We start from the raw sequence: 144,179 nt of genomic DNA, 5'->3' as shown, positions 1-144,179 counted from the left end.
ATTGACTGAACTGGCCCTATGCTGCTGGACCTTGCTCTCAAGAAAGCCTAACTCCACATTGATGGCTTAACTGTCACTCCCCACCCCCTCCTCCACAGAAGTAATAATTTTTAAAAATTATATTTTTAAAAAAGATACCAGATTGTTGCCAGGCTGTAGAGCCCATTTTTTTTACACCAGTTGCAGTGACAAAATGGAAGCAAGTTCAAAAAAGGTCCCAGAAAATCACCATATCCCCTCTGCAGAACACATTAACTTGAGTCCTCTGAGGTATTCTCCATTATCTAAACCATCAAAATAAGCTATTAGAAATGGATCTACTGTTTGATATCCAGCCACATACTTGCAACCAGGATTGGTCACTGTTAGAAATAGGGTGTTGGGCTTGATGGACCTTTGATTTGATTCAGCATAGCACATTTTATGTTGTTGTGTTCTTATATTCTCCTCTCCTTGTGCTTGCACCCTCATGGCTGGCACCCTCAGGGAAACACATTTCATTGCTCTCATGCAGATGAAGTTGCACTAATTTTGTGTGGGGCTTATCACAAAGCTGCTTCCAGGGGAAAGCTGCATAATTCATGGAGGGTATTGATATACAGCTAGACCAAGTGTGTTATTATTCCCATTTACTACAAGGCAAGAGATCTGACTGAAATACCTGAAACACATTCTCCCACAGAAATTCAAATGACACTGGAGTTTGCTACATAGGCGTAGTTTGACTGTTTCATTTGGGGGGGCAAAGAATGGGCGGAGCATATTAGCATATCATTTGCATATATACATATGCAAATGATATGCTAATATGGAGGAAGGAAATGAAATTTACAGGCAAAATATCACAGATGCACATTTCAAAAAGCTGACACATTTCAATTAATAAATTATGAATAAAATACTTTTATTTACCTTTGTTGTCTGATCATTTAGTTTTTCTATTCGCTTTGATCCCAGTGTCTTCTGTTTTATGCAGTGTCTTCTTTCTAGTAGGCTTCCCTCTGCTCCCCACCCTCCCAGTCCCATCCATCTCTTGCTCCTTCCCTCTGCTCCCCACCCCTCCCAGTCCCATCCATCTTCTGTTCCTTCCCTCTGCTCACCATCCCTCCGTCCCATCCATCTTCTGCTCCTTCCCTCTGCTGTGCCTCACCTCTCCCAATCCCATCCTGGTCCATCCCTCTGCTCCCCAGCCCTCGCAGTCCCATCCATCTCTTGCTCCTTCCCTCTGCTCCCCACCCCTCCCAGTCCCATCCATCTTCTGTTCCTTCCCTCTGCTCACCATCCCTCCGTCCCATCCATCTTCTGCTCCTTCCCTCTGCTGTGCCTGACCTCTCCCAATCCCATCCATCTCCTGGTCCATCCCTCTGCTCCCCACCCCTCGCAGTCCCATCCATCTCTTGCTCCTTTCCTCTGCTCCCCACCCCTCCCAGTCCCATCCATCTTCTGTTCCTTCCCTCTGCTCACCATCCCTCCGTCCCATCCATCTTCTGCTCCTTCCCTCTGCTGTGCCTGACCTCTCCCAATCCCATCCATCTCCTGGTCCATCCCTCTGCTCCCCACCCCTCGCAGTCCCATCCATCTCTTGCTCCTTCCCTCTGCTCACCTCCTCTCCCAGTCCCATCCATCTCCTGCTCCTTCCCTCTGCTTCCCACCCCACCCAGACCCATCCATCTCCTGCTCCTTCCCTCTGCTTCCCACCCCTCCCAGTCCCATCCATCTTCCCTCTGCTCCCCCCCCCCCCGCGAGGTCCAAGATGGTGACTCCGTTTACCCCCTCTCTTCCTCCCTCCCTCCCTCCCTCCGGTGCAGGCAACAATCTTCAGCTTTTTCAGCGTTCCTGGCAGCGGTAGCGATGTACACGCTGCCTTCGGTCTGCCCCGGAAGCCTTCTCTTCAAGTTCCTGTTCCCACCTATGCGGGAACAGGAACTTGAAGAGAAGGCTTCGGGGCAGAGCCAAAGGCAGCGTGTACAACGCTACCGCTGCCAGGAACGCTGGAAAAGACTGCTGCCTGCGCCGGAGGGAGGGAGGAAGAGAGAGGGGCATAGGCGGTCGGTGGCCCAACTGTTTGGGGATGCTAAAGGGGGCGGGGTTAGGGGTGGAGCCAGGGGCGGAGCTTATAGCCACAATTAACACAGAAAAAAAATAAGTAAAAATAAAATAGTCACAATACCTTTTGTTAAATTTAGATATTAGATATGTATCATATGTCAAAGAATAAAGTGGTTGCTCAAAGCATATACTAACCACAATCGCTCAACTGCAAAACACTATGCACATATTTGTGCAAAAACATACTCAAACCTTACTGTACCATAACACTAGGCAGACCCTAATACACCAATATACTACCCATATAGAAAATGCAGACCGTCAACAATATGAAACAAGGGATCATAATATCACAATTCTCATGTAGAGCCACAAAACACCCTTTTAGGGTGGATAGTGTTCACAATGAGCTCCTTTTATTAACAACTATATATAGATCCTTCAAGAGGTAGTGTGTCATGATTTAGGCTCTAAAACCCTTTCCGATGTTTTGGTGCCACCTCAGTAATGCCAATACACAATCTCTCCACTGCAAAACACTATACACAAACTTGTGCAAAAACACACTCATAACCTTAGCAAACCATAACAGCACTAATTCCAAGGACAGGATGAGCTACAACCTTATGCGTGGAAAAGCAGCACTGTAATTACACCGGGCTCTAAAACACCAGTACACAACCTATTGAAACAAAAAAAAAAAAGGGCTGTAAATACTACACACTAGTAGAATACTGCACCTTGATTACACATGAAAAACACATGACACAACAGATATGAAGGCAAAACTGGAAAGTTACCTCAAGAAGTCAGAATCAGCATGCAGCAATACTAGAAAAATTGAAACTTACATGCAAAATATCACAGATGCACATTTCCAAAAGCTGACATATTCCAGTTAATAAATTCTGAATAAAATACTTTTTTCTACCTTTGTTGTCTGATCATTTAGTTTTTCTATTCTTTGGTCCCAGTGTCTTCTTTCCATTTGATATTTTTTCTCTCAACATGTCCACCATCCTCCTGTGTCCTTATGCGTCCTGTCTACCATCTGTAGCCCTGTCCTTATCCTTTCTCCAGTTTCAGCATCTGCCCTCAAAGTGTTCCAATCCAGCCCTTAAATTCAGCAATTTCCCCTCCATCTAAATCCAGCATGTCTCCCCTCCATCCATGTGCATGAACTTCCTCTGTCTTTCCTTCCCTCCATCCATGTCCGGCATTTCTCCTCTCTCCCTTCTACTCCATCCGTGTGCATCTCCTTCTTCCCTCCCCTCCATCCATCCATGTCTTTCTCTTCTACCCTTCCATCCAGTGTCATCCCTCTTTCTCTCTCCATCCTTCTACCCATTACCCTCTCCCAATCCTTCCGTCTATTGTCTCCCTCTCCTTCCATCCATTGTCTCCCTCTATCTCCCTTCCTTCTAAACAGTTCTCTCTCTCGACCCTTTTCCATTCAGCATGTCCTCTCTATCCCCATCCTTCCAGTGTCTTTCCTCTTTCCCTCCCTACCCTTACGTCCAGTGTCTTCCCTCTTTCTGCCCCCTCCTTCCAGCATTTTCCCTCTTTCTCCCTCCTTTCATTCAGCATTTCTCCGTCTGACAGCTAGGGTCTGCCCCAGTTTCTCCCCAGCAGCTTCTCTCTCTCTCTCCCCATCTTTCCACTAATCTCTCTCTCTCTCCTCTTCCATCCAGCATCTTCTCTCTGGCTCTCCCCTGCTCTCTTCCATGTCCCCTCTTTCGCGCCCCATCTCTCTCTGGCTGTCCCCTTCTCTCTTCCATGTCCCCTCTTTCTCTCCCCATCTCTCTCTGGCTCTCCCCTGCTCTCTTCCATGTCCCCTCTTTCTCTCCTCATCTCTCTCTGGCTCTCCCCTGCTCTCTTCCATGTCCCCTCTTTCTCTCCCCATCTCTCTCTGGCTCTCCCCTGCTCTCTTCCATGTCCCCTCTTTCGCGCCCCATCTCTCTCTGGCTGTCCCCTGCTCTCTTCCATGTCCCCTCTTTCTCTCCCCATCTCTCTCGGGCTGTCCCCTTCTCTCTTCCATGTCCCCTCTTTCTCTCCCCATCTCTCTCTGGCTGTCCCCTTCTCTCTTCCATGTCCCCTCTTTCTCTCCCCATCTCTCTCTGGCTCTCCCCTGCTCTCTTCCATGTCCCCTCTTTCGCTCCCCATCTCTCTCTGCCTGTCCCCTGCTCTCTTCCATGTCCCCTCTTTCTCTCCCCATCTCTCTCTGACTCTCCCCTGCTCTTTTGCATGTCCCTGGCTCTCCCCTGCACTTTTCCACTTTCTCTCTCTCTCCTCCAGCGTCCTCATGCATCCCACCTTTCTCTTCCCTCCCCTTCTTGCTCCCATCACTCTCACTCCTTTCTCCACCCCCCTTTTCCTATTCCCTGCCATTGCTTTCCTTCCTCCCTCTTCCCCTTAGATGTGGCACCTCACATCCTCCTCTCTCCACCCCCTTTCCCTTTGGTCTAGCAGCTGGCTGGCATGATGCATCGCTCACCCCCCCCCCCCCCCGGACTAGTTCGGTATCGCTTTCCCCCTCCGCTCCTGTCATGTCTTTGAACGTCGAGGATTCCTTCCGGTAGCAGCAGAATTGGCAATGATGTAAGCGCTGCTTTCAGCCTGCCCCAGAAGCCTTCTCTGGACAGCGTCCTTCCTACGCGGGAAACTGTACAGAGAGTGCTTCCGGGGCAGGCTGAAAGCAGCGCTTACATCATTGCCAATTTTGATGCTACCGGAAGGAATCCTTGACATTCAAAGACGACGTGACAGGACAGGAGCGGAGGGGGAGAGCGATACTGCAGTAGTCGGGGGGGGGGGGGGGTGGCGGTAATGATCGCGCGGTCCACGGGAGGGAGGGAGATGTTCAAGGCAGCGGGAGCTGCACCCGGGGTGGTCCAGTCTGCCCTGCCCTTGCTGCACTTCTGGCTGGGGAGGCTTAGCCTCCCCAAGCCTCTTACACCGGGCGCCTATGGAGAGGGGTAGACGTACACGCTCCTCTCCATCCGCTTGGCTTCCCTGCCCTCTCTGTCTGCGTCCCGCCCGAAAGGAAATGACGTCAGAGGAAGGCGGGACGCAGATAGAGAGGGCAGGGAAGCCAAGCGGATGGAGAGGAGCGCGTGCTTGCATGTGTTTTTTTGTTTTTCTTTAACTAATGGCGCGGCGGCGCCTCGCATCATTTGGGGGGGCATTGCCCCCCCTCACCCCCCCCAGTCTACGCCTATGAGTTTGCTAGTTCATTGACACAGGCATACCTGTAAGTTGTATGATTGTTTTGTCTGCTCTGTAGGTAGGATGATCAAACCCCATGCTTTATGCTTCAGTTCTTATTGCTTTACCAAATATGGAGATCTCCATATACAGTTCAACTCACCAGCATAAAATGATTACCTCTTAGAGTATAGCTTTGCCCAGACTCACATAATGGCCTGGTATCATGTCTTGTATGCTGAAGGCATATTTTTCAATGGGCTGTTCACCACTCCACCTAATAGAAATACTCAAAGGTCTGGAACTCCTTGAAGGGAGCCTCCCCTTTTCTTGAGTAGGTACATTGTGCCACTCTTTAACATATATACCCACAAATGTGTTTTTAAGATCTGGGGATGATTTTTTAGCTCAGTGTTCTCAGTCTAAGACTATAGGCTTGCTTCCAACTATGGGCTTTCTCATTTTTCTGCAGCCCTCTGCAGAAAGGAACTTTATCTGAAGATTACTTAAGCTTCAGGAGGCTCTTGAAGTTCTCTGTACTTTGTTGTCAATTGTGACATTATCTGCTGTCATCGAGGTTGCTTTTATCCTATGGTTTGTAATATGAATTACAAGTTTCCTAGTAGAGTGTATATTAGTTTTATAGTAAATTGTCCTATTGATTATACAATGTTATGTTTATTTCTAATCTATATTTATATATGGCGTTATTAGTTATATATTCTTTCTTGGAGGTTCTCCTTACATCCTGTTTGTTTCCTTCCTTTCCGATACTCATTATTCCTGCTTCTTCTTATGCTTAATTTACTTATTATCCAAATGCAAACTATGACATGCTCAATGCACTGACATTTATGTATTCTGCCTTGTGCTTTACCCTCAATCTGCCTCATATCTTAATGTATACATAATTTTTGTGCTCAATGTAGTTCACCTTTAATATAATCTATCATGTACCTTCTCAAAGAAGGCAGAATATGATATGCATATAAATGCATATTGAGTTTCTGTACATCATTCTGAGTACTTGAACTAGGCAATTAACTAAATATAAGTAAATAAATTGGGCAACATATGATTTGATACAATACTTTTTTAATGCAGATATAAAATGGTGGCAAATATACAATATGTATGACAGAAAATGTTAGAAAAACATGAACCAGGCACAATCAAATGAGGCACAGTCATAAACTGTGCAGAGAAAACAAGGCACATAGGTTTCAAAGGAGGACAATGCAGAGAATCATTACTCTCAATCCTTGGGTTCCTAATAGAGTCCCTGAGAAGTCACCTCATGGAAGGCAACATGAACACCAAAGGCATCAGTCTTTTTCCATTATAAGGACATCTTTTGGGTGTTAACACTATCATCTCTTTTCATAGACTCTTGGTCTCAGACTGCTTATCAGAGAGGAAAGTGTGTGAACTTTGAAGAAGTTGTGGAAGATAACCAGAGAATTATTGGCCTTATATTGTGTTCAATTCTGGTCACCGCATCTCAAGAAAGATATAGTAGAATTGGAAAAGGTGCCGCGAAGGGCGACTAAAATGATAGCGACTTCCCTATGAAGAAAGACTAAGGAGGCTAGGGCCTTTCAACTTGGAGAAGAGACGGCTGAGGGGAGACATGATAGAGGTATATAAAATAATGAGTGGAGTGGAACAGGTGGATGTGAAGTGTCTGTTCACGCTTTCCAAAAATACTAGGACTAGGGGGCATGCGATGAAACTACAGTGTAGTAAATTTAAAACAAATCAGAGAAAATGTTTCTTCCCCCAACGCATAATTAAACTCTGGAATTCGTTGCCAGAGAACGTGGTGAAGGCGGTTAGCTTAGCAGAGTTTAAAAAGGGGTTAGATGATTTCCTAAAGGACAAGTCCATAAACCACTACTAAATTGACTTGGGAAAAATCCACAATTCCAGGAATAACATGTATAGAATGTTTGAAAGTTTGGGAAGCTTGCCAGGTGCCCTTGGCCTGGAATGGCCGCTGTCGTGGACAGGATGCTGGGCTCGATGGACCCTTGGTCTTTTCCCAGTGTGGCATTACTTATGTACTTATATATACTACTTTTGATATTCCACAGCTCATGCATGAAGCTATAGAATTGTTCTAAATCACTTACAGGGGGTCAGATATCTAGGTCAGGACTGTGTACGGCTATGACTTCATGGTTTAAATACTTCATGTTCTTTAGTATATGGGCCTTTTAGGATCCCATTCATTACTATACTCTTCATCTCACCATGTGTTAGAAAACTGTTTTCTCTTGGATTGTCCTTGAAGCAACTGACTTTGGTTCCAAAGATGTTGCTGAGAGAATGTCAAAGGAAGAAGTAGCAGGAATGGACAGAAACAAGTTGTCAGAATATCATCCTAGAGGAGTTTTTCATCCCAAGTCCCTTCTTGACCCTCATCTTCTGTCTCCTGCTTGGACTCAGAAGCACATTGAAGATCTTTAGATTTGGGTTTGAACTTCTTCATTCATGGCTTCTATAAAGAAAGACTTGTCCTCTTGGTCCCTTCAGGACCCATTTGCAAGAGATGGCATGAAGTTTCACTGGCCTGAATACTGAAATCTGTGGAAAGGAGATGAAGAGCATGTGAGTCCAAATGTCAGTCAGGTGAGGTTTATTAGTAGTGTATTTTGATGTATACTTACAATATAAAGTTGCATGAAGTTGTACATTCTTGAGATGTGATCCCTCACTCATGGGTCACCTGGAGCTGGAGTTGCTGCAGAGACAGGATTCACATCTCCCTGACCATTGCTTATGGGTAACTTCTGATGGGTGGATTCAAGACCCATGATTGCAGGATTCCAAGAGAAGATCTGGTGCAAAGACCAGATTAGGTATGTTAGATATAATATTGCAAAATCCAAGCCCTGGTTAACATTAAGCTTGAAGCACAAAGGGCCAGGAAGAAACTGATAGGTACCAAAAAAGTAAATGTTCTCCTGAATCATGTGGTTCATCTCAAGATCCTTACATCCTGATTGTAAGTGTTGGTTAGATGGTATTGTTTCACATAAAGACTTGTATATCTGATGAGTCCTATTTAGAATGGCATGTACTCATCATTCTGTTGCCGCTAGATAGAAGTCTCTTCCCCACCCCCTTCAACTTGCTGAGTGTAGGTAAAGCCTGCATAATGATTATAGATTTATTTATTTATTTATTTATTTACAGCATTTATATCCCACAATTTCCCACCCATGGGCAGGCCCAATGTGGCTTACAACAATCTACATAAACACGCAGCAAGTCAGGGGTCAAACAATTAATGTCCTAGAAGTATAATGGGGAAAAGGCAAAAGAGAGGTAACAGGGCCAGTCTTAGCAAGTGCGGGGCCCTGTGCAGACCAATTTGGTGGGGCACTATCCTAGACCCGCCCTTCCCTAGCCCCACCCCCACCTCAGCTCCACCCCATTGATACGATTATTCAATTTTTAGAAAATTGTTTATTTATGAAATTTCAAATAACGACAAATGAAGCTAAACTTGTACAGAAAAACTGATTGAAATAACAAGCACAATGCTATCATGAAACCCCCCTCCCCAGAAATTATTCAGTTCAAGTCCACTACAATTAGTAGCTCCAATTTTCATAACCCCGGGGGGTCAGAGGTGCGGACACACAATCTCTCTCCACTGCAAAACACTATACACAAACTTGTGCAAAAACACACTCATAACCTTACCAAACCATAATAGCACTAATTCCAAGGACAGGACAAGCTACAACCTTATGCGTGGAAATGCAGAACTGTAATTACACCAGGCTCTAAAACACCAATACCTTACTTCGTGAAAAAAACAAAACAAAAAGGGCTGCAAATACTACATGCTAGCAGGATACTGCATCTTGATCACACATGAAAAACACATGACACAACAGATATGAAGGCAAAATACTGAACTGGAAAGTTACCTCAAGAAGTCAGACTCAGCATGTAGCAATACTAGAAAAAAAATGAAACTTACATGCAAAATATCACAGATGCACATTTCCAAAATCTGACATATTCCAATTAATAAATTCTGAATAAAATACTTTTTTCTACCTTTGTTGTCTGATCATTTAGTTTTTCTATTCGCTTTGGTCCCAGTGTCTTCTGTTTTATGCAGTGTCTTCTTTCCATTTGATATTTTTTCTCTCACCATGTCCACCATCCTCCTGTGTCCTTATGTGTCCTGTCTACATCTGTAGCCCTGTCCCTATCCTTTCTCCAGTTTCAGCATCTGCCTTCAAAGTATTCCGATCCAACCCTTAAATTCAGCAATTTTTCCTCCATCCATATCCAGCATTTCTCCTCACTCCCCTCCATCCATGTGCATCTACTTTCCTCCCCTCCCCTACATCCATGTCCAGCAATTAATCCTCTCTCCCTTCCCCTCCATCCATGTGCATCTCCTTCCTTTGTCTTTCCTTCCCCCCATTCCTGCCCAACATTTCTCCTCTCTACCCTGCCCTCCCCTCCATGTCCAGCAATTTCTCCTCTCTCCCTGGGCCCTGCCCTCCCATCCATGTCCATCCTTGTTCCTCTCTCCCCTTCCCTCATCCATCTATCCATATCCAGCAATTCTCCTTCCTCCCCTCCCCTCCATGTCCAGCAATTAATCCTCTCTCCCTGGGCCCTGTCCTCCCATCCATGTCCATCCATCAACTCTGCCCATCCCTCCCGCTCCCATCTCTACCTGCCCGCCCTCTTCTCTGTTATGTTTCAATTCTTCAAGTAATATTTAAATTTACCTCTGTTGCAGCTGCGCAGCGTCAGTGAAAGCACTGTCTAACGTCTCTCCACCAGCCTTCCCTTGGCTAGTTCGTTCCCTCAGTGCCACGCCTTCTTCTGATGTCATTTCTTTAAGGGCGGGACACTGAGAGAGAACGAACGAGCGAAGGAAAGGTTAGAGACGTCAGGCAGCACTTTCACTGACGCTGCACAGCTGCTGCGACGTCAGAGGCTGGAGCCAGGTAAATTTAAATATCACGAGTGCCGGGATGGAGCGGAGGAGGCTGACTGAGGCGCGCCACGCGGGGCCCCCTTAAGTGCGAGGCCCTATGTGGCCGCCTCAGTCGCCTCGGCCTAAGACCTGCGAGGTAAAGAAAAAAAGAAAGAGCAGCGGTGATTAATGTGACACCGAGGTAAAGACAGATCAGAAGGTAGAGATGCCTGGCGGGAGTGGTACGTACGCTTTGCCAAATTGAAAGGTCTTGAGGCGCTTTTTGAAAGTAGGGTGATCAGTAGTAAGTTTCACCAGTTTAGGCAGATTATTCCAGAGATGAGCGCTAGTGTAGGAGAAAGTTGATGCGTAGGTGCTTTTGTATTTAAGTCCATTATATACTGGGTAATGGAGGTTTAAGTACGTTTGTGCGGATCTGTGGGAGTTCCTTGGTGGCAAGTTGATTAGGGTGTCCATGTATGCAGGGGCTTCATCATAGATGATTTTATGCACCAGAGCGCAAATTTTAAAAGTGATAGGGTCTTTGACAGGAAGCCAGTGCAGTTTCTCTCACAGAGGCCTTGTACTTTCAAATCTAGATGCACCATAAATTAGCCTGGCAGCCGTATTCTGAGCTCTCTGTAGTTTTTTCAGGAGCACATCTTTGCACCCTGAGTAGATGCCATTGCAATAATCAAGACGGCTAATGACCAGTGATTGTACTAAAGTGTGAAAGATGTCTCTAGGAAAATATGGTTTTATGCGTTTAAGTGTCGTGTTCTCGGGGACCTTGGCATACTGTCAGGCTTCTTCCCCGGGAGCACTGGGTTCATGAGTCCTTGGGCCACTACCGTGGAGCGGCAGTGGCAGGCAAGATCACCTTCAAGGTAGAGACGAGACGAGACTGGACCGGAACCCCGGAAGGGAGTTCTACACAGGAATACCCAGGACTGGAACGCACCAGACGGGTGCGCACTGGAGTGGAGCCCGCTGGACTGGAACACACCGGAGTGGACCCACTGGACTGGAACAACAGGACCGGAACCCGCTGGACCGGAACACACAGGACCTAGGCTTCACCTACGCTTAGCCACCTTTCCCCGAGGGTTAAGCCCTCAGGTTCGGGCAGCCGGCAGGGCTTACAGGAAAAACCGGAACTGGAACTTGCAAGCAGAAACAGCAGGAATCAGGATACAGCAGTGCCCCCCAGCACCTAGGCGAAAGCAAGGCAGACAGGCAGGGAATGTCCGGGTTCCAGCAGTAGGCAGGTTCACAGCAAGTCTCAGGGCGGGCGGCTGGCAAAGCAGAAGTCAGGGTCAAAGCAAAGTCTCTGGGCAGGCGGCTAGCAAAGCAGTAGTCAGGTTCAAAACACAGTCACTGGGCAGGCGGCTAGCAAAGCAGCAGTCAGGGTCCAATCAACGTCTCTGGGCAGGCGGCTAGCAAAGCAGTAGTCAGGTTCAAAGCAAAGGTCACTGGGCAGGCGGCTAGCAAAGCAGTAGTCAGGGTCAAAACAAAGTCTCTGGGCAGGCGGCTAGCAAAGCTGTAGTCAGGTTCAAAGCAAAGGTCAGGACAAGGAGCAAAACTATGGCAGCAGCTCCAGTATCACAGGGTACTGGCAACAGCCAGAACAAGGGCAGAAGCCCCAGAAGCAAAAGAAAACACACACAGAAAAAAACAGAAGGCTAAACACAAGAAGACCAGGAGACTGTACACAAGCTAACAGGAAAGCTATGCCCAAGCTAACAGGTCATATACTAGAAACATGCACAGAGCAAACTCAGGAGAACTAGTAAAGCTGTACACAGGCTAACAAGCAAAGCTGTGCCCAAGCTAACAAGTCATACACTAGAAACATACACAGAGCAATCTCAGAAGAACTAGTAAAGCTGTACACAGGCTAACAAGCCAAGCTGTGCCCAAGCTAACAAATCATATGCTAGAAACATACACAGAGCAAACAATGTAGCAGTGTACAGAGCACTCTACATACCAGGGCCCTTAGACGAAATGCAAAAGCAAGGGCTGCAGGCTCTAAGTGATTAATAAAGCCTTTCAACCAGAGGCACAGCTGCAGCAATCTCCTTGCCTCCAAACAGAGGCTTGACACACAGAGAAGTCAGCCCACAGGAAGGAACAGCGGGAGCCATCTTGGATACTGGCATAGAGGAGTCGGCAGCCATCTTGGAAGAGGCATAGCCCACACAGGTGAGGTCCAGCAAGGCAATCAGCACACAGAGCCAGAGAGAAACTAAGACAGAGACAGACACAGAGACAAGCAGAAGCCAGCACAGTCACTGACTCCCAGAAAGAGGGTAAGAATTAGGGTGGTCACGGCCACAGACGTGACATTAAGTTTCCAAAGAGTGAAGAACATGCTTCTGACGGTAGAAGTCGTATGTTGCTCTAGCGTTAAGTTTCGATCGACTATCACTCCTAGGATTTTCATGGATTCAGAGATTGGAAGGGTAAGCTCAGGAGTAATTAATGCTTGCGGTGCGCATTTGTTATAAGGGGAGGAAAGAATGAGGCAATGGGTTTTCTCAGTATTGAGCTTGAACTGAAAGGAGTTGGCCCAATCAAGCATGGTGTGTAATTCAAGTCTTATTTCCTCATGGATCTCGCTAAGGTCTGTTTTAAAAGGAATAGAGATAGTGATGTCATCAGCATAAATAAACGGGTTAAGACCAAGTTTGGATAGGGCAGTGGCCAGAGGGACCAGCATGATGTTGAAGAGAGTTGGCGACAGTGGGGAGCCCTGTGGCACACCGCTGGCTGCCTTCCAGATAGGAGAAAAGCTTGAGCTGGAGTGCACTTGATAGGTTCTTGATGTTAAGAAGATGTTTGACATGTTCAGATTCCAGCACAGCTTTTTATCTTTTCATGGTGTTGGATGTTATGAATCATGACTTCTCTCTTCTGGTGCTGCTTTGATAAGTCCACATTTTCATTACCTTGTCCTGAATTAGAGTTTTACAGTTCCTTGTAATAGTCTGCATTATTGTAGGACATACTCAAACTTCTGAGTTCCTCCTTACTGCCTCACTCTGATACTGCTTCCCTTCTTCCCCTTCTCTTATTCATCCTCCTTTTTACTTTCTTCCTCATACTTCTTCCATGCATACTCTTATAGAGAGGGCAAGCTTCTTTCATTCATCATTCTTTTTTTAAAGGTATCTTTATTAGTGAACAGAATAAGGTAAACAACACAGCGTAAGTATATGATGGAAATACAAAGAACATGGCAGCTCAACCCTCATCATGAAATCAAATTGGGCGGTAAGACAACCTAAGCATGTTGGTTCCTAGTCACATAATGATAAATGCCAAAATCATCAGCCCTACAACAAAACAAAACAGTAAATGAAGTATTGCAACAGCCCCACAGGCTCAAAACAATTCTCTCAATTACAGCATTCTGATCATTTTCTCAAGTTTCTCCCTCTCCAATCTAACTCCCAATACCCTCCCCAGGAATCACTTGGTGTCCCATGATAAGACCACTGCACTTCTAAAGCAGATAGTAAGCTCAGTGAGCCTCATTCTTAATGTGATGATACTGTTCCTGTTCCCAGTGGGCCATTTGTGTCATGAGTTGCTTCCAATGTTGCAAGAGTGGGGGGATCTTTCCTGTCCAGTGTTTTAAAATAGATTTCTTGGCTAAAATAAGAGCCAGGAGTATAAACTGGATTTGATAATCTGATACCGCCTGTCCATGAAGAACCACATCAGTGGCGTAGCCAGACCTGAGATTTTGGGTGGGCCCAGAGCTAATATGGGTGGGCACGCACTGTCTATATAAGTTTGAGTAGTGTCTCTTGGGATCCTACAAAATAATGCCTTAGAATTCACTTGATGCCCAACAGCTGCCCTGCATCTGTATAACCACATACATACTTAATGGAAAAATTGATATTTTTAAATATAATTACAATATCCCACAATCTCTCCACTGCAAAATGCTATACACAAACTTATGCAAAAACACACTCATATCCTTACTAAACCATAACAGCACTAATTCCAAGGACAGGACGAGCTACAACCTTATGCTTGAAAAGGCAGAACTGTAATTACACTAGGCTCTAAAACACTAATACACTACCTTGTGAAAAAAAAAAGGCAAAACAAAAAGGGCTGCAAATACTACACGCTAGCAGAATACTGCACCTTGATCACACATGAAAAACACATGACACAACAGATATGACACAAGGAACTAGAAATCAAAAAATATGAAGGCAAAATACTGAACTGGAAAGTTAACTCAAGAAGTCAGACTCAGCATGCAGCAATACCAGAAAAATTGAAACTTACATGCAAAATATCACAGATTCACATTTCCAAAAGCTGACATATTCCAATTAATAAATTCTGAATAAAATACTTTTTCTACCTTTGTTGTCTGATCTATTTGCTTTGGTCCCAGTGTCTTCTGTTTTATGCAGTGTCTTCTTTCCATCTGATATTTTTTCTCTCACCATGTCCACCATCCTCCTGTGTCCTTATGTGTCCTGTCTACCATCTGTAGCCCTGTCCCTATCCTTCCTCGAGTTTCAGTATCTGCCCTCAACGTGTTCCAAACCAGCCCTTAAACTCAGCAGTTTTCCCTCCATCCATATCCAGCATTTCTCCTTACTTCCCTCCATCCATGTGCTTCTACTTCCTCTGTCTTCCCTCCCCTCCATCCTTGTCCAACATTTTTCCTTCTCTTCCCTGCCCTCCACTCCATCCATGTCCAGCATTTCTCCTCTCTTCCCTCCCCTCCATGCGCATCTCCTCCGACTTCTCTCCCCTCCCTCCATCCATCCATCCAGCAACTCTCCATTCTCCCCTGCTCTCTCCTCGATCCACCCATATCCAGCAAATGTCCTCTGTCCCCTGCATTCATCCATCCATGTTCAGCAATTCTCCTCTCTCCTCTGCCCTCCCCTCCATCCATCCATACCCAGCAAATTTTCTCTCTCCCCTTTCCCCTCCATCCATCCATGTCCAGCAATTTTCCTCCTTCCCCTGCCCTCCGCTCCATGTCCAGCAATTTCTATTCTCTCCCCTGCCCTCCTCTCCATCCATCCATGTCCAGCAACTCTCCATTCTCCCCTACCCTCTCCTCCATCCATCCATACCCAGCAAATTTCCTCTCTCCCCTTTCCCCTCCATCTATCCATGTCCAGCAATTCTCCTCCTTCCCCTGCCCTCCGCTCCGTCCAGCAACTCTCCATTCTCCCCTGCCCTCTCCTCCATCCATCCCCAGCAAATTTCCTCTCTCCCCTTTTCCCTCCATCCATCCATGTCCAGAAATTTTCCTCCTTCCCCTGCCCTCCTCTCCATCCATACATGTCCAGCAACTCTCCATTCTCCCCTTCCTTCTCCTCCATCCATCTCCAGCAAATTTCCTCTCTCCCCTGCCCCCTCCATCAATTCCTGTTGTCCGGCAATTCTCCTCTCTCCCCTGCCCATCCTGTTTATTTCAATCCCCTTCCCTATTCTATCTGGCGTCTCCCAACCCCCCCCCCCCAAAAGAACGACAAAGTGGATGCAGCAGCTCACAGGTTTTGAGTGAACGGCGATGGCTGCGCGGAGGAGTGGAAACCAAATCGCTTTTCTTTCTTTACAATGGACTAGATGGGCGGGCTGGCTGGCTCACTTCCACTCCCGAAGTTGCAGCATAAAAGCAGCAAGCAGCGGAGCCAGTCTCGACTCCATCCTTCACTTCCTGCCCTCTCTCTCTGTGCCGTCCCGCCTTCCTCTGATGTCATTTCCTTTCAGGCGGGCGGGACGCTGAGAGGGCAGGAAGCGAAGGACGGAGTTGAGACTGGCTCGCTGCTTGCTGCTTTTACGCCCGCTCACCGCTGCGGGCAAAAAAACGAAGTTGTCATCGTCGTGGAAGGTGAGGGTCGTAAAAGACTGGGCGGGCCCGGGCCGAGATTGGGTGGGCCTGGGGTCACCCAGGCCCACCCGTAGCTACGCCCCTGAACCACATTATTCCGCAACAGTAGTACCTTGTAAGACCACTCAGTTGGGAGACTGACTAGATTCTCTAAAGTTCCCAGAACCCCTTCCCAGAAAGCCTGTAGAGCCAAGCATTCTACAGATTGGTGCACTATAGTGTCAGAAGATTGCTTACATTGAAGGCAGAGATTATTCTGCCACATGTCCATCTGTCTCCCCCTCCTCCTAGTAATATATGCCCTGTGGAGGAGCTTGAACTGGATCTCTGGCAGATCCATATTGGGGATGATCTTAAACACAGTTGTAAAATAGGTTGACAGCTCCTCCATAGAGACTTCCTCCCCTACCAGTGAAACCCAAGGCAAAGCTAGGTGCGTGGATAAAGGGGACTGGTGCTGCTCCTTGCCCAGAGAATACCAAACTGCCAGCTTATTGTGCTGCATAGGCAAATGTAAAAAGAGTTTATTTAATAACATAAAACAAGGACCCCCATCACTGAGTTTGCCATCTCTCTGTAAAGAAGTATAGTAATAGTGCAACTGGAGATATTGCAAACAATTTTGAAAAGGGATCATCTACCTTTCCTGAATTTGCTGAAAAGAGGGAATACTCCCTGACCGCACTTCCAGAAATTGCCCGATATACTTATACCCTTTCCCAGCTCAGGAAGGAAATGTTGACTTGCCCTGACCAGCTGGGAAGTCTGGATTATTTACTGCTGCCAAGAAGGAGGAAGGTCCTACTGCTCCAATCTTTTATCTCCCTCGAAGGCAGTGTACATTTCACTTTGTGACTAATTATGGAGCAAAATATGAAAATGAAGGTAGTGTCTATATTAAATATCAAACTTAATACAGAAAATTGAAAAGTCCTCTTGTTAAGGGAGCTTACAATTCCTGTGGTGCTCAACGGTGTCAAGGTAGCTAATCAAATTTTCTATCTTAATTTATTCATCTGATTTAAAATTATATGAATCTTATTCTACATGAATTATGTTCTTTTCTTTTAAAAAATGATACACTTTTTACAGCCACTGTAAACTGTTACTTTCTATGGTGTGCTTCTACCAATAAGAGATAGAATATCTTTCAAATTATGCATTTTCATTCGCCAAATTCTGTTTGGTCAAGCTGCATCATATATGAATAATCTTATTGAATTACCCCCTCATAATGCTGTTTCATCATCTAGAGAATATCGTCTTACATTTCCCTATCTGTAAGAATGTGATACATAAAACAATTGACTCTGCTAATTTCTCCTATCAAGGCAGCAAAATTTGGAATTCTCTTCCTAAATCAATCAGGTTTACAGATGATCACCTAACTTTTAGAAGTCTTCTAAAAACACATTTCTTCAGCCTGGCCTTTCTGAATACAAAGAACTCTTTGAATTTTACCCATACCCTTTTCTTAATGTTATTTCCCATCTAGTCCTGCTAAATTATAGAAACATAGAAACATGATGGCAGATAAAGGCCATATGACCCATCCAGTCTGCCCATTCTCTGTAACCCCTAGTTCTTCCTGTTCCTAAGCGATTCCCACATGCTTATCCCATGCCTTTTTAAACTCTGGAACAGTCCTCGACTCCACAACCTCCACAGAAGACCATTTCACGCTTCCACCACCCTTTCTGTGAAATAATACTTTCTTAGATTACTCCTAAGCCTATTTCCTCTTAACTTTGTCATATGCCCCCTCATTCCAGAGCTCTCCTTCATTTGAAAAAGGCTCTCTACCTGTAGCAGGTATTCTCTAAGGACAGCAGGCTTTATTTTCTCAGAAGTGGGTGATGCTGACCCACGTTGTCCGATCCAGGACCAACGAAAAGCACAAGCAGATCCCCGTGGTGCTCTCACCTATCCACCCTTAATTATTTGCTTTTCCTTGAGATAGTCTAAATCCCTGGTTACTTACTGCACATGTATTAATTTGCTCCTTGAACGTATTGCAATTTGTGTTATATTTTATACATTGTTTTATTCACTTTATTGTTTGTAAGCCACATTGAACTTGAGTCTATTTCGGGCTAATGTGGGGTATAAATGTCACGAATAAATAAATAAATGCCAGAGTTGTAAGAAGAAAAGACTTATTTCTAGGCAACTTGAACCAACAATCCAACCAATTTAGTGCCTCTCTTCTGCTAACCACAAAACTCAGTTGAAGGAAGCTACAAGAAATTTGTTCTTTCTAATGAACCTTCCCTTTGTGGGCATTTGCACCTTTCCATTGTGTTTTATTCCAGTTAAACATGCTTTTGCATTAGGTTCTGAACCAAGCAACTTTCCCAGGTGACAGGGCCTGTCAACTGTCTCACCTTCCTTAACTAGGTGTCCTCATAGCATTAATTCATTTGCAGTTCGTTATCATATTCATAGTCTCCCCCCCCCCCCCCCCCCCCCCCCCCCCACCATAACAATCACTACAATAGCTCAGGCATTTATTTCTGGCATGAGACAGGCTGCTCCACACTTTGAAATTCATCGATCTAGCAGTGCAGTGTCAGATCATTTTTCATAACCCTTGTTTCCTTGTCACTGTGTCATAGCCCGTACAGAGCTGCTAGATTAGTACAAATATATAAATCTTTTTCTCAGTTTCACCTCACTGCTGTTTAATACTGCTTTGCTAGACCACTGTGCCCACTTGTTTAAAATACCTTCTGCTTAGAACCATGCATATTTATTATTACTGGGCAGTTCTAGTGAGATTTCCCTCAGCACACGCTGACAGGCTGTATAGCACTTTGTCATTTATCATCATACACGAGATCTGTCAACTTGGGGAAAAATTTCAATAACACTAATAATAATTAAAAATCTACATGAAATTACTTTTCAAAAGAAGCCTTTCAATCCTTCCCATACAGCTTTGTGCCTGCTTGTTGTTAGTGGGGGAGGTTTTTTTTTTCTCAGTTTTAGAGCTTTTTTTTTTTATTTTTAATTTTGGCTGTGAAAGGTACTTAATGTACCAAAAACAATTTGTACAAGCATTATTTTACCAATTGAAAGTGCGTACGCCTTGCTGAGGTCTCCCTTATCTAACTATTGCTAATACATTTTCATGCTGTGCTCTGATGGCTTCATTTTACAGTTGAGGAGATCACCCCGCTGCATGCTGTGCAGGAAATGGGACCCTCCTCACTCCAGTCCACAGAGGGCACTTAACATGGGGAAGAACAAACAAGAACTAAGTTGCAGCTTTAAAACCTCTTTATCTCTTTACACTTTTAAAAGTATTTATCCTTTATGGTGCTCTGGTTATTGTTGTTGTTTTAGTCTGTATCCTGTGAAGCAATGAGTGTACTCAGTTCTGTTCAGAGGAGCCTTGAGATGTGTAAGGATTTATTTGCTGCTCTGCGATTCCAGCATTTCCAAACCTCAGTTCCATATATTGAGCCTAGCTTATTTCACAGATGATCCAACAATATATTCTTGGCTCATACGTGAAAACTTTTGTCCCCTCCCCCCTTTTTTAAAACATTTTCAATAACAGAGTAAGACATTTGGGTTTTTGTTGATTTGTAGGAACAGCTGGGGTAATAATTGTTGAAAAATTCAGCTGGGGGCAACTGAAAGGGGAGGAGCAGCATCAGAGCCTCTTGTTTTCTACCCTGTCAGTTTCCCCTCGGTTTGAATTTGTTTTCTTTTGCTTCTGATGGTTTTGCTGTCACTCCTGTCAGAAACAGATTTTTTTTACTCCCCACTTGATTGACTCCATTCATATAGCATAGCTCTGTCAGAAAAAATATCACTCCTAGACTCACTCACTCATCTCTTTTCAGTTTAGTGGGCTATGTACATACATACACATTGGCTTTTATAGGCAGATGTACACAAATAGTATATTATGAGAACAATTTATAAAAATAGAATTTCTTTCATAGTTCATGTCTTTGAATTATGATGAAGAAGCTACAATATTTCTCTTGGGGGTCACTATGTCTGTTGTGCAGTGATTAACCGCAGACAATGCTGAGCAGCTCAAACCAATGTTGTATCTCATTACTGGCTAAAACGTTTTCTCTCATAGTTATCTCATTGCACTACATGCTTCCAAGGAATGACTGGAATCATGAAGTAATCTTGAGATTTGGAGAGGATAATTAGTATAACTTAACGATATGGCCACAGTCAGTAGAAATGATATATAAAAGCAATTTTCTAAGACTCACCTAAATAAAGGTGCCGATTGTGTGCCAAGGTGTACAGAATATCAGCACTTATGGGCAGGATTGGCCTGTAAAGATTGTACATGTCACTTAGAAGCCCTTTTACTAAGCTGCAGCAAAAAGTAGTCTTAGCATTCTCGTTAGCTAAGGCCATTTTTGCCACAGCTGTAAAATGGCCGACCTTCCATTTTTTTGTATTAATGGTCATGTGCTAATGTTGCATTAATGTGCGGCTATTAATGAAAAGTACTGCCTGTTTACTCTTTCCAAAAATACTAGGACTAAGGGGCACGCAATGAAGCTACAAAGTAGTAAATTTAAAACAAATCGGAGAAAATACTTCTTCACTCAACGTGTAACTAAACTCTGGAATTCATTGCCAGAGAATGTGGTAAAAGCAGTTAGCTTAGTGGGGTTTAAAAAAGGTTTGGATTGCTTCCTAAAAGAAAAGTCTATAAGCCATTATTAAAATGGACTTGGGAAAATCCACTGCTTATTTCTGGAATAAGCAGCATAAAATGTATTGTACTGTTTTGGGATCTTGCCAGGTACTTGTGAGCTGGATTGGCCACTGTTGGAAACAGGATACTGGGCTTGATGGACCTTCGGTCTGTCCCAGTATGGCAACACCTACGTACTTATGTACTTACTGCCACCCATTTTATAGGAGGTAAATGTTCACACTGTAATCCTGTGTTTACCAGTTAACACACGGTAATGTAGCTGCACTGATTACTCAGGAAAGCCCTGGACACACCCCTTCCCCAAATAGAAACATGTTTTAGTGCATGGATTGGTGTGCACTAAAATGGCACCGCACAACACCCGAGTGTGTCCCATGGTATGCCATTTTAAGCTGCACTAGGCACGCATTATCACCTAATGCAGCTTAATAAAAAGGCCCCTTACCCCCGGATTCTATATAGGGCACCTAGAGTTACGTACAGTTCCGCACGTAAATCTAGGCATATTCTATAACTACGCATGTAAATTAATTGTTTTAACAAGCTGTTAAGCGTTGTTAACAGCTCTTAACAAGCAATAATGAACACTAATTGGTAAAAATTAGAATTTACATGTGTACATTGCTAAGCGTATTCTGTAATGTTCTGCATCTATATTCTGACACGCGCAGGCAAAATGTGGTGTGCTTAGGGGCATGGAAATGGGCGTTTTGTGGACATTCCAAAATCTGCGCATGTTACTATAAAATTTGGGCCAGTGCATGTAAACCTACGCGCAGGGATTTACACCAGCTTTTCGAGAGAAAATCTTAGAAGAGCACAGGAGTACCAGAAAGGGAGGTTTGATAAAGGGGCCCAGGAGAGATCACTTGAGGAAGGATAAGGTCCTGGTTAGGATTCCGGATGGGCCTCATAAGTTCACTAGTAAATGGAGGGGACCCTGTATAGTGAGGAAGCGGTTGGGTCAGGTGACATATGAAGTGAGGAATGAACAAGGGAGGAGCCAAATGTACCATGTAAATTTGTTAAAACCCTGGTGGGAGCAGGAAGCATATGTAGGGAGGACATGGGAGGAAGCGGAAGAGGATCTGGGGCCCCCAAATATCAGAGATTTTTATCCCGGAAGAAGTAGCAGTGGGAGACGGGCTAGATGAGCAGCAGAAGGAACAGATTCAGGGCCTGTTGAGAGAATTTCAGGATGTTCTTACTCCTTGCCCTGGGGAGATGCATTTGATTACTCATGACATTGTTACAGAGAATGGGAAAGTGGTACGACAGAGGCCTTATAGGTTATCCCCGGTTAAACAACAGGAAATAACAAGGCAGGTAAGGGAGATGCTTGATTTTGATGTGATAGAAGAGTCAGTAAGCCCATGGTCCAGTCCAGTGGTTCTCGTGCCAAAATCGGACGGAACCTGGCGCTTTTGCATTGACTTTCAGCAAGTAAATGCTCTCTCTTTGCCTGATGTGTATCCTATACCTCGTATTGAGGAGCTGCTAGACAGACTAGGTTCGGCTCAGTTCTTGCCCACGCTAGATCTAACAAAAGGGTATTGGCAGATTCCCCTGTCATTGGAGGCCCGCCCTAAGACTGCTTTTTGTACTCCGATTGGTCTGTTTCAATTCAAAAGGATGCCTCATCAGGGGTATGCAGCCGCTTATTTAGATGATGTGATTATTCACAGTCCGGACTGGGAAACCCATGTATTACAGGTTAAGAAGGTATTGCAGTCCTTCAGGGAAACGGGTCTCATGCTTAACCCACAGAATTGTCATTTTGCAAAACGTGAGGTTAAGTATCTAGGGCAGGGGTAGGCAACTCCTGTCCTCGAGAGCCGCAGGCAGGTCAGGTTTTCAGGATATCCACAATGAATATGCGGAAGATAGATTTGCATACCATGGAGACAGTGTATGCAAATCAAGTTCATGCATATTCATTGTGAATATCCTGAAAACCTGACCTGCCTGCAGCTCTCGAGGACCGGAGTTGCCTACCCCTGATCTAGGGTATCGGGTAGGAAATGGGCAGGTAAGGCCTCTGTATGATAAGGTACAAAGTATTCGTCAATTTCCTCTTCCCTCTACTAAGAAAGGGCTGAGAGGTTTTCTGGGTTTAATAGGATATTACAGAAGGTTTATTCCTCACTTTGCCTCACTTGCTACTCCCTTGACAGATATGTTGAAAGGGAATAGGCCCAATCAGCTTAGGTGGCAAGAGAGGGAAGAGCGAGTTTTTTTCTGCTTTACGTTTAGTGTTATGTCAGGAACCGCTGCTTAGGGCTGTGGACTTCGGGAAACCTTTTGTGTTGCATACAAATGCTTCAGGTGTGGGGCTAGGGGCAGTGTTGTCCCAAGTTCATGAGGGGGAGGAACACCCAATCCTGTATTTAAGTTGAAAGCTTCTGTCTCATGAGACTCGTTATGCTACCATCGAAAGGGAGTGTCTGGCCATTAAGTGGGCTATTCAAGCTTGTCAGTATTATTTGGAGGGATGCAACTTTAAATTAGTTACTGATCACACTCCTTTAAAATGGCTAGGGCAAATGAAGAACAATAATGCTAGACTCATGAGATGGTATTTCGCACTACAGCCTTTCCAATATCATATCGAGAATCGGGCAGGGAAGTTATTGCAGCATGTAGATGTGTTGTCTAGAATTGCTAGTCCGATTGATGGAAAATTAAAGGAAAAACAGACTAGCAATCGTTTAGGCAGGGGGGTATGTGAGAAACAAGGAAACTACAGGTCCCAGAATGCATTGCAAGGTGGGAGGAAGCAGAAACAGGGAAACTACAGTTCTCAGAATGCATGGCAAGATAGGAGGCAGCAGGACAGGGAAAATCTTCTGATAAAGGAGAAGGGAGGAGAGGAAAATGATTGGAAAATGGAATCAGCTGAGGAGGGTGTGGAACACCTGAGTGAGGGGGTGGAGAATGAGGGTATGGAATGGGAGGAGGTAGAACAAGTCAAGGCAGAAGAAGTAGAGGAGGAGATGGAGGTGGCAGCAGGGGTGACTGGAGGAGAAGAGTGACTGCTGGAAGTGCCCAAGGGAAGACAACAGTAACCAACAGAGATCCGGTGGGTGGATGTCAGGAGATAAATGCTGACAGATGAGGGTGGTGGATCTTTGAAGCCTGACTGGCTGAAGTGTACTGTGTTTTGAAGTCTGGCTAAACTGAACTGTGTTTGAAAGCCTGGCTAAGTTGAACTGTGTTTTGAGGCCTGGCTAAAGTGAACTATATTTTGAAGCCTGGCTAAAGTGAACTGTGTTGGAAAGCCTGGCTAAAGTGAACTGTGTTTTGAGGCCTGGTTAAAGGAAACTATATTTTGAAAACCTGGCTGAAGAGAACTGTGTTGAAGCTGGATTAAAGCGGCACAGTGAAGGGAATGAGTTAATCCAGCTACTTAAAGACACCTAAGGAATTGGATTGAACTTTTTTTTTTTTTTTTCTTTGTTTGTTCTTTCCGGAGCCTCTGAAAGGTGTATTGGTGTACTGCATTTATGTATGCACTACAAGTGGATTTCAAGAAGTGAGTCTGGCTTCAGATCATCTCTCAATAAACAGTGCCGTCAGAGGAAGCTTGGTCTGACAATATACAGTATTTAAAATACACAAGCATAATTGCCTAGCGTGTGTTAAATTTAGGTGCCATACATAGAATCAGGCCCTAAGAGGGTTAGTATGTAACTACAAGTAGGTCATACCTGTGGGCAGAGCACGGATGTGACATGGGCATTCCGCCTAGCAGCACATTTTGTATTGCATTAGGCCATTTCTATTCCGCTTTTAATCTTTTAGTGCAAAGCGGATTACAAAATAAAGAAAACCCCAAACAGATTTAAAAACATTCAAGTAAACAAATCAGACATTATCTAAACATCTCTAGTTTAATATAAATCAGAATCGCTGAAATGAAAACAAATATGTTTAAGCACTTTCTGGAAAATAATATAAGGCATAATTAAACAGATTTCAGAAAATATGCTATTCCATAGTTTTGCTCCCTGGAAAGCAGTGAACGTTCCCATACAGTTTTCAAACAGGCTCATTTTCGAAAGAGAAGGACATCTAAAAAGTGACATAAAGGGCACATGAACATCCTTGTTAAAGAAAGACATCCAAATCTAATAATTGAAAATGACGTCGCGGGCACATGGATGTACATCTATGGATGACTCCGCAGGGGGCATGTTAGAGGCGTGGTTTGGGCGGTGTCATGATATGGACGTCTCCAGCGTATAACAGATAGCGAAATGCTTTCTATTTGGTGGGAACATGGACGTCCATAGTTAGACCTGATATAAAAGCTTCTAGGGTAAGAGGCAAGTTGTCTTTAGACCCATTAGCTATTTTGTGGAGTTGGAGAGAAAGTTGAGAGTTGTTCAGTGCCCTATTACCTTTGTCTGTGTGTCTGGTTCCCTGTGCAGGCATACTTCCAGGCACACTGGTTTGCTGCTCTATCTGCCCTTCAGTGTGCTGGGGCTGGTGGCCACTAAGATCAGCTTCTGTGTCTGACTGGTGTCATCACCTGCATAGCAAAAGGAGAGGAAGTGTGTTGGTCAAAATAACCCAGTTTTGTTTTGCAGCATTCATATACATAGTCCCACATGTGAAGATCCAGGAAACAGATGGTGAGGAATGGTATTGGCAGGCACCCACAGATGCCATTGTAGATGGTACAGAGCTGGAGTTGAGGAGTGCAGTGTACTGTAGAGACTGATGTGCAAGAGAGCTACACAGGCAGGTGGGTAAACATAGAACTATGGAAGGAGTGCAGAGGATAAGGTGAAATTATCCTTGTGAGTGGGTGCCTGTTTTGGTGCCATCCTAACAATGGTATCCAAAATTTTGAAAATACTGTGAAGGATGTTTAAATACTGCTCCAAAGACGTCAAAATAAGAGCAGGATGGATGTCCCTAAGATGGACATCCTAATTTCGAATATGGTCAAAATTCATAAATGTCCCCAGCTGCTCTGCTGATTTGGACAGCCTAATTTCAGTTATAGGTAAGAACGATGGACATCCCCAGCTGCTCTTCCGGTTTGGAAGTTTGCATTCCCATTATTGGCGCCTCTTTAAAACGTCTTTCTCTGTGCTTGCACTTTAGATGTTTTTCTTTTGATTATGGGGTGGTATTTCTAAGCGTTTTAGCTTCAGTTATAGTAAACCTTGTTTTTGTCACTGTATGCTTATGTGTACACCTTTTGGTCAATTCTTGAAAGATAACTGGTGTGTGGGCTGTGTGTCTTTCCTTTGGAAAAGTTTCAGACTGGGTGTTAGCTGGCAGCTTAGCATATACTCTGCATTTTCTACATCTGACCAACTCTCCATTCTCTACCCTTCAGGAACTGCTTGCTGTGTCTGATGTGATCCCTCACTGACTCCCCATTTCCTCTCCTTCTTTGAAGCAGCCAGCCTCTGGCCCCTTGGAGCAAACAGATTGGTGTTCCTTTTGGAAATTTCTTGCACCACAAGTTCAAGGTAAGCTCATACCTCTCAGCCACCTCTTCCCTTTCTGCTATGTAGGTGCTAAACAAACACTTCTTTCATCTTGCAGGACAGATTACAGCACTACAGCTGGTCAAGAGGATTGCAGGAGACAGCAGTGGACTCTAATACACTGGACTCTGATAGTGATGATTGTTTCTACCTAGTTCATTCTACAGATGTCTTGTTCTCAATTGGACACACTCAGTTGTGGCTGCCTATGGGGTGGGGGTGGGGGTGGGGGAGGGGAAGAGGCCCTGAGAATGGATGTGTGCATCTTTCATGGTCAAGGGCTCTCCATTCTGTGTATGTTCTCTGGATTCAAATCTTACCTGTATTTTCACCAGATTCATGGGTATCCACATCTGGTAGCTTTTCTCACACTTTGTACCTCATGTGTTTCCCCAGTAGGTTCCATCCTTCTTTATGTGGTGAACCCCAGTCCCCTTTTATGAAGCGCCCACACATTCTCAAGGTTGCTGGGGGTGGGGAGGGGGGAAGCATATATGCACTGAATGTCTTTTCCACATTATTGAACACAGTCCTACAATCCTCCATAGTTATGGAACAACAACATTTCTAAATTCTATCTTGCAAACCATTTTCTAGGTGGCCACAGGTACGTGCCTACCACAGCCTTGAGCCCTTGTGATGGTGAGGGAGAGGGGTTCTGGTTACAGTTTTTCTCATATCTAATATTGGGGTAGATATATTGATGATGTTTTTGTATTATGGCAAGGCACTCAGAATGACCTGCATACATTTGTACATTATCTTAATTCTAGTCATCCCACAATTAAGTTTGAGTGTGATTATCATTCCGAATTTATAAATATTTTGGATGTTCTGGTAAGAATTGAACAGAGTAAATTTAGGATGGATGTCTATTCAGCTTATAATCAAAAGAGAAAAACGCCTATATTTCGACCCAAATCGGGAGATGGGCGTTTTTCTCGTAAAGGTGCCCAAATTGGTATAATTGAAAGCCGATTTTGGGCGTTTCCAACTGCACTCCGTCGAGGAAACGAATAAAGTTGACGGGGGCGTGTCGGAGGCATGCCGGAGGCAGGACTGGGGCATGGTTATCAGCCGAGGAGAGATGGGCGTCTGTAGCTGATAATCGAAAAAAAAAAGGCGTTTTTACCGCAATTTTGGGTCACTTTTTTTTACCCTTTTTTTTCACAAATAAGTCCCAAAAAAGTGCCCCAACTGCCCAGATGACCACTGGAGGGAATCGGGGATGATGTCCCCGGACTCCCTCAGTGGTCACTAACCCCCTCCCACCAAAAAAAACCCCACTTTAAAAACTTCATGAGAGCAGAATGTGTTCGATCCTCTCACAGCCTTTCCCTGGTCTCGGGTGCACTACAGGGTCACATCAGCATTGCATTGTGGTGGGTGTAGGGTATTGGGCTCCGTGATTTCATTAGCTTGTGTTACAGTCTCACGATGTTGGTAGTTGGTAGGCTCTTCTCCCATGGTGCTTTTCCCCCTGCTAACTGGGTCAGAGTGTGCCCTGTTGTGTTTCCTGTTGTAGTCCATGCGGTAGTGGCCATTTTTGTAAGCCAGTTTTAGTTCCCTTTCCTGTGTTAGCCACGTTAGACAACTTAGTTCTTACCTTGAATGTGGCTGAAAGAGGGCATTGTACACCATTCTGCCAGCTCTGACCTACTGCTAATCTCAGTACCATGGAGACTCGTTGCCAGTGGGGCACAACCTCTGCAGTTAACTGTGAGTAAACGTGCTTATTCCAATAAAGGACGTTTTCGGAGAGATTAGTCTTCAGGTGTCAACTGGTGTGCCAATGTTATACAGCAGCTACAAGTCCTAGAGGCCTGCGTATATGCAGGTCCCTGGAGCACTTTTAGTGGGTACCGCAGTGCACTTCAGCCAGGTGGACCCAGGCCCATCCCCCCCCCCACCTGCAACACTTGTGCTGGTAAATGGGAGGCCTCCATACCCACTGTACCCACATGTAGGTGCCCCCTTCACCCCTAAGAGCTATGGTAGTGTTGTACATTTGTGGGTAGTGGGTTTTGGGGGAGGGGGTTGGGAGCTCAGCACCCGTGGTAAGGGAGCTATGCATGTGGGAGCTTTTTCTGAAGTCCACCGCACTGACCTAGGGTGCCCAGTTGGTGTCCTGGCATATCAGGGGGGCCAGTGTACTACCAATCCTGGCCCCTCCCATGACCAAATGGCTCGGATTAGGACGTTTTTGAGCTGGGCATTTTTAGTTTCCATTATCGCAAAAAAAAGCAACGAATGCCCAGCTCAAAAACGTCCATTTTTTCGAAAATACGGTTCGGCCCGCCTCTTCACGGACCCTTTCTCGGAGATAAACGCCCATGGAGATAGGTGTTTGTGTTCGATTATGCCCCTCCACGTCAAACCAACTGACAAAAATTCCCTGTTGTCTTATGACAGTATGCATTCCAAGCACCTTAAAAATAGTCTTCCATTCTCCCAGTTTCTCAGGTATAGGAGAATTTGTGACACCACGCAACAATATGTTAGCTCAGCAGAGAGGCTTAAAAGCAGATTTCAAGATAGGGGATACCCCAAGAGAATTATCAACAAATCTTTCAAACGGGCATTATATAATCATCAGGAGGGACAATTGGAGTCTAAACATGAAAAAGTACAGTCCCAGGTGGTTCCCTGTATTTTGAAATTTTCTAATAGTTCATCTGAGATTGCGTCTATAATTAGGAAACATTGGAGAATAATGCAGACAAATGAAATATTTCAAGATCAGCATCTCATGATATCATTTGCTCATGGTAGCAATCTACAAGACAGATTGAGCTTTTCAGATGATGGTTCGTCAGACAATCCAATCAGGGGCAGCTTGTCAAGTGCAGTCATTGTTCGATATGTTCTATAAGGATAGAGGGCTCTGTTTTAAATTAAAAAAATGACACTCAAATTATTTTACAACACAACATGTCATGTGATTCAACTAATGTAATATACATCTTTCAATGTCCTTTGGGCTCATTTTCAAAAGAGAAGGATGCCCATCTTTTGACATAAATCAGAAGATGGGCGTCCGTCTCTCATGGTCATTCAAATCGATATAATCAAAAGCCAATTTTGGACATCCCCAACTGCTTTCTATCGCAGGGACAGCCAAAGTTCAAGGAGGCATATCAGAGGCATAGCGAAGGCGGGACTTGGGCGTGACTAACACTTGGACGTCCTCGACCCATAATCGAAAGAAACAAGGATGTCCCTGACGAACGCTTGGACAACTTTACCTGGTCGTGTTTTTCTTACGACCAAGGCATAAAAAGGTGCCCGAAAAGACCAGATGACCACCAGAGAGAATCAGGGATGATCCCCCCTTGCTCCCCCAGTGGTCACTAACCCCCTCCCACCCTCAAAAAACATCTTTAAAAATATTGATTTCCAGCCTGTATGCCAGCATCAGATGTCATACTCAGGTCCATCACAGCAGTATGCAGGTCCCTGGAGCAGTTTTAGTGGGTGCAGTGCACTTCAGGCAAGCAGACCCAGGCCCACCCTGCCACCTGTTATGTTTGTGGAGGAAACAATGAGCCCTCAAAAACCCACCACAAACCCACTGTACCCACATCTAGGTGCCCCCTTCACCCGTAAGGGCTATGGTAGTGGTGTACAGTTGTGGGTAGTGGGTTTTGGGGGGGTTCAGCATACAATTTAAGGGAGCTATGTACCTGGTAGCAATTTATGAAGTCCACTGCAGTGCCCCCTAGGGTGCCCAGTTGGTGTCCTGGCATGTCAGGGGGACCAGTGCACTACAAATGCTGGCTCCTCCTATGACCAAATGCCTTGGATTTGGTCGTTTCTGAGATGGGCGTCCTTGGTTTCCATTATTGCCGAAAATCAGAAATGACCAAGTCTAGGGACGACCATCTCTAAGTACAACCATATTTCAGGATTTGGGCGTCCATGACTGCATTATCAAAATGAAAGATGGACGTCCATCTTGTTTCAAAAATACGGGTGGGAATGTTTTGCGAGGACGTCCAAACTGAAATGAGGATGTCCCTTTCGATTATGCCTCTCCTTGTGGATGTCCCTTTCGATTATGCCCCTCCTTGTGATCTGCTATACATTGGACACACTACACGCAGATTTAAGATGCGTGTAATAGAACACCACCATTGCATATCTCAAATGAAATTGGAAGCACCGATGGCTAAACACTGTCAACAGTTTAAGCATCAGTTTGATCAATTGTGGTGTATGGTTATTGACCAGCTGGTTTTGAGCAAGAGAGGTGGGGATGCCAAAACACTACTTTGGCATAAAGAGCAGCAATGGATTTATATATTAAATAAGGTGATTCCAAATGGACTGAATAGAAGCATTGAGTGGAATGCCTATTTCTAACAACAGAGGGGGTGGTATGTTTAAAATATGCCTGCTATCTGGCTATTGGCCAGTTAGCTGTCTTAGCTCTTTAAAATCTTGGGTATCTGTTCTCTTCTCCGTGCCATTTTGGACACTACATGACATATAGCAGTCTTAGTGCAATAATTTCCCCTTCCTTAAGCAGTATTATTATGAGCAAAACAAGGCACTCTTGTTGCAGGATATTATGAAAATGGATTAAGCAAGAGAAGTCTCGTCATTCTGCTGAATTTACTCCCCTGTGGTGGCGACTGGCTTTACCATTGGTTTGGCGACACACATCAGTAGCACTTATCCAGTTGAAACACAGTTTTGGGTCAAGCTGTTTGTAAAGTTATCTGCACAGATGGAACAAGCATGGAATGCAGTTCTGCTGAATTTGTTTTGAAGACATCTGCAGCTAAGTTCTAGTTTATTGTTTGTTCCTGATGTCTAGTACAATTTTCAACATTACGGGTGTGCTAGATGGTGTTTAGCGGGGCTTTCTGTGAAGAGCTAGTCCTGTTTTTTTTTTCTCATTATTAGTGGGAGTTGCTGTGATTGGCACTTTTTCAAGTGATTTTGGGCCTCTCCCTCTCTGAAAGATTATAAACAATTGACCACCAATCTTATGGTGTTACAGTTGCTCACACTTTGTAGTTATCTCAAAGCTTTGTGGGTCCATGCACGCTTGATGCTTTTTTGTTGGCACACATTTGTTATTAACCTCAGTTCCAGGTAGGGTAGAGGCAGGAGAATTTGGCTTGTTGGATGGAGACAGGTTTGGTACAGTTTTGAGTCTTATTGAAATGTGGGGGAGTTACTCGCTTTTGAGCAGCTCTGAGAACAATTTGATCTCAGCAGGGACTTCTTTGCTTAATTGCAAATTAAGCACTGCATATCACAGAGGGGTTGGAAGAGGAATGATCCTGAAGATATGGAGCATTTTAAAAATTTTTAGGTAGCACTGGGGAAGATTAAGGTTCAAATATCTGTTTTGCATTGATTTTTTAGGGTAAAACTTTTCAAAACAATGTTTTTATGTTACACTGAGAGCTTGACTTGGGGGCTGAATTGAATGTGAGTTTCTTCTCCCTTATCCAGCCTTTTCTCTTCCCTCTCCGTTTTTCTCCCATATCCAGTCTTTCCCCTTCTCTCTCTGTGTCTTCTCCCCCATCCAGCATTACCCCATTCTCTCTCTCTCTCTCTCTCCCCTCCCTCATATTTCATTACCCCCCATCAAGTTTTCTCTGTCTCTGGCTATGTTTCTCAGCCCCTCTCCCCAAGCCAGCATCGTGACTTTCTCTCTTCCTTCCCCTTCCCCTCTCCTGCTCACCCTCTGTAGATTTCCCTAGTGCTAATAATTGGTTGCTAACAGTTGACTATTGGCATTAATTGGCAACAATTATGGTTTGCACACACCTTGCTAGGTGCTATTCTATAAAGATCTGTGCACAAGTCATATAGAGCTAGATTCAATATACCACGCCTAAAAAAATTGTTGCCAAAAAAATATGCCTAGGCATTTTCTATAAACTACACCTAAAGTTAGGCATGGTTTATAGAATGCACCTAAATCTAAGTGTAGTTAATAGAATACACCCAGCACCCGTTTTCTGTGACTATATTTAGTCGTGGATATTTATGCCAATGAAAACCTGGTGTAAATGCCAACACCTAAATTATGCATGGAAGGGTATATTCTATAACACTGTGCATAAATTCAAGGGATACTCATGACTTACCCATGCCCCTGTAAATCATTTGCACAAGTTGAGCGTGCAACCCCAGAATTTTATAACATTACTACTAAATTATGGGAATGTCCCTGACCGGCCCATGCTCCTCCCAAGGCCACACTCCCTATTGAGTAGTATGTGAGACAGTTCCGGCACACAACTTTATAGAACAGCATAGAAGCGCGTGTAAATCCAAATAATTGCTAATTAATGCTAATCATTGGTGTTAATTGACTTAAGTAGTTAAGTTATGCACACATCTCAAGAGTGCACCCATTTATGATGCATATGCATCTCAGGATTGCTCCAAAATTTGGTGCACAAATTTTGGTGACCCTTTACAGAATCCAGAAGTTAGTGTGTAATAGCAAGGAATGTACATGTGGGTGGAGCATAGACATATTACCAAATGTTGGACAGAGATTTCTCCATTGATCTTTCTTAAGTGGGCATAACTAAACCTTGGCGTGTCAATGTAGCTTTGCACTAGTATTGTATGGCAGCTCTGGTGTGCTCCAAAATTCTTATAGAATTGTTCCTAAGCACTATTATGGCTTACACAGCTTGATGCCAACTTATAGAATTATCCCATAAGTGCCTACTTTCCTTAACAGAATTTGCTTCTATCATGCCTCCCTCCCCCCCCCAAAAAAAAAAAAAATACCTAATTGTATGTGCCCTGTTTTACAATTACCCTTTATGGAACCTATTCTCTGAAGAGCAAAGTTTAAGAACTGGACCAAAGTCTCATTGCATTTTGAGTATAATTTTTTTTAATGTGCAGTTTTACTAATGAATATTTCCCCCCTTTGAGAAGTAGCAGAAAATTAAAGCCTTCAGCAAAAATAAATAAATAAATGTTTTTCAAAATCATGTCTGCAAGCTGACTTGCTGACTGTTTGCAGTGTTATGTACTCATTTTTCTCCCTTTTGGTGTTCCATAATATTTTAACACTATATTATGGATATTTCATATGTATAATTGTTATTATTGAAATGTGGATAATAACTTGCTATATAAATCATTTCTGAAAATGTCTTCTTTTCCATTTCTTACAGAAGATCCCAATAAATTAGTTGTATATAGAAGAGAACATTCTGGCAAATAGTATCTACTGGTGTAGTGTCCTTTAACAATGCTTACACAATTCTAGTCAGAAAAAGTCTTAATGCTTATTTTATTTATATTGCTAATCTTAATTTCAAAGTTAGGTGCCAGAAAATTTTGCAGCTCCACAGAGATGAAAAGCATGGTTCACAAGGATTCTCACATAAAAGGAATTAACAATGTTATATTCACAGATCTGCTACTAAGCAAAAGCCAGTTAGTCATACCTTCACTATCCCATTGAATAAATGGAAAGAACATTTAATTATCTTTAGGGTAGTGAGGTAATTCAGTTTCTTAAGGAGCTCATTTTTCCTCTCTTTATTTCAGCATGTAAAGTTCATTCATACAGATGTCCAAATTCAAATTTAAACCCATAGGGTTCAGACACAAGCTGACTATTTATGTCACTGGAAGATGGCAGTCAGCGGTATATTTCTGCATTTTAAGGAATCAACCTCAACATGGCATCATAGAAAACATCTGCTAAATCAGAGCCTGTGGCTGCTGTTCACTGCCTACGTCTGCTCTGATGCCCTACTGCTACTGCAGCTGCTCAACAGGAAGCTGTTGCATCCATATCACTCGTCATTGAACCTACAACACAAGGCCAGCTGGCAGCTTGCTGCTTTCACTCTGGGGTTTCACATGCCAAAAGAAAGCAAAATCAATTCAATCAAGAAAAGATTGAAATAATTATATGAACTATTAACAATGCCAAAGTATCAAAAGTAAGTAAGAAGACACCATTTTCTGAATAAAAGGCCTGTATATAAAATCCTAAGAACATAAGAATAGTCATAGTAGGTCAGACCAATGGTCTACCTAGCCCAGTAGCCTGTGTCCAACAGTGGCCAATCCAGGTCAAAAAGTATCTCGCAGAAACCCAAATAGTAGTGTCACGAAATGCCTAGCCACCCACCCAGGGTTACCCCACAGCCACTTAGAGGGTCTATCCCCAGCAAGCTCAGGTCTGCCTGTACCTGGGTTACTACTGCCTCTGGGCGAATCTCCCGCTCTCCAATTATCCCCAGTGATTTCTAGGTTACTGGAGCCACACTCCAGTGGTCCCACAGTTCCCAGAAAGCACTCACAGACCCAACACACAAACCACCAGGATTCTTTATCAGTCCAGGCAGGCCTGTTATTTCATGACTTTTTAATTATCTCAGGAGTGTCTCGTGAGGAACTTTGTCAAAAGCTTTCTGATGGCTCATGTTTACACACATTTTTATTCATGCTTTCAAAGACATGAAGCAAATTGATGAGGCAAGACTTTCCTTGGCTGAACCCATGCTGACTCTCAGTCCCATTAAACCTTGTTTGCCTATATGTTCTGTAATTTGGTTATTTATAATAGTTTCCACTATTTTGTCCAGCACAGAAGTCAGGCTTACCAGTCTTTAATTTCCTAGATAACCCCTGGAACTCTTTTTAAAAATTGTCATTACATTGGCCACCCTCCAGTCTTCAGGTACTATGGACAATTTTAATGACAGATTAGAGATCACTTACAGTAGATTAGCAAGCTCATGTTTGAGTTCTTTCAGTACCCTGAGGTGTATACCATCTGGTTCAGGTGATTTATCATTCTTTAACTTGTTGATTTAGCTCAGTATATCTTCCAGGTTCACTGAGATTTCTTTCTGTTACTCCACATCATCACCATTGAAAACTATTTTTGGTACAGGTAAATCTCTTACATTTTCTTCCATAAAGACTGAAGCAAAGAATTCATTCAATCTCTCCGCTATGGTCTTGTCCTCCCTTAGTGCCCCTTTTGCTCCTTCATGATCTAATGATCCCATGGATTCTCTCACAGGCTTTCTGCTTCTGAAGTACCTGAAAAGATTTTTACTATGGGTTTTTGTTTCTGCGGTAAGTTGTTCTTCATATTCTCTTTTAACCGTCTTTATCAATGATTTGCATCTACCTTCCCAATGCTTATGTTGCTTTTTATTTTATTCATTTGGGTCCTTTTTATATTCTTTGAAGGATGTTATTTTGACTCTAATACCCTCTTTCACTTCACATTTTAACCATACTGGCTGTTCTTTGCTCTTCTTTTTACCTTTGTTACAGGGGCGTATCTGGAATCTGGCAGTAGGGGGGGCCAAAGCCAGAGAGAGGGGGCACATTTGTGCCTCCCTCCCCCCCGCCTCCGCAACTCTCCACCCCCCCCCACCGTCAACCCTCCCCCGCTGCTTACCTTTGCTGGCGGGGGGCCCCAACCCCCGCCAGCCGAGGTCCGACCCACAGTCTTCATATTTTGTCTTCCTCTGACTCCTCCGTGGCCATGCTGTAAGTAACGCTGCTGATTCGTTGCCCCCACCAGCAAAAGTAAGCAGCGGGGGAGGGTTGATGGTGGGGAGGGGGGCCAGGGCGAAATCTGCGGGGGCCCAGGCCCCTGTGGCCCCACGCAAATACGCCCCTGCTTTGTTAATATAAGGAATACACAACGGTATTTTTAAACAACAACCATGCCTGATTTAAATTCCTAACTTTTGTGGCCAATCTTTTTAGCTTCTTTTTAACCATTTTCCTAATTTTATCATAGTTGTGTTTTGAAAATTAAATGCTGCTACAGTAGATTTCCCTTGTGACTCAGATTTGATCATGTTATGACCACTGTTTCCCAGAGGACTCCAAACCATTACCTCTTGTACTATGCCCTGCATTCCACCAAGAAGTAGATCTAAAATATCTACCCCTCTTGTCAATTCCTGGACCAGTTGCTCCAAGAAGCAGTCATTTATTACATCTAGGCATTTTACCATCCTAGTGCTCCCTAATGTAACATGTACCCAGTCAATATTGGGGTAATTAAAATCATTAATAACAAAAATCACCTCTCTTCTACATTTGATTAAGAACCCACTGCTGTTTCATAAAAAATAGTGGAGAAAAAGAAACCTTAGAAAATATAAGAGCTTCAAAGAAACAGCCACAGCTGATATTACTGAAAAACTCACATTCAATCATTGGTCATAAAACAATTTACAATAATGTTTTAAGGATCAAAATTTACAACAAAATAGTAGGTTCTCCACAAAAAAATATGCAATCAAAGTTCCAGTCTGAAAATCAGCTTCCCAGCAGAATAAGCCAAATAGCAGATGCAGCAGCAGTAATAGCACAAATAACGATATAAGCAAAGTACTTATATGAATGCTGAGAGCTCCATACAATCCCAAAAAGGAGATCCCTGTTTCACCAAATGGCATCATCAGAGGAAGACTGGCAGCAGGATTCATCAAAATGGCTGAGGGAAGGTCCAGATGACAATGTCATATTTTATCAACCAGATGTGATGATGTAACCATCAGAACCAATCATAGAGCTCACAGTCAGAAAAAAAGCTTTCCATTCCAACACGTAATTAATAGAAATAAAACAAAATAAAACATGGAAAAGATAATAAGATGATACCTTTTTTATTGGACATAACTTAATACATTTCTTGATTAGCTTTCGAAGGTTGCCCTTCGTCAGATCGGAAATAAGCAAATGTTGGTAGATGACAGTATATAAGAGCGAAACATCAAAGCATTTCAGTGACAGTCTAACAGGATGGGGGTGGATAGATGAGAGAGAGACAGGAGAGCACTACAATTTCAAGGCAATACAATCTTATGCTTTGTAACGGGCTAGAAAACCCGGATCTTTGTTAAGTCCTATCTGGTGGGTGTCAAAATATTTAATCATTTTGACATCAAAGGTCTTACGTTCTTGTATTGTTTTAAAGTTCCCTTTCAGGATCCTTACCATTCGAACACGGAATTCAAACCCCCTGCTGCTATTTGGATTATATTGCTGGGAAGCTGATTTTCTGACTGGAACTTTCATTGCCTACTTATTATGGAGAACCTACTGTTTTGTTGTAAGTTTTGATCCTTTAAACATTATTGTGCAGTTTTTTTTGTTTGTTTTTATGACCAGTGATTGCATTTGAGCTTTTCACTATTATCAGCTGTGGATGTTTGTTTCAAGGTCTTATATTTTCTGAGGTATTTTTTCTTCACATTTTTTTAATGGAAAAGCAGTGAGTTCTTACCATAAAGTAGAAAAAAGGTGATTTTTCTTATTATTGAATTTTGATCATCACTTGTCTGGTAATTGAAATCACCCAATACTGTTGCTCAATTTGCCAGGCTTCTGTAAATATTTCCAGCTTCTTCCCTATCACCACTTTTGTAAAGAGGGACCACATCCGCCGTTCTCCAATCCCTCGGAACCTCTCCCGTCTGCAAGGATATATTAAACAAATCTTTAAGAGGACCCGCCAGAACCTCTCTGAGCTCCCTCAATATCCTGGGGTGGATCCCGTCTGGTCCCATGGCTTTGTCCACCTTTAGCTTTTCAAGTTGTTCAAGTTGTCCATACACACTCTCTTCCGTGAACAGTGCTCTATCCACTTCATTCTCATTTGTACTTTTTCTAGTCCATCGCGGTCCGTCTCCAGGATTTTCTTCTGTGAAAATTTTTTTCTGTATTTCTGGAACGTCAACTCTTTAGCCTTTATTTTCTCAGCCACTTGCTTGGAGAACCATATCGGTTTCCTTTTTCTCTTGCTTTTAATTACTTTCCTTACATAAAGGTTTGTGGCCCTATTTATAGCTTCTTTCAGCCTGGACCACTGTCCTTCCACTTCTTGTACTTCCTCCCAGCCCATCATCTCCTTCCTCAGGTATTCCCCCATTTTACTAAAGTCAGCATGCTTGAAATCCAGGACTTTGAGTTTTGAGTGGCCGCTCTCCACTTTAGCTGTTATATCAAACCAAACTGTTTGATGGTCACTGCTGGCCAGGTGGGCACCCACTCGGATATTTGACATGCTATCCCCATTTGTGAGCACCAGATCCAGCGTCGCTCCTTCCCTCATGGGTTCCGTCACCATTTGTCTGAGCAAAACACTTTGGAAAGCATCCACGATCTCTCTACTTCTTTCCGATTCTGCAGACGGACGGAACCTTCCAATCTACATCTGGCAGATTGAAATCTCCCAGCAACAGCACCTCTCTCTTGTTTCCCAACTTTTGAATATCAACGATCAGGTCTTTATTTAATTCCTCCAATTGTGTCGGAGGTCTGTAGACAACACCCACGTGGAGAGAGGTTCTATCATCTCTTTTTAAGGTGATCCATATCGCTTCTTCCTTTCCCCAGGTCCCTGTCATTTCGGTAGCTGTGATATCATTTTTCACATATAGAGCTACTCTTCCACCTTTATGACCCTCTCTATCCTTCCTAAATAGATTATAGCCTGGTATGTTTGCATCCCATTCATGGGAACCATTAAGCCACGTCTCCGTGATTGCAGCAACGTCTAAGTCTGCCTTCAACATCAGGGCTTGAAGGTCATGAACTTTATTGGTTAGACTGCGAGCATTTGTGGCCATCGCTTTTCATGTACATTTCCTGGTATGTGCTTCAACATTTGTGATTTGGGGTTGTCTTTTCTCTTTGGGTACCTTCATATCCTGCCTCAGTTCTATTTTCAGGATCATCACCATGCTGTAATGGAGCAAAAGAATTCATTTGCAGAATCACAGATGGCGGTAGAAAGTAGCAGATTTGTACTAGCACATAAGGTTAAAATTTATTTATGCACTTTATTATTAAATTATTGTGTATTCATATATTTTGAAACTTTTTTTTTCAGGACCTTACCCTGATGTAGCCTGGTTTGTCATAAAACATGGCCTATGATGGCACTCTAGTCCTATTTTGAAAGTTAAGTCATTTTAGTCCAACTCTGAGAAGCTCACGTATCATCTTTTTTCAACTAAAAAAAATCTTTTTATTGCTGAATAACAGTTTTCAGTTTATTGCATTTCATCAATAAAAAAATATTGAACGCATCATTAGACGTGATTGCAACTGAGGTCTTAAAAATTTGTGTTACAAATTTGTGTACCAATAATTCATACATGATAGATGTTTAATGCAATTCTATAAGTTTTGTGTGCTGGGTTCCTAATGTCAAGGACATTTACTGCCCAGTGCAGACACTTACTGCATGGATCTATGTTAAGTGCATCTGTGCTATTTGCTGATGCATCAAAAGTGGCTCTAGTGCTAAGAAAAAAATATTTAGAAAGACAATCACCAATCCATCTGATAAATATATCAAACCCTCCAAGGCAGGCCCCTTCCTGAAGCCTGACCCCCCCCCCCCCCCCCTTTGATGGCACACAATCCTTTGCCAGACTCCTTTTCTGACAGACCCCACCAAGGCATATTCCCCCAGACAGACCTTCATTGGCAACCCCCCCTCCAAATGCAGACCCAAATCTGATGTCAGAGCCCCTCAAGCCAGACACTACTCTCCATCACATGCCCTCTCCAAGAGCATCCCCCAACACTCTCACCACTTCCTGGACCCCCAGCACTTATCAGACTATCTATAGTAGCCTACTGAATGGGACAGGATCAATCTCCCAGTACTCCTGCTCCATTGATGGCCAAGATGAAATGGTGGCTCTGACCTCTAGCAGCTGCTAAGGATATTTATTTTGTTGCCTCTGCCTCTTTGGAATTCATTTTTGTGTTTCAGTGACTTTACGTACTTTAGTAAACTCTTGGTTCAGAACAACATAATTGGAGTTGACTGAGTTATTGAGTGGAGTTTGTTAAAAGTCTGAACTATTTATTCAGCCTCTTGGATTATTCAAACCCCAGCCTTGGCCCTGACAATCATAAGAATAGCCATACTGGATTAGACCAACGGTCCATCTAGCTCAGTATCCTGCTTCCAACAGTAGCTAACAGTGGCCAATTCAGATCACTAGAGCCAGGCAGAATCTCAAAGAGTAGCAAGGGTGGAATAGAATGGGTATGCATGAATTGATTCAAAAGGGTTTAACCGGGCAGTAGAGGCTCCTGCCTTGGATAAATCTTGCTGAGCTGCCTGGCCACTAATATTCAGTAGCACTTAACTGCATAGTTCTGCTGAATAACTATGCTAATCAGCCAGGGCAGTCTGGGTGCGGAGCTTGGGTGGAACCTGGTTAGCAATGATATTCAGTCTGCTAATCGGCTGAGTGCATAAAGTTAGAACAGTAAAAGGCTGTCCTAACTTTATGAGCTGACTTAACTGGGCGCTGGTCTGAATATCGGCTAATGTCTGGTTAACTTCTGGGTCATCTCACATACCCAGATATCCAGTGCCAAGAACCACACATGCCTGGCATTGAATATCTGGAGTTAGAACAATGGTTCTCAACCAGTGTGTCCCTAAGAGGTAGGAGGTGTGTCACAAAGAGTTTTGTGTAGACAGCAAGCCTGTGTTTCCTTTACAACAATCAGTGCCTGAAAGCAGAGAAGACCAGGTTCTTGAATTCCCTGTAACTGGTCCCTATTTCTGCTTCTTCATTACTCTCAATAATAACTGCTACTTCCAGTCCCAACTGAAACTGTTGCAGGTCTGCTGTCCACAGTTTCTGTTTGCTACATAGTTTCTGAGTAGTATATTTGCAGGTTTTTGTGGTGCTTCAAAGTATCTGGCAGTGGAGGGATTTTCTGCTGCTATTACTGAGGAGACACTAGAATTTGAATATATATATTTGTTTTGCTGTATTACAAGTGAGAAATCTGGGACTGATGTGTTGCATACAGCTTTCTGATATGGGGTGCGCAAATCCATAGGGGGTTTGTTCAGCTATGAATTTTAGTATTAGATGTGTCACATATATGAACATTGTTAGGTGTATCACAACAGAAGAAAGATCGACAACCACTGGGTTAGAATAACACTCAGCTGGAGGTGGCTTACAATCTGATTACCACCATGGGTTAAATATTACTCCTTTACAGTATAAACATTTGTGTCCCTGCTGATTAACTTATATTGGATGGACCACCCAGTTAATTAGACTCTGTTTTAATAAGCATTATAACAGACTTAATATCTCAATATTGTCTACCCCAATAGCACAATATTTTTTTTTTAGATTTATTCTCATAAGTTCACAGACTTTCAATGGAGAGTTATTAACCATATTGCAGAATTTAAATATGGAAATGATTGTGAGAAATATTTGAATTTTAGAGAACAATGCTTGACATTTATGATCAGTGAAACTCAAAGAATTTAATATAGAGATTGTGTTTGGTGTGTTCTACATGTGTTACTATCAAGGGCATTTTCAAAAGAGAAGGGTGCCCATCTTCTGACACAAATCGGGAGATGGGCGTCCTTCTCGTAAGGTCGGCCAAATCGGCATAATCGAAAGCCGATTTTGGGCGCACTCAACTGTTTTCCGTTGCAGGGATGACCAAAGTTCATGGGGGCGTGTCGGCAGTGTAGCGAAGGCGGGAATGGGGCGTGCTTAGGAGATGGGCGTCCTCCGCTGGTAATGGATAAAAGAAGGGCGTCCCTGATGAGCATTTGGCCGACTTTACTTGGTCCATTTTTTTTCACGACCAAGCCTCAAAAAGGTGCCTGAACTGACCAGATGACCACCGGAGGGAATCGGGGATGACCTCCCCCATACTCCCCCAGTGGTCACCAACCCCCTCCCGCCCCCCAAAAATTAAAAAAACATTTTTTCCAGCCTCTATGCCAGCCTCAGATGTCATACCCAGCTCCATGACAGCAGTATGCAGGTCCCTGGAGCAGTTTTTAGTGGGTGTAGTGCACTTCAGGCAGGCGGAACCAGGCCCATCCCCCCCCACCTGTTACACTTGTGGTGGTAAATGTGAGCTCTTCAAAAAACCCCAAAACCCACTGTACCCACATGTAGGTGCACCCCTTCACCCCTTAGGGCTATGATAGTGGTGTACAGTTGTGGGGAGTGGGTTTTGGGGGGCTCAGTACCCAAGGTAAGAGAGCTATGTACCTGGGAGCAATTTGTGAAGTCCACTGCAGTGTCCCCTAGGGTGCCCGGTTGGTGTCCTGGCATGTGAGGGGGACAAGTGCATTACGAATGCTGGCTCCTCCCATGACCAAATGCCTTGGATTTGGTCGTTTTTGAGATGGGCGTCCTCAGTTTCCAGTATCTGTAAAAACTGAGGTCGCTCATCTCTAAGGTCAACCATCTCAACATTTAGGTTGAATATCTTGTTTCCATAATATGGGATTGCCCGCCCCTTCACGGGGACGCCCTTAGAGATGGGCGTCCCCGATCAAAAATGCCCCTCCACGGATTGGTTGATTTATTTGCTGTTTGCCGATTAGTGAGAACTTGCTGAATTGTTTATAAAAGAAGGTTTAGATGCCATTTTCTTATTTCAGATGGAAGAGGGTAAATGTCTAGCTCAAAGGTTCCCAAACCTGATCCTGGAAGTGCCCCTGTCAGTCAGGTTTTCAGAATATCCACAGTGAATATTCATGAGATAGATTTGCATGCAGTGGAGGCAGTGTGTGTAAATCTCTCTCAATAATATTCATTGTGGGTATCCTGAAAGCATGACTGTCTGGGGTGCCTCCCGGACCAAGTTTGGGAACCACTGATCTAGCTAATTGGACCAGGCTTTTAACTACCCTGAAGCAGAGTGATGTCATACAGAAAACACAATATCATAACAGTATGTGTGAAACTGGAAGATTCAAATATATTAGAAGAGGGAGGATTTTGAAGTTTATAAAAATGCTTTTAAACCAGACTCTGTTGTTGCCTCAGACTTTAATCATCTTTATTTGGAGTCACCATGGAGTGGTGATTTCATCTCGGAGACAGAGTTTAAAACTATTCTGTGCTGACAATTTTCAATGTGCTGCTGTGATTTGTTTACTACTAAAGAAAATTTCAAAGACAGGGAGCGAGAGAGAGAGAAAGAGAGAGAAAGAAAGAAAGAAAGAAAGAAAGAAAGAAAGAAAGAGAAAGAGATATCTTATATCTATATCCATGTCTATCTACCTGGATAGATATGGATATAAGTAAAATATATACTAGCACCACTACATAAATTAGAGCAGTATATCATAGAAAGAATACACATCCTAGGAGATCAGAGGAGATGCCAGTGACTTTATAAGTTGAGAAAATTAGGTGTGAAAGATGATATTTTCTAGTATTGCTTGTTTCATTTGCCTTCCCAGCTGGTGTTGTATTTTATGTTTTGTTTTCTCTTTTTTTATTATTTGTATAAAGCTTTGTTGTGTCATATGAAAAGTGGTTTATCACATTTTTAAATATTGCGAGCCCTATTTACTAAGCTGCGCTATAGGTGCACTAACTTTATAGCACGGGCTAAAAATTAGAATGCAATAATGATAGACACACGCATTATATTCCCATGGATGTCTCTAGCGTTGGCTCATGCAAATTTTTAGCACACACTAAAAAGTTTGCGCGCCTACAGAGCAGGTTAGTAAACAAGACCCTTCATTTGGGCATATTTTTGAATTATCTCTTATTAGTAATTCCCTTATCTCTTATTTGTCCTGTTTGTCTGTCCTAATTAGATTGTAAGCTCTGTTGAGCAGGGACTGTCTCTTTATGTCCAGTGTACAGTGCTGCGTATGACTAGTATTGCTGTAGAAATGATAAGTTGTTGTAGTAGTACAGTGCACTCCATGTAAGTGCACGTCAGATAAGCACATGCTCTGTTTAACTGCATGCCGTACTTCGGTCCCATTTTTGGCGCCATCAATTTCTATGGGGAGAAACTTCGGTTTAGTGCACCACTGATAAGTGCAAGATTCACTTATATGCATGGTTTAAGACCGCTCCTCTGCAGGAAAGACTCCGCATAAGTGCGCGCACGGAATATGGAAGCCGATTGGCACGTGACAACCAACGAGATTTCAAATTTACTGCCTCTTTAAGTGCCACAGGCAGAATAAGTGAAAGAATGTTGTTAGAGTGTACACTGGAGTCGTCGTCGTCATGCAACTGTAAGACTTTAACACTGACTGAACGACTAGAAGTTCTTAAAAAAGTAGAAAACAAACAAAGTGAAGCATCTATTGCTAAAGAATATGGTGTCAATCCCAGTCAAATTTCATGAATCTTGAAGCAGAAAGACCAGCTTCTGGAAGACTGGCAAAACAATACAAATCCACAACGGAAACGAAAACAGGCGGGAAAAGCTGAGGAGGTAGAAGATGCACTTCTTCGGTGGTTTTCTCAAGTCAGGAGAAGACAGTTTCCTGTCAGTGGTCCACTGCTTATGGAGAAAGCTAATCAGCTAGCTGAAAGTCTTGGACTAACTGAATTCAAAGTCACTGTTGGATGGTTGGAAAGTTGGAAGGAGAGGAACAACATAAAATTCAAGAAACAGCATGGTGAAAAACAAGACGCTGATGACTTTGGTGCTGAAAATTGGGTTGTTTCAGTTCTTCATACCATCTTGAACGAGTTTGCACCTCGTGACGTTTTCAATGCTGACAAAAACGGTCTCTACTGGCGAGCGATTCCAAATGGAACACTTGCATTCAAACAAGCCGAAACTACAGGAGGTAAAATGTCGAAGGACCGACTGACGATCCTCCTTTGCTGCAATATGGATGGGAGTGAGAAATTGGAACCACTCGTCATTGGAAAGCGCAAACAGCCCCATTGCTTCAAGAATGTTAAGCGACTTACTGTGTCATACGAGGCTAATGCAAATTCATGGATGACTGGGGAAATTTGGAAGCAGTGACTAAAGAAGTTAGACTCTAGAATGCGGGCACAAAAGCATCAGATTTTGTTGCTTTGTGATAATCGTGCTGTGCTGCAAACAGTGATGATGTCAGGCAGTCTAATGTCAAGGTGGTCTTCCTGCCACCAAACACTACCTCTCTGATCCAACCTATGGATCAGGGCATAATAGCCAATTTCAAACAACATGATCGGGCTCTTGTGCTATGTCGTCTGATGAGCATTATGGATGACCAGACTGGCAAGGATAAACATGCTGTTGAACTGGCTCGTAATCTATCACTGTTGGAGTCCCTACATATGCAGAAAGAACCTGGAATCATGTTACACAGGCAACCATTGTGAACTGCTACAAGCGGGCAAGCTTTGTTAGGGATATGGAGAGGGACGAAACAGATGCAGCTGTTGCAAACGCGTCAGATGAATAGGCTATTGACATCCCAGCCGGTGTTACTGAAGAGGAGTTTCATCACTACGTAACTGTTGATTATGATCTACAAAGAGCTGACGACAGCACTGATGTCCAGATATGTGCCTACATGCAGGCAACAGCTGATGATGAAACAGATGATGAAATGAGCAGCGAGGCACATGCTGACGAAATTCAACAACCTCCTGTCACTTTTTCAAGAGCGCTGGAGTGTCTCAACACCGTGTGGGCCTAGCTGGAGGCCACTGGATGTCAATGCTATGACAGTTTTTAGCATCTGGCAGACGTAGTCTGTGGAACTCACAGACACAATAGTGTACTGAGGACTAGACTGATTACGTCAGTTAACGGAGACTGTATAACGTCAGTTAATGGAGACTGTATACTGTACGTATAATAAACAGTACTGTACATATGTTTATCAGATGTCAAGCTTCTTTGGGTCACAACAGTTAAATGTACGCTCCGGTTAACTGCATGTATTTCTTTGGTCCCAGAACTTTGCACTTTAGCGGATTGCACTGTAGTAGTAAAATGTCAGCACTTCTTGCTTCTTAGCATCATACACAGTCTCACAACAGCAATGTCTTGAGGGCTGTGTTAAACACAAACTATATATCTATTTATTTTACATGAGTTAATTTCCTTCTTGAATGTCAGTTAGGGAAATTAATCTATAGCAGAATTTCCAATGTAGGTTGGAGCAAGGAACCTGAAAATGGTAAATATGATTTTGAAAGCTGGATGCAAAATCTATTTTCGGCCTGACTTTTACTGCTATGTGGAAAAAAATGTAATTTTCTGGATTTTATGTCACACCTATATTTATGTAGGACATGAAAACCCGAGAGAGGCTAATGCCAATTCTTACAAAGAAAAGGAAAAAAAAACTCTCTAAAATGCCTTTTTCTAGCAGTGAATATTACACCAATGGAATGACAGATGAAGATCTGGAAGAAACGAAAAGATATATCTTATGGCTGTGTTGACTGGGAATTCATTTGTATATATGTGCTACAAATCACTCTCTCCAGCAACTGCTTGATATGGAAAGAAGAAAATGATGCCTGTAATGTATGACCCTGAGAGTGGAAGAATTGTAGCTATTTACATCAGTTGTCAGCAACCTGCTGCTTGTTTGTGGGGCTGCTGCATGGATATAGATAACCTCGCTGAAACATTAGCTGAGACAAAGCAAGTAATTCTTTGTTGACACATTGTCAGTTTCAAATTTGTTCTCAAACTGTGAGGTAAATCCTCCGTCTGTAGTGGAAAGGGGCTGCGGACTGTGACATCGAGATTGTTACCCTTTCACTTTCATTCTTGGCTGGAAATATACCCCTTCTCCCCCCCCCCCCCCCCCCAAAAAAAAAAAAAAAGCTTTTCCTGACCAGGGACCAAAAGGATATGCGTGAGATCTTCAGAACTATTTAACATTGACTTTGTTTTAGCCTTATTTCTTTTACAATAGCAATATCAATATCAAAATAGTTCTTATTGATCACTAAACTCCCCTTTTCAGGGTTCAGTGTGCTTTACGGTAACAATTAAAAATCTAAAACAAAAACTAACAGAAACAAACTAATTACAAGATGTTACAATGCACCATGACATTACATTCATGTCATAAAGCAACAAACATTACAAACATATTTAGCTAACAGTCAAATCTTCAGGAAACAAATACGTTTTTACCTTTTTTCTAAACATAAGATCATTTGATTCTGTTCTAATAAAAGATGGAAATGAGTTCACAATGACACCCCCTTAACTGAAAATGTGGTGCTGATAATTAAAAAAAAAAATGTACATTCTTAATAAGAGGTGGGCATAATACTAATTGATTTCTCAATCTGGATGAAAATCCAAATAAAGAAACAGAAACTGTAATAATCAATAAAACTGATATAAGACCATACAAAATCTGGAAAAAAAAAACAGGCAGGCTGCCCAAAAGGTTGTTTCTGTTTAAAAGAATTACTGTATATGTGTGTGTAGTTGAAGGGACCTTCCTGCTATAGTTTGGAGAACACAGTATTTTACTGAGCACAACTTCTACCAAAGAGAGTTGCTGGCTGTGGAATTGGAAGGCAAGTGGTAGTGGGTTAAGGGTAAGTCTGCACGCTTCTGATAGCAGACCATCTAGAAACACTTTGGTTTCTTTGTTCCTGCCATTCCATTTTGTGTGTAGAGGTGGCATAATCCGTAAAAGACAGGCTGGTGGTTAAAAATTCAATCAAATGTCCTGTGCTGGGATTCTTTGCCAGAGAACTCAGATTGACTTGATTGTGTTTCACTAGGTGTAGGGTGCACATTCTTCTTTCTGACTGCTCCTCAGATATAGAAGTGACAGCTGGACTCTATCACTTGGATTAATGGGTTAAAACCTGACATCTTTTTAGTATTTTGGACTCTATTTTCTTTATCAGCTTGACTTTCACACGCAAAGTCCCCTTGCTACAATTTTCTTTTAAAAGTACACCTGTCAGGGTCCATTTACTCCTAGCTACCTTGATGGTGACATCAGCGATGGCTGTGCTTTACCTCTTGACCTTTGAAGACTTAGTAATAAATCCAGATTATTCGTGAAAGAAGCAAGGGTTTGGAAAGACAGAAATAAAAGGCTATTTTTTACAGCAGATTTTGTTAGTTTTTAAATATGGAATTGTAGATGTTGATGAATTCTGCTTATGGCATACTTTATAATGCTTCTCTCGCTAACCCAGGAAGTAATAGGTTATAACCTTACTTATTGAACATCATAGTTTGAAAACAAGGGAGGAAATGGTCTTCATGAATTGTTTGATCCAAATAACAGTAGAATTGTCAATTAATTCAAGTGATATGTATGAAATTTACTCCTAATACCTTTTAGTCAGTGGACATCATGGGATAGATTGTATATATGATGCTAAAAAAATCGGAGACAAAAAAGCACTATTCCATAAGCCATACATAAAGTTAAGTGTGTTTAAAGAATAGCTCTTAGGCCAAGGAATTGCGCCTAACTTTAGGCATAGTTATTTGCACCAAATGAGACGCAGTGCAAATGTAAGCACCTGTATTAAGAGAATATACCCGTTATTCTATAACAATGTGCATTAATTACAAGATTTCCCCCTGTTCCGCCCATGTCCCTTCCATTTCCATGTCCCCTTTTTCAAATCACATGTAAAATGTAGGTGCAGAGCCCATGCCTAAATTTACATGCGTACATTTCAATTAAATCTAATTAGTGCCAATAAATGCTTGTTAAAAAGCTAATTATTTGAGCATGCATCTAATTTGCGCACACAATTTAATTAATTAATTGTGTGCGCAAATTGGATGTATGCTCAAATTTGTACATGCAGTTTTTGGCAACTTTTACAGAATTAGGGGACGAGTGGAAAGGATTATTAAAATAACATGTAAATTCTTCAAATTATCAATGAATATTGTCATTATTCCAAAGACGTGCATTTGTTTGTTTATTTATTTGATAGACTTATTGAGCTTGGCTGATTTGAGTGGTGACAAAAGAAACATTCATAAAAAATATACAAAACAGAAGAACAAAATGCCTCTTCTACAAACTGAGGAATTTCATGAGGGCTAACCTCCAATTCTTTTTACAGTGCAGACTGGTTAATATTCACATATTGTGAAGGCAGACATGAAGAAAGCAGCTTTCACTGTGGTTGAGAATATCACAGAATCATTTTGCATGTTATATTCAACTCCCAACAGCCCAAAATAGCTACACTAGATCTAAATTAATATCTGCCTAAATAAAATATCATTTGTATATGAAGAACAGGCAGAAGCAGCTTGCAGAGCTCAATGGTTCTTTGTATCTATAGGCCTGAAAGCTTTTCCTATTGGAAACTTGGTTGGAAAATCCAATAGGCAGCAGTGCTATCAGTTTGCCTTTAAAATGCATATTTTGCAGGTAGAAAGAATGCAGGTTAGAAATGTGAAAAACAGCTATGAAATCTGAAAATGAGATTCCCATGGTTACCTTTCCTGTCTTTTCTCAAGACCCTACCCATCCTTGTTTCTTAGGGTTTCTGCCAAGTCCTTGTGATCTGTCTTGGCCACTATTGGAAACAGGATACTAGGCTAGATGGACCGTTGGTCTGACCAAGTATGGCTATTCTTATGTTCTTAAGACAATTTTGAAGGGCCTTTTTCAATTGATAAATTCAAATTTATTTGAAAAGATTCCTCTGAATTATTTTTGTTTAGATATTTGGCTTATTTTTACTATTCATTGGGAGAGAAGGTAAATCTACAGTTATGTCTAATCCTTATCACCTACCAATGCTTCTATTACATGTATTTGTTTCAACCTAGTAATCCTGATGGTGAAGAGGGCCTTTAAAAGTATATAGGCTATTTTCGAATCTTCACAAGAGGAAATGGTGGGTAGAAGTATGCTTTCAACTTCATTTGTTTTCTTGGAAGACAAAGAAACCATTTTGAAATTATTCTACCATGCCAGAGATACTAGTTTTCTTGGTTTCAGAGTTCAGATCTTTCCTGATGTCTCAAGGTAGACACAAGAAAAAGGAAAACATTTCTTGAACTGGGAGAGCCTACAGTATCTTTAGGAGCATTTTTTCTATTAAGATTCCTGTGTAAATGTGTTATTTCCTATCAAAATGTTCACTATGCTTTCTTTTGAAATAACTCAGCTGAGATTTTTTTTCTTGAAGGAAAGGGTGTTTCTTTTTAAACAGTAATTGTAGCTTCTCTATCTCTGTTAAGAGATATGTTGTTTTACTCCTTTTTCGTGTTTGTATTTCTTTAAATTTCTTTTTTCCCATGGATTGTGATATTGTCCCTCACAATTTGTGAACTGTAACAGAATTAATGTTTTACTAGAATTGTGTTTCCTTTTCTACTTTTCTTGTTATTTTTTCCAAAGTATATTCTTTGTCTTATAAATAACTAAATGCAAATTAAAAAAAAAATCAGTGCACAATCCCTGAAATGTATATATGGTGCCGTAAAATGTGCACCAAAATTTGCGCACAGATCAAAGATGCATGTGGAAATGAATTAGTTAACAAGCCAACTTGCAAGAAATTGATGTTAACAATCAATTATTGCAGTTAATTGGCAGTAATTAGAATTTGTGCATGCATCTTCCTGTGCTCTATTCTATAACATCGGGCATTCAAATCCACTAGTGCACAACTTAAAAGGGGGAAGGGCAAGATCAGGTCAGGGGCATTCCAAAATATTGTGTTTGTTATTATAGAATAGGACCATTCTGACACCCAAATGCCAAGAGCTGAGTGCTGGCACTTACACCAGGTTTCCTCTGGCTAAATAACGGTGCCCAACTTTGGGCATGGGAATTGGTTCTATGTGCCATTCTCTAAGTGGTGGCTGAACTTGGAACACTGTTTAAAGAATAGTGTTCTGCACCGATTTTGTCCTGAACCGGTTTTTCAGCGCTATTTATAGAATTTACCCCAATAATCTTACAAATGTTCTTTTGGGGAATATCATACAACACAAGTATAATGTACTCATATGTTCCAAAACAGTCATAAAATCAAATATCTGTGTACTTTTTAAACATTTAGACATTGCTATCTACCTTAATTGTTTCAGTCACATAAACTTAATTAAAGCCACTCTACCTGTCTGTATACAAGTTTAGATTGTGAGCCCACTAGGGAAAGGGGAAAGGGAAGGGAAATGGGACTTGATATACCGCCTTTCTGAGGTTTTTGCAACTACATTCAAAGGGGTTTACATATATTCAGGTACTTATTTTTGTACCAGGGGCAATAGATGATTAAGTGACTTGTCCAGAGTCACAAGGAGCTGCAGTGGGAATCAAACTCAGTTCCCCAGGATCAAGGTCCACTGCACTAGGCTACTCCTAGGGACAGAACGTGCCTGCATATAATTGTAAACTGTTTTCATAGAAAGGCAGTATATCAAATACCATTTCCCTTTATTTGGGCTTCTTTAAATAAGCTGCAGTAAGTACTAGCATGTGCTTACCACATAAAAGGGCTTACTGTAGGATGCACTGAAGCATTCCTAGTCCATGCACAAACCATGTGCTAAAAAATATATGTATTTTTCTGCAGGGGAGGCATGTCTGGGGGCAGAGAGTGGGCATTTCTGCGCTAATCAGTTAGTACAGCTACATTACTGCATACTAACTAGATAGCGCAGGATTAGCGCATGAGCCCTTAACACCTACATAATAGATGCTGGTAAGTGCTCATGCACTAATTTTTGTTAATGGCCATGGGCTAATGGCAACATTAGTACATTTTACTAGATTCTATATAGTGCGCCTAGAGAGCAATGCTGAAATTGGCATGTATTCTATAACAATGAGCATAATTTAACAAGCAATAATGAGCACTAATTGACACTGATTAGAATTTACGTGCTCAACTTGCTAAGCGTATTCTATAATGAAGTGCACCAAACATCTAAAGCGTGCAGGAAACAAGGGGCATGGTTATGGGCAGAGAAACAGGTATTTCATGGACATTCTGAAATTTGCACGTGTAGTTATAGAATATGGCCCAGTGTGCATAAATCTACTTGCCGGAATTTAAAACACATTTTCATTGGTATAAATGGATGTGCGTGATTTTAGGTGCTGAGATATCAACTAAGATTATTCTATTATCGGCACCTCTTTGCTGGAGGATGTGGTAACAGCGGTTAGCATATCTTGGTTTAAAAAAGGTTTGGACAAGTTCCTGGAGGAAAAGTCCATAGTCTGCTACTGAGACAGACATGGGGAAGCAACTGCTTGCCCTAGGATTGGTAGCATGGAATGTTGCCACTATTTGGGTTTCTGCCAGGTACTTGTGATCTGGCTTGGCCACAATGAATATTCATGAGAGAGAGATGTGCAAGCAGTGGAGGCAGTGCATGCAAATCACTCACATGAATATTCATTGTGGATATCCTGACAACCTGACTGGCTGGGGTGCCTCCAGGACCAGGTTTGGGAAACACTGCTCTACTGTATGATGGCATTGAAGGGATCAGAGGTCTCAAAAGGTGTCAATAAGGATTGAAATAGGTAAAAAAAAATGGAAGTAATCCATGAAATGGTTGACTGATTAGGGGGATTATTAAGGGGTTTGTGGATCTATATTAAAGTATTTAAAACTGGAATACAAGGACAACATACTTCATATCCTTTTTGTGTGATAAATCCTTCTTCCAAACCCAATTCCAGGATGACATCAATCTCAATTGTTGTACTACTGGTAGGGTCTTTAGTTAATCTATAAAATGTGTGGTATTCCCATTGTCTATTTATTTCTCTCGTGTATTCTTCTCTATTTATCACTACAACTCATCCCCCTTTATCTGCAGGTTTTATGATTATGTCGTGATCATGCGTTAGAACTTCCGCAGCCTATTTTTTTCCTTCTATCTACATTAAAAATATTTTCTTCTTCTTCTGTTCTAGTTGGCTGATTTTCTTCAAAATAACACTCTTATAAGCTGCAATCAAAGGATTACAAATACCCGGAGGCATCCATTTACTGTCATGTTTGACGATAGACATGTCAGTGGCATTAGCAGTTTGATTGGATAAGTAATCAATAATTTTCAATTTTTGTGTGAATTAAAAAGTTCAGTCCTAGTGTTAAAAGGATCGTACTGTGGTGTTGGTATAAAAGACAGCCCTTTATTTAAAACTGCAGTTTCTTCATTACTCAGTGCTCTACTGGAAAGGTTATACACTCTGTTTAATCTTCCTCCAGGGTTAATGGTTAAAACTGATTGTAGTATCTGTCTATAATTTTGAACAGTGGTATCACACCTCTTCCCATTCCTTTTCCTCTCCCTCATCCTTTTCCTCTCTCCCTATGAATATTTTCTTTCTGGAATGACTTCTGTACGGTTTCTGATACTGAATTGCTCTTCCGGACTTGTTCCAGCTGAAAAACCTATCATTCTATGTTTTTCTTTTAATCCCTTTCCATCTCATCGTCATTTAGATACTAACCTACAAAACATGTAGGAGGGATTTGAAGACATGTATATTTACATGGGCTTTTTAGGTTAATAGGTCAATTAGTGTACTCCTATACCCTCCTTTGGAAAAACACTGTCCTTAGTTTCTAATTATTTTATTTCCAGTAGGTTAAATTGTAAACCGTTTTGTTGGATATATTCTGAGAGATAAATAACTAAAAGCCTTACATGTAAAAGGCTCACTCATGAGGAATGAATAAGCTGTTAGTGTAATCAACATAAAGAGGGCAATTCTATAAGGGAGCACTAGGAAAGCACCTATTTGGAGCCTATTTTACAAAGCAAAGTATAAACTTTATAGAATACCAGTATAAGGAGCTGAAAACCTGTCTATATTCAAAGCACAAATACCTATACTAACCATAGAGATAGTGTAAATGCTCATGCATATATTGCACAAGACCATGCATAGATTATCAAATTTCATAATCTATATGTGTAAGTATGTGCCCTGCCCATGCTTTGCTCAAACTCCGCCCATGTGAATGCCCATCCACAAAATTTGCATCTAGGTACATACTTACAGAATACCACTTAACAGGGAACTGCTCATTCACATGCGTAAGTAAATTACTAGAATACTGGCATTATAGAGTTATTTCCAAAATATTTGTATTATTCTACAAGTTGTTAAGATTTAATAGACGTTGGATGAAAAATATCTCCCTATGAAACACTGCTGGGCTTGATATTCAAAGGGATTTAAGTGGACAAGAGAGGTTCCTGCCCAAATAAATGACCTGTTGCCAACTAACCCTTGATATGCAGCAGCACTAAACTGGGCAGTGCCGCTGTATATTGGCTCAGATCGCCTGTGACAGCATGGCTAGTGGACAGGCCTGGAGCCTTAATAACCACAGCCACACAGAGGGTTACAAGTAAAACAAAAGCAGTTTATTGATATACAGGGAGAAGGATAACTTGTTTCTTTCACAGGCGAGATGAACGAAAGATGCAAAAAGTCAGTTCTCCCCATGGCCTGCTCCTGCAGGGTCTCAGAATGCAATAGTCTGGCTCACAAAAAAAAAAAAAAAGCGAGCATAAACAGCTGGTTTCTGGCCTGGAGTCCCAGAGTTAAAGTTCTGTCCTTCAGTATTCAAGACAGTGAGGACTAACTTAGCTCTAAATTACACTTTTCAGCAGAATTCAAAGATAAACTTGGCCTACCTTAGTAGAACAGCTTACACTTCTGCCATTGAGGCATAGTGTGGAGGCCTTCTCTTCTCTCCTCAGCACCTCCCTTTCTGTACTGCCAGAGGGTTTCTAACTTCTACTCTCTCAGTCCAGCCCTCCTGACTCAGCAAGCTACTTAAACTATTCCCTGCCTTAAAGTAGCTCAGTTCCAGCCTCAGTGAGGGAGTGTCCTTAAGGAAACCCTGCCTTGCACCACATAGTCCCTCACACTGTTTATAAAAAAAAATAGGCAGGTCAGGAGTAGTACAGGGGATGGAATTGGTGAAGATCCAGCCGTTATACAAGTGCCAGTAACCACAAAGATAACCAGGGAAACTCAAAAGTTCACAGCAGCTATTTTCTACAGCCAGCCACAAGGGGTAACAGCAAGGGGCTTTGCCCCTACTGGACCATCAGGGAGCAAAGGTAGGCCTGGAGGGGGTGTTTTGGGGCGATGTTCCAGGGGAGTGGGGGATTCTACATGGTGTGAGCTGGGAGAGGGGGAAGGGAAGAAGGAGGGCTTTTTGGGGGAAGATCAGGAGGAGGATCTTGAGGACTAAGAACAAAAAAAAGTGATGTGGGACTTGGCTTAATATTGGACGGGCCCTGCATAAGCTACAGCGGGCATTGCGGGACAATTTAGCACTGGATATTCACTGCTGATGCCCATACATCATCCAGTATTGAATATTTGAGACTAAAGTAGCTATCGACATCAATGTTTAAAAAACCACTGACCACTGCTAGCTGAATATTGGCTGAATTCAGTTTATACTAATATTCACCCTTATTTTGGAGCACTCAATACTCAGAATATTGTGAATTACCTGAATTCTCTATTTTTCCCTACATTCCCGTACATTGGAGGAGGTGGTGGTATGATGTTTGCCATCACTCTTACAGAGTAAGAGGCAAGGAGAATCAAATATGATGAAATGGTGCATCAGATAAAATTATTTCCTTCAGATACTAGCCACTGCATGCTATTTACAACATGGGATTTAAGTGGCTACTGTACCACTTAGCCCCCAATTACCAAGTATCCGCCTTGAAAACCTTTAATAGGCAGATGTACATTTTGCCAGTGACACTTTAACCTGTCAAAATGCTACAGATGTATACCTTTCTCTGGTGGTACACTGGTGTCAGCTGGATGAGGTTGAAGAGAAGTGGTGACACATCAGCAGGAGAGTCCAGGTGGGCTCTGTAGCCCAATTGCAACCCATACCTTAGCAAAAATAAATGCAATGATGGAGGGTGAGCAACTAAGCGAGAGAGTCAAGCATGGTTCCTGGCTATTTTGTGAGAATAACATGAGTACAGAAGTGGACGAAGGAGGCTTTATGGGATACATCTAGTATATTTGCTATATCCAATAATAAGAGATTCACTGAGCATGAGGAACAAGGGAAGAAGCAGCTTTGTCCTGATTTTGCTGATTACTAAGGGAAAAAGATAGCAGGGAATTTCCACTGGAGAATGGGCATCAGCTGCTTCAGAATCAGGAATCAGCCAAGGCACTTATATATCAACCCATTCAGAAAATTGGCACCAAGTGGAATTCCATCTGTCTGATGATAGTAAGATTAGTGGAACAATAATTATCCCTCCATTAGATGCTGTTGGATGCCAAGATTAATTCTGAAAGCCTCTGCTGCATCCCTATTGGACAAATATGACCCAGTTCATAGAAGTCCTGAAGCCCTTCAAGGATGCCATGGAGGAACTTAGTTCAGGAAGGTCCATCCTGGGCATCATCCTGATAGTGAATATCCTGGAGGTGCAGTTAGAGGGTTTTCAACAGCAAGAGGGATTGATACCAAAGGTGCTGGTACTGGTGGACTCCTTGTAGCCGAAAGTACAAATGAAGTTGAAACTCATCACATAGTTGCTAGCCCCTTGTGTGACCCATAGGTCAAATAGAGTATTGTCCTCTAGTATAAAACAGTGATTTCCTGGAGGATAGTAGAGATACTGCAAGGCAAAGAGATACTGCGATTGAAAGCAATACTGGAAATACGAGCAAATCTCTGCTAGCTACTACCTCCTCTCCTATTCTTTTATTGACACAGGCCATAACTAGTGTGGTAAGCAACAGAAACAAACTTTAGTCCATTGACGCTGAAACCCCTGCATAACATAATACTTTGCTGAATCCATCAAGGCCATAGCCGCAGACTCATTAGATTACTGGGCACACAGGTTTACAGACTGGCTAGACCAAGCCAAGATTGCCTAGCATTTCCTATCTTGCTAAACTATCAGGTTGCTCAGTGAATTGATATTCTCAGTGGTAGGGGAATTGTAAGTCTGTAACATTCATGGCTAGCATAAAATTTGCCTTTCCTCAGTATGCCTCAATTTCTACATGACTAAGAGAAGGATGAGGGGGGAGGGGAATGTATTTATTCTTTGTACTCAATATCTTGCATTTGGTTTTGCCAGTTCCAACTCCAGTTGCTGCTGCCTAGTCTATTTTTTTTCCATTTGGTTCTTTTAGCTCCACATTCACAGAAAAAAGAAACACTTCCTCTTTCCCTTTCCGTCTCCTCTACTTCTAATACTGCTGGTGTAAATGCTCTTCCATGTGTTCTAGTGACTTATACTATTTTGTAGGCTTTGTGCATAATGGTGTCCCCTATTAAAGAATAGCACTTAAAAAGTACATTAGTATATACATGCATGTAAGGGCAATTCTATTAATAAGACACACATACATGTGTAAATGCAAAAATTCTGCCTAAGCGCTATTTTGCAAGTACCTGTTTAACTTACATTAAGTGTATTTGCAAGGGGCATGCACACAGGGGCAGACCATAGGCAAGACATAGGTGGGGCTCATGAGTGTAGTGTGGGGGATGAGGGGGGTCATGGCCCCCACAAACAGCTTGTCGGTGTGGTGCAGTGTAGCACCTTCTCCTCATTGAGTCTGGATCTCTCCCTCTTTCCTCCCTCCTCAATGCTGCAGACCTCCAAACTTGCAGGTCGTTTGGCAGTGTCAGCGATATAAGCGCTGCCTTCAGTCTGCCCTGGAAGCTGCCTGTGTAGAGCCACTTCCTAGTCCTGTGTAGGTGGGCTGCTGGACAGAGAAGGCTTCTGGGACAGGCCAAAGGCAGCACTTACATTGCTGATGCTTCAGGCAGCCTGCAAGTTTGGTGGCCTGCAGCATTGGGCAGTGTGGAGGAGCATGTGGAGGAGTGGAGAGCAATATCAGTGGTCCCCATGGGGCGGAGAGCGATACTGAGGGTCCCTGTGGGGGTGGGGGGGGGGGTGGAGAACAGCACTGGCGGTCCCTTCGGGGAAGGTTGGATAACAGTACCAGTGGTCTCTGGGGGGGGGGGGGGGGGGAGGATGGAGAATGGTACCAGTGGTCCCGGAGAGCAGTAGTGATGTCCTGTGAATGGGAAGGAAAAAAGGGTAGGAAGAGATGCCAGACCTCAGGGGAAGGGGACGAGGAAGGGGAAGGGGAGCTGGATCCATGAGGGGAGACATTTGGGACACATGGGGAAGAGGAGATTGGGGAAAATTCTGGATATGAGTAGGGGAAGAGCCAAATGAGGCACCATTGGGGATGGGGACATGAGAGAGAAGAGTTAGAGATGCTGACCCTGGGGTGGGAATGCAGTTGAAATGAGGAAAGAAGGAGGAGCAACATGGGGACATGGGAAGGGATGGGGACACAAAGGACAGATGCTGAAAATGGGGGAAATAGGGACAGGGACACAGAGGGGAGGTAATGGACAGCAGAGATAAGGAGACAGAGGGAATGATGGTGGACATGGAGAGAGAAAAAAACATAAAATAGACAGAAGGTACTGTAAAGCAGAAGATGGATAGGGCTAGAATGGGAGGGAGGGGGAAGGAATAGAAGATGGATAGATCTAGGAAATGTGGGTGGAGGGTAGGGGAATAGAACAGAAGATGCATAGGCGCCCCATATAAGAGGCTTAGCCTCCCCAGCCCAACTGTGACCTTCTTTGCCTGCTGCCCCCCCCCCCCACGACGAGCTGCAGGCTTTCCCGCTCCCCAGGTCGTCCATCCCGTCTGCCCTCAGCTCCCCCTAGCCCTCGTTTGCTTGCTGCCACTGCCCTACCTTTAAATATTGTATTTTTCTTCCAGTCGCGGCGCCATTATTAAAAGCAGAAGCAAGCTCGGCTACAGCCTTCCCTCGCATGGCTCCGCCCTCTTCTGACGTATTTCCTGTATGCGCGAAGGCGGAGCCATGCGAGGGAAGGCTGTAGCCGAGCTTGCTTCTGCTTTTAATAATGGCGCCGCGACTGGAAGAAAAATACAATATTTAAAGGTAGGGCAGTGGCAGCAAGCAAACGAGGGCTAGGGGAGAGCTGAGGGCAGACGGGATGGACGAGCGGGGGATTGGGAATTGGGGGGGGATGGAAGTAAACATTGCTGGATGGAGGGGAGGGCAGGGGGGAGAAGAGGGTTGCTGGACATGGGAGGATGGAGGGGAGGGCAGGGGAGAGAAGAGTTATTGGCTCGACATGGGTGGATGGAGGGAAGGGCAGGGGAGAGGAGAGTTGCTGGCTGGACAAGGGTGGATGGAGGGGAGAGGAAGGTTGCTGGACATGGGTGGATGGAGGGGAGGGCAGTGTTTGGAATATGTCCACTTTGAGAATTAGGTGCTCAACATTAAAAGTTTACATTTATTTACTTATTTATGGCATTTTATCCCACATTAAACATGAATTAGGGTGTTTTGTGGCTCTACATGAGAATTGTGATATTATGATCCCTTGTTTCATATTGTTGACGGTCTGCATTTTCCGTGTGGGTGGTATATTGGTGTATTAGGTTCTGAGTGTGTTTTTGCACAAAGTTGTGCATAGTGTTTTGCAGTTGAGCGATTGTGGTTAGTATGTGCTTTGAGCAACCACTTCATTCTTTGACATATGATACATATCTAATATCTAAATTTAATAAAAGGTATTGTGACTTTTATTTTTTTTTTTCTGTGTTATCAGACAATTATGGATTTAAGCCCCACCCCTAACCCCACCCCCTTTAGCCTCCCCAAACAGTTGGGCCACCGACCGCCTATGAGAAGATGTATACATTGTGAGTGGATGGAGGGGAATGGAGCAGAAGGTTGATGAAGCTAGGGGGTGTGGGGTTTGGTGGGAGGGGGAAAGAGCAGAACACAGATGGGGCTAGGGACTGTGGGTATGGGGAAATGTGGGGGAGGAGGGAAACAGAGTAAAAGATTGGACTAGGAGGGGAAGGGGAAACAGAGCAGAAACTGGATGTGACTACAGGTGAGGGGGAGAAGGGGAATAGAGCAGAAGATGACTAAAGGGAGGGGGGCAGATCAGAAGATGGATATTAATAGGGGGTGGGGTAGGAGAAAAGGGGAACAGAGCAGAAAACGACAGGGACTTAGTGATTGAATGGGACAGTGTTGGGGAGCAGAACAGGGGATTATGGATAGGCGAGATGAAGTGGGCATTTTGGAGGGATAGTGAATATTTGGTAATTGTAGGTGTGAGTGGGGGTATATTGCTGAGGTGGGAGAACAAATGAGGGTGTAACATGAGGGATAAGAGAATGGGGTAAGAAAAGGGGATGATGTGGGGACAGATTGAGATATAATGTGAATGACCTGGAAGATTGTAGAGAGGATGAAAGATATTGAAAAGGGATGGGAGTACTAAGGAAGGGTATGGGAAGAAAGGGATGAGTCTCTGAATGGGTTGAGTGAGGGTGGAAATGGGGTTTAAAAGATGGTGAAAGGGAGACAATATGACATGGGGTGTAGGGTAAGAGATATAAGAATGGCTTTGGAGGAAAGGGAAGGAAGGAGAGACGGATGGAGCTGGGACTGATAGTGATGAGATGTAGTGGAGATAAGATGAGGGCTAAAAGGGTGTGCACAGAGGATGGGAATGGGGGACTAAGGAAGTGGGTAAAAGATGGTGGGAGAGGTTTAGGAGCCTGGGAAGGGGAGAGACGGAAATGTCAATGGGAGGGCTGGAGAGGGAATGAGAGGGAAATAGTAAAAGCCAGTAGATAGATGAGAAATGAAATGGAGACTAAGGGTTAGAGGGTGAGAGAAAGGGAGATAAATGCAGAGAAGAGAAAAGTGGGGGCGGGGGGGGGGGGACATAAAATGAAAGATCAGTGCCAGACAGATGTAGAGAAGGGAAGGACAGGAAGAAGACGAGGCAAGAGATGAAATGGAAAAGCCAACCTAGAAAAGAATTTAGGAGAAGACTGACACATGGAAAGTGGAAGAAATTGGGACAAGCCCAATTAGAAAAATAAAATGCTCAGACAACAAAGGTAGAAAAGAGAAAAATTATTATTTAATACTATAGGAACTGAGATGTGCCTGATTTATTAAATGTACATTTTGTTTTGTAGAGTACAGGAGAAAATACATTTCCGTTTCTCTTTTACCAGTATTTGCATTGCTTATAAAGTCTAGCTTTCTTGGGGGTCTCCATTTCAGTTATCTGCATGTTTTTTTGTGATTCCCTATTTTGTATCAGATGAGGGTCTGTCCATATTCTGCATGGGCCACAGAGGTGAAGGATTCTGCTATCATGTAGTGTCTGTGTAGGAATGTGTAACAGTCCAGTTTGTTTCAGTTTCCCTGTAGAAAGGTATGTTGGTGCTCTAGGGCCCAGTGTACTAATTATAGCACTGTTTTTCATAGGTTGTATGGCTGTTATGGGGTGTTACGTTTTCTATATAGGTTTTGAGAGTCTTTTTGTAGGGTTTTGTGTTATTTCATAAAGTATCTGGCCCTATTTGAAAGCAGGCTTTCGGTTGAGGCTGTAGTTGTCACCCAAAATAAAGATGCTGAACACCAGTGGGTTTCACATCTTGCATATAGAGTTATGATGCTTTAAACAACTATCTGATAGGGGAAGGAATGTATGCTGTTCCTGAGGTGATGATTACAATTTGAATATTTGTGTATGGTAAATTGTAAGGGGGATAAAACACTTAACCTGCTAGGATAATCACATACATAGGACTGAATAAAACAGAGTCCTAGCTTCATTTGGTTCATCCTAGCCGGTTAAGTGCTAAATATCACACTTAACTAGTTATTATTTATCCGGCTGTGTGTGCCTGGATATTCAATGCTGGTGTCTGGACATGGTGTGGCATTCAATACCTGGGAATAAAGCTGGCAGTGGTCAGCAAAACACTGACTGCTGCAGGCTGAATATCGTGCCCAATATGTCTGCTCCTGGAGATATGTTGGTGATACTGACTTGAAACCAGAATCAGTTTTTATTTTGTATGGTGAATTCTATGTGGAAATGCTCTAGTTCAGCTCTGCACTCACTGTTGTACGAAGAAGGCTCCTGTGGATGCAGAATACATGCTTGCATTTAACACCGTGGCAAAGCAGAGTCAAAGGTCAGTATATATATATATATATATATATATATATATATATATATATATATATATATATATATATATATATATATATATTAGAGTTCCAGGCAAATGTAATTTAATTCAAATAATTCTGCTGAGTATAACCATTGTTGACATGTTTTTATTTTGTTTTGCATAGCTTGGGAATTTTAATTGCATTCTTTTTTTCTTGGGGCCACTGCCTGACTAGTGTTTAGAATGAAGGAACCTCCTTACCCTCCTTTCTGATCAGAGTTTTCAGGGGTCCCTTTCTTTTGGGTGCCTGGGGAGATGCCACCTCATCCCTCGCCTCTACTGACTCTTATTGAATGTAATCAGACACCTAACAGAGAGGAAATTCCCACACCCGAAGTTGTGCAACATCATCATCATTTTCGGCCTATAGAGGAGTATCTGCAGCCTTTCGACCCAAAGGCCAAAATCTTATTCTTGTTGGGAAGAGACGCATCAACATTGATCAGAGTTCATGAGCCACGTGCAGGACAACCCAGCCCTCCATATGCCTACCTACCCACCCTGGGATGGATGATAATAGATGATGTCTGTTTTAACAGATTGAAGAGACCAATTTTTTTCATGCTAGGTATCTGACAGTAGCTCAGTTGCTTCCAAATGATTTTTGTTATTTTTGTGCTTTGAATTTCTAATGCATTATTTCTATAGCTCTAACAGATATGCCAAATTGCATTGAGTATAACCATATATCGATATATATATCTATCTATCTATCTAGATTAAGAAAATAAACACAATATTGGAAACAAAAGATTAAAAGACATGCTTTGATTTAAATAAAACAACATTAACCCCTCAACTAAGTAATAAAGTACTAGAAAGACATCTTTTTCTGTTTAGACTTTTACAAATATTAATACAGAGCAGTTGCACTGGAATTAATTTGTGCTTTGGAATCTGAGAAGTCAGTACATCTGGAACAACTTAGAGTACTTAGGAGATGATTACACAAGACATATGGTTTTTAATCATCATGTATTTAAGTCTTTTTAATCTGCTTTAGAATTCAGTGTTCCTTTCCTTAGTTTAAGTAACAGTTTACCATTACTCAAAAAAGTATTAATAGAGAAACCAATTATAAAAATAGAAAAAAAAATCAAAATAGAAACTAGAAATATGTATTGATACTGTGGGGTTAATCTCCCTATTGTTGACATTTTTTTTTTGAGAATGTGTATAGATTTTTATAGTCTTTCATTTATAGGGCAGTAAATCCTCAAAAGGGAAGATAATGAAACGTGCAGAAGGGGCCTTTGATTTATACTGCTGCATCAATATGTTTATTTCAATACAACAGCGTTCTAGCAGTGCCTGATTTTGTAAGCACTGTTTTCTAATAAATGCATTGCTATTAGCTGTTCAGAATTAAGAATCCAAGAAAACCAAGGCAGTATTATCTGCTTTATCAAATTAAAGTTGAAATAGTGTTTTCCTTGTTTTGGAAAGCTATTATTTTCAGTACTTAAACTGCAGAGGCACTCCAAGGGAGCAGGATTTCAACCTTTTTTTCTAAATCAGTGTGATCCATATTATTACAACTAGTATTATTAATGTTTCTTCATAGGGAGAAGCCAATATTACTTGTCTATAAAAGTTCTGCTTCATAAATAGCCCACTTATACATATAAAAATAATAACTACATAAAATCATGTTATGGAGCAGAACACTCTTTTTTTCTTTTTCTAATAATGAGGTGAATATTTGTTTTGTGTTTCCTTTTTTTAACTTTTGATTTTAACCTTTGTGAGAGCTGATAAGCTTTCCTCTGTTCAATTATCCTTTGTGGTTAGGGAAAAAAAGCTGTTTTTACCTTATCACATAAACCACCCCTTTTTTATTCACAATTTAACCACTGGCTATGCACATTAATACCCAATGGTTAATTAGATGTGCTGTTATACTCGCTTTCCACAAAGTGGCTCAGCAGGTACTTGTATATTGTAAGTGAATTTGCTGACAAGAAAATATTAGCTTATTGGCAAATGAATTTTGAGTTTGATGATAACTGAGGGTTTTATTCATGACAACAATGTGTTGCCCTGGTGCACTGGAGCCCTTCAAATGCTATGGAACAGGATTTTGTACCATGCCAACCTGTTCACACGCAAGGCTGCAGGATTGTAGGCATATAGTCAGACAATTCCAAAGAGACAAAATAATAATCATAATTTGCTTTTATAATGTACTTTATAATATCCCCTAGTGCTCTGCAAACATACATTGATAGTGCATTTTAAGTAACGGGCCACAACTTTTCATGGTAGATTGCACTCTCTAGGCAGGATACATGTAGTTGTTTTCAAGGTACCTGTGCCGATGACTGAAGGCTTCCAAGATTTTTGAAAAGTAGCTTTTTGGCATAGAGCAGGAGAGTTGAGAGTGGGTGTGTATAGACTGTCACCCCCACTGCATGCATGAGTTATCTTGGCAGTACAGAAGCAAATATCCCATTAACTTGTTGGAATATTTTTCTTGCAGAACAAGAATAAATATCATTAACTAAATATTAGAGTAATTCTTCATTTAGAAGAGCTAGGCATTTTACAAAACAGAGTGAGTTATCAATAGTTTCTTAGTACAATTAACCCCTCCCCCCTCCACACACACATACACCCTTAAAAAGAATTGAATTTGAACAATAGGGGGCTCAGTTTTTAGTAGAGCCGCTAAGTAAGCAGTACACACTTGCCTACAGTTTCCTAAATGTGCCCTAGTTTTTCAAAGAGATGTTGTGTAAGCCATGCTGTTATGTAAATCAGATTATGTTTGTCTGGACATGTGGAGGGTAATTTCAGCAATGATACCTAGTTTAGATCCCCCATTAACAAGATGCTGTAAAAGGGACCCTGCGGTATTATCGGTGCATGGATTTGCTACACCAAGGCCCCTTTTACCGCAGTGGGTAAAAGGCAAAACAAATGGGAAATGGCCATGCAATATGTGCACACTTGCCGTGCGGCCATTTCTAGGGTGAGCCTGTACTGCCACCTATTTAGGAGGTGATAAGAGCTCCCATGCAAGTCCAGGGGTAAAAAATCCAAAACAATTCCTGTCATACCAGAAGTGGCATGCGCTGGGGGTGGCAATACTGCCAGCTCCTTCAGATGGACGGTGGTAGTGCTGGATTGGTGTGTGACAACAAAACAGGGCCAGTGAAACCCACAGTGCAAACCATGCACCCACACAGGACAGCAAGGTTAGCACAGTTTGTTGACCAGGCTCAGCAGCCAAGCTGAAAGCGAGAGAGAAACAGATGCTGGGCTACAAAGAAAGAGTAAAAGTGGGGGAGATGCTGGGCTAAAAGGGAGAGAGGGGACAGGAAGCTGATGGACTATGAAGGGGGAAGACGGGGATAGAAAGGGGAAGGGAAATAGCAGAGATGCTGGACTAAGGAAGGGGTCTGGTAGTAGAAGAAAAATGGCACATGCTGGATGTGGTGGAAACATATGGAAGAGACCATGGATGACATGAATGAAAGGAAGATGGTGAGTACAGAGGGTGGAAATGTAATGTGAGTGAAATACAGAAATGAATATGAGGCTAGGGAAATGGAAGGACAAGGTAAGAGATGCTGAGCAGGTGGAGGAAGAAGAAGATTTAGGACTAGAGGGTGAAAAGGAGGATGAAATTCAAATGGATAGGGAAGCAGAATAAATGTAAATGGATGAAAGAGCTAAAAGGGAAATATTGATATGTCAGTTGAAAATGTATAGGAAGAATGGAAGGAGATGGGGGGTGGGAGAGAGGGGGGGAGAGAGAGAGGGGGCACCTTTAAGGGGCAGAAGGATGGAACCAACCTAATCAGCAATGGAGGGGAACGCTGTTACCTAACATCACTAGAAAACCTTGGTATGACTCCTAGGTGAGTCTTGGAGATGGGTCAGGAGGTGGGAAAGGGTAAGGATTGAGGGGCATGGTTTGTGTTTTGGAGGTGGGCCCAGAACATTGGGGGTGGGGTTATTGTTGGGATGGGATAGGGTGTCCACAAAAGGCTGGTACTGTTTGGGAGGGGAGGGGGGGTTTCAGAAGTATGGAGGGGCTGCTGAGAAAGCTGGTATTGGTAGGGTATTGTAAGTTTGAAGGGGGCTGTTGGAGATTCAGTATCAAGAGGATCTATTTGGAAACAGTGGGAGATGTTGGAGATGTTTGTTGCCATGGGAATGGTCTTTATAACTATTTCTTTCCCTTCTCAGCCTTCTGAGTTACATGCAGTGACAGATAGTGTGGGTGCCTGCACTGTCACTGCATGTAATGCAAAACCTGGGTAGTGACAGCACTAAATGCAGGGCAGATCCTGCATTTACTACTACTACTACTTGACATTTCTAAAGCGCTACTAGGGTTACGCAGCGCTGTACAATTTAACATAGAAGGACAGTCCCTGCTCAAAGGAGCTTACAATCTAAAGGACAAATGTACAGTCAGTCAAATAGGGGCAGTCTAGATTTCCTGAAAGGTATAAAGGTTAGGTGCCGAAAGCAATATTGAAGAGGTGGGTTTTGAGCAAGGATTTGAAGATGGGTAGGGAGGGGGCTTGGCGTAAGGGCTCAGGAAGTTTATTCCAAGCATAGGGTGAGGCGAGGCAGAATGAGCGGAGTCTGGAGTTGGCAGTGGTGGAGAAGGGTACTGAGAGGAGGGATTTGTCCTGTGAGCGGAGGTTACGGGCGGGAACGTAAGGGGAAATGAGGGTAGAGAGGTAATGAGGGGCTGCAGACTGAGTGCATTTGTAGGTAAGAAGGAGAAGCTTGAACTGTATGTGGTATCTGATTGGAAGCCAGTGAAGTGACCTGAGAAGAGGGGTGATATGAGTATATCGGTTCAGGCGGAATATAAGACGTGCAGCACTTCCCATGCTGTAATTTGCCCTACCACAGCACAGGAACTGCAAAATCTTACCAAACTTTAGTAAAAGCACCTCTAAATTTGTACCTGAGAAAATGCAGAGTTAAGAGAATTGGTCAAGTGGCAGTTGGATTTGAAGCCTGGATTCACTGGTTCCCATCCTTCTGCTCCAACCATTAGGTACAGCTAATAGAGATAATAAATATTCCAAAATTGTTTGGTAACTGAAGAGTAAACTAAAGGCCAGCAGATTGGAAGGTGGATGGTCATTTGTCAATTTATCAAAAACATTGATAGGAAAATCAGTTTATGGTTGCCAGTAATCAAAGGATCCCCCACCCCACCTTAACTGCTTTTAGCAAGACCAGACAACCAGTAATCATTGTTGAATGTTTCTGCTCCCCGAGACAAGAGAGGAAATGATTCAATCACCTTGTGCAAATGATTTAAACTTTAGAAGATCATAATGAGAGGATTATGAATTCCGCTATTATGAAGGAAAAAATGCTGTTAATGCAGAAAGTTGACAATTTGGAAAACACATGCATATTCTAACCGCTGCTTGATAGGTGCTCATTTCCAAAGCATTTAGACTTAAGTTCCATAGTAACATATGTAACTTTGTAAGTCCAAGATAATTCACTACCTCCAATTTCTCATATTTGCTATCTCCCAATAACAAAAAATGAAACTTTAAAATCTTTGGCAGACCCAAATTTGGAAACAGATGTCTTTAATGCATCCGATATTCTAGAATCTTCTGAGATGGAATCTTTGGTTAAAGCAACTGATTATTACTTTGGCATTGCCCTCTGATCGTGACTAGTTGTTGTGATTGTTTTTTTAAGAAAAGAGATGTCCTTTTTTTGGGATGTCAGGTGCTTTGTGAATCTTGGCAATGCTGTTATGGTATGACAAATTTGCGATATGATCTGAATGGTCATTTTACAGTATTTCCTCATGTACCTGGCAGTTGGTACTAGAGGGAAGTCATGTTGATACCTGGTAGCCTTTCTGTCTGCAGCTCCACTTCACATATAAATGATGTTCAGACACTCATGCACTCATTATGTTAATGTTGGAATTCATGGGGGGGGGGGGAGGGGCAGCCTAGTAATCCCTTACAATGGGCAGCAAAAATGGTAGCACTGACTTTATAGTAAGTTATTACGGGGACCATGCAGGTAATGTTTGGCTACACATATTATCAGGCAACAAATCAATCCTCATTCAATATAAATCCTTATCTTCTAGTAAGTAGCTGCATATTTCATACAGAACACTTTAAGAAAAATTGGAGGAAAAAGCCTCCACAGAATCTGTTCTTTCAGGCACTCAGCCAATCTCTTCAGGGAGCTCTTGCTCTCATCATCGGCAAAAAACCTCCATACATACTCTCGTATTTATAATAGATCAAAAAGATCTGCTAAACTTATCTTTTCAGGATGATCAGTGCTTTTCGCTAGCCACGGCTGACTATGGTAAGAGTTTTGAAACTTCCTCAGGGTCCACGGCTGGTATAGCCACTATAGGGTTAGTGTGGGAGCCCTTACCACCTAAATAGGAAGTGGTGGCTCTCCCAGGAAATGGCTGCACAGTAAGGGCCCTGTTTAGTAAGGCACTCTATAGGTGTGCTAGTATTTTTAGCATGTGCTAAAAATTAACATCCTAATGCTAGAGAGACTCATAGAAATATATGGATGTCTCTAGCATTAGCGTACTAATTTTTAGTGCACGCTAAAAATGCTAGCGCACCTTAGTAAACAGCAAAAGGGGGACTGCGCTGGCATCGGCACATGTTTTTCATGTGCGCAGAGGCCCCCTTTTACCACAGCGGGTTAAAAGGAAGTCTTTCTTTCCTGCACTTGCCGCACAGCCATTTTGGAGGGGAGCCCTTACATCTACCCATTGAGGTGGCGGTAAGGGCTTGCACACTAACCTGGCAGTAATCGGGCAGGGTATGGCACTGCACGATTACTGCCGGGTACACTCCGGCGGTGCAAAAATAAATATATCTTATAGCACCAGATATGATGGCACGCTAGGAGTGGGAAGTACCGCTGGTTTGCTGCGTAGTCCGGCAGTACTTCATGTTTTGCAAGTGGTAAGCCTGCATTGGACTTACTGCTGCTTAGTAAAAGGGGCCCTAAAAGTTTAACTTACCACACAGCCATTTCATTTTTTTTTTAAGCCTTGTACCGGTGGTAGTAAAAGTGAGCATTGGCATGAAGGCCCTTTTTACCTCCACTTGGTAAAAGGGACCCTTAATAAACAAAAGAATAAATGAAAAAAATACTTATAAAACTCCATTATAAATCGTTGTGCAATGAAGTTGTTCTATACATTTCCACTGGAGATCTTCTTAACATCTAGGAAGGCCCTCAGTTGCAGAGGTTCCCAAAACACATATTTCACCCCACAATAATGAACTAAACAATTGCATGGGTAAGCCGAAAGAAATAAAGTACCTAACACTTGGGTATTCACCCTCATTGCTAGAAAAAGTTTTCTTCTATCTTGTGTAGATTTAGCCACATCAGGATAGACCCAAATTTCTGCCCACAAAACAAAGTCTGTGAGTTACAAAAAAAAAAAAAAAATCTAAGTACAGTGTTAAGGTCCTGTTCAAAAACAAAAGTCACCAAAAGTATCCCTCAGTCAGTCACTTCAGATAAAGAATTTTCCAGAATAGCTGATAGATTATTAAGATCTTCACCATCTTGCTGAACCTAACCAACATCAGTGGGAGTCTCCCCTGATACTCTGGAAGCAACAGAAATATAATAAACCTTATTCAAAGATGGAATAGCAGAAACTGGGTATTTAAAAAATTCAATAAGATATTTTTTAAAAGAATCCCACAGGGAAGAGACCAGAGGACCTGAGAAAGTTCAAGATTTAAAGGTTTAATCGTCTATTAAAATTTGCCACTTGCTCAAGTTTCCGATGGATAAGAGTATTATCTTTAACAATTAAAGCAACTGCTTCCTTTAATTCATTCACATATCTTTCAGTCTGCTGTATTGATCTCAAAAACTCCTGTTTATTTGACTTAAAAGAAGCAGAAAGAACATCCACCTTGCTTACCGGCAGCGCCATATCCTGGGCAGATTTCACAACAGTAGTGGATAATGCCTGAAGAAAGTTCCCTATCCACCTTAAAATCGAAAGAGAAAAACGCCTAGATTTCGACCCAAATCGGGAGATAGACGTTTATCTTACAAAAACGAATAAATCGGTATAATCGAAAGCCGATTTTGGACGTTTTCAACTGCACTCCGTCGCAGATACGGACAAAGTTGATGGGGGCGTGTCAGAGGTGTGGCGAAGGTGGAACTGGGGCGTGGTTATCGGCCAAGGAGAGATGTACGCATTAGGGTGATAATCGAAAAAAATAAAGGCGTTTTTAGCGAAAATTTAGGACACTTTTGTTGGACCCTTTTTTTCACACGAACAGGTCCCAAAAAAGTGCTCTAAATGACCAGATGACCATTGGAGGGAATCGGGGATGACCTCCCCTGACTCCCCCAGTGGTCACTAACCCCCTCCCACCACAAAAGAATGATGTTTCACAACTTTTTATTTTCACCCTCAAATGTCATACCCACCTCCCTGGCAGCAGTATGCAGGTCCCTGGAGCAGTTGTTAGGGGGTGCAGTAGACTTCAGGCAGGTGGACCCAGCCCCATCCCCCCTACCTGTTACAATTGTGCTGCTTAATGCTTATTAGTCGTCCAACCCCCCCAAACCCACTGTACCCACATGTACGTAGGTGCCGCCCTTCACCCCTTAGGGCTATAATAATGGTGTAGACTTGTGGGCAGTGGGTTTTGAGGAGGATTTGGGGGGCTCAACACACAAGGGAAGGGTGCTATGCACCTGGGAGCTCTTTTACCTTTTTTTTTGTTTTTGTAAAAGTGCCCCCTAGGGTGCCCGGTTGGTGTCCTGGCATGTGAGGGGGACCAGTGCACTACGAATCCTGGCTCCTCCCACGAACAAATGCCTTGGATTTATTCGTTTTTGAGCTGGGCACTTTCATTTTCCATTATCGCTGAAAAACAAAAACGCCCAGCTCACAAATTGTCGAATAAAATATGGACGTCTATTTTTTGCGAAAATACGGTTCGGTCCGCCCCTTCACGGACCCGTTCTCGGAGATAAATGCCCATGCAGATAGATGTTTCCGTTCGATTATGCCCCTCCACGTTATCCAGCGTGACCACTGGTTCACCCAAGAAAGACAATTCCTGAGAGGCTCCCAAAACCTGTGGTTCAATATTCAACTCATCGGGACTAGCTCCACAGTTTAGAAGTCTTTCTGCCGCGCCTTCCATGCAGAAAAGGAGCTCTGTTATGATCTGATTACTAGCAGGATATGGTGGAACAGAAACAACTGGAGGAGAAAGCGATGTATTGGCCCCAAAGAGTACAGGCGCTCCCTCATCTGTACCCACCATGGGGTCTCTAACTCCGGTTTCATGCTTTTCATTGGCTTACAATTTTTTCCACCTATCTTAAAAAGGAAGAAGATTCCATGCTCTGAATATTGTGGTACAGGAGTAATGCCTTCAAGCAAAAGAAATAGGCTTCAGTTAGGAGCCCCTTTACTAAAGCAAAGTAGTCTTAATGTGGGCCTACCGTTTGGTAAAAGGGCACTACCACAGGATGCATGAGTCATCTTGTAGTAGTTTGGCCATCATTGTGCGCTACTCCTGCAGTAAAAAAATATTTCTAATTTTTTGCCCTGGGAGATGTGTCTGAAGGCAGAGATTAGGCATGCCTGCACTAACTAGGTTACACAAGCACGTTACAGCATGATATCCAATTAGAATGAGAGTAGTGCGGGAGCATTCTTGTCAAAGACCACAACATTGCCCACTGAGAGCATCATATATCAGCTCTTGGCCAAAGCAGATACTTGCAGAGAAAATATCTGCCCTTCTACAGGCCAATACAGTTGATCCCTTGCCACCAGGGGAAGAAGGGAAGGAATTCTGTTCCAGGTACTTCCATGTGCCCAAAGAAACAGGGGAATTTCCTTGAGATATGTTATAAACATATCTCTTGCAGTTGTAAAAGGAGATTTAGGAAAGTTAATCAATTTGGAGATTAGAATACCTAACCACATTCTCCAAATTTTCAACCTTATGTACTACTACTACTACTTATCATTTCTAAAGCGCTACTAGACGTACGCAGTGTCTCAAAATAATATTTTCCTTAATTAAAGTTGAAGCCAATACTTAAGTATTCTTGACTTGATCAACTTGACCTCCAAAGTTTAAATCATATTAGATAGTTGATTCTTCCTAACTTCGATATTACTATTAGATTGAACATTAACATTCATAGATGAAAGCTGTACAGAACATGCCTTACCCAGATCAGACACTGCAGCCCAGATTGATTCCAAAGTGAAAACTAGGGGCGTTTGAAGATGAATCTGAAATATCTCCTGAGCTAGCTGTGTTTCCTCGCAGCCTGATCTGAACTCTGCCCCGAGGCAGCCAGTGCTCCACCTGATACCAATCCTTCTACAAGTCATCCCAAAAGTGAAACAATCACCTTCAAACTCAATCCAGGAGCTTTACTCCAGCTAGCCAATGATTCCAGTGAAGTATGCTGACCATCTTTTGGCAAGCCTCCCAGGCTATCCAGTAATGGTTGTGGTGGAGAAGTCCTCATATCAGGGGTTAAACAGATGTCAGAGCTGAAGCCTGATGCCGATCCACCTGGCATGGTGTTTGGGCAGACAGCAACTCCCTGGTTCCAGAAGATTTTGGTCCTTCATGGCTAAGAAATATATTCATCAGCCCTGTAGTCGGGGTAAAAGGGTGAGTAGTGGGTTCTGAGGGAAACCCCTCACTTTTCCCTTCTTCATCACCATTGTGAAAAGCAGATCAGGGTTGACACTATGCTGCAGCCACCATCTTGGCTCCACCCCCTCAAACCCAGCTTGAGCTTTTCTTCCTCAAGTGAGAGCAGAGATTTTATCAACACTTGACTCACAAATCTGAAGCAGTAAGCAGGTCACTACTCAGCAAATGCTGAAATTGTTGGAACAGATTGTCTCAATAGTGCATGCCACCCTCTTGGCACATCTCCATTTGAGATAGGCCCAGTGGACCTTAGCTTCCCAGTAGTCTAAGGTGGCTGAGAATCTAGCGGATGTCATCCGTAGTCCTCCAGAATTTACTCATGCTCGCCTCTGGTGAACAATTTGAAAGAACTTGACTGTGGGACTACCATTCCAAATTCCACATGCTCAGAAGGTGCTAACAATGGATGCATCCAACCTGGGATAGGGAGCTCATGTGGATGGATTTCACACACAGGGAACTTGGTTTGCACAAGAAACAGATCTCCATATGAACCTCTTTGGAACATTCTAAAGGGTTTCAGGTATTGGCTACAGAACCAAATTATTCTCATACAAACAGACAACCAGGTTTGTCAGGAAGCAGTGGGAATGTAGCAGTGGGCCCTTCTTCACAGAATGGTCCTCTAAGCCATACACCTACCAGGAAAGGATAGTTGCCTGGTAGAGAGAATGAACACGGTTTTGCATCCACACAAGAGGTCTCTCAACATGGGCATAGCCTGAAAAAATCTTCCTAAAGTGAGACACCCCCTTGGTGGATCCATTTGCCACTCATCTGAACAACAAAATCCCCCAGTTCTGTTCCAGGCTTAGATCACGTGGAGGAGCATAATCGAATGGCGCCGGCCAAATAGATGGCCGGTCATCTATTTGGCCAGCGCCACAAAGAGCAGTCCCGAACCGTATTATCGAAAAAGATGGCTGGCCATCTTTCGTTTGGATAATACGGTTCGGGCCGGCCAAATGTCAGAGATGGCCGGGTTTGAGATGGCCGGCATTGGTTTTCGCCCATCTTGGAACTAATGCTGGTGATCTCAGACCCAGCCAAATCCAAGGCATTTGGTCATGGGAGGAGCCAGCATTTGTAGTGCACTGGTCCCCCTGATATGCCAGGACACCAACCGGGCACCCTAGGGGGCACTGCAGTGGACTTCTAAAATAGCACCCAGGTGCATATCTCCCTTACCTTAGGTACTGAGCCTTCCAAAACCACCCCAACACCCACTACCCACAACTCTACACCACTACCATAGCCCTTATGGGTGAAGGGGGGCACCTACATGTGGGTGCAATGGGTTTGGGGGGGTTGGAGGGCTACCATTTACCACCACAAGTGTAACAGGTAGGGGAGGATGGGCCTGGGTCCACCTGCATGAAGTGCACTGCACCCACAAAAAACTGTTCCATGGACCTGCATACTGCTGTCAGGGAGCTGGGTATGACATTTCAGGTTGGCATAGAGGCTGGCAAAAATATATTTTTCTTTTTTGGGGGGTGGGAGGGGGGTGAGGGGGTTGGTGACCACTGGGGGAGTAAGGGGAAGTGATCCCCAATTCCCTCCGGTGGCCATTTGATCAGTTGGGGCACTTTTTTGAAGCTTGGTCCTGAAAAAAAGGGACCAAGTGAAGCCAGCAAAATGCTCGTCAAGGCCGGCTTTCTTTTTTCCATTATCGGACGAAGCCGGCCATCTCGTACCACGCCCCCATCCCGCCTTCTCTTCCCTACCGACACGCCCTCTTGAAGTTTGGCCAGCTCTGCGACAGAAAGCAGTTGTTGCCGGCCAAAATCGGCTTTCGATTATACCGATTTGGCTGGGTTCAGGAGATCGCCGGCCATCTCCTGATTTGTGTCGGAAGATGGCCAACGATCTTCTTCGAAAATGAGCTGGATAGCAGACTAGCATTGGCTGGAGGGATTTCTGTACATAAGTGTTGCTATACTGGGACAAACTGAAGGTCCATCAAGCCCAGCATCCTGTTTCTAACAGTGGCAAATCCAGGTTACAAGTACCTGGAAGATCCTAAAACAGTACAATACATTTTATGCTGCTTATCCTAGAAATAAGAAGTGGATTTTCTCCAAGTCCATTTTAATAATGGCTTATGGACTTTTCTTTTAGGAAGCTATGCAAATCTTTTTTAAACCCCACTAAGCTGTTTTTTTTTACCTCATTTTTTGGTAATGAATTCCAGAGTTTAATTACAAGTTCAGTGAAGAAATGTTTTCTCTGATTTGTTTTAAATTTACTACTTTGTAGCCTCATTGCGTGCCCCTAGTCCTAGTATTTTTGGAAAGAGTACACAAGCAATACACGTCTACCTGTTCCACTCCACTCATTATTTTATGGAGCTCCATCATATCTCCCCTCAGCTGTTTTTTCTCCAAGCTGAAGAGCCCTAGCCACTTTAGCCTTTCCTCATAGGGACGTCATCTTATCCCCTTTATCATTTTCGTTGCCCTTCTCTGTACCTTTTCTAATTCCACTAAATCTTTTTTGAGATACGGTGACCAGAATTGCACATAGTATGTGAGGGACGGTCACACCATGGAGCAATACAAAGGCAATATAATGTCCTCATTTTTGTTTTCTATTCCTTTCCTAATAACACCTAACATTCTATTTGCTTTCTTAGCTGCCGCCATCGCACACTGAACACCTAGATCCCTTTCCTGGGCAGTGACTCCTAATGTGGAAACTTGCATCATGTAACTGTATTTCAGGTTCCTCTTTCCCACATGCATCACTTTGCACTTGCTCACTTTAAATGTCATCTGCCATTTGGATGCCCAGTCTCCCAGTCTGTTAATGTCCTCTTGTAATTTTTCACACTCCTCTCGCGATTTAACAGCTTTGAATAACTTTGTGTCATCAGAAAATTCAATTACCTCACTAATTACTCCCATCTTTAGATCATTTATAAATATGTTAAAAAGCAGTGGTCCCAGCACAGATCCCTGAGGAATCCCAATATCTACCTTTCTCCACTGAGAATATTGACCATTTAACTCTACTCTCTGTTTCCTATTTTTTAACCAGTTTTTAATCTACAATAGAACACTACTTCCTTTCTGGTTTCCTCTTCTTCTGGAGTTGTCTTCCAAAGATCCACAGAGATTAAAATATTTTCTGATCCTCATAACACAGAATGAGGGATCTCTTCTACATCCTAACCTCTAATTCCTGGCCCTCGTGGATGTTGAATGCATAGAATTTGGATTCTTAGATTTACTGGAGGGAGTCTCCCACATCTTGCTTGATTCCAGAAAAGACTTCATTAAGAGGTGTTACTCATTTAAGTGGAGAAGGTTTGCTGTCTGATGTGAGGGCAAGGCCTTAGATGCCCTCGCCTGCCCTGCTTGAATACCTCCTGCTCCTCTCTGAGTCTGGTCTGGTTAATCTCAGTACAAGTAGAGCTTATCATCACCATGTGGTGATACACCCCTTCCCGTGCACTCCGCTCCATGGATAAATCCTTCTTATCTGTTCCCTTCTCCACTACTGCCAACTCCAGACTTCGCGCCTTCTGTCTCGCTGCACCCTATGCCTGGAATAAACTTCCTGAGCCCCTACGTCTTGCCCCATCCTTGGCCACCTTTAAATCTAGACTGAAAGCCCACCTCTTTAACTTTGCTTTTGACTCGTAACCACTTGTAACCACTCGCCTCCACCTACCTTCCTCTCTTCCTTCCCATTCACATTAATTGATTTGATTTGCTTACTTTATTTATTTTTTGTCTATTAGATTGTAAGCTTTTTGAGCAGGGACTGTCTTTCTTCTATGTTTGTGCAGCGCTGCGTATGCCTTGTAGCGCTAGAAATGCTAAATAGTAGTAGTAGTAGTAGTAGGTATGCCCATCTCTGTACAGCCTCTAGTTGTTCGATTCATATGAGGTTTGTTATAAAAAAAAGCCCTGTCAAACCTACAACTGTGTCATGGGATCTTAACATTGTTCTTACCCAGCTGATGAAAGCTAATTTTAAGCCACTTGATTCTTGTCTTCTAAAGTATTTGACCTGGAAAGTTGTGTTTTTGGTGGTAGTCACTTCAGCTCGCAGAGTCAGTGAGCTTCAGACCCTAGCTAAGCCATATTACATGAAGTTTCACCACAATAGAGCAGTTTTCTGCACACAACCTAAGTTCCTTCTTAAGTTAGTGTCGGAGTTCCATTTTAATCAGTCAATTATCCTACCAACATTTTTCCCATCTTGGCAAGAGTTACCTTGGATTGCAAGTGAGCCATAGCCTTCTATCTGGAGCAGCTAAAGGCCATAGACCACCCAGCTTTTTCTTTCTTTTGATCCATACCGGATGGGGGTAGCCATCGGCAAGTGCACGATATCTAATTGGCTAGCAGATTGCATCTCCTTTACTCATGCCCAGGCTGGGCTAACTCTAGAGTGTCATGTCAAGGCTAATAATGTCAGAGCCATGGCTACATTGATAGACCACTTGAGGTCAGCCTCCATAGAGGACATTTGCACAACTGCGACATGGTCATCTGTCCACACATTCACATCATATTACTGCTTTGAACAGGATACCCAACATGACAACTGGTTCGGGCAAGCAGTCCTGAAAAATGCCCCTCCTTCCCCCTAAGGCCCAGTTTTCTTTAGCTCCAGGCTGCACTTTCACAACTAGCATGTAAATAGTTTCAGATTAATTGACTCTGAGGCCCTATTGTCCTAACATTGTTGTTTTCAGTGACCCTGGTAACTATGGATTTCCAGCTATGAGAATACAACATCCTGCTTGTCCTCAGAGAAAGCAAAGTTACTCACCTGTAGCAAGTGTTCTCTGAGGAAAGCAGGCCAAGTATTCTCATGTAACCTCCTAACTTGCCTTGGAGTTGAATTTGTTAGATTTTTTTAATATGACTGAGGAACCCATGCTTGTGTTTTGGGTGGAAAGGCACCAGAACATTTGTGGTGGGATGCTGCTAGAAAGTTTGAAGTAACTCTTGCTAGTCAGCTTCTGTACCAGGCTTCGTCGGATGAAGCTACCCGGCTGTGAGAATGCTTAGCCTGCTGTCATCGGAAAACTCCTGCTACAAGTGAGTAACTGCTTTATTTGAACATCAGTAAAAAGTGATTGCAAGGCTATTAAACATGCATTTAATGCAAATATTAGAGGTTTCTGAAAATTGATATATATATATTTTTACTGTTTTGAGAAACCAGTAGGCACTGTGGCTTAGATGATTTATTAGATTTTCTCCTTACCTGTCCCATGCTGTTAATGTGCATTATTTACCATAAAACTCATTTTATGCCGTAAACAACACTTGTTAATAGTATTACTGTATGCAAACTGTGAATAAATTACCTTGTCTCTAGAATTTGACTCTTGCACCTCTTTCCAACAAAAAAACATGACTTAGCTTTGAATATTCCTTTTGGGTTCTAATATTGTATGAACATCTTTTGGTGTTTAGGTCCAGGTTAGTGAAATGTCTACTATCATTTAGTTTTTGGAGATGATTAAAAAATATTTTATTGCATTTTTTGCCAATAGCAAAGGTGGAATCACAGAAACAAAGCTTTCTGCTGTGAAATGCTCAAATTCAAATACAATTTAACATTTTTTACATTAATTTCTGTGGTGAATAAATTAGTAATTCAGTGAATGTATTTTTTTTTACCAAACAAAATCACAAAAGTTTGCATATTATAGAATAACTTTACTGTTAACAGTCTACTTGTTAACCTTATTCTGTATTGTTCTTCTTTGTCTTCCTTTAATAATGAGACCATCGCCTCAGAATTTTATCAGTGTGTGATCATAATGCTTACCTACCTTCCATAGCAAGTCTCCTCTTCTATCCAACTGGGGACTGCACTACCACCCACCATCATATTGCCCTGTTATTTATTAAAAAATTGTAAATAGCAAGAAACATAAAAAAGGCCTATGAACTGAGAACACAATTGAAAAACCTCTAAGAAAGAAATATCTTATTAATTCATTAAGTCAAACTGCTTGTATCTACACTTGTATGACTAGAATTATGGTTCATTAACTTCATTTCTTTATATGAGTTAATTAGCTCAGAGGAGGCCACAAATTAATTACCAGCTTATATAGTTTGTGCAGAATGGCATTCTGTTTATTTAGTTTCTCCTATTAACTTTTAATCTCTTCAAACAATAAAAGAGGTAATTAGTATTTAATAAACAAAAATGAATCCAACAAAGGCAAAGATTTTGTGGAAGAGTGAGGCTCCTTTGTGGAACCTGATAGTTGTCTGATTCAAGTTACAAACCTTCTCATTGTTAAATAGAAGAAAAAAGACAGGGAACATACAGATGATCCCAAAGAAAGACTTTATAATATAGAATTAAAGAAGTATTACAGCAACTAGTGTATTGCTCACAGTAAAGCATAAAAATATGTTTATGCATTTCCAATAGCTTCACATGACTACATCAATAAATTTTAAATCATATTTTCCACTAAAATATTATGAGATTCATATTACTGTGCAAACACAAATTTGGTATCCTTATTTAATTTAAATGTTGCTAATTGAATATGCAGTTTTAAAGTAAACTACTATTACTACTAGTAGTAGTAGTTACAACTATTGTTGCTGGAAGTGGCATGTAACATTATGCAGAATCCAGCAAATCCAACTGCAGGTAAAAGACAAAAGCAATGAAGCAAAGGAATGCCAAACTAGCAGGTGCTGAACAATAATATCTATTTAAAAAAATCAAATTATAACAAATAAAAATATGTAAATAATAGTAAAATGGGGATATAGAATTCAACCAATCCAGTAAGGATAAAATCGTTTTAGAAGTCTGGCATGTTTCAGCAATACTGTCTTCATTAGGGGCCTGTAATTTATCTTTAAAATTAAACATGATACCGGAAGATTGGAGGATGGCCAATGTAATGCTGATTTAAAAAAAAAAAAAGGTTCCTGAGGTGATACTTATGTCAGTGCCAGGCAAAATGGTAGAGACTATTATAAAGAACAAAATTACAGATCATATTCAAAAACATGGATTAATGACACAAAGCCAACATGGATTTAGTGAAGGGAAATCTTGCCTCCCCAATCTATTACATTTCTTTGAAGGGGTGAACAAATATGTGGATAATGCTGAGCCAGTCGATATTGTGTACCTAGATTTTTAGAAGGCATTTGTCAGAGTACCTCATGAAAGACTCCAGAGGAAATTGGAGAGTCATGGGAAAGGAAGTAATGTTTTATTGTGGATTAAAAACTGGTTAAAAGATAGAAAACAGAGAGTAGGGTTAAATGATCAGTATTCTCAATGGAGAAGGATAGATAGTGAGGTTCCCCAGGGGTCTGTGCTGGGACTGTTGCTTTTTAATATATTTATATATGATCTAGAGATGGGAGTAACTAGTGAGGTATTTAAATTTGCTGATGACACCAAGTTATTCAAAGTTGTTAAATCACGAGAGGATTGTGAAAAATTACAAGAGGACCATTCGAGAGTAGGGGATTGGGCATCCAAATGGCAGATGGCATTTAATGTGATCAAGTGCAAAGTGATGCACGTGCGAAAGAGGAACCTGAACTATTGCTACGCAATGAAAGGTTCCACATTAGGAGTCACCAACCAGGAAAGGGATCTAGACGTCATCGTTGAAGATATGTTGACATCCTCAGCTCAGTGTGCTCACACCTTTTTCAGTAGTAGCTCAAGGTGAGTTACATTCAAGTACACTGGCTATTTCTCTGTCCCAGGAGGGCTCACAATCTAAGTTTGTATCTGAGGCAATGGAGGGTTAAGTGACTTGCCCAAGATCACAAGGAGCAGCAGTGAGATTTGAAAGTTAAGTATTATTAGGAAATGAATGGAAAACAAAAATGAGGACGTAATAATGCCTTTGTGTCGCTCCATGGTCAACCACACCTCGAATATTGCATGCAATTCTGGTCATCACATCTCAAAAAAGATATAGTAGAATTAGGAAAGGTACAGAGAAGGACAATGGCAATGACAAAGGGAATGGGATGACCACTATGAGGAAAGGTTAAAGTGGCTAGGGCTCTTCAGTATGGAGAAAAGATGGCTGAGGGGAGATATAATAGAGGTCTATAAAATAATGAGTGGAGTGGAATAGATAGATGTGAATCGCTTGTTTACTTTTTCCAAAAATACTAGGACTAGGGAGTATTTCTTCATTCAACATGTAATTAAATTCTGGAATTTGTTGCCAAAGAATGTAGTAAAAGCAGTTAGCTTGGCAGGGTTTAAATAAAGTTTGGATAGTTTCTTGAAAGAAAAGTCCATAAGCTATTATTAAAATGGACTTGGGAAAAATCCACTGCTTATTTCTAGGATAAGCAACATAAAATGCATTGTACTGTTTTGGAATCTTTCCAGGTACTTGTTGGAAACAGGATGCTGGGCTTGGCCACTGTTGGAAACAGGATGCCTGCATTGGCAACTGCTGGAAACATGATGCTGGGCTTGATGGACCTTCAGTCTGTCCCAGTATGGCAATACTTATGTACTTATGACTACTTAGCACCAACCTAAACTACTGGTGTGACTGTGAAATAGAAGCCTTGAGGGCTACAATGGGATCTTCTCAGTGGGGGAACATTGATTTTTGTTTTAATTGCACATATTGTAGAATACAATGCCATTCACCTAAGATATTTTACTGAATAACATATTTTGGTACATACAACTTTCTTTTATCAACCATACATTAGAAACCAGGATGTCATCAGAAAAGTAAAGGCAAGATTTTATGTTAGGTATGCATTTGTATATGTGTGCCCTTGATTGGCAAATAAACTTTTCAACAACATGATTTCATGATAAATGTTCTTTGTTGTATATTTCATATGTTAAAAAAAATCATGCAGAAGTATCTGTCCAGATTTTACACAATGCAAAATATTTCATGTCTAATGCATAAGATATTTCTTTCTATACTGTATATATAAGAAGATAAAATATATTCAGTCACTTCACGCTCTCCAGAGGTACAAAATTGGACATTGATAGGGTCATAAGAATAATTAAGGAAAGTGTTTACTAATATGCTAATTTTTGCACTTACTATATGTTAGGTGCAAAAATTAATGCACGGTAAGTAGAGTCTGTATTGTATATTTTGGGGTCATACCCAGCATTTGCCTTGTAGTTAACACACAAGGCAGACACTAAGGGCTGGATTCTATAATCCCATAAAGGTCACACACTTTATAAAATCTGCTTAGCACCAATTCCCATGTTCTATGCCTGCTGAAACCTGGTTTAAATGTTGGCACCCAAGTTGGGTGCACTGACTCATTATTCAGTAGCACAATAACACTGTAAATGATGGCAGATAAAGCAGTGGCGTAGCTACGTGGGGCCTAAGGGGGCCTGGCCCCCGTGGATTTCAGTCAGGACCCCCTCCCGGCAAACCCGCCCTCGCCGCCGCCTACCTTCCGTTTTGCTGGCGGGGGGAGGGTTCGCAGCGGGAGGGGGGTCGGCAGAGACGGGGGGCAACAATGGCAACGGTAGGGGGCGGCGGCGGGGGGGGGGCTAAAATGTGCCCCCTCCCCTCCAGCTCTGGACCCCCCTCCCACGGAAGTCTGGCTACACCCCTGAGATAAAGACCTGGACATTCCACCTAGTCTGCCAGCCTGTGTCAGCCCCAGCCACCTATGCTTAAACACTGGTTGTCAAGTCTCCATCATGCCAATCATGTAGGCAGCTAAACATGATGGTAGTCTTGGTTATATGAATATAATGTATATATCATTCCCATGTATTGCTGACAGTATTCAAATTAGCAGTCAAGATGTCTTTCTCTCCCCCTTGAGCTCCCCCTTCATCACTGGAGTTGCTGAAGCTTCACCTGTCTTTTGCCATTTGCAGGACACAGACCGTAGAAGTCTGTCTGCCTTCGGCTTTAGATCCCACTACTCTTGCCCAGCATAACACCTCAACAGCCATGTTGTATTTCTATCCTCCTTGTTTGGCAACTTGACCTTAGCAGTAATACAGTGGCAATGCAATAACACACACAATGTTTTCGAACACTCCTGACATGTCCATGCTCCTCCTATGGCCATGTTCCCATTTCAGATGCGTGCTATGGGATGTGGGCATCCAGTGTTATAGAATAGCACACAGTCAGATGCATGAGCAAATCCTAATCAGTGCCAAATAATGTCAATAATTGGTTGTTAGCACTCAATAATTGATGGCTAAGAGCTCTTTAGTCAATTAATCGTGTGTGCCATATATAGTATGCGGGGGGGGGGGGGGGGTAACTGTGCAGTAAATCCATTAGCGGATAGTGAAAGAAGTCCATCTTTACCACCTGCTGAGGTAACTACTACAGTGTTAAATGACCTCCATCCACCACTCACCATTATGAAGTCTTTTCCCTGGTGGTTTGGCAATAGTGGAAGAGTGAAATCCTGACAATTCTGATCCCATTGCCACCAGGGTTCAAAGTTGTGACTCTGACTCATAGCCGTGGAGGGGCATAATCGAATGGCACTGGCCAAATCGATGGCCGACCATCTTCGGGGCTGGCTCCATGACGGGGCGAAGCCAAGCATATTTTCAAAATACGCTTGGCGCCGGCCAAATTGCTCGCCGGGTTTAGAACAGGATCGCCAGGTTTATATGAGATGGCCGGTTTTGTTTTTCAGCCATAATGGAAACCGGGCACAGCCATCTCAAACCTGGCAAAATGCAAGGCATTTGGGCGTGGGAGGAGCCAGCATTTGTAGTGCACTGGCCCCCCTCACATGCCAGGACACCAACCGGGCACCCTAGGGGGGCAGTTAAAAAAATAAAAAAAAAATAACTTCCAGGTTCTTAACACCCTTACCTTGGGTGCTGAGCCCCCCAAAACCCACTCGCCACAACTCTACACCATTACCATAGCCCTAAGGGGTGAAGGGGGCACCTACATGTGGCTACAGTGGGTTTTGGGGTTTTTTGGAGGGTTCAACATTAACCACCACAAGTGGAACAGGTAGGGGGGGATGGGCCTTGGTCCACCTACCTGAAGTGCACTGCACCCACTAAAAACTGCTCCAGGGACATGCATATTGCTGTCAAGGAGCTGGGTGTGACATTTCAGGCTGGCATAGAGGCTGGCAAAAAAGGTTTTTTTTGGGTGGGAGGGGGTTGGTGACCACCGGGGGAGTAAGGGGAGGTGATCCCCGCTTCTCTCCGGTGGTCATCTGGTCAGTTGGGGCACTTTTTCAGACTTGGTCCTAAAAATGAATGGACCAAGTCCGGCCGGCGAAATGCTTGGTTGAGCCGGCCATTTTTTTTTCATTATAAGGTGAAGCCGGCCATCTCGTACCCACGCCCCTGTCCCGCCCCCAGTCCCGCCTTCGCTACCCTACCAACATGCCCCCTTGAAGGTTGGCTAGCACCGTGACGAATAAGCAGTTGGGGCTGGCCAAAATCATTTTTCGATAATACCAATTTGGCCAGGATCAGGAGATTGCCGGCCATCTCCCGATTTGTATCAGAAGATCACCGGCGCTCCCTTTCTAAAATGAGCCTGATAGTCTCACTGTATTGCTGTACTGAAATTGTTATATATGTTAAATTGCTTAACAAACTTTGGGGCAAGGTTTCTAAACTGTCCTAAGTAGTTAGCATGAGATTTAATGTAGTCTACATTATTGGCCACTACATGCTAAAAATAGCCAATGTAGAAAAAACTCAGTGTTAACAGCTTAATGCATTGAGGGCAATGGACAGAGAATGGGTATGGATTGCACATAGAGATAGATCACTGCACTTTATCGTGAACTGTCATGGCTGCATGCAATACCTTCTCAAAACCTGCTGAGGTATCTACTACAGTGTTAAATGACCTCCATCCCCCACTCACCATTATGAGGTCTTTTCCATGGTGGTTTAGTGATAGTGAAAGAGTGAACTCCTGACAATTCTGATCCCATTCCCACCTGGGCTGCCAAGCAAGGAGGTTTTGAGAAGGTATTGCATGTAGCCATGACAGTTCACGATAAAGTACATTAGAGATGGGAGGGGAGGGGGGGTTTGCAGGGTTCCTGAAGCCTGGATTGGCCGCTGTCAGAGACAGGATGCTGGACTTGATGGACCCTTGGTCTTTTCCCAGTATGGTGGTGCTTATGTACTTATGTACTTATGACCTTAGAGATGGTTGTCCCCGGTTTTCGGCCATAATGGAAATCGAGGACGCCCATCTGAGAAACGACCAGCATTTGTAGTGCACTGGTCCCCCTCACATGCCAGGACACCAACCGGGCACCCTAGGGGGCACTGCAGTGGACTTCACAAATTGATCCCAGGTGCATAGCTCCCTTACCTTCGGTGCTGAGCCCCCCAACACCCACCCAAAACCCACTCCCCACAACTGTACAATACTATCATAGCCCTAAGGGGTGAAGGGGGGCACCTACACGTGGGTACAGTGGGTTTTGGGTGGGTTTTGGAGGGCTCACATTTAACACCACAAGTGTAACAGGTGGGGGGGGGGGGGGTGGGCATGGGTCCGCCTGCTTGAAGTGCACTGCACTCACTAAAACCTGCTCCAGGGACCTGCATACTGCTGCGATGGAGCTGGGGTATGACATTTGAGGCTGGCATAGAGGCTGGCAAAAAAATTTTTTTTTGGGTGGGAGGGGGTTGACCACTGGGGGAGTCAGGGGAGGTTATCCCTGATTCCTTCTGGTGGTCATTTGGTTAGTTCGGGCACCTTTTTGAGACTTAGTCATGGGAAAAAAGGTACCAAGTAAAGTCGTCCAAATGCTCGTTAGGGACGCCCTTGTTTTTTCCATTATCTGCCGAGGATACCCAGCTCTTAACCACGCCCCCGTCCCGCCTTCGGTACAGTGCCAACATGCCCCCATGAACTTTGGTCATCCCCGCGACGGAAAGCAGTTGAGGAAGGGCCAAGTCAGCTTTTGATTATGCCGATTTGGCCGACCTTCAGAGAAGGACGCCCATCTCCCGATTTGTGTCGGAAGATGAGCGTGCTTCTCTTTCGAAAATATGCTAGATAGCCAGTTTAGCAGTAGGCATTAACCATGAATATTCAGTGGGATTTAACTGATTATCTCCCACTGAATATTTGTGGTTAGCCGCAAAAATGCTATTTAGCAGGTCAGCGGGCATTTTGACGGGGGGGGGGGGGGGGTATGTGCCTTTTCTCAACATTGACCTAGGCATCCTGTTATTAAAATTAGCCTATTTCCCCCCAATGTACATGCTCTATGCAATTAATTAACAAGCCTATTTGGCAATAATTGGAATTTAAACATGCTTATTTTTAGGCTTATTCTAAAAAAAGGCATGCATAAATTCCAGTGTGTGTAACCAAAAATGGTATGCAGCAATGAGAGGAGTGTGGGCATGTTTGGGCAATCAATCAACTCTACACGCATGGTTATAGAGTTTGGGGGAGTGCATTTAAATTTAGACACAGGCCTTTACACCAGCTGTTCACTGGTGTAAATGGCTGCACCTAAATCTAGGCACATCCACCCAGCCTATGCGTTATTCTGTAAACCACATCTGAATGTAGACGCAGTTTATAGAATACCGCTAGGTGCGTAAATCGAGCGTGACTAGATTTTAGTCACCATATATAGAATCTAGCCCTATATGAATGACTTTATCCATTTAAGTAACAATCCTAATTTAATGGATTAGTTAACCATATAATTTATGGATAAGCTAGTTGAAAATTTGTTTAAAGATATCCTAATAACTTATTCAGATATTATTAATGCTGCTGTAGGATATTGAATCTCTTTGTTTCTAAATTCATGGTTGAGAAAAACAAAATAAAACAGGCTAACTTGTATATTTCAGTTATACAGATAAGCAGACCTGATAATGCCTTCCAACAAACACATTTGGAAATGACTGCTCAATGTAAAATAAATGCATGGATTTCTAGTTGAAATATCCCAGGAAAGATAGGAAAAGAATTATTAAGGATGCACATTCTTTAAGGGTGCCTTCAGCATATAACAGTGGCTGAGCTGATCTGTAAATAAGGGTAGTTGTATTTTAATGTGGGAGGAAAGGGGGGATTAGACTACTGGGAAAAGTTTTTGAGGCAGATGCAACAATGAGTAAGAGAGACGAGAATGACAGGGGGAATTGTAGTGATAGATGTATTGTGGGAACAAAGAACTGATTGGTTGGGTGAAGGAGCAAGATGCAGTTATGTTTTGATGAGTTGATAGCATTCTGGGTAAGCAGGGTGGGTATGAGGGTGCGGGTAGTGGGATCTGCGAGTGTGAGTTAATTTTTCCCACCCTTCCTTCTGTTCTCGGTTTTCTTGGGGGTAGATATTTTTTGGGTAGGTTCTCTAAGGTGGGGGTTGGGGAGGTCAGCTTCGTGTGGTGGTAGGTTTGAATGGATTAATCTATTTACTTATTATTTGAAAGATTGGTAACCCTCAAATTCAGGCAAATAAAAAGAGGGTTCAGAAACTGATGCAGCTAAAGGACAAAGAGAAGTAATGGGGAGCTGGGGAGAATTAATAATGGCTGCTAGTGTGGGACACTGCCACAGGTGGAAGGAAGTGTGGTCCTGTATTACTGTGGGTCCCGCAGAGGTTAATGTTCTGCAAGGATCTGGATATTTCAGATGGGGCTAGTTTGTTACAGATTAGCTGTCCTGCAGTGGAGAAAATGCCTGAAAGCTCGTATGTTTTCTGCTGTTGGTATTGATTAATTTAGGTCTGATTTCTGTCTGCTATTTTTTCTGCTTTTTAATGTAATGTATTTCCACCTGACTAGGGTGCTTCTTTTCCTTGATTCTAATCTGAAGTGAATCCAAATGGATATATTGCAGAATATAAGTCTCCTATAGCATTGCCTAGGTTAACAGGAAATTTAAGATCCTATATTTAGTGAGTATAGGTGCCTTAAATGTTCTCCTGTGTATAGACACCTATAGTAATGTTAGCTGCCTTGAACCGAGGTGCCTACATTTAGGGCTGCTATGGCTTATCTCAAGATAAATGTTTAGCTCAAAGAACCCACATTGTAATAACTCATGAATCAATATACTGTAAAAATGTCACAATAAAAGATCAAAAACTATATATACAGGTATATACTCATAGATAATAGAGAAATCATCATAAATCCCAAAAGATTCTCTTTAATCCCAACAGGGAACCCCTCTCAAAAGCTTTAATCATTGAACAAATCTATTTAACAATGTTCTCCACTTTAATATATATTTGAACAATTTCAACTATTGTACTTAAAAATGTACTTATCTGAAAAAACACAGCAACTTGTACAGGTCCCAAGTCCCAACATGGACCATTTTTCATCTAATGACTACCTCAAGAGCCACAAAATTCAAATTTCAGAAAAAAGGGCAAGCTCAGTAATTTCAAACTTTCAAACACAATGAACTCTCTGAAAATGCCATACTCTCACTCTTTAAAGAGAAAGCAGCTCTGTTAGGCACTCAGTGCTGGAAATCAATGCTTACTTTCTAAATTCATTCACTTATCAGAGCCAGAAAATGCCCGAATTCAAATCTTGAGGAGAAAGCGAGGGAGGAATTCAATAACTGGGCATGTACATTTAGGTGCACTGAGGCTGCATAGCCTGGTATCAGCATGCCTAGCATTTAGCACCATCAGGGGCCCTTTTACAAAGGCATGTAAGAGCCTATGCACCTAGGGCATGCACCTAGTGGTAATTACAAGTTTGGTGTGTGCCAAAAACCCAAGGTAGAAAATAATTTTCTATTTTCTAACACGGGGGCGCTCCCGGCGGTAATTGGCAGTTGGAATGCGCTAGACAGTTACCCCACAGGTAACACGTGAGCCCTTACTGCTAAGTCAATGGGTAGCATTAAGGGCTCAGGCCATAAATAGATACACTGGTTTTAATTTTGCTGTATGTCCATTTGCTGCCCCCCCCCACAAAAAAAAAACCCTCTTTTTTTTCCAAATGTGGTAGAAAAATGGTCCAGTGTGCATGCAAAACATGCACCCAGACTATAACAGGCCACTTTTTGGCATGCCTTTGTAAAACAGCCCCTCAGTTATCATCCATGCAGCTGATGTAAGTGTGGGCACCTAAACAAGGCAGGGACATGGCTAACTTTCAGTATTCTGTAAGTTAAGCATGAAAGTGGAAGCCCATGTCCTGTGCACCCCCTCCCCCCCACCCTTTGCAAATACCTGTTCTGTAATTCAAGCGGGTATTTGCAGAATAGCACTCAGGCAACCGGCTAGCACTGATTTGGGTATGCACATGCATACGTGGGCTAGTATTGTAAACATTTATGTGCACAATGGGCATGTACTTATTTATTAGGATTTATGTATTTATTAGGATTTATTTACCGCCTTTTTGGAGGAATTCACTCAAGGCGGTGTACAGTAAGAATAAGTCAAACAAAAACAATAGACAATTACAGCTTTAAAAGAATTGAAATAATAATACAAATATGATGTACTAGTATGTTACATTCCAATGTCAATACAATATGTAATAAAACATTTTAATAGCGTAGGGTATAAGCAAAGATGGAACATATAGATAGGTAAGAGAGTAAGAGGAGTTAGAAAATAAGGGGTCTAATTTAAAGAAAGTTGCACTTAAGGTCAGAGAAGTGATTAAATATTATCTCAGCTAGGGTAGGAGTGGATAAATATATCCTGCTGCAGTATGTGCAGCCTGTGCCACTCCTTGTGTGTGTGTGTGTGAGAGAGACTAACAAGCTATTTACTTCTTCCTAGTTGAAGAACCAAGCTTTCACCTGCTTCCTGAGGTAGAGATAGTCTTGTGTTAAGCAGAGTCTATCAGGGAGTGCATTCCAGATTGTGGGGGTATTTTGAAGAAGGCTCACTTGTGAGTATCACATCATGTAATGCAGTGGTGTTACTAGGTTGACTGCCACCCAGGGCAGATCACTGCTGTGCATCCTCCTGGGTGCAGCAGCAGCACCCCCCAGGTGCAGCACCTCCCCCTGGCATATCACGTTCCCCCAGCACATCACTTCCGCCCCCCAGCACATTGCTATTATCTCCTGAGGGTGCTGGAAGCAATCGTGCGACTGTTGGCTGCATCAGTTCTTACAGCATGAACCCGGGGCAGACCGCCTCCACCGTCCCGCCCTCGGTACACCACTAGTGTGATGTCTTTTGGAGACATGTATATTTTGCTCCCAGTTTATAGAATGTCTCTTTTGATGTCAAACTCAAAGGGTTAGGCACATTGTCTTTTTGAAAATTGACCTGTAAGTCAACAAGTTTAGACATTTTTGAAAATATCCATATAGTATATGTTTTACTTGCACTGTAGTCTTGTTTTGCTTCAATCAATACTGCCTATTGTTGAGGGTCAGTCAGTCTGTCTGTCCATCTGTACACCTAACTTTGGGTATATGCAAGGATAACTCTATTTATAGAGATTGAAAACCAACAGGAGCTGGCAGTGCAAAGTGAAGAGTGGTGTTGCAAGGGGGGAGGCAGAGCAATATCAGAGAGTGTGGGAACAAAAGAAAGGAGGAGTCACTGCAAGTTTCCAAGGCCCACTGCTGGCATAAATAACTGAAGACTCAAGGCAACACAAGTTCAAATGCTGGATGAGGTTCCCACACCTTCCTCAGGGTTAAGATTACTTTGCTGCTACTGAAGAGTGGGTGGATCCTGACAACTATTGCTAAAGCATGAGCAGAGGAGGCAGTGGCACAGATTTAACTCATGGCCACTACTGGAAAGAGGGCCAAAGGAGGCAGGAGCAAAAGACACCCCCCCCTATGATTACTGTTGAAGAGTAAGATAGAAGAAGCAGTAATGTGGATCCCAAACCAACGTGCCTGTTAAAGAATGCACAAAGGACGAAGAAGCATGGACCCCATCCAGTGACCACTGTTGAAGAGGGCCTTGGTGTATACCTTAACAACCATCAATACAAAATGGAGACCCGGAATTGCAGCAGTGCTGTATCTGTAAGAGGCCTATAAAGTTTGCTACCCATATAAAGTAAGTAGGAGAGCAGGTTAGGTATGTTTAAAACCATTTAAAACCAGTCAGGGCAATGTGAAAAGGAGCCATGTGGCTGTTGCTACTCATGGAGGGGAAAGGCCATCACATTTTGAAATCGTGATACAGCTTTTGGGTCAGATTGAATATCTCTCTATATAATAATTTGTTCATTTGCGTCCATGGATGGCTGGCTGGCTGGGTTTGTAACCGTATGCAAATAAGCTTACGTCAGCTCACCTCTAGCGTTCCCTTCCCTCTCAGTGTTCTGCCCTCGTGGAAAGACGAAATGACATCAGAGGAGGGCGAGACACTGAGAAGGAAGACAAGGGAAGGCTGGAGGGGATGTGAGCTGAGCTGAGCCTGCCGCTGCTGCGACCTGAGGTATGGATGGGAGGGGAGGGGAGGGGAGAGGAGAATCGCTGGACATGGATGAGATGGGATGGGAGGACAGAGGAGGAGAGAGGAGAATCGCTGGACATGGAGGGGAGGTGAGGTGAGAATTGCTGGACATGAATGGGATGGGATAGGAGGGGAGAATCGCTGGACATGGAGGGGAGGGCAGGGGAGAGAGACGAGAAAACGTTTAGATGATAGCCTTCCTAGGGCCCATTTCATTTGTTATGAAACGGGCGTTTTTGCTTATATAAAATAAGTACCTTTGGATTGCAATTATTGATTTACATGGGATGACAAACATTATAACAATATAAAGATGCATACATTTTTTATTTTGACCACTAAAGTTCTGTAGCATGTAACAATTTTGATTAAATAAAAAGTCTATTAATAGATTAAGAGGGAATGATGAAAAGCATTTTAGCTTAATGCATAGGTCACCAGTGTGTATGGGTGTATGTGCTTTTGAGCATTCATCTTCCTCTTTTTAATTTTTGAAAAAAAGTATGAGACTCCTATTTTTGAGCTGATTTAGATGTGGTCCGGATAAGAATTAAATGGACAATTGAGGTTTTTCCACAGTTACATTTATAGAATGTCCTTATAAATTAGACACCTTTTTGGACTGCTGACAACCTCTAGACCTCGCATATGTCTTATATTTTCAGACAGAGACCATTGGAATTCTTAGCTAATTTTGAAGACTAAAGTTTAAGGAGGTCTGGAACTACTGCCTGCCTCTGCAGCAGCCTGGCGGTAGTTCCCAGCCCCAGCATGTATCACTTCCGGCGCTACAAAAATGTTAATTTTTGTAGTGCTGGTGTGTTTGACGGTGGTAATCGGGCAGTGCCGGCAGTGCCCAGTTACTGCCGAGTTAGCATGGGAGCCCTTAGCGCCACCTGAATGGGTGGCGGTAAGAGCTTCCACCCCCAAAATGGCTACATGGCAAGTGGTTCACTTGCTGAATGGCCATTTCTTTTTTTAAAAAAAGACAGCCTTTAACCCACTGTGGTGAAAGAGGGCCTCAGCGCGCATCAAATACATGCACTGAGGGGCCCCCTTTTACTGCAGCTTGGTAAAAGGACCCCTAATGATTTTATTTTATTTAAAGTGGTAATATAAGCTTTATCCCATGTAATAAAATGTGAGCATCTTTTGCTGTCTTTGATTATTCATTTTTACAATAACTTTTAGTACATTCTGCTTCTGAACCATAACATTTTTAAAGGTAGCCTGAGGAGTCAGACAAAGGCATTATAACATTGACATTGCTCCTTGTTAAAGTTTTGTCTTTTGTACAATGTCAAATTTCCAGGGGTGGGGGAGTAAGTGAAGGTGGAAGAGGGAAATTTTGAGTTTGAAGTTGTCTTGTATATTAAAGGCAATTGAAAGAAAACATTGGTTTAATTGATTAATTAAAAAATGAAGGCATAAAAGGAGAATCACAGGCAATGGTAGAGTTAAAAACTGATTAATATTAAAAAGGAACTGATCATTACTAAGGGAAGAAAGATATGGGGAGAGTTGATTGGATAAATAAAGAAAGTCTGGGATTGGCTGGTGGCAGGAATGGTGGTGATTTCTATAAGCAACATTTTTGTGAAGGAGATCGGGTGTGGGGAGGAGTGGGTTAGCGGGACGGAAAACAAATTGATTTTGGATATTTTAAAAGCCCACCCATCCCACCCTTTAGGTTGGGTTTTTTGGTTATTGTTTGGGGGGTTATTGTTTTTGTGGTGGGTTTGGGGTGTCTCTGGTACAGGTACTGCTGGGCTGGGGGTGTCGCAGCTGCGGAAAGTAAGGGAAGTAAGTCACAAGAGTCATACAGTATTGATCTTTGTAACAGGATATTGTGAGTATTATTGGCTTGTATGTGGGACCGCCACAAGCTGACAAGAGACTTTGACGACACCGCAGGTCTCTCTGGAATACTTGAAAAAATATTCAGAATTTTGGAGTGGGGAAACTGGATGGCTAGTTCATCAACGACTGGCACCAGAAAAGGGTTAGTAATTGAAAGGCCACTTGTGATATTATTTATTTATTTATTTATTGCATTTGTATCCCACATTTCCCCACCTCTTTGCAGGCTCAATTATTAGATGAATACTCTTTGCATTTATGTGATTAGATTACTTGATGTTTTTAATAAAGTTGCGGCCAAATATTGTTCCACTTTAAAAAAAAATGTTGCCGTGCTTTTATCAGGGTAAGTGAGTACGAAAGAGGATGTGATTGTCAATGTTATGGAGTAATATAAAGATCCTTTGATATAATCCAGATATTACATAAGCTGGTAGTACAGACAAAAATAGAATAGAACAATAGAAATAAATTGCAGTTTTCCGGTGTAAGATGTATTCTAGCAAAGCTGGAAAATAATATTTTTGCTATTCGGGCACATGATTTTGCATAAATTGTGCACTGGATGCATTTAAATCCTCCTAGCTGATTTTAGCATGTTGCAAAGGACAGAATCCCTCTCCCACCGCTCTGCTTGTCTTCTTCTTTATTCAGCTTTTGCCTTAAAATCTTCTTGATGTGAAACAGCTGCCATCTTCAACCTGATTAACAGATAGGCTTGGGTACTTTATCGTCAGCATTAGCTTTACAACACAAATCACATTGCTTCAAACGGCTGGGGAAACATTCAAACTGCTTACTGCATAATGCACTCCGATTTCAAGCGGTTCAGTACTTCAGAAACAGCAGTTTTGGAACAGGATTTTTGTTCCTTGTATAATTTGTAAATAAAACAAAATAGTATGCCACATTAGATTAATTTCTCAGCTCCGATCCTTGAAACATAAATCAACATAAGTTGGAGCTCCGATGAGTAGGGGCAGGCAAAAGGGTGGATCATGCCATATGTTTCTTTTATTGTTTCCTGTTTTTTTTTGTGTGATTTCAGGGACTTGTAGGATGACAATGGAATCGGTGCACCTCTTTAACATTGTAATTGGATTTTATGGTGAGAAAGATAGAGATCCTTTGTACTGAAAAATATCCACACAGGTGCCTCTGGGATTCTTATTAATGTCATATATAAACAATTTTGTTAGGTTGATAGCAAATGGGAATTTTTTTAAAACTTTTGTGTAAAGTTTGCAAAGCTGAGATTGGTACCAATACAACCTGCTTCTCTCTATCTATCTATCTATCTATCTATCTATCTATCTATCTATCTATCTATCTATCTATCTATCTATCTATCTATCAGCATAGAAGACATTAAATCAGTTTCTGGGCAGTAACACAAATCTTTCCCCAGCAATATGCTGCTCTACAATAACCTAATATATGGGTGTGATATCTATATAACACACAGCAGGGTATGCAGTCTAAAAATGTTCATTTTCCCATCTAATTTAAAAGATTTTGGGGCAATGTCATTAATAGTACACACTATTTTTACTTATTTAAGATCATTTCATGATGCGCCTCACCAGTCAGCTTGAGGCAAGTTACAAACAAATCGCTATTAAATTTCACCTGTCAACCAACCCCCCACAAGCTCACTCTAAACCCAACTAATCTACCCTTGTATCATTAGTCACAGCTAGAAATAATCATTCTAATTTCCCAGTTTTGCATAAACCTACTTCTTTAAAATGCTAAGTTCAATTTTGTCTAGTTTAAAAACTTTCCGGTAATACGATGGGCTCCTTTTACTAAGCTGCAGTAAGCACTAGCCTGTGCTTAAGCAGTTTAAAAGGTCTTACTGCGGGACACGCTGAGGCGTTCTGTGATAAGTTCCAAATGTGTGGGAGCAAACCATGCGCTAAAATATATTTTCAAATTTTTCTGGGAGGGGACAAGTCCTGAGGGCAGAAAGCGGGCATTTCTGTGCTAATCAATTAGTGCATCAACATTGGTGCACGCTGATTAGCGTGGGATTAGTGCATGAGCCCTTACCTCCTATGAAATAGGTGGCAGAAAGGGATCATGTGCTAGATTTTATTAATGGTAACACTCACCTGTGACCATTAATTCAGAAAATGGAAAATCAGCCATTTTCCAGAGTGATACAAATGACCTTAGCATGCGGGAAAGACCCACGTAAGGGGTCTTTCTTTTTACTGCAGCTTTGTAAAAGGACCCCTTGTCTATTTTTAAACATCGAGTAACACTGCGGTTGTCATAACGCTATGGAAATAGCATTCTAGAATCTAGGATTCATCATTCTAAATGTCGGCATACAAGTGCACTGCAACCTTACTTCACTCAGCATTGTATGCAGCCCCTGTTGGGAAGTACGTAACCTTCTAGACAGTTCACACCCTATCAAAGGATTTCTTAAATATACAGAACACTCCAAATGTAAGGCATAAAAAAAAAACAAAAAACAAAGAGACCCTTTTACTAATGTGCTCTAAGCTCTTAAGCAGGTTTAGCATACAAGTAAAGGCTTACCGAAAAATGCATCAAAGCCTTTTTTGGTGATTTTCCTGTCAGCACATGCCAATCACACACTATTTACACTATTTATTTCTCTTGTAGAGGGCATTTCATGGGTGGGGAATAGGCATGGAAGTGTTATCCAGCTAGTGTGTTCACATTAGCAGGTACTAATTGGCTAATCCAGACAATACAGGAGCACTTAGCACCTCCTGCATTAATATTTTTGCAGGTCTTGCATGCTAATGGGAAAATTAGCATGAGACCTGCAATAATAAAACAGAAAAATGCCTTATTTTAGGGATGCAATAGAGGTATTGCATGCACATTAATGTACACTTGTTCGAATAATGCACTATATTGCACAAATAGAACACAGTATTGTTCAATAATTTGTCCTATTGATCAACCGAGTGCACTATCACCCTCTACTAGGCACTGTTGTAGACTACAGTGACTATTGACAGTCCCCCAAATTCTAAAAAAGGCACCTGAAGTTGTGTGCATTAATTTGACAGCATGACCAATTTGCACACACAACTTAATTGATTAATAAGCCAATCAGTGCCGTTGGTACTTAACCAATTAGCAGCACTAATTGAATTTAAATAGAATTTGCATGCAGGGCCGTGCCAAGGGTCTCTGGTGCCCCCCTGCAGGCTATCAGTTGGCGCCCCCCCCGGTGAAAATGATCGCTCACCACTTGCCACACTGACAGGAATTGTCAGCAATATTCTTAGAAACAAATTGCTATACATTGCAAAATAAGATAGATGTAAATTCTCAAAGTGGACATATTCCAAACACTAAAATGAAAATAAAATGATTTTTGTTCTACCTTTGTTGTCTGGTGACTTTCTTTTTCTGATCATGCTGGCCCAGTATCTGATTCTGTGGCTATCTGTCCTCTTAACTCCGTTTCCAGGGCTTCCTTTCCATTTATTTCTTTCCTTTCCTCCTTTCTTCTTCATTTCTGGTCCTTAGCTTCTGCCTATTTTCTTCATCCATGTGCAGTTTTTCTCCTCTCTTCCTTTTCCCTCATTTCATCTCCTTCATCTCTCTTCCCTCCCCTTTATGTCCAGCAATTTCTCCTCTCTCCCTGAGCCCTGCCCTGCAATCCATATCCATCCATGCCCATCTGTCCCCTGCCCCCTCCATTCATCCCTATCCAGCAATTCCCCTCTCTCCCTGAGCCCTACCCTCCCATCAATCCATGCCCATCTGTCCCTTGCCCCCTCCATTCATCTCTGACCCTATCCAGCAATTCCCCTCTCTCCTGAGCCCTGTCCTGCAATCCATATCCATCCATGCCCCTCTGTCCCTTGTCCCCTCCATTCATCCCTGACCCTATCCAGCAATTCCCCTCTCTCCCTTCCATGAACCCTGCCCTCGCATGCTCCTCTCTCCCCTGCCCTCCCGCTCCCATGTCCCACCCTCTTCTCCCCCCCCCCCACCTTTGAACATCCCTCTCCTTTTTTTCTTTTAAATTTATCTCAATCTGGCAGCGCAGGCACAGCGTCAGTGAAGGAGGCGGTGCTCCTGATGTGTCTACTGTCTAGCCTTCGCTTTGCTCATGTTCCGCCTTCTTCTGACATCAAGGAAATGATGACAGAAGAAGGCGGAACATGAGCGAAGGGGAAGGCTAGACAGTAGACACGTCGGGAGCGCCACCTCCTTCACTGACGCTACGCTGCCGGACGGAGGTAAAATTAAAAGAAGAAAAAAAGGAAAGGGATCTTCTTGCTGCGGGAGCGGGAGGGCAAGGTAAGCATGGTGCGGCGGCACCCCCCAAAGGGCCCTGTTTGCATGCACAACTTTCTAGGTGTATTGTAGAATGTGGTGTGCATAAATCCTAATGAACACAGTCGAACAGGGGGTGTGGCCATGGGCGTGGAATGAGTGGGTTGTGGGCATTTCAAAAAACTATGCGCACTATTATGGAATGCACCTGATCTGCACCTAATTTAGGTGCAGGTATTTAGGCCTGGTTTTAGGTGGCCTATATGGGTGCACCTAAATTTTGTCGCAAGAATGGCGCGTGAGCGTATTCTATAAACTACGCCTAACTTTAGTATATAGAATCCCACTAATTGCATGGTTTTTCAACACCGATTTTTAAGGCGCCATTTATAGAATTTGGCCCAATGTGCATTATTGAGCAATAGCTCATGCTATTTAGCAATGGTGTGTAGAATTGATGACAGAAAACAAAAATATTGGACTTTTCCCATGTTTGGATTTTGATTTTTGCTCACACAATTTTATTTTCAGTAGTAGTTACATTCAGGTACATTGAATATTTCTCTCTCCCAGGAGGGCTCACAAGTTTGTACCAGAGACAATGGAGGGTTAAGTGACTTGCCCAAGATCACAAGGAGCAGCAGTGGGATTTAAACGGGCCACCTCTGGATTTCAAGACTGGTGCTGTAACCACTAGGCCACTCCTCCACTCCACTTCGTTGTTTCAAACAAATGCAAATCCTCATTCAGTGCAGTTTTCAAATAGAGTTATTACTGCCACTGGTATTTACATATTTATATATAAATATTGACCTCATTATTTATTAGAAACATATAAACATAAAAAATGATGGCAAATAAAGGCCATGTGGCCTATCTAGTCTGCCCATCCATACCGTCTACTATCCTTTCCCCTTCCTTATGGATCCTATGTGGTTGTGCCATGCATTCTTGAATACAGAACTTCATCTCCTCCACCTCCACCAGAAGGATGTTTCATGCATCCATCACCTTTTCTGTAAAGGAAGATCCGTTGTTAATGTAGCACTGGCGTCCTGATGAAGGATTTTTGAAATGAGTATCTCTGTTGAACGTCTTGAACAGTTAGTGAAACAGCTATGAAACATAAAGCTAAGATAAGTTTGCTCCTATCTGTTTTGGAAATACTGGTGCTGTTATTTTGTTTAGTGTATGGATGTATCTTTATATTTTTTGACAGCTTTTTTCAGTCAACGGATATTGTGTTATTTTGTTTATACAGATTCCTAGTGAACGTTTTTACAATATTTGGGGTATGTTTACTAAGGTGCATTAGCGTTTTTAACGCGCCTATAAAGTTAAGGCACGTTAAACGCTAACGCACCAATACATTCCTATAGGCATGTTAGCATTTGACGTGCGTTAGCATTTAACGCATGCTAAAAATGCTAATCCACCTATAGCGTGCCTTTGTAAACGCAGGCATTTGTTTGACAAAAAATATAAAATATAAAACATATGTTTGATATAAAAATAGGAGTATTAATGATGTTTAGAGCTTTTTAAGTGGGCCGAATCTTCGACTAAACTCACTGAGATTAAGTTCGGCTGTCGTTACAGCCTATACTGAATTCTCCTTTGTTCCCTTTTAAAACAAAGTTATATATATTGTATTGTGGGATTGACTGTGTTTTTGTGACTTTTGCAAATATTATTTTTCTCTCCTCTGGGGGTTCTTGCGTTTGTTAGTTATTTATTTCTGCATTATTATGTAGCATACTATGCCATACTTTGTACTTTTGTTTGAATATTTTTACTACTGTAATTGTATATTGTTTATGTTTGACTTATTCTTGCTGTACACTGCCTTCAGTGAATTCCTTCGAAAAGGCGGTAAATAAATCCTAATAAATAAATAAATTAAATAAATAGATATTAAAAAGCTCAGTTTCACAACATAAAAATGTCCAAAAAGCAGCACAAAGCTGCAGATGGATGTTTTTTTTCTTGCAAACACATTCAAATTGCTATTTTGAAACACATTTTAAGATGTTTTTCTACTCAGTTTGTCTGCAATGTGTCCAAATCAGAAGGGGGTGTGTTGGGATAGGATTTGGGTGTTCCCACAACTTGTACTTTTTTTCTGTCCTAATGGAACAAAGCAAAAGTGTCCAGGGCTACAAGTTGGATGTTTTGGTCTGGACCTGTTTAATTATGACTAAAAGGTGTGTAAATGACCAGATGACCACTGGAGGGATTAAGGCTTGATTTCTCCTTATAACCCCAGTGGTCACTGACACCCTCCAACCCTCTGAAGATGTGAAAGAAACTCTCTAACACCCACCAAAAACCTACTATACCCACATATAGGTGACACCTGAAGGCATAAGGGCTATTGGAGTGGTGTACAGTTGGGTACAGTAGGTTTTTGGTTTTGGAGGCTCCCCATAAGAGGGTCACATTAAAATATGTAACTGGGACCTTTTATATGAAGTCCACTGCAATGCCCCCCAGGGTGCCCTACTGCTCTACTGAGATCTCTGTGTGGCTAGTATACTAAGAATGCTCCCCACCACCACCACGTCCCAATAGCTTGTTTTTGTGCATTTTCCACTTGAACATTTTTTTTTAATGGTCACAAAAGAAAAAGGCACTGAGCATAAAACATCTAAAAATACCTAGGATAGCCATTTTTGAAACAAAATGGTAGGTGTTTTTCAGGTTTGAAAATGGCCATGTTCGCCATTTGACTTTTGGACATTTTTAGAAAAACGTCCAAAATTGGAATTAGAATTCATATTGAAATCGCACCTTCACATGTCTCTATATACATATTGAGATTTTTAAGGGGCCCTTTTACTAAGGTGTGTAGGCACCTATCCATCTTATAATTGAAAAAGAAAAACGCCTATATTGCGACCCAAATCGGGAGATAGACGTTTATCTCACAAAAACGAATAAAGCGGTATAATCGAAAGCCGAATTTGGACGTTTTCAACTGCACTCCGTCGCGGATGCGGACAAAGTTGATGGAGGCGTGTCGAAGGCATGGTGAAGGCGGAACTGGGGCGTGGTTATCAGGCGATCAGAGATGGGCGCCTTTCGCTGATAATGGGAAAAAATATGCGTTTTTAGCGAGAATTTAGGGCACTTTTCCTGGACCCTGCTTTTCCACGAATAAGGCCCCAAAAAGTGCCCTAAATGACCAGATGACCACTGAAGGGAATCGGGGATGACCTCCCCTGACTCCCCCAGTGGTCACAAACCCCCTCCCACCACAAAATATGCCGTTTCACAACTTTTTATTTTCACCCTCAAATGTCATACCCACCTCCCTGGCAGCAGTATGCAGGTCACTGGAGCAGTTATTAGGGGGTGCAGTGGACTTCAGGCAGGTGGACCCAGGCCCATCCCCCCCACCTGTTACACTTGTGCTGGTAAATGGGAGCCCTCCGAACCGCCCCTCAAACCTACTGTACCCACATGTAGGTGCCCCCCTTCACCCCTTAGGGCTATAGTAATGGTGTAGACTTGTGGGCGGTGGGTTTTGAAGGGGACTTGGGGGGCTCAACACCCAAGGGAAGGGTGCTATGCACCTGGGAGCTCTTTTACCTTTTTTTTTGTTTTTGTAAAAGTGCCCCCTAGGGTGCCCGGTTGGTGTCCTGGCATGTGAGGGGGACCAGTGCACTACGAATCCTGGCCCCTCCCACGAACAAATGCCTTGGATTTATTCGTTTTTGAGCTGGGCGCTTTCATTTTCCATTATCACTGAAAAACAAAAACGCCCAGCTCACAAATTGTCGAATAAAACATGGACGTCTATTTTTTCCGAAAATACGGTTCGGTCCGCCCCTTCATGGACCCGTTCTCGGAGATAAACGCCCATGGAGATAGACGTTTTTGTTCAATTATGCCCCTCCACGTGCATCCAACATGCGTCAATTTGGAACTACCGCCCAGCTACAGTGAGCCCCGGGTGGTAATTCCATTTTTTATGCATGTCCGATACGCACGTCTGAAAATATTTTTTATTTTCTACTGTGTGGCGCTAACAGGGAAGCGATCGGCAGCACATTGACAATTACCACCCGTTTAATGTGTGAGACCTTACCGCTAAGTCAGTGGGTGGCAGTAAGGTCTCAGGCCCAAAATGGACTCGCACCAGTTTTTATTTTGCTGCATGTCCATTTTTGGCCAAAAAAAGGCCTTTTTCTCAGGCGCATTGAAAAATGGCCTTTGCGATCCAATACACGAGCCTACAACAGTGCAGGCCATTTTTTGCTACACCTTAGTAAAAGGACCCCTAAGTCTGTCTTCATATGTTTTATGAAGAAAACCACTGACCATTTTATCAGTCAATTTTTGGAATGGCTCCATCCTATTTATATCTTTTTGAAAATGCAGTCTCCAGAATTTTACACAGTACTCTAATTTAGGTCTCACTAGAGGCTTACATAGAGGAATTATCACTTCCTTTTTCCTACTGGCCATTCCACGTTAGGAGTTACGGACCAAGAAAGGGATCTGGGTGTCGTCGTCGATAACACGCTGAAACCTTCTGCTCAGTGTGCTGCTGCGGCTAGGAAAGCGAATAGAATGTTGGGTATTATTAGGAAAGGTATGGAAAACAGGTGTGAGGATGTTATAATGCCATTGTATCGCTCCATGGTGCGACCGCACCTTGAGTATTGTGTTCAATTCTGGTCGCTGCATCTCAAGAAAGATATAGTAGAATTGGAAAAGGTGCAGCGAAAGGCGACTAAAATGATAACGGGGATGGGACGACTTCCCTATGAAGAAAGACCAAGGAGGCTAGGGCTATTCAGCTTGGAGAAGAGACGGCTGAGGGGAGACATGATAGAGGTATATAAAATAATGAGTGGAGTGGAACAGGTGGATGTGAAGCGTCTGTTCACGCTTTCCAAAAATACTAGGACTAGGGGGCATGCGATGAAACTACAGTGTAGTAAATTTAAAACAAATCGGAGAAACTTTTTCTTCACCCAACGTGTAATTAAACTCTGGAATTCATTGCCGGAAAATGTGGTGAAGGCGGTTAGCTTAGCAGAGTTTAAAAAGGGGTTGGACGGTTTCCTAAAGGACAAGTCCATAAACCGCTACTAAACGGACTTGGAAAAATCCAAAATCCCAGGAATAACATGTATAGAATGTTTGTACGTTTGGGAAGCTTGTCAGGTGCCCTTGGCCTGGATTGGCCGTTGTCGTGGACAAGATGCTGGGCTCGATGGACCCTTGGTCTTTTCCCAGTATGGCATTACTTATGTATATACGCCTATATATCTGTCTGGCTTTTGTCATCACTTTTTCTACCTACTTGGTCATCCTAAGATCATCAGAATCAATCACCACCAAGTATTGCTCTTCCTTTGTACACAGTGCTATTTAATTCCCTATACTGTATTTCTCCCTCAGGTTTTTGCAGCCCAAATACATGACCCTGCATTTTTTTTTAGCGTTAAATCTTAGCTGTCAAATTCTAGACTATTAATTCAACTTTTGGTACATTACTGCTTATGTTGTCCATGCCATCAGCAGTGTCTACCCTAGTGCAGATTTTGGTATCATGCTCAAAGAGGCAAACCTTTCTAGACAGCACATGTTCCTTTTCAGTTACTTTGTAATCAGGATCTGTGATCATTATTATGTGCAACATTCAGGATTGAAGGTAGCCACTAAGCTCTTGCGTGTGATGACTATTATAGCTCTCCCTATAGGACTTCTCTAGCTGGAATTGATCACTCTGTAGAAAAGGTTTTTATGGTCCCATAAACAACTGATTTAGCACCCAACTTATAAAATGGCCTGATGGTATTTGATAAATATTATTGAGAGAAATTTGATATCTCTTGGTCATTATGATAGATTCTACAATTGCTAACATAATTTTTAGAATAATGGTCCCACAGGATTTTCTCTGTGCATTTATAATTTATGAGTTTTCTTTAGAATATGGTCTTTCCACTAAAGCATGACATGAGTGACATTTTGCATCAGAGACCTCTGCAGCTCTTGATCAATTCTTCAACCATATCCTTGTAGTGAAATATGTTCATGGCACAAAATTTCACTTTGGATGAGAAACCTACTTTGGGATGCCAATGGTTGATCAGGACAAATCATGGATGTCTAATGTCATTTATGATTGTTGCAGACACTGTATGGAATTTGCCATACAAGGAATAAGGAGGGCGCATAACCAAAACCTGGATGCTACTACTTTTGCATGGTGGATATAACGAAGTACAACATGGTTGCTCAATGTTGGTTCTCGAGGGCTGCAACCCAGTCAGGTTTTCAGGATTTCCACAATGAATATGCATGACATCTATTTGCATACAATGGAGGCAGTTCATTCAAATAGATATCATGCATATTAATTAGTGAAATCCTGAAACCCAGACTGGGCTGTGGCCCTTGAGGACCAACATTAGGCATCCCAAGAAGTTAACAGATAAACAAATGCTTGTAAATGCAAATATTCCATCTTTTATTGCTCCAGTGCCTCATAATGAAGACTTACCAATTCCAGTTTCTGCCGTTAATGAACATGCTAAAAAACTGTTAAGGAAATTGAAGAGCAGTATTCTGGTTGTCTTTGTGGACAACCACATTTTCCAAATCAAAAGGAATACATAATTTAGGGGCCCTTTTATGAAGGCACGCATCCAGTGTGCGCCAAATCGGCATTACCCTCCGAGTATTGCGTGCCCTGGGTAGTAATTCTGAATTTGATGTGTGCCGAAAACACATGTTAAAAAATATTTTCTATTTTCTACTGCATGGCGCTTACCTGGGTAGCACATGAGACCTTACTGCTAAGTCAATGGGTGGCGGTAAGATCTCAGGCTAAAAATGGTTGCGTGCTGGTTTTAATTTTGCTGCACGTACATTTTCTAGCCCCTTAAAAAAGGATCTTTTTCCAAGACGCTGCAAAAACTGACCCAGTGTGCTCCCAAAAGACGTGCTTGCACTGCTGCAGGCCACTTTTTGCCATGGCTTAATAAAGGGCCCCTCAATGAGACACTTGGGTATTACCAAATCCGGTACAGAAGACTTGATATCATGCCTGAAAGCTTGAAATTTCTTGAATCCTATTTGCAAAGCATATGCATTCCAGAAAAGACATAACATTTGCTAGATTTTATGTAGTCACAGATTGTTCGTGTTACTGTGCTGATGTCTCTGCACTGTTTGATGAAATTGATATGAAACATTGCCCAGAAGAGTGGCCTTTCTTGATTGACAGCTCATCAGTGGCTCTCAAAGTAGTGCTGCTTCACAATGGCAATGTGCATCCATCAATTCCTCTGGGTCACTCAGTGCATCTCAAAGAAAATTACCACAATGTGAAGACATTGTTGCAAAAGGCTAAATATGATGAATACAATTGAGATGTTTGTGGAGATTTCAAGATGTTAGGATTTCTACTGGGGTTGCAAGGTGGTTCTATCAAACACCCTTGCTTCTTCTGTCTGTAGGACAGTAGAAACTATGCTCAGCACTACATCAGAAGAGAATGGCTGCTGAGAGACAAATTGCCACCTGGTTCCCTCAATGTCCACCACTGCACATTGAGTTGGGTTTAATCCTAATTGCAAAATATTTCAGGAAATATATTAAATGTTTTCTAAATTGTCTGATGATAAAGTCTCTGGAGGTGTATTTGTTGTTCTGCATATCAAACAGATGCTGGCATCACAAATGTTGGAAGATACAATGACTACTGCAGAAAGAAGAGCTAGGAATGCTTTCAAGACAATAATTTGTGATTTCCTAGGAAATAACAAAGCAGAAAACTACAAAGATCTAGTTGAAGAATTAATCAAGAGCTGCACAGGTCTCTGATGCAAAATGCCACTCAAGCTCCACTATGAACACTCCTATTTAGATTTCTTTAAACCAAACTTGGGTACTGTTGGTGAAGAACATGGTTAGTATTTCCATCAGAATATTCAAACATTGGAAAAGAAATATCAAGGAAGATGGAATAAAGCATAAACATGGGACTACACAAAAGGCAAAATCTTTTTAAGGTTCACATTTGGTTCTGGAGAATTGACTTCAGCTAATTGTGGTAATATTTAGTACAGGAAAGTGTTGCTTTCATGTTATCTTTTTACTACCAGATGTTGATCCCATCTATGTTTAGTGAGTAACAATATGGTGAATTCATGTCCTGGCAGAATTGTGGTTTATTGCTTTGTATGAACGGTTTTGATGCTACAAAAATCAAACAAAAAAAACCTAGGGCTCCTTTTACAAAGTGGTGCTACCAATTTGTCATGCTGAATGCGAAGAAGCCCATTCAATTCCCATGGGCTTCTTCACATTCAGTGCGTGCTAATTGGTAGTGTTGCTTTTAAATGGAACCTCTATTATGGTTTTGGTACCAGCATGCCAAATGTTATAAATAAACTTGAAAACATGCAATCAAAAGTAATCTCATAGTGTGGCAATAATCAATCATTAATTATTCAATAATGAATAATTATGAATAACTATAATGAATAATTGTATAGGTTAAATAAAATAGTGTGAACTAAATTGAAGGTCCAGGCCCTTTCACCACCCAGGAAATGCAATTCCTTTAAAAATACATGAGGCGTCCTACAGCTATCACAAAATAGCAAAACTGTAAGGAAAAAAAAACCATATCTGTAAATCTACCAGCACTTTTTCTTTGATATGACTGACGTGGAGGGGCATTTTTGATATGACGTCTAAGTCCGACTTTGGACTTTTTGCAAAAAACGTCCAAAATCTGAATAGGAAAGATCATTTTCAAAAAAGAAAAACACCTATCTTTTTTTTTTTTTTTTTAAATACTGTTCTGAACAAGGTTTTGAGATTTGGATCTTTTGTTTTTTGGTCTGGTTTTGAAAAAAAAAAAAAAAACATCCACGTGCAAAACACACAAAATCAAGCCATTAGGATGTAAAAGGAACCAGCATTTTTAGAAGACTGGTCCCCCAGATATTCCAGGAAAGCAATAGGGCATCCTAGAGGGCACTACAGCGGACTTCATAAAATGCTTCCAGGTACACATCTCACCATTGCTCCCTTATCTTGTCTCCCCCAAAACCCACTACACCTAACTGTACACCAGTACCATAGCCCTTACGGGTGAAGGAGCACCTATGTGTGGGTACAGTGGGTTTCTGGTAAGTTTTGGAGGATTCACAGTTTCCTCCACAAGTGTAACAAGTAGGGTGAGGTATGGGCCTGGGTCCACCTGTCTGCAGTGCACTGCACCAACCACTAGACTGTTCCAGAGACCTGCATGCTGTTCTAATGCACCTGAGGCTGGCATAGAGGCTAGCAAGTAATGTTTTAAATCACATTTTTTGGGGGTGGGTGGGAGGGGGTTAGTACCCACTGGGGGAGTAAGGAGAGGTCATCCCTGATTCTCTACAGTGATCATCTGATCATTTAGGGCACCTTTTTGTACCTTATTCATTATAAAAACAGGTCTAGCTCAAAAACTCTTAGTTTTAGTCCTGGATGCTTTTGTTTTGTTCCATTATGGCTGAAAACCTTCCAAGTGTTAAGAACAGCCAGATCCTGCCCTTAACACATCCTGACATGCACCCTTGTGATTAGAACGCACTTCTGATGGACTTCATAGAAAAATGTCTAAAAATTGGTTTTGAAAATACCATTTTGGACGTTTTTATGAGAAAAATGTCCAAATGCAGATTTATGCCACTTTTTGGACATTTTTCTCAGATTGTTTCCTCTAAGTTATAACTTCTAATATTTTTCTTAATATACTGTACCTTCCAGCCTTCATTAGCTAATTTTCCGGGACCCATAGACTCATAATGTATCGGCATATCTCATCATGGCAATTATACGCCAATTGGTCTCTGCTTGTAAGTGCAGTAAACGGCTCATCTTTCTTTTCCTGTATTCTTACTGTTGACCAAGGTTATTCCCTTTTATCATGTGCAGATTTTATTGAGTGATGCCAAGTGAGATGAATAGAAGCAAATAATGACAGTGCGGCTGTGATGAAATGGGAGACAGAGGTCGTCCAGGTTTTATACTGAACAAATTGAGTCACATCCACTTCTCATCCATTATTTAGGGGTGATTGGGCAGGTTTGGCTTCTATGGATTTGATAATCATTCAAATGTCCATATTAAATATGTAACATAAATTTCTCATTTGGTTGTCAATGAGTTGCTGGTGCAGAACTGCAATGCATAAAGCAGGTCTAAAGTATGGATTCTATGATATATTTGACATGAATAAATATGTAAAAGGCAGATAATAAAATCTGTTCCTGTCTGCCTGCCAGCTAGTCTTCATGTCAGACTGGACAGCCCCATCTAATACTGTGATTTTATGCAGCTGTATCCTATGAATATTGGCCTGCTCACTGGAGATTAAAGCACAGCAGATGTTTCTCTGCAGGCTAACAAATATATCACCCCTGATAACGAATGACAAATGTTGTTCCATATTGTGTCAGACAAAACTAGGGCTCTTGTAAAACAAGTGTTACAGCTGGAATAGGATATTTTAACACAGTTACCTAAGGAGTAGGAAAACCGACAGCCGCCTGCACAGAAGGTAGCTAAATCCCAATCTCCCGTCACACTGGCAATATACAACTTGGAATTGTAGTAGTGCATTAGGCAAGGGGGAGGAGGGGGGAGACAAACAGTTCATATCAAACAGTAGCATGTACTACTGTGTTAGCGCACACTAATGCCATTAACAGGTCTTAATAATAATTTTATAACAGTATACCTGGTTTAATAGGGCAGGGAGGTGCCTATTTTATAAAGATACATAGGTGCCTAACAGGCTCATTTTCAAAAGAGAAAAATGTCCAAAAAGTGGCATAAGTCTGCATTTGGACGTTTTTCTAACAAAAAACTCCAAATCAGTATTTTTGAAACCTATTTTTAGATGTTTTTCTTTGAAATCCGCCAGAAGTGCGTCCAAATCTCAAGAGGTAGTACCAGGGGCATGTTCAGGGCAGAACTTGGGTGTTCCTGAGACGTAGATGTTTTTCATCTATAATGGAATACAATAAAACCGTCCAGGACTAAGACTTAGATGTTTTGAGCTAGACCTGTTTTTATTACGAATAAGACACAAAAAGGTGCCCTAAATAACCAGATGACCACTGGAGGGAATCAGGAATAACCTCCCCTTATTCCCCCAGTGGTTACTAACCCTTTCCCACCCCCCAAAAATGTGATGAAAAACATTACTTACCAACCTCTATACCAGCCTCAGATGTTAAACTCTTGTCCATTAGAACAGCATGCAGGTCCCTGGAGTAGTCTAGTGTTGGGTGCAGTGCACTGCAGACAGGTGGACCCAGGCTCCTACCTCCACTTGTGAAGGAAACTGTGAGCCCTCCAAAACTCACCAGAAACCCACTATGCCCACATATATAGGTTCTCCGTTCACCTATAAAGGCTATGGTAGTGGTGTACAGTTGGGAGTAGTGGGTTTTTGGGGGCTCAGCACACAAGGTAAGGGAGCAATGGTGGGATGTGTACCTGGGAGCATTTTATGAAGTCCACAGCAGTGCCCCCCTAGGGTGCCCAATTGCTGTCCTGGGATGTCAGGTGGACCAGTCTACTAAAAATGTTGGCTCCTCCTGCATCCCAGGTGCTTGATTTTGTGCGTTTTGCACTTGGATGTTTTTTTTTTATTTTTTAAATGGACCATAAAACAAAACAACCAAATCACAAAACGTTGTTCGGAACAGTATTTTCAAAAACAAAAGATAGATGTCTTTCTTTTTTGAAAATGACCTTCTTTCCCATTTGGATTTTGAATGTTTTTTGCAAAACGTCCAAAGTCGGACTTAGACATCAGATCGAAAATGCCCCTCTAAGTAGCCTTATGAAAGACTAGCGCAAATCATGCAGAACTATTGCACCTAGATTAAAAAATTACGTCTGCTCTAGAGTAGGTGCAAATGTGCAAGCATACCATATATGTGATCGCTTCTAGTTTAGAAAATACAGGCATATACAATACCTCTGCCCATCTTCTACCCTATCTCTATCCTTATCTGAGCAGGTTTATTATGCAGACTTTTAGGCATGACTGACTTTTATGAGCCCATTTAGGTGGGTAAATCAAAAATGTTTTTTAAAATGATCCTCAGTATTAGTCAATAGGTTCCACTGCATATAATGGGACCTGTAGTAAATAGTCTGCCTTTATTCATGTTAGCATGTGGTAATAACTTTTACCAAATCTAGTATTTATTTATCACTTAATAGAGCACTTTTAACACAATGTATATCGAAACAGTGTATGACCAATGTCTAAAATCAAACGTTAACATAAAATTTAACATAAGATAGAAAAGGAATGCCAACATTTGAAAGAGATAGAATATAGTAAAAGCTAAGAAACAAAACCTAAGGCAGAACAAACATGTATATGTGTACATCAAACTTCAACTCAGCCCATTCTAGATGCATAAAATGCCGAAGTATAGGTCATACAAAACTAGATGCAATTCTATGTCTTTCACTAGATGACAGTTTTTCTTTCATAGATTGTCCAGTAGGGATGTACATTCATTTGAAACAACATGGGGAATGTTAATGATATTTATCATATCAATTCATATTGGGGGGTTTTCTGAGTGGAGGAGTGGCCTAGTGGTTAGGGTGGTGGACTTTGGTCCTGAAGAACTGAGTTCAATTCCCGGCACAGGCAGCTCCTTGTGACTCTGGGCAAGTCACTTAACCCTCCATTGCCTGCCACATTGAGCCTGCCATGAGTGGGAAAAATGTAACAGAAAAAAAAACAAACTTTCAGATTGTTTGTATATCATTGATAGTGACATTCTTCCAAAAGAGTGTGAACTATTTTCAGACCAATGTACATGCGTGAATAATTCCCCTATCCTTGTTCCTTCTAGCCCAGTACTTTCCTCGCCCTTAATTGTCTTGTCTGTCTGTATTTTTAGATTATAAGCTCTATCGAGCAGGGACTGTCTCTCTGTGTTAGGTGTTCAGCGCTGCGTGCATCTGGTAGCGCTATACAAATGTTAATAATAATAATAATGAATAATGTGCACATGTGTACACTACAGGAATAGTTCACACTCTTTCCATCAGAGTATGCCTTCTTTGCAAATAGTGCAACCTGCTTTGCCAAACTGTGCATTCTTTTAGAAAAGTGCATGCTTTTTCCAAAAGTATGCACATAAATCCAAAATGGAAAAAATAGGAAAACAAATCTAAACAAAATGAGAAACCCCATAAATGACATGGGGAAACAATATGAAATGAAATTTTGGGGTCATATTCACCAGCTCCTTTTTTTTTTGTACTATTCAGGAAAAGATATTCTGATTGATATTCAAACTTTTGACTGGCCAGAAATGAGTGTCAACTGGGTTGTCACTTGTTTGTGGCTATCTGGTCATTTTCAGCAGCACTTAACCAGTACTCTCCACTGAAATGACCAGTTAGTGATGTATTCAAAAGCCATTAAGTGGGTGTTCAGTGACAGAGTTGGGTTAAGTGCCAATATTCAGTCCCTCCCTCTATAAGATAACCTCTTAATTTGGCCAACATAAATAGCAATCCTATCTTTAAGTGGTTTGGCTTATGCAGTGATGGGCTGAATATTGACTTAACTACCTATGTGTTAGCCGGCTCAAAAAAAGTAAGAAAAAACACTGGATATTCGATGCCAAAGTCTGGACTGTGTCTGACATTAAATATCAATATATATAAATGGCGAGTGTCATACTCACTCGCAAATGCGCAGTAGAGACCCTCTCTGCCCCGCCCCCGTGTCAATACGTGATGACGGGGGCGTTTGCAAGGGACACCGCCATCGCTAATGCTTCCCCCTCCCAGAGTCTCCGCCGCCACCCACCTTCCACCCGGTCGGGCCCTCGCTCCGCTATTGAAACAGCGAGGGCACGCAGCACACAGCTCTGCTGAGCTGCCGTCGGCCTTCCTTCTTCTTCTCTGTCTGTGTCCCGCCCTCGACGACGTTACGTCACACGAGGGCAGGACACAGGCAGAGAAGAAGGAAGGCCACGGCAGCTCAGCAGAGCTGTGTGCTGCGTGCCCTCGCTGTTTCAATAGCGGAGCGAGGGCCCGACCGGGTGGAAGGTGGGTGGCGACGGCGACGGCTCCGGGGGGGGGGGACTCGGAGGGGGAGCGGCAGCGGCGAACTCGGCGGCGGGGTGGGGGGCCTTTCAACCCCCCCTCCTATACTAGCTCATTTTTACGGGCTGAACGGCTAGTCTGATAATAATGCAGGTAGCGGGCAGCAAAACAGTCACCACTGCTGACCTAATATCGGGGGGAATATGTGTTGATAAGTTCCCAGAAAGATGTAGGTTCAAATATATAGATGGCAAATGCATAATAGTTGAGATTCTATAAGCAGACTCCTCCTTTTAAGTATCCTGTTCAAGCACCATGAGCACCTATTTTCTAACAGAATCTAGATTCCAAGATGCTGTTACAGAATAGCAGCATAACATTCAGCATGTATGTAGTTGGTGATTGTATTCTAGTGATGATCGTTTTGTGATCTTTTCTTTAATTTTAATGGAGTTCTTTTCTTTCTATTGTTTTGGTTGTACACCACTTTGGCCTGTATTTTACAGAAAGGACTGTATAGTGAATAATAATTAACTAAACTAAACCAGGCATAGATCTGGCATAAATGTGAGTACTTAAGAGGCAAGGAAACATGAATTTACAGCATTGTCTAAGTTAAGTGCACAACTTGGAGCCCTGTCCATGCCCTTTGCAGTTGCACACTATAATATGCTATAATATGCATGCCGTTATAGAATAGTGCTTAGTATGCTTATGTGTGTAACTGCTATTTCCCTCTACTCTTATGTGCATAAAAGGGCAGTACTCATGAGCGTCAGCTTACAGAATTGTCCTTCAGGTGCTCCCAGATAATCTCATTGTCAGCCACACTATGACTGCAATGCAAGTAGTGTAGCTGAAAATAGTTACCCTTTCATGAAACCTAACTCTGCATTAATCAGCTCTGCAATGTCCGGTATGTGGGATGCTCAGTTGGAAAAGGAGAAGTGAGACTCCAGATCCAGAAGGTTAAGGCCAATACCTCAGATGAAGAAGCAAGTACGGGCTTGTTTGTTACTATCGCTGGTTTATTCCAGGGTTTGCTGAGAAAGCAGAACCGCTATCATATCTATTGCAGAAAAAAGCTCCAGAGAAGATGTATTGGACTGAAGAACTGGATGGTGCTTTTCAAACTTTGAAGAGAGATATCTGTTTTGAACCGGTGTTGGTTAGCCCAGGCTTCAACTGACTCTTCATTCAGACAGATGCCTCAGAGATTGGACTCAGGGTCATTCTGCCCAGGAACTAGATGGGGAAGACCACCTGGTGGCATGCATTAGCTGGAAGATGTACCCAAGAGAGAAAAATTGTGCAGTAATTGAGAAGGAGGCTCTAGCTGTCAAGCGAGCCCTGGAAACCTTCCAGCACTAGCTGTTGGGGCAACACTTCCTGTTGATCATTGACCAGCAACCCCTTCAAAGAATGACTCAACATAAAGATTCCTGTTATGAGTTTGTTATTGATGGAAATATGATGTAAATGTGACCAATGAACCGGATGCTATGTTTAATTAAAGTTTAATGTAACAAATGTTATTTGTTTTAAATTGATAATACAGAGAGGGGCATAATTGAACGAAAACGCCTATCTCCATGGGCGTTTATCTCCAAGAACGGGTCCGTGAAGGGGCGGACCGAACCGTATTTTGGGAAAAAATAGACGCCCATGTTTTATTCAACAATGTGTGAGCTGGGCGTTTTTGTTTTTCAGCGATAATGGAAAATGAAAGCGCCCAGCTCAAAAACGAATAAATCCAAGGCATTTGTTCGTGGGAGGGGCCAGGATTCGTAGTGCACTGGTCCCCCTCACATGCCAGGACATCAACCGGGCACCCTAGGGGCCACTTTTACAAAACCAAAAAAAAAGGTAAAAGAGCTCCCAGGTGCATAGCACCCTTCCCTTGTGTGTTGAGCCCCCCAAATCCCCCTCAAACCCCACTGCCCACAAGTCTACACCATTACTATAGCCCTAAGGGGTGAAGGGGGGCACCTACATGTGGGTACAGTGGGTTTGGGGGGGTTGGACGACTAATAAGCATTAAGCAGCACAATTGTAACAGGTAGGGGGGATGGGCCTGGGTCTACCTGCCTGAAGTCCACTGCACCCCCTAACAACTCCTCCAGTGACCTGCATACTGCTGTCAGGGAGCTGGGTATGACATTTGAGGGTGAAAATAAAAAGTTGAGAAACTTCATTTGTTGTGGTGGGAGGGGGTTAGTGACCACTGGGGGAGTCAGGGGAGGTCATCCCCGATTCCCTCCAGTGGTCATCTGGTCATTTAGGGCACTTTTTGGGGCCTTATTCGTGAAAAAACAGGGTCCAGGAAAAGTGTCCTAAATTCTAGCTAAAAATGCATATTTTTTTCCCATTATCGGTGAAATGCGCCCATCTCTGTTCGGCAGATAACCACGCCCCAGTTCCGCCTTCGCCACACCTCTGACACGCCCCCATCAACTTTGTCCGCATCCGCGACGGATTGCAGTTGAAAACGTCCAAAAATCGGCTTTCGATTATACCGCTTTATTCGTTTTTGTGAGATAAACGTCCATCTCCCGATTTAGGTCGGAACTTGGGCGTTTTTCTCATTCGATTATAAGCAGGATAATTTGCTGTTTTTGAGAACATTACATTTTTGAGTTTGTTATTGATGGAAATATGTTGTAAATGTGACCAAAGAACTGGATGTTTTGTTTAATTAATTGATTAATTAAAGTTTGTTTAACAAATTGTATTCGTTTTAAATTGATAATACATAATGTGCTGTTTTTGAGAACATTAAATTTTACCTGCCGGACCCTTGACCATTCCTAACATTTGGAGACCCCTTCTCTTTGTTTCTACTCCCTTCAGGATGTCCACTCTATTGGCTATTTTGGTAACATCTGCAAAAAATGCAAACCTTTCCAACCCTTCAGAAATATTTCTCACAAATATATTAAACAGACTTGGCCCCAGCACCGACCCCTGAGGAACTCCATTGCTCACCTCCCTTTCCTCCGAGCCGATTCCAATTACAACCACCCTCTGCCACCTGTCGGTCAACCAGTTTCCTATCCAGTTCACTACTTTTGATCCTAAGTTCAGCCCTCTCATCTTATTCACAAGACTTCTATGGGGGAATGTATCAAAGGCTTTGCAGAAATCCAAGTAGATTACATCTAGTGCACGTCCTTCATCCAGTTTGTTGGTCACCCAGTCAAAGAAGTCAATAAGATTCATTTGGCAGGATTTTCCTATGTTTCAAGGATTTCCTGTAATGTGGGTATAGCATCCTCTATATCAGCCTGAATTTTGATGCTCAGTCAGCTCACTTACTATAATGTCTTCACTTGCCATCATCATCTTCATATGGTAGAGGTTGCAATGTACAAATACGAACCAGGGTACAAATTGAAAGAGAAATATGAGAAGACTAACTTTGGAGACTTATGGATCAAATATCCACTACATAAATTCAAAAAGGAAGAAAAAAAGAAAAAATATTTGAAAGTCAAAAAGAAAAATTTTTTTAAGTGAAGGAGAGGTTCTCAGAGTATTAACTCACCCAAATGGGGCAGCATACAAAGGTAATATCTGCTCCTAAGGGTGGACAAGTTTCTCGATCATTGAGCTTCTCCACATTTTTTAGTATATATATAAATTGTGAGCAATCAAACCAGTGCTCCCACCAATAAAGAAGACACACCAAAATAATAAACAATTTAAACTCCAAAGTAATCTACTCATATACTCAAATAAACCTAATATGTTCCAATGTTCACAATATTTAAGGGGATAAAACTCTCTCTCATATTATCACTTAATACACTGATGCTAAGAATGTATCCTATGTGTGTGTTTTAGAGATGAATTCTCCTCTCCTCTTCTCCAACTTTACTATAATTTTATCTTGTTTCTATATAAGCAAACACTTGTTATTTTCTCATCTCCTTACAAACAGCATGTCATATTTTCACTAAAACAATTTCTCTTGAAAATATATATCTCAGAAATTTGTCTTGTAAATGTATGATGATACAATAATACAATAATGAAATCAAATGGTATACTTTCCTAACCTGTAAATAAAGCGCTCTAACTGTACTTAATAGTCTCTTTCACATTGGAAGCACATGCTCAAATGAAAATAATAAAGGTGCACTTATCTCAATGCTGCTGGGTGTGTGCACCGCACCCCGCAGGCCTGAAATAATCTAAGCGTTTTTTTCAGCGTCTCTCAGAGATTTTCAATAAATCACCAACTAGGAGGCTTATTTTCAAAAGAGAAGGGCGCCCATCTCCCGACACAAATCGGGAGATGGGCGTCCTCTCAGGGTTGCCCAAATTGGCATAATTGAAAGTCGATTTTGGGCATCCTCAACTGCTTCCCATCGCGGGAACGACCAAAGTTCATGAGGGCGCGTCAGCACTGTAGTGAAGGCACGACTGGGGCATGATTACGAGATGGGTGTCCTCGGCCGATAATAGAAAAAAGAAGGGCGCCCCTAACGAGCACTTGGCTGACTTTGCTATTCTTAAATGAAATGCTAACAATATGAAGTGACACTATAATTTGTATATGCAAAAATCATGCAAATATTGCTTCAAAAATATTTTATGACATCTCTGACATTTTCAGTATCATTTTCATATTTTGTTGGATTTATTATTTGAGGGAGGGTGGTGGGCTTTTTTTGAAGCAATATTTGCATGATTTTTGCATATACAGATTATAGTGTCACTTCATATTGTTAGCATTTAATTTAAGGATACATTACTACTACTACTACTACTATTTAGCATTTCTATAGCGCTACAAGGCATACGCAGCGCTGCACAAACATAGAAGAAAGACAGTCCCTGCTCAAAGAGCTTACAATCTAATAGACAAAAAATAAATAAAGTAAGCAAATCAAATCAATTAATGTGAACGGGAAGGAAGAGAGGAGGGTAGGTGGAGGCGAGTGGTTACAAGTGGTTACGAGTCAAAAGCAATGTTAAAGAGGTGGGCTTTCAGTCTAGATTTAAAGGTGGCCAAGGATGGGGCAAGACGTAGGGGCTCAGGAAGTTTATTCCAGGCGTAGGGTGCAGCGAGACAGAAGGCGCGAAGTCTGGAGTTGGCAGTAGTGGAGAAGGGAACAGATAAGAAGGATTTATCCATGGAGCGGAGTGCACGGGAAGGGGTGTAGGGAAGGACGAGTGTGGAGAGATACTGGGGAGCAGCAGAGTGAATACATTTATAGGTTAGTAGAAGAAGTTTGAACAGGATGCGAAAACGTATAGGGAGCCAGTGAAGGGTCTTGAGGAGAGGGGTAGTATGAGTAAAGCGACCCTGGCGGAAGATGAGACGGGCAGCAGAGTTTTGAACCGACTGGAGAGGGGAGAGGTGACTAAGTGGGAGGCCATCAAGAAGCGGATTGCAGTAGTCTAAACGAGAGGTGACAAGGGTGTGGATGAGGGTTTTGGTAGAGTGCTCGGAAAGAAAGGGGCGGATTTTACGGATGTTGTAAAGAAAGAAACGACAGGTCTTGGCGGTCTGCTGGATATGAGCAGAGAAGGAGAGAGAAGAGTCAAAGATGACTCCAAGGTTTTGAGCTGAGGAGACAGGGAGAATGAGAGAGCCATCAACAGAAATAGAAAACGGGGGGAGCGGGGAGGTGGGTTTCATTCATGATCAGATAGTTCTACCATTAAATTCTTATACTCACAAACATCAATTAGGCCATTTTCTTTTTCACTAGATATGGGGTAAAATAAAGTGCTCAATATTCATTGGGACTTTACTCAGTAGGAAAAGCTCTTATCTGGATAAATCCTGCTAATTGGGGTCATGCGCAGATTTTCAGCAGCATTATCTGATGGAGAAATTTGCTTTTCCCGGGACATAATTGTTGATGACGGTTCCTGAGGAAGGAGAACTGAAAGGGAGTGCTCTGTTGAACAGCTGCCATCACTCTGCTTAAGATAATTTTCAGTGTATTTCTATTGATTGGACATGTTTTATATTTAACTAGTAAACAAAGGCCCGTTTCTGAGTGCAATGAAACGGGCGCTAGCAAGGGTTTCATGGCTGCATGGCTTGTCACGGTTTTACCTGGTTCGTGGCGTGCACCGCTGCTGTTTCCGTTGTAGCTCTGTGTGGGTGGCGGTTTTTGTGTCCCGCCCTCGATGTCATTGCGTTTTGACGTGAGGGCGGAGCAGAGCTACAGTGTGAAAATCCGGAGTTTGTGGCCTGAGTAGATCGTTGGAGGTGAGAATCTGCTCCGCCCTCAACGTCATAACGTTTGACGCGAGGGCGGGTCCCAGAGACTGTGATTTTCGTGGCTTCAGAGCTTCAAACATACGAACCTTGGCTTCAGTGACGTCAACAGACAATAGAACGTTGAGGGTGAGTTTTATATATATAGATATTGAAAGTGCAAGCTACAAATTCAGAGCAGACTTAAGACACAAGGAACACATAATATATTGTACAAAGAGATATTTTTTTAAATTGATGGATTTATTTCATATGTATTGAGCAAATGAATTGTGGTAGTCATTGATGACAGCCCATTGATCCAGAGTATCTGGTTATTACACTGACAGCTCCCTGATCCATATTTACACATATTTTTGTTTATGATTTGATGAGTCCATCAGGCTTATTTTCGAAAGAGAAGGATGCCCATCTTTCGACACAAATCGCAAGATGGGCATCCTTCTCACAGGGTTGCCCAAATCAGTATAATGGAAACCGATTTTGGGCGTCCACAACTGCTTTCCATCTCGGGAACGACCAATGTTCCTGGGGGCATGTTGGAGGCGTAGTGAAGGCGGGACATGGGTGTGCCTAACACATGGACATCCTCAACCCATAATGGAAAAAAGGGTGTCCCTGACGAACACTTGGACGACTTTACCTGGTCCTTTTTTTCTTACGTCCAAGCCACAAAAATGTGCTTGAACTGACCAGATGACCACTGGAGGGAGTCGGGGATGAACTTCCCTTACTCCCCCAGTGGTCACTAACCCCCTCCCACCTTCATAAAAATTTTAAAAATATTTTTTGCCAGCCTCTATGCCAGCCTCAAATATCATACCCAGCTCCATGACAGCAGTATGCAGGTCCCTGGAGCAGTTTTAGTGGGTGCAGTGCACTTCAGGCAGGCGGACCCAGGCCCATCCCCCCTACCTGTTACACCTTTAAAACCCACCAGAAACCCACTGTACCCACATCTAGGTGCCCCCCTTCACCCATAAGGGCTATGGTAGTGGTGTACAGTTATGGGGAGTGGATTTTGGGGGGCTCAGCACACAAGGTAAGGGAGCTATGTACCTGGGAGCTTTTTCTGAAGTCCACTGCAGTGCCCCCTGGCATGTCAGGGGGACCAGTGCACTACGAATGATGGCTCTTCCCAAGATCAAAGGGCTTGCATTTGGTCGTTTCTGAGATGGGCATCCTTAGTTTCATTTATCACTGAAAATCAGAAACAACCAAGTCTAAGGATGACCATCACTAGGGACGACCTAAATGTTATGATTTGGGCGTCCCCGGCCGTATTATCGAAACAAAAGATGGATGCCCATCTTGTTTCGATAATACAGGTTTTCCTGCCCCTTCGCCAGGACGTCCTGCGAGGACGTCCTCAGGAAACCTTGGGCGCCCCTTTCGATTATGTCCCTCCATGTGTTTTGTAGTTCTTTAATGATAAGAATAATATTTTTTTTTCACAAAAAATGTCTTATGGTTTAAAAAAGATTTATGCTTTTTATGTAATTGTTCCTTATATAATTATATACGCTCCGGTGTACTAAGCAGCGCTAGCAACTGTCCGTGCGCTAGTGCTAACACGGCCCAAAAACACCTGATATGTCCATGTATCGGCCTTCATCTACATTAGGAGTACATAGGTCTGTAACATATCTAGACATAAATATACACTATCATTTACAAAAGAATGCAAAAAATGCACAAAAATAAAAATAAGAATATATTATGGGGTCTGTTTATTAATCTGCACTAGCGGCCGTGTCAGCACTAGCGCATGGACAGCCACTAGCGCAGCTTCGTAAACAGACCCCATAATATATTCTTATTTTTATTTCTGTGCATTTTTTGCATTCTTTTGTTGATATTGTTGTATATGTATGGCTATATATTACAGACCTATGCACCCCTAATGCAGATGGAGGCCTTTCATACAAGAACATGTCAGGTGTTTTTGTTTTTTTTCAATGAACAATAAACCTTTTCTGTATGCCATTCTATTTTGAAGTGGTTTTGTGCATATCCAGCCCTTTTGCCTTGATGATTCATGCAAGTACAAGGAACCTTCAAAAATTAAGGCAGAAAAACTTAAACCAAAAAACCTAAAATGACTCCTATACTCCACTGGTAACCAATGAAGTTCTGCCTAACTTGGGGGAAATACATGAATAGTGACCATCAGCTGAATAAGTGCTGGCCATCCACACATATCTGGATAGACAACACTCATGCTTGCACATGGCATGGCATTTAAGACTAGCTTCTATACATCACGCCTAAAAATTTGGCGCAAAAAAAAATACACCTAACATATTCTATAAAGTACTTTATAGAATATGCCTAAAATTCCACATGTCTTATAGAATATGCGAAGCTCCCATCTGCATGACTAAATTTAGCCATGGGCACTTACGCCAAGTAAAACTTGGTGCAAATGCCAACATCTAAATAAGGCATGGACAGGGTGTATTCTATAACAACATTCATAGATTTTAGAAACACCCAAGACCTGCCTATTCCATGCCCATGGCCACACCCCCTTTCAATTATGTGACTTAGAATTTACACCACACCACGTTATAGAATACGCTTAGACAGTTGTGCTTGTTAATTCTAATTAATGACAATTAGTGTCAATAATTACTTGTTAATTGGCAATTAACAGCACTGATTGGCTTGTTAACTAAGTAAGTTGCATGCACAAATCCAGAATATGATTGGATTTGCGCTCAATTTAAGTCACTATATATAGAATCTGGGGGTCAATATCCAGGCATGAATCTAGCCACAGTGAAAAAATTACTGACCGCTGCTGGCTGAATATTTACTTCACAGTTACTACAGTATATGTGAGGAAACATCAAAAGTTTATCTGATTCTGCAGTGCTTTGTTACTTTAATTTTTTTAAATAGAAAAAGACAATATATGAAAATGAAAGAGGAATTCCTGATGCTTTGGTACATTGCTGTTTTAGGAAAATTTAGAATTGGAAATGGGTACATTCTTCAGCTTGCCAAATAATAATGCCCTTAATAGTAATTTCACCAAATACAGGATGATGAGCTGAAGCATTTTCAAGTTCACATTTTATGTTCTTTTTGGTTAATGCTGGTTTCCTGTACCAAAAAAGCTAATACACAAGGCTGATATAACACGTAGAAGCAATTAAGCAAGAGGGGTGCTTTAGAAATTCTATAAAAAGGAAATTAGCAGGATCCCTTTTAGAAAAATGAAAAGACAATAATGTAATACTTAAATTACAAACAGGGTGAAAGGGAGAATGGGCTTTTAATTGCATTATGAATTGACATTAAAATTGTAATGAACACACACAGCTTGAACAAATGTGTTCCATATTTCTAGAATTTTGTATATTTCTCATGTACTTCTACATAATAAAGGACTCTTCAAGACTGTGGAGAAAGCTGAAGAATATAGCAAATATATATATGCTTGTGAAATATGGTGTAGTAGTAGTAGTATATGAATTAGAGGTCCTTTTACCAAGCAGCGGTAAAAGTTGGCCTAAGCACACCCTTACGCAGGTTGTTCCTGCTCGCTAAGGCCTTTTTACCACAGCCAGAAAATAGCTGATTTTCAATTTGTTCCATGAATGGCCATGTATTAATGTTGCAATTAGTGCATGTAAGAAAGCAGAAATGGAATACACCCTCCAGGGAAAATCAAAGAGAAACAACACAGGATCAGAGAGTGACAAAATGACTTCCAGCCTGGGATGAGATATTCAGAAGTTCTGTATTTATAAAGCACCAGTGGAATGACCCTTTTGACACGGGTTCATGTTTCGGTGGGCACAGACCCCTGCCTCAGGGTCACAAAAAACACACGTATAAAAGGTAAATAACTCTGTAAACAATAAAACAAAATGTATATACACACATTAAAACCTGATATATTGAGAGCACAAAATTGGATCAATTTTCATATGTATAAGAATAGTAGACCGCAATAAACAAATATAGGACATGGTAGGATTGTAAAACTAAGAGTGTAACCTGTATAGAATACATTTTAAAAAATGCTAAGAAGATGACCAGTATCCTAATACTGGACACAAGGGACAAAAGTATTGATAATCACTAGCTGTATCCTCTATGGAATTTGTGTGTCTCGGGACATGATTGAAAGGAGATGTGGTATAAAAGCTTTCACTTTAAAAGGGATTACAAGCTAGACATATATGAATACACTTGTAAGAAGATATACTAAAGAGAAGGAGGCACCTACCTCTATGGTCAGATGGTGATGTTTGAATCTGGTGCATCAAATAAATAAACACTTCAAGGTAATAAACCATACTGTTATGATTGTGGTCATAACCCCTCTCAAACTTACCTTTTTCCTGGTGGTCAGCTTAGCTGGCTTCTGTTTCGTTTGTCTGTCCTGTCTGAGCTGGCTCTCTCTCTCTGTGCTGGCAGCTTCCAGCAGCATGACTCTAATTGTCTCACTTTACTGCAGCTGTGGGTGTTGCCTGAGTTGCTCTACCTCTCTTTGGGTGTACTGGCTTCAAGTGCTTCACGGTGCTGCATTGGTGTGGGTTGGGCCTCTATGGGTTTCAGTGTACTCTCTGGGTCAGTGTGCTGTTGCCTGGGTCTAGGGAGTGTGACATCATCAGGGAGGGCCTTGATAAGGAAGTGGTGTTGTTTCCTTCAGGGCCTTTGCAACGGTGGTGTTTGCTTTAGGTAGGGTGGTGCAGTGTGCACTTCTGACTTTGTATCTAGTTTCCCTGCTTGCTTTTGCTAAGGTCCAGGTTAATGTTAGTTTTAGTGCAGTGTGCACTGGTGTCTGTGTGTTTAGCTTTCTTGCTTTTCCCTTGTGGTTCCCCTGCTTTTCCCTCTTGGTTTAGGAAGCACCTTGATAGTTTGTGTCTAGCTTGCTAGAGTAGTGCTTAGGAAGCTCCTTGTTAGTTTTGTATCTAGCTTGCCAGAGTAGTGCTTAGGAAGCACCTTATTAGTTTTGTGTCTAGCTTGCTAGGGTAGTGCTTAGGAAGCACCTTGTTAGTTTTGTATCTAGCTTGCTAGAGTAGTGCTTAGGAAGCTTGTTAGTTTTGTGTTTAGCTTGTTAGTATAGGGCTTAAGAAGTCCTTTTGTTAGTATAGGCCTAGGAGTGCCCTGGTTAGTCTAGTTCCTTGGAGCACTGCTGTCTCTTCTGTTTCCAGTCCTGGTCCTTGTGTCATCCGGTATCCGGTAAGTCCTGCCGGCCACTCGAACCCAAGGGCTCAACCCTTGGGGGGGGTAGTGGCCAAGTGCAGATGAAGCTGTACGGACCACTCCAGTGTGTTCCAGTCCAGTGTGTTCCGGTCCGGTGTGTGTCCAGTCTGGTGCACTCCAGTCCAGTGTGTTCCGGTCCGGTGTGTGTTCCAGTCCTGTGTCCTCCAGTCCGGGGGATTGCAGTCCAGTGTTCCAGTCCTGTGTCCTCCAGTCCAGGGGATTCCAGACCATGTGTTCCGGTTCACTGGGCAGTGCCTGCAGTCCCTGCCGGTGTGCTTGCCCAGTGTTGGTTGGTGGGTTTTGCCTGCTGCTGTCGTTCCTCGGCAGCAGCCCAAGGGCTCACGTTTGCTCCAGAGCCCGGCCCCGTGGGCTCTGAACCGGAGAACCTGACACATACTCGAAATACTGTAGAATAGAAGTTCGGATAGTAGGTATAAAAAGGCTAAAAAAGTTGCAAGACATTAAAACCTCACTGATAAACGTAGGTGAGAAATAAATAAATAAAAATAAAAATGATAAAATAAAAACCGTCTAAAATATAAGCTGTAAACTGGTTAAGATAACTGGTTAAGGGGGTCTTTTGCTAAAGGTTAGCTCGAGTTATCTGCAGCAGGGCCCATAGGAATAAAATGGGCCCTACTTCAGATAACTCGAGCTAATCTTTAGTAAAAGACCCCCTAAGTGTAGTAAAAGGCCAGTCAGAAAAAAATAAAAGTTATGTGTTAACCATCAGTCAAAAAAAAAAGCACCAAAAATAACAGACCCACATTGCTAGAAGACTTAAAAGAAGTTAAAAGAGACAATAGTGTTTGGGATTTGCAAGCATAGAAAAATAGTTAATAAAAAACAAACTTTAAGTATGTGTACACGAAACAGCTCAGAAAGCAAAGCTACATAAAAGAGCAAAGAGGAAAAAAAAAGATGACATCACAAATATACTAAAATGAATAATGTATAAGGTCATGAATAACAATAAGATCATAAATAATAATAAGATCTCAACAAACAGAATGGCAATGCTTCTGTTGCTGCTTAAAATGACCGGTGATAAACATACCTGTTTAAAAAAATAAGCAGTTATAAAAAAGGCAGTTATAAAAAATCAGTTAAGATTTTAAAAATGGTTAAAAGGGAGCTATGTAGATATATATTTTAAATATATGCATACAAAGGTCTATAAAAAGAAAATTGAAAATATAAGATAAACAAATAGGACAGTAATGGTGTATGCACAGAAAGTAGGCAAATTAAAGAAAGGGTCTATATTCAATTTCTCGAATTAAGGCTCTGCGGTGCTAGTGTTCTCATGAAAAAAAAAATGTTTCTTTTTTTTCTTCTTGCAGGATGCACTTATCATGGTCACCGCCTCTCCAAGATGTATGCAGAACCTTGAACACAAAAAAAGTTAGATCATGAATTGTGTGAATCAGTGCATACCAATGTTCTACTAGTGGTGCAGTGATGATGTTACAGCTTATACAGCTTCTGTGTTCTAGTATGTGTGTTTTAATAGCTCTTTTAGTGGTTCTTTTACAAAGACATGCTAGTGTTTTTATGGTGTGCTAAAAACAAGCACATGCTAAATGTTAGAGTCACCCATATATTTCTATGGGCAGCTCTAGCATTTAGCATACGATAATGATTAACGCACCCTAAAACTGCTAGCACACCTTTATAAAAGGACCCCTCAGTGGAGGAGTAGCCTAGTGGTTAGTGCAGTGGACTTTGATCCTGGGGAACTGAGGTCGGTTCCCACTGCAGCTCCTTGTGACTCTGGGCAAGTCACTTAACCCTCCATTGCCCCTGGTACAAAAAAAGGACCTGAATATATGTAAACTGCTTTGAATGTAGTTGTAAAAACCTCAGAAAGACGGTATATCAAGTCCCATTTCCCTTCCCTTCCCCTTATATACAGTAGATCCCATGGGCACATGATAACATAAATAACTTGTGCTGTCTGGTAATTAGAGGAGTGTTTGATAGTGTAAGCTTTGCCTGATTGTGGGTGAGTGAAGGTGGAGATTTCAAATGAATGTGGACAGACACTGTGTCTTCCACACCATTTGTGGCCTAAGTATACATCAGCAAGGGAATGTGAGACTGGGTCCGGTAAAGCTGAAGATACCATCTTCTCTGTTAAATTTCTGCCTCTTGAGTAGCCTACTGCTAAGTTTTTTTTTTTTTTTTTAAAGCATTCATGGCCTTCTAGGATGTGCCAGTTCTTTCATATGATTTCCTGGACTTGTATTGCTATATGTAAGTACCTAAGTGTACAGACAAAATTTGGCGGCTTCTTATCCTGTTGTTTGCTAAGTAGGTCACTTCTAGATTTTTCACAGGCCTTTTCAAATCCATCTTGGATACAGTTCTACAAATAGCCTCTCTAGGTGAACCTCTTTTTCATAATGGTTGATTAATGGTAAAAGTCCTCAAAGTTTGAACAGATCTTCTTTAAGCGTAGAAATTGGCAAAAAGTTAGATTGTGCTTCAGAGATGGGTTATAAAAACTTGTGTAGAATAGAAATGCATTCCTGTGGGTGGGCTTGTAATACCAAGAAGTTCTGAAACCATACTTGCCCTTGCGGATGAGAAGATCTAAAAAAGAAACTGATTTAGTTTCATTCATGCTGCATTTTGAATGTAAAGCGCGGATCACATTGATTAAGCCAGAGGAAATATTATTTGAGATTGACACTGTCTCCTCTCCACAGTAAAAAAAAAATGTTGTCAATGTAGTGTGTATAAAAAGCAATGTTGGGCTTGTAGGGATGATTCTGTAAGAAAGTCTCTTCAAAGTGTGCAACATAATGATTGACAATGTCGGGTGCCATTGCTGCCCCCATTGCAGTGCCACTGATATGCCAATAAATTTGTCCAAAAAAAAACAAAAATAATTTGGGGTAAAAGCTATCATAGCCAGAGTCAGAATGAACCACTTAGGAACCCTGCAATCTGTAGTGTGATCTTGTAAAGCTTAATCAATAACCTTTAACACTTCCAGTTGGGGGATGTTAGAGTACAAATCATCTGTCGAGTGTTACTAGGAGCACATCAGATAAATCAGTATCCAGTTCATCTAATAAATTAATTAAATGTCCAGAGACTCTGAGGTAAGATTCAATATTGGGAACTAAGGGGTCACAAAAAGGTATTCACAAACACAGACAAGGGTTCTAATATGGAGCCTTTCCCCGAGACGATTGGTCTTGTTGGTGGATTCATGCTGGATTTGTGGATCTTGAGTAAAGTAAATAGAGTGGGTATGACAGGGTGTTCAACTATCAAAAAATCCTTTTCTTTGGTTGTCAAAAAAACTCTTGAAAATGCCAAAGTGACAATTTCTTTTATGTCTTTATGTAGAGAGGCAGTGAGGTCTCAGTTGAAAACTGTATAATATTGTTAATCATTCAGCTGTCTTTCAATTTCTGCAAAGTAGTCACTTCTATTTTGAACCACAATCTCCCACCCTTATTTGCTGGCCTGATGACTATTGAGCGATAGTGGCTAGAGAGCAAACTGCTGCATCTTCTTCCTTGGAGAGATTGTAGAAACGCTGTTTCTTCTTCTTCTCTGATATGGACACTTCACGTTGAATGCATGAGTTGAGGGCATTAATCAGGGGATCCATAGGGCCAGGTAAAATCCACTGTGAAGGCTTCTTGACAACAGAAATATCTGTTTGAGGTGTAGCATGGATGGAGAATGCCTGTATAATATGCAGCTTGCGTATAAACCTAAATAGATCAACTCTAGTTTGAAAAGCGTTATATCTGGTAGTGGCGGGTACAAATAAAAAGACCCTTGAATAAAACATGAATTTGTATGTCTGTTAGGCTGACATCTGATAAATTAAAAATAGGAATATCTATCTCCAACTCTCTTTCCTTTGATATTGGTAATTGGGATACTGTGGAACTCTGCCTCAAGGGCCTCTGGAGTAGCCTCTCCCTCTGCCTCTGGATAGATATTGGTGGAAGACTCATGATTGAGGTGTGGTCATGTCTGGTGGACCTCTGTTCCAGATTTTCTCTAAAATACAATGAGAAGGTCTTGGTAGTGGAGGAGAAGAAACAGGACTGGTAAGGGGCAATGTATAAGATTCCCCTGAGCCACTCCTAACTCATTTCCTGCCACTTTCTGGGGGAGTAGGGAGGGCAGCTGTGGGTACACTGCAACTTTCCTTGTGTGTTTTCTCATGAGTACTGTTTTGTCCTCTGTCTATTCTCTTAGGTTAGGAGATGGGAAGGTGGTAGAACGAGAGGACATGAAATGAGATTGAAGGGGGGCAGACTCAAGAAAAATGTCAGGAAGTATTTTTTCACGGAGAGAGTAGTGGATGCTTGGAATGCCCTCCCGTGGGAGGTGGTGGAAATGAAAACGGTAACGGAATTCAAACATGTGAGGGATAAGCATAAAGGAGTCCTGTGCCGAAGGAATGGATCCTCAGGAGCTTAGTCAAGATCGGGAGGCGGGGCTAGTGGTTGGGAGGCAGGGATAGTGCTGGGCAGACTTATACGGTCTGTGCCAGAGCCGGTGGTGGGCAGCGGGACTGGTGGTTGGGAGGCGGGGATAGTGCTGGACAGACTTGTACTGTCTGTGCCAGAGCCGGTGGTTGGGAGGCAGGGCTGGTGGTTGGGAGGTGAGGATAGTGCTGGGTAGACTTATACGGTCTGTGCCAGAGCCGGTGGTTGGGAGGAGGGGCTGGTGGTTGGGAGGCGGGGATAGTGCTGGGCAGACTTATACGGTCTGTGCCCTGAAGAGCACAGGTAGAAATCAAAGTAGGGTATACACAAAAAGCAGCAAATATGAGTTATCTTGTTGGGCAGACTGGATGGACCGTGCAGGTCTTTTTCTGCCGTCATCTACTATGTTACTATGTAAGTTTTCAAATGGGAGTAGGAGTAAATAGATCCCCTTTTATAATCCATCTTATCCCTTTTAAATTTGTTATTCTTGACATCTCTAATATCATGTCTGAAGGTATCTATGCATCTATTGACATCACATCATACAATATCATAATGTGGATCAATATCTTTCAAAGTACATAACTTATCATCCACTGTAGGACACAATTTTTCACTCTTTTGTTTAGCAGTTTCTGCAAGTAAAATCAATAAATCAAGCGAACATTTATTTAAAATTCCAGTCTACTTATCTAAAAATATTTGGTTGTTATTCCACTGGTGCTTTATAAATAAAGAACTTCTGAATATCTCAACATAGGCTGGAAGTCATTTTGTCTCCCTCTGCTCCTATGTTTTTCACAATTAGTGCGTGGCAATTAAAAGAAATTTACCATGACGGCGCATAACTGACACCCATTTGGTACGCATTATGGGCTTCTGTACTAATCCTATACTAAACAGTCAGCATTTATAATGCTGCTAAACACAGAGCCTAACCCTAGCACACCCTTTCTGCAAAAACAACACTGATTACTAGTGGATGAGTAGCCTAGTGGTTAGTGCAGCACACCAGGGGCGTAGCCACGGGTGGGCCTGGGTGGCCCTGGGCCCACCCACTTTGGGCTCAGGCCCACCCAGCGACGATGCAGAGAGATGACAAAAGAATTGATCCGCCGCCGGCATGCTGCAGGCCTTCTTTCCCCTTCCTCCCTCCCCTTCGGGCAGCACCGCAGACTATCGCTACAGCTGAGCAAAGCTGCACCACACCGGGTTCGTCTCCGTCCTGCCGCTACTTCTGCCCTCTGGCTCCGTGATCTTTGTTTGCTCTTCTGCAGCTTATCTGCAGCAGTTCCGGATCTGTGCACTCCCAGGGCTATCTGTGTATGCTGCCTGCGACTGCTTCCTCTGCGCTGGGCCCCGCCTCTTCAGAAGAGTAGGCAGGGCCAGCGCAGAGGAAGCAGTCGCAGGCAGCATACAGACAGGCCTGGGAGCACGCGGATCCGGAACTGCTGCAGATAAGCTGCAGAAGAGCAAACAAAGATCACAACGGAGCCAGAGGGCAGAAGTAGCGGCAGGACGGAGACGGACCCGGTGCGGTGCAGCTTTGCTCAGCTGTAGCGATAGACTGCGGTGCTGCCCGAAGGGGAGGGGAAAGAAGGCCTGCAGCCAGGTGCCAGACTGTCGCTGGGGAAAGGGAGGGAAAAACGTGTGTGTGTGTGTGGTGGTGGTGTGTGGGTGAGGGGTTGGGGAGAGACAGGAGCACTGTTGGGATGAGGGAGTGAGACAGGGTAGAGCTAGGTAGGGGGAGGGACGGAGAGATGCTGCAAGGGGAAAGAGAGGGAGAATTGTTGGATATGGGTGGGATGGGGAGAGGGAGAGAAAGGGCATGAGAGAAAAAAAACATTTTGGACATGGAAGTGGAAGGGAGAGGTGAGAGGGGAAATGTTCAACATGGCAGTGAGGGAAAGGAAGGATGGAGAGATGATGATGGTGGTGGAGGGGGACAGAGAGAGATGTCAAACCAGGGGCTCAAGGCAGGGGGAGGGAGAAAAGTTGGACATGAAGGTGGAGAAGAGGAGAGAAAAGGAGAGATACACAAGCGGGGGAGGGGAGAAAGAGGGAAGATGAATCCAGGGAGAGAAGATAGACAATGGATGGTAGGGAAGAGAAAGGGAAAAATGCTGGACAATGGGGAAGGGGAGAGAGATGGGACAGGAAGATGCTGGTGGTGGGAGGTAAAAGGGATAGGGAAATTTCAGGCTACAAGGGTGAGGAGGGTAGAAAGAGGGAACAGATGCTGGGCTGGAAGGGTGGAGGGAGGGAGACACTGGGAATGGTAGAAAGCATGGGGGAGAGGCCCAGGGAGTGGAGATGGCAAGGAAAAAATGAGAGAATAGTGTTCACAGGGGGTAGAAATATGGTAATGGCGCGTAGATCGAAGATAGAAGGGAATGGAAGGCTGAGAAGGAGAGAGATGGGGAATGGGAGAGCTAGTGGGTGAAAGGAGATGGAAATGTGATAGATATCTGAAAGTAAAAAGAAGGAAAAGATTTAGGAAGCAGATGAAATTTGAGTGTACAGAGGCAGAAAAGAAAAAAAGGAAGGAAAGAGCTAAAATGGAAGGATCAAAATTTCAGAGGTAGGTGTAGTGAGGAAATGAAACGACAGGAGAAAAATGACAAATGGACAACCACTTGAAGAATTAGCAGAATACAGACAGAAATTGGAACCAACATGATGGAAAAATAAAATGTCCAGACAATAAAGTAGGAAAATTATTTTACTTTGAATATTTTAAATGGAATGGAGGAGTAGCCTAGTGGTTAGGGTCCTGAGGAACTGAGTTCAATTCCCACTTCAGGCACAGACAGCTCCTTGTGACTTTGGGCAAGTCACTTAATCCTCCATTGCCCCATGTAAGCTGCATTGAGCCTGCCATGAGTGGGAAAGCACAGGGTACAAATGTAACAAAAAAAAATGTTAACTTTGGGAAATGTGCATAGCAGATGTCTTTTTATTGTGTTAAGTAGAAAAGAAAATGCGCTTTTGTTTTGTTTGGGTTTTTTTTTTCTCCAGTGTTGCAGTACATGCTGAGTTTCCCAGTTCAATTTTGTCTATATATTTTTATTTCTAATTTGTGAGGGTCTGTCAGTGTGACTTTAACTGCAGATGAGGAGATTGAAGAGGAGAGGGAATTGGGGGAGGGGCTTTATTTTCTGCCCTGGTCACCAGCATGGCTAAAGGCAGCCCTGACCCTTGCTGTAGCTAGTGGGGATTCCCAAGTCCTACTAGCTGGGGTCTCTTCTGAAGCTGGCCAGAGATGCCTTCTACTGAGCTTGGCAGATGGGTGCAGCATCCTGGAGCCACTGACAACTAAGAATGTATGGGGTGCTGGCATCAGTGGCTCGAGGAGTTGCTGCTGCCTACTGGGCTTGGTGGAGAGGAGTTCTGGCCATCTTTACTGGAGGCCTTCAGCTGACAGAGATTGGGGATCCTCATCTGCTAAAATATTTATATTTTGAATTGGGAAGTGCTGGGGAAGAGAGAAAATTTTGTGCCCACCCACTTTGTGCTCAGGCCCACCCAAAATTGGCTGTCTGGCTACGCCACTGCAGCACACTCTGATCCTGGGGAACTGGGTTCAGTTCCCACTACAGCTCCTTGTAACTCTGGGTAAGTCACTTAACCCTCCATTGCCCCAGGTACAAATAAGTACCTATATAAACCACTTTGAATGTAGTTACAAAAAGGCAGTATATCAAGCCCCATTCCTTTTCCCTTACAGTGCTGAATTTAAAACTCTAGAGGGTTCTTTTACTAAGGAATGTTAAAAAGTGACCCATGCTACTTTTAGCATGTGGGTTTCCCACGTGCTGAGGCCACTTTTAGTGCATCAGTAAAATGGCACTTTTTTTTATAATGGTCACATATTAATGGTCACATACTAATTTCCCAATAAGCATATGGTCATCACAGTTGGAGCCCTTATCACCACCTATTTAATAATTGGGCAGCACGAGATAATGTGCTCTAGCTATCCGATTAGTACAGGCATGCCTACTCTCTGCCCATGGGTGTGCCTCTTGCGCTGAAGAATAAAGAGCATTTTTCAGCAGGTGGTTAGCATAGAGTGGAGGAGTAGCCTAATGGTTAGTGCAGTGATTTAAGAACCTTGCGAACTGGATTCAGTTTCCACTTCAGCTCTTTATGACTCCAGGCAAGTCACTTAACCCTCCATTGCCCTAGGTATGAGATAAGTACCTGTATATAATATGTAAACTATTTTGATTATAACCACAGAAAGGCAGTATATCAAATCTTTTTTTTTTTTTTTAGCACATAACAGGCCTGTGTTAGGCCTACCTAGCCCTATCTTTTTTATGCTGATAACAACATTTAAAGGTTTGTGTCAAGCTGTACTTGGTGTACACTGCCTTGAATAAATCTCTTCATAAAGGCACTAAATAAATTCCAAGAAGGAAAGAAAGAAAAATCTCATTCAATAAGGATGAACCTGTTATTCCTTAATCAATCTGCATCTTCTCAAATGATGTTGTAAATAGGGCAAGAAGAAGCATAGCGGTCATGCTCAAACTATGAAGTGCTTTAAGGGATACAAATAGATTGAGTTTACAATACTACGAGTCTTATTTAATAAAGTGCATTAGGTCTTTAGGGGCTCTTTTACTAAGCTAAACTGGAAAAATGTCCTTAACACGGGACATGTTAAAATGTTCTACATGAGTTTTGCCATCTGCATGCACTAAGTGCACGGTATTTTTTTTTAAATTTTCTAATTTTTGGAGGATGTGTATCAGGGGTGGAGACTGCACTATCCAGCTATCACGCTGACATCAGTGCATGCTAACTGAATAATGCAGACTTACATAAGTACATAAGTATTGCCATAATGGGACAGACTGACAGTCCATCAAGCCCAACATCCTGTTTCCAACAGTGGCCAATCCAGGTCATAAGTACCTGGCAAGATCCACCCAAAATTACATTTTATGCTGCTAAGCTATTTAGCCTATTAAAATGGGCAAGATTTTTTATTTCTGATTATAATATTGTGTGTGTGTATGTGTGTGTGTGTGTGTGAGAGAGAGAGAGAGAGAGAGAGTGTGTGTGTGTGTGTGTGTGAGAGAGAGAGAGAAAGTGTGTGTGTGTGTGTGTGTGCGCGTCTGTCTGAAAGAGAGAGAGAGAGAGAGTGTGAGAGTGAGTTCAGAGAGAGAGAGAGAGAGAGAGAGAGAGAGAAAGAGAGCTGGTAGGAGTCCCTATGACAGTGGAGGGTCAGTCGCTCTTTATAGCCAGTTGTTTGAGGCAGCACATTGTTCCAATATTTTGTTGTAATTTAAAAGTTGATGAACGTAATGTCAGTTGATGTCTATAGTACACTTTTATATACTATGCTATTTGTGTAAGCAGCATTAGATCTTTCAGAATTTGAACCTTGTTATTGTTTGACTTATGTGATTTCCCATGTCCCTTATTGTTCTATTGTGTGTGTGTGTGTGTGTGTGAGAGAGAGAGAGAGAGAGAGAGAGAGAGAGAGAGAGAGAGAGAGATTGTTCTAATATTTCATGTGTGTGTGAGAGAGAGAGAGATGGTAGGAGTCCCTGTGACAGTGGAGGGTCAGTCGCTCTAAACTCCTGCCCTTGAATGTTTTTTTCCCTCTTTTTTCCATTGTTACCGAAACTACAGCCTAAAGAGCAAATCCCATAGTAGAGTATGAGGTATTGGATCAGCCAAGCGCTGGGTAGAGAGAAGGGGGTTTATTGGGCAAAACGTAGGGGAGAGAAGGGGGCTTTTATAGGGCAGTGGTGATAAAGGGGGAGTCTATTGATAGGCAAAGAATATGGGGAGCAGAGAGGGAAGGCTGTTGTTGAAGAAGAGTGATAGATGAGAGATGTAACCCTAACCTTCCATAAACCAAATGTATATTCTTTTCTATTTCCAATATCCACTACGAATTGTAAGCCACATTGAGCCTGCAAAGAGGTGGGATAATGTGAGATACAAATGCAATAAATAATAAATAATAAAGATGATGCTGGGCAAGGATTACAGAGATTGTTTTCTTTGATCCTCTTCCCTTGAAGGAGCTTATACAGGTTTGAGAAAATTTGGTTCTGAGGCAGAATGGAGAATAAGTTTATTTTGGAGGTGAGAAAGCCATCTATCACTGGCTCTCGTGCTCCCCCGGAACAGTAGGCTTCAGGTAGCTGCTTCCCTACTTCCTCCGATAACAAATAGAGCACTCCTCGCTGGCAGCTACCATCTGGAAATACATAAAAGTTGGCGGGACCGCTGGATGCTCCCGTGAGTCACTTGTGGTGGTATTGGCCAGATGTGATTATAACCCCCGCCCGGCCATGAAGAAGTTCCCACATGCCTTGTAATTCTGACCGCCTGCGTTCCGCCGTTGTTAGGAGCTGTGTTTGTGTTTCAGCAGCAGGCGAGCGCTGTGGGCCAAGCAAAGAGATGCGAGTGAGGGGGAAGCAGTGGAGCAGAAGGATTTCACGGGTTTCCAGCTGCGAGAGGAGAGGAGTAGACAGAGCCGGGGAAGAAGGGAGGGGGAAGAGAGAGAGAGAGAGACCTGTGATGTGCCGCTGGTCCTCCTACCTCTGACGACGTCTGAAGAGACCTGTGACGTGCCACTGTTTCTGCCTGTAACAATGTCGGGAGAGACCTGTGATGTGCCATACCATTTAACATTATAACTAGAAACTATGATAAAAATATGCAGTAGAAACAAAATAATAGTTATTTAGTTAATATGTTAACCTAGCCCCGGCATGCCTCTATTACAGCCTAGAACATTAACAGAAGGCAGAGCAGAGCCTTATTTGAATTTCATAAAAAAGCAAAATTTATTAACTTGATTAGTTAGTGTAAACACTTTCCCCCATAGTTTTAAGCTTAAACTTTCTGCCAGACGTTTAAACTTAAGTGATACAGCCTAGAGCTTTTTTTTAAAAAAAATAGCCAGTGGATAGCAAAGCAGGGCTCAAACTTTCTGACTTTAAAAAAGGGTATTTTCTATTCATTGCCAAAAAGAAAGGAAGCAGTGCTTCTGTACGTACTCATATATAAGTCAATTTTGTGAATGTCACTGGCATTTTTATAACTAAAAATGGCCAAAAATGCTGTGACCCATGTATATGTCGAGGCTGGGTCCCACATTGCTCCCTTTCTCTCTCTCTTCCTCCCCTCCAGCATCTTCCCTGCCTTTCCCAAATTCACCCCCTTTCCACAGTCCACAATCATCAGATTTCAGTATATGAAGATCATAGTTTATATAGTTTACAGTTTATTTCACTTGCTATACCACCAGGCTTAAAAATAAGATCACAGCGGTTTACAATCCAATAAAACATTTTAAAAAATACAGAAAGGAACTCCAATAAAAATAGGACAGGCCCACTGAAACAAGATCACACACACAGCTCAGCCACAACCACAATCACAATAAAAGCCACAAATGACAAAAATGCCAGAAAAACTAGCTAACCATATAGACCCCTATGCTCAGTCCTCCCTAATTCCCCAGGAGGTACACATCAAAAACCAAACAGAAAAAAATGTGCCTTCAAAAGGCATTTAATCCATGGAAAGAACTGAACTTCCTGTAAAGGTTTTGGAAAAGAATTCCACAGGGAAGGCACCAGATTAAAAAGGCCCCCTCCTTGTGGACATCAGGTGAGTCTCCTTCACAGAAATGACTGCCAAATATCATATGGGTCCAGATAGAACATACTCACGTATTACAGTTGATAAAGATAAAGGCACTCTTTCATACAGAGCCCTATGAGTAAGGACCAACAATTTTAATCAAATTTGATTATAAACAGGTAAACAATGGTAATACACATATAAAGGTGTAATATGATCAAATCGAATAACCTTGCACATTCTCTCAATGATATCACTGTGCACTGTTTATCACTGGAACAATTTACCTTTAGATTTACAGTCAAAATCTTTGCTAAAATATTTTAAGAAATCTGTGAAGACTTATCTGTTCATTTTTGCATTTAATATAGGTTCATACTGTTAAGCACTATGGCAGTGGCAGTTATCAACTGTTTAGCAGAGGTTTATGAATATTTTTAGTTTTTTAATTATTCTCTTGTTTTTATTAGTGGTCAGGTTAGGTATGATATGTTCTTGAGTGTTTGTGTTCTGTCCCAGGGGTGTATCTGGACTTCAGCGGTAGGGGGGGCCAGAGCCGAGGTGAGGGGGCACATTTTAGCCCCCCCCCCTCCGGTGCCGCCGACCCCCCTGCCACCATCGCCGACACCCCCGCCGCCATCCGACACCCCATGCCGCCACCAGCACCACCTCCAACAAGTTTGACACCCCCCCTTGACCCGCCCACCATCTGTCGCCATCTGTACCTTTGCTGGCGGGGGACCCAACCCCCGCCAGCTGAAGTCTTCTTCCTGCGTTTGGTTTCTTTTGAGTCTGACGTCCTGCTGCATGTACAATGTGCAGGACGTCAGACTCACGGAAACAAAATGAAGCCTTTACTATTATAAATCTTTTCAGTCTTTGGAATCCTTGGTCGTCTTCCCACTTTTTTCAATTCTTATTCTTATTTAAGGTAGGGTTAATGCAAGAGCACTTAGTGCCTCCTAAATAGGAGAAAGTAAATTCTCCCGTATTGACTATCTGCATGTACCATATGAGAAAAAAATAAAGACAACACCCCCAAAAGGTGCCATATTAAATCTAGGCTTAGCACATGGTAAAATCCCATATTACCAAGTGGTAAACCCAATGTTCTCTATATATATATAGATCACCACTGTAGTTAACATGCGAATTAATGAACACTACCATGCTAACATAATAACAATTATTATGCTTTTGCAGTAATAGTTAACTTGCACAAATTTGTGTGCTTGAATTCTTTTTGCACTTTAGAAAAGTAACAACAATCAAAATGCATTGAAAAAAAAAATCATAATCAAGGCAAGGAATCATGGGGTATACAATATTAAGGGGTTCCTTTACAAAGATACAGGAGAAAATGGCCTTAGCACAACCCTTATCTGAGTCTTTCCAGTGCACTAAAGCCATTTTTATCATGGCCTCAAAATAGCCTATTTTCCAATTTTTATATTAATGACCATGTGCTAATGTAGCCATTAGCATGTGAACCATATACCAGTGACCAATCTCTACTGTCAAAATGTATAAACACTTCTTCCAAAGTCCCAAATACTGAATCTACTGTAAAAAAAAAAATACTGCAAGATTTACAACACCCACCTTTTCATTGACTAGTGGATATAAAATGTTTTTTTCTACTACTTTAAATATTATTTTAGAGTAAGCACATATCAAAATCATCAACGTGGTAAGGACTCATGTGTTATCTGTGCGCTAAGCAGTTAACATGCAGTAATGTAGATGTGCTAACTGGTTAACGCAGGAACGCCCACTCTCTGCCCCTAATACGGCCCCTTAAAAAAATAGAAATATTTTTTTATCACACAGTTAGCATGCGCACATTTGAAAGTTACGACAGAAAGCTTAAGCATGTCCATAAGTACATAAGTACAAAAGTATTGCCATACTGGGAAAGACCAAAGGTCCATCGAGCCCAGCATCCTGTTTCCAACAGTGGCCAATTCAGGTCACAAATACCTGGAAAGATCCCAAAAATGTACAAAACATTTTATACTGCTTATCCTAGAAATAGTGGATTTTCCCCAAGTTCATTTAATAATGGTCTATGGGCTTTTTCTTTAGGAAGCTGTCCAAACCTTTTTTAAACTCTGCTAAGCTACCCGCCTTTACCACATTCTCTGGCAACAAATTCCAGAGTTTAATTACACGTTGAGTGAAGAAATATTTTCTCTGATTTGTTTTAAATTTACTACATTGTAGCTTCATCGCATGCCCCCTAGTCCTAGTATTCTTGGAAAGCGTGAACAGATGCTTCACATCTACCCATTCAACTCCACTCATTATTTTATAGACACTATCATATCTCCCCTCAGCTGCCTTTTCTCCAAGCTGAAGAGCCCTAGCTGCTTTAGCCCTTCCTCATAGGGAAGTCGTCCCATCCCCTTTATCATTTTCGTCGCCCTTCTCTGCACCTTTGCTAATTCCACTATATCTTTTTTGAGATGCGGCAACCAGAATACTCCATTTGTAGCTGAGTTAGGTGGCCCTTAATACCTAACACAGGGGAGTCTTTTACTAAGGCACGCTCATGTTTTTTAGTGCGCGTTAAAATTGGGCGTGTGCTAAACATTAGAGATGCCCATAGGAATGCATTGGCGTCTCTAACGTTTAGTATGAGCCCAATTTTAGCGCACGTTAAAAACGTGAATGCACCTTAGTAAAAGGGTGTCTTAGCTTGGTAAGAGGACCTCTAAGTAATTTATACATATACCTTTTCTGAATTGTAAAATAGTTTGATTATTATTATTAGATTACTCAAGTATAAAGACATTTTTGTTAATCTTTATTTCTACAATCACCTACAACATTTCTGTAAATAAAATAGAACATTTCATACCTGGTTTTTTTTTAAGAATTTTATTTTTATGTAAATGTAATAATGACATCAAAATAAACCCTGAATGGAAAAATGCAGCAAAGGAAATATAAAAGGCAAAAATCACCATAAACATGCATAGCACAATATCATAACACAATAGCAGAAAGCTAAAGAAAAACCCAGGAAGGTATAAAATAAAAATATTAAAAACAAAACTAAACTAAACACATGCGTGTTTTCAAAGAAAAAGAAACAGCAGCATAAAATGTTAAAGTACTACACCAGAACTGACTGAGTCAATTCATTTTTCATATCTGAAAGCATTGGGAGCGCAGCTGTATTGAGTGCAAAGATTCTAGGATGTCTTTCTCTAATAAGAAAGCAATCAGTCAAACAAATCATATCTGTTAGGCCAAAAATGAAAATGACCTGCAAAGCTTTTTGAAACAATAGCACAGACCGGACAAAGCTGTCCAGACTATCCACGAGACTGAGATTCAAAATCCCTACAGGTTTGTGAGCAGTAGAGATGAATCTAATCTACTGTACCTACATCTACCTTCCAGGTTTCAAGAAATTCTTTTAATGCTAATAGAATTAACATATACTGAGATGTGAAAGAAAAGCATCTGTATCTATCTATCTATCTATCTCTTTCACTATATATACATAGATAGATAGATATAGATAAATATATATAGATATATAGATATGTATCTATATATCTATATCTATTCATCTATATAATATCTATCTATATAATCTATCAATATATATATATATATCTATCATATCTATATATATCTATATATATGTATATATCTATATCTCTTTATATATCTATATCTATATATTTAAAGGAAGAGAGAGATCTATGGATATATAATATACGCACAGCAGTTTACATTCAATGTTTTGTTCAAAATTTACACCTCCCTACCCCAAAACAATTTAGACGTGCAGTGAGGTGGGTTTTTTCTTCCTCTCAGGTCAAAGAATCTTGGCACCACAAAGACAAACTTCGCTAACAGCTTTAAACTTGGAAGGCCTGCTTTTTAAATATTTGCCGCTACATAATTGAAACAGCTGTTTTAATGAGATACCTACTGTCATCATTTTACCCTGGCTGAGCTGAGTGACAACAAAGCAGTAATAACAAATTCAATAATAATTAACTCAGGTCATCTGCTCATCTGTCATGGCTCATCAGCTTTAGGGAGAAAAATCCCAGAGAAGTTCTCTCTTTTGTGCGCTTTCCAAAACTCTGCAATAAAATGCTTAGAGAGGACTCTAGGTAGCCCTTCAAAAGTTCTAAGCAAACTGGTAAGTAGGTTAATTAAATTTTATGCATGTTTAAATGCTAATGGTTACATTCCTAACATTACAGTGTAATCTGTTATGGAATGATGTCATGCAAGCAGTGGTTTTTAGTGTTTAGCCCATTTCTAATCCCTGATGCAGAGTGAAAGCTCTCTATAATATTTATTGCATGCAGGAAGTTGATAATGTTGTGGGGAAAAGGGGTTTAGACAAGTATTTCTTTCTGTTTAATCTAACCTGTTTATTGAAAACTAGACAGTTGTGTTGGAAAGAGTATAACCTTCCTTTCTACAAACTAGCAGGCTCTTTGGCATGTCCGGTTGAACAGGTCATTACTTATTTATCCAAATGCTAATTAGTTTCTTGGTACCCTCTCTGAAGCAGCAGATACTGATATTCTTTTTAAAACACAAGTTCGCTAATAAATAATTTCTGGGTTTATAACACTGCTTATGACTAAAAAAAGGCGATATTGCAGATAGAATGTACAGAAGGCTTCTGAAGTTTCAGAAAATCAAAACGGGCATTGCAATGCGTGTTTGATAAATGAAATTATATCAATGCAAAATATTACATATCAATGCACTGCAGTGAATTATAAGCCAACAAATTCTAAATTACAAATTAAAAAAAAAATCAAAATTATGCACTGAAAAAAAAATCAAAATTCTACAAATTCTGCAACACTAGTTTCTATTTTTATACAATAAATGAAAAAATATTCAGACATTTGTTAAACAAATATGCAATTACTCTGGTACATTATAGCAATGTAATAATGCTTCACACCATTTCAAATGACCAAGAATATTTCTAGAACCATTTATCTCAAAGCCACTTACTCCCTTAAGCTGATGTCAAACCGTATTGTGCAATATTTCAATATTTCAGAAGCTTAGCTGAAATTGGGTGGCGGGGGGGAAGAGGGGTTGGTGGTTGAGAGGCTAGGATAGGGGAGGGCAGACTTATACGGGGTCTGTGCCAGAGCCGGTGATGGGAGGCGGGACTGGTGGTTGGGAGGCGGGAAATACTGCCGGACAGACTTATACGGTCTGTGCTCTGAAAAAGACAGGTACAAATCAAGGTAAGGTATACACATATGAGTTTATCGTGGGCAGACTAGATGGACCATGCAGGTCTTTTTCTGCAGTCATCTACTATGTTACTATGTTATGTTACTATGTAATATAAGGGGTACTTTTACTAAGATGTACTAAGAAATTGGCATAGGGCCAGATTCTACATATGGCGCCTAAAAAATCTGCATGGAAAACATTTCCACCTAAGCATATTCTATAAGCAGTGCCTAGATGTAGGCATGGTATATAGAATATGCTTAGTTGAATAGAATATGCTTAGTTGATATCCCAGTGCCTAAAACTACAGACCTCCATTTACACCAATAAAAACATGGCATAAATCATAGCGCATAGATTTATACGCACTGAGCCATATTCTATAACTATGCATGTAAACTTTGGATCACCCATGAAACACCCATATCCCCACCCCTAAACAAGTCTCTTTTGAGCTTCACATATTAGAATTTAGTGGCTGTTCATTACAGAATACGCTTAGTGAGCTGTGTGCGTAAATTCTAATTATTGTCAATTAGTGCTCATTATTGCTTGTTAAGTGCTGTTATCAACACTGATTGCCATGTTAGGGCAATTATGTTATGCACATTGTTATGGAATATGCTTAGATTATGGCACAGAATCCTAGTTGCGCTATATAGAATCCGACAGTTAGTGTGTTTTAATGCGGGACTTTCCCATGAACTAAGCTCATTTCTAACATATCCCTAAAACTGAGCGCTTTTTTTCCTGTTTTATTTTGCAGATCCCATGCTATTTTTTCTATTGGCGCATGAGACCTGCAAAAATATTAATAAGGGAGCATTTACCGTCTCCTATGTGCTCCCATGTTAAGTTTGTGTTATGCAAGCCAATGCCATGTTCTAACTGGATAATATTTCCATGGCTATGATCTACACATAACATGCCCTCTCCTGAAAAAGAAATTACAAAAAAATAAATAAATAGCATGCTATTAGCATGTGCTAACAGTCAAATTACTGCAAAATGTTTGAAGACCTCTTTTACCAAACTGTGCTAGCGATTCCCGTACAGTAATGCCATCGTGAATGGGTTTTGCTGGCATTGCAACACTGGGAATCATTAACACAGTTTAGTAAAACAGGCCCTTAGTTCATTTTGTGGTAAGCCTTTTCTTGTGTGCTAAACTCTTGTTAGGGCTTAGTTCACTTTAGTAAAAGGGCCTCCGAGTTTGGACAGTCACTGGCAAAGATGCCTGGGAGCTGATGGGGAGCCGTCCACACCTTTGCCTTATGATTGCCTATAGGGAAAAAAAAATCAGGTTGAAAGGCACATGCTGTTAGCATTGCACAAGATATGTTTTGCTCTTGCAGTGCTTGATTAGTTAATGTGTGGAAATGAGTGGATAGCAGGAAAACAGAGGCAGAGGCGTTAACTGAATGCATGGATAAGGCACTGGGAGCTATCTGAGTAGATGGGAGTGTTATGAGTATGCTGCAGCACTTAGTACATATGTAGAAGGGGATGGTTAGTTTCAAGGGTATCAGTAAGTACATTTGGCCGTTATTAGTGGTTGGGTGTGGGCTCGGTAAGTGTATGCAGGGTTGTGACTGGCACTGGATGTCCAGTGAGTGATTGATTGGAAGGGGAGTTATACATGTCACAAGGACTGAATGAATGGATAGGTGTCACTAAGTGGAGGGGAATTATGACTGATAAGTGCTAAGTGAGTGGATTGGGAGGAAATGACTGAAGTGTAAAAGAAGCTGAATAAGTGCCTTGTGAAAATATGAGTAAATATGGATGAGAAGGGAGCAGGATTATGATTTGACATTGCCCCTCCTTCTCCTTCACACCCTTCCCTCCCCATTGCTGCTCTTGCATGATAGAAAAATGAAACCTCTAGCAGGCCTGACAGACTCACCAGTATCTTTTTTTGGCAGCAGCTCTTTCTTTCCCATCCTTCCCCTCTCTCATCCACCCTTCCCCATTCTTTACCTTTCAGAATCTCTCACCAGCAAATCTGGAGGCCTCATTTCTTCCCTTCAACCTTTGGTGATCAGATATTGCCTTCATTTCACTGTTTATTGCCTTGATCCAGAAGTACTGATGTCTCCCTCCATAATCTCATCCTGATAATGGTGGGAGCTAGTGATTTTGGGATGGTCCATAATATTTTACCAACTGTGAGTTTCAGAAATCAAAGGTGCCCTTCTACTAGAGGCGGTAAGCTCTTAGGAGGGAAATAACACTAATGCCTTTCTTCAGAAACCTGCTTACCAACCCCTTTCTTGTTTTCATGCTAAGGAGGCAGCTGCAGCACTTCCCTGTAGGTAGAGCCTGCAGCTGCAATGGTCCACAGTCAAATTTCCACACCTTCCTTAGGGGCCCTTTTACTAAGCCACGTAAGTGTCTACACGCACCCAAGCGGGCACCAAAATGGAGTTACCGCCTGTGGCTCTTGCGGTAATTTCATTTTTGCCACATGTCTGATATGTGTCTGAAAAATAATTTTTATTTTTGGACACGCGCCTGGTTACCGCATGAGACTTTACTGCTAGGTCAATGGCTGGTGGTAAGATCTCAGACCCAAAATGGGTCACATGTATGATTATCTCCCAGTTTGTGAGATGTCATATGTGTGTGCCTGATGCAAAGAGCTCATAGCTCTCAGGAAACGGACACGTTCTCTTGAGGCTAATGTAGCAGACTTGGTGGAGCTGAGGGAGACAGAGAGATACATAGAGGAGACCTACAGGGATGTTGTAGAGAAGTCCCACTTCCAGTCTGGTAGCCCTTGTGCTACCTTGGAGGAGGGAGGTCTCCTAGAAAGAGAGCACCACCCTGGTGAAGTACTCCTGGAGCCAGGACCTGCCCACCAGGCGATGTACTATCCTCTTGCACCGAGGATATGTCTCCAAGTGCTGCCCGGCAGGGAAGGGTTAGGACAGCTGTTGTAGTTGGTGATTCGATCATTAGGCATATAGATAGCTGGGTGGCTGGTAGACGTGAGGATCACCTGATGACTTGCTTGCCTGGTGCGAAGGTGGCGGATCTCACGTGTCACCTAGATAGGATTTTAGATAGTGCTGGGGAGGAGTCGGCTGTCTTGGTACATGTGGGTACCAATGACATAGGAAAATGTGGGAGAGATGTTCTGGAAGCCAAATTTAGATTCTTAGGTAGAAAACTCAAATCCAGAACCTCTAGGGTAGCATTTTCTGAAATTCTACCCATTCCACGCGCAGGGCCCAAGAGACAGGCAGAGCTCCGGAGTCTCAATGCATGGATGAGACTATAGTGCAGGGAGGAGGGTTTTACATTTGTTAGGAACTAGGCAACATTCCGGGGAAGGGGAAGCCTATTCTGAAAGGATGGGCTCCACCTTAACCAGGGTGGGACCAGGCTGCTGGCATCGGCATTTAAAAAGGAGACAGAGCAGCTTTTAAACTAGAAATGGGGGGGGGGGGGGGGGGGGAGGCCGACAGTCGCTCCAAAGCGCATGGTTCAGGATAAGGTATCTTTCAAAGATATCACCAAAACAGGGAACATAGGGTATCCTGAAGTGAGGTTGCAAAAGAGACCATAGTAGATCAGGTGTCCTTAAATAAAAATAAAAAACAGACAAAAGATTGCAAATTAATACTGTCAAGTACTGAGCATGATGTAAATAGGAACAACAAACATTGTTTGAAATGTCTATATGCAAATTCCATGAGCCTAAGAAATAAGATGGGAGAGTTAGAAAATATTGCAATGAAATGAAAAATTAAATATAATAGGCATCTCTGAGACCTGGTGGAAGGAGGATAACCAGTGGGACACTATCATACCGTGATACAAATTATATCGTAGTGATAGGGTGGATCAAATTTGTGGAGGGGTAGCATTGTATATTAACGAGAGCCTTGAATCAAAAAGATT

This window comes from Microcaecilia unicolor, chromosome 1 (genome assembly GCF_901765095.1).
Source record: "Microcaecilia unicolor chromosome 1, aMicUni1.1, whole genome shotgun sequence".
NCBI classification, from domain to species: Eukaryota; Metazoa; Chordata; class Amphibia; order Gymnophiona; family Siphonopidae; genus Microcaecilia; species Microcaecilia unicolor.
The sequence above is the reverse complement of the archived record's forward strand: the minus strand, read 5'-3'. Positions refer to the sequence as shown.